This window comes from Thamnophis elegans, chromosome 6, assembly GCF_009769535.1.
Source record: "Thamnophis elegans isolate rThaEle1 chromosome 6, rThaEle1.pri, whole genome shotgun sequence".
Classification (NCBI taxonomy): Eukaryota; Metazoa; Chordata; class Lepidosauria; order Squamata; family Colubridae; genus Thamnophis; species Thamnophis elegans.
Window position 1 is genome coordinate 52,971,841 of NC_045546.1, and position 144,179 is coordinate 53,116,019.

The 144,179-nt window shown below is 38.0% G+C and overlaps 3 protein-coding genes and 1 long non-coding RNA gene across 7 annotated transcripts; 2 read left to right on the plus strand and 2 right to left on the minus strand.

Annotated features, from left to right (window-relative positions):
* Positions 1-2,371: 2,371 nt before the first annotated feature.
* Positions 2,372-4,522, minus strand: LOC116510175. The gene is made up of 2 exons (XR_004255624.1): positions 3,586-4,522; positions 2,372-2,984 (listed from the first exon to the last, which is right to left on the minus strand). It is a non-coding gene; the product is annotated as an uncharacterized LOC116510175 (long non-coding RNA).
* Positions 4,523-4,526: 4 nt separating this feature from the next.
* On the plus strand, positions 4,527-50,527 carry MORC3 (MORC family CW-type zinc finger 3). Its single transcript, XM_032219642.1, has 17 exons — positions 4,527-4,635; positions 9,651-9,723; positions 14,668-14,800; positions 15,491-15,705; positions 17,801-17,948; positions 25,293-25,443; positions 26,954-27,085; positions 27,699-27,818; positions 32,363-32,460; positions 33,327-33,428; positions 33,529-33,651; positions 33,738-33,806; positions 37,388-37,430; positions 38,127-38,296; positions 42,569-43,421; positions 46,184-46,347; positions 49,951-50,527. Exons 1-17 carry the CDS (start codon positions 4,594-4,596, stop codon positions 50,102-50,104), a joined length of 2,790 nt encoding a protein of 929 aa, XP_032075533.1. The 5' UTR covers positions 4,527-4,593; the 3' UTR covers positions 50,105-50,527.
* A 3,095-nt stretch (positions 50,528-53,622) lies between these two features.
* CHAF1B (chromatin assembly factor 1 subunit B) lies at positions 53,623-66,821 on the plus strand. 4 transcript variants are annotated; one of them, XM_032219240.1, is made up of 15 exons: positions 53,627-53,704; positions 54,537-54,596; positions 55,058-55,184; positions 55,500-55,632; positions 56,911-57,031; positions 57,236-57,339; positions 59,035-59,131; positions 60,304-60,388; positions 61,501-61,594; positions 63,209-63,278; positions 63,372-63,463; positions 63,594-63,750; positions 64,797-65,204; positions 65,659-65,723; positions 65,928-66,821. In XM_032219240.1, the coding sequence occupies exons 3-15, from the start codon at positions 55,059-55,061 to the stop codon at positions 66,002-66,004; spliced, it is 1,629 nt and encodes a 542-aa protein (XP_032075131.1). In that variant the 5' UTR covers positions 53,627-53,704; positions 54,537-54,596; position 55,058; the 3' UTR covers positions 66,005-66,821. The 4 variants fall into 4 exon arrangements, with proteins under 4 accessions (XP_032075130.1, XP_032075131.1, XP_032075134.1 ...); XM_032219239.1 differs by lacking the exon at positions 54,537-54,596 and having other exon boundaries at positions 53,623-53,704; XM_032219243.1 differs by lacking the exons at positions 53,627-53,704; positions 54,537-54,596 and adding an exon at positions 53,922-53,968.
* Positions 66,822-69,334: 2,513 nt separating this feature from the next.
* On the minus strand, positions 69,335-70,227 carry CLDN14 (claudin 14). Its single transcript, XM_032220275.1, has one exon. The coding sequence runs from the start codon at positions 70,134-70,136 to the stop codon at positions 69,429-69,431; it is 708 nt and encodes a 235-aa protein (XP_032076166.1). The 5' UTR covers positions 70,137-70,227; the 3' UTR covers positions 69,335-69,428.
* Positions 70,228-144,179: the final 73,952 nt, after the last annotated feature.

Genomic DNA, 144,179 nt, shown 5'->3' on the forward strand with positions numbered 1-144,179 from the left:
TTAGCCACATCCGAGCAAAAGAGTTACATCAGAGTAGGCAGTTGCACCCAAGTAGAAGAGTGACATCAGAGTAGGCAGTTGCACCTGAGTAGATGAGCCACATGCAGCTACAGGCTCAATCAACATCAGAGAGGCAACATCAACGTGGCAGCGTTAGTGGCGTGTAAGCACGGCCGAGCGAGCATGGTGATGGACAGTTTCCCCCTGGATGGCAGCCTGAGGGCTGACATCCTGAAGATGAAACTCAAATACTTTGGCCACCTAATGAGAAGGAAAAACTTGCTGTAAAAGAGCCTAATGTTGGGAAAGATTGAGAGCGAAAGAAGAATGGGACAACAGAAAATGAGGTGGCTGGATGGAGTCACCTAAACAGGAGGCGTGAGTTTAAATGGACTCCAGAGGTAGAGGATAGGAAGGCCTGGAGGAACCTTGTCCACAGGGTCGTGATGGGTTGGACACAACTTCACAACTAACAACAATGAAAAATACCTTGTTTACAAGTTAAAATACATAAATTGGGTGACCTATATTATGTTCAATGCTACTTTTCTTATATATTTGCTTTTAAGAAATGGGAAACATCATACTTCAGTTTTCATTAACCCTAGTTCACATCAGATGGTTGATAATGCTTTTTATATATGTGTAATCAATGCTTTGGAATATCAGAATGAAAGATCTAATGTAAATGTAGATCTGTCGAAATTTTATTTGCTGTTCCTCTTCATTTGTTGTCTTTGAGTAAATTACCTTCAGGAAGAGAAAGTTAAGCAGAAACTGAGACTGAAAAAAGGTGTGTACAGTTTGGTAACTGAAAGTATTTTATTTGGTTTCAGTTTGTGAATCATAGTTTTAGCAGGAAACTAAAGTTCTCATAGTATACAAATATTCCATTGCTTCTAAAAGTAAATATAAGTATATTGTGATATTTTAATTTTTAACATATGTACTATATTGGAACACAAAGTGTGATTATTTATTGGCATACCATTATCCATACAATATGCTATATCTTGTGTCTGAATTTTTAACAATATACAGAATCCTGTCATGTAAACTTTGTATTCTCTAGAATACCTCAAAATCCATGCTTATAATCAATTTTTTTTAAAAACCACACAAAAGGAAGCAAATCATAACTTCCATTGATGTTTAGAAAATTAACATGTTATTGCGAAATACTTTGAATAGGAAAATGTGAAAAATGTATCCCAGATTTGGTTCAAATACTGTTTGAAGCAGGAATGGGCAATTAAACCTTACTGTGGCAGGTTTGGAATTTTGAGAGTATCTGGTAGGTTAAATGATTGTCACAGAAAGTTATTTATTCACAAAATGTATAATGGTCGACAATGGAACCAACAACTACCAGTGATGGCAAATACAAGAGAGTGCTGAAACAGGGATGGAAAATTATATATAAAGGAAATTGTAATCAAAGGGTGGGATACGGTGGCTCAGTGACTAAGAGGTTGAGCTTGTCGATCAGAAAGGTTGGCAATTCAGCGGTTTCAAATCCCTAGCACTGCATAATGGAGTGAGCTCCTGTTACTTGTCCAAGCTACTGCCAACCTAGCAGTTTGAAAGCATGTACAAATGCAAGTAGAAAAATAGGAACCACCTTTGGTGAGAAGGTAACAGCATTCCATGCGCCTTCAGCATTTAGTTATGCCGGCCACATGACTATGGAGATGTCTTCAGACAGCGTTGGCTCTTCGGCTTTGAAATTGAGATGAGCACTGCTCCCTAGAGCAGAGCATATATAACTAGTATATATGTGTGAGGGGAACCTTTCCCTTTATCAAATGGAGCCCCCCATTCAAATGAATGTGATGTCAGTAGCCAAGAAACAAGGTAGAGAAAGCTTAAATAACATATCTTCTAAAATTCTTTCCGTCTTCTTTAGCCTCAAAACGTGCTATGCTTGAGAAGCATTGATAAGACTTACATAGTGTCTTCCTCTATGGTGGGGTGGTGGAGGAGCACTTTAAAGAGGGGTGCGATTTGGATCTGCAATATACATGTTTTTGTATGCAGATGATGCCATATTATTGGCTTAAAATCTAAAAATCTGTCTCTAGAAACATGTTTCTCTTTAAAAAAAACTATTCTGCCTTTTAATATTTCCTAAAATATTTCATTCTTCTAAGATGGATGGGTGCTAACTTTCTTCACTTCTGTCTATTTTGTTTTATGGAAGTACAAATTGAATATATCAGGAAAAAACTTACAATTGTATGCTGTGGGAATGGTATACTTAAGACGTGTGTGTGGTAAAACATGAAAGAATATATAGTTATGAGTGCTGAATGAATGTGAACTACATTCATTCAATACGACAGTGAGTGACCACTATCAACTTTTTTTAACCAGTAAAATAATTTATAAATGTAAACTACAAGTTGTTTTATATCAAGCAACAAATTTGATCTTCTAGATCAGCTGGAGTATTTTTGCCTTTTTTAACCTGTTTATTATATTATATGAATTTAATAAACAGGATGAATAGATATATGATATGCTGTAAAGAGGTTGTCTATTCTTGATAGATTGTTTATATAGTATTAACATTGCATTGTTCTGCAGGACATTTTTCCTCTTCCTTTTGGTTTCTAAAAATGCTTCCAGAAGCCTAATTTTGGATGATAAAATTAGATTGCAAATTCGTTAATGAAGACAGAAATAGATAACTTGAATTAACTTGTATTTTGCTGACAACTGTTCAGTTGTCTCAGAAGCATGCCTAGGCAAGAATCTTTTACAATCTTTTATTGATAACATCAAAGATTCAATACCATTTTTCATACCATAGCTAATTAACACAGGAAATTCTAGGTCATATCTTACTGCTGATTGGTTTATGGTTAACATTCTTGTCCCCCAATTCGGGTCTGAGCCTGGTGCCGAAGCCAATGATGGATGCCAGAAACAAGGTGCAGATTTTCTGATTGCTTTTTATTGGAGTACTCCAAGGAAAAGGGTTCCTGGTCAAAAGGCCAAGAACAAAGGATTAAGTAAGCTTTATACATTTTCACTGGGACAAGGTGAGATAACAAAAAATATCATCTAATAAACATTTTAGTAATAATTCTACAATTTGTTCTATTGCTCTAGAGGTGTCCCATTCCTAAGCCTTGGCTAATGAATGCCCCAGGAGTTATCTAATACACATTTCATTTGCTGCAGGCCTTCTCTATTCCTAACTTTTAGCTGAGGTCTGCAAGTTGTCTAATTCTTGTTACTTTTTATCAGCTTTCTAGATACCCATAATTGCCACAAGCTTTACACATACATATTTCATGTTGATAAGCATTCTTTGTTCTTGGCAGAAAGACCCCACCCCCAATTAGTCTTCTTGATTTACTTTCAAGTGTTTGCCATGACCTTCCTTTAGCAGCCAGCCCATCAACATCTAATGTAATTATTTCTCCCTTTTCACCATTTCTCATTCACCCCCTCCATAACAGTGATTTTCACTTTGTTTTAATTAAAAGCCTAGCCACAATTCCAAGATCTTATGAGAAAAGGAATACAGAGATATTCAAATGTACAGAATTCCTGAACACGTTGCTTGAAATTACTCACGTTTTTTCATTTAGGTTGATTTCCTCCATTTTAATTGAAGAGGACTAGAAGCATGCTAGAACTTACTGCTCCTGGTTTGAAAAAGTAAAGATTTCTTTTAATGCATTATTCAATTTGATTTAAATTAGCACTCATCAGTATATTTGTACAACACACACATTATCGAGCAATAGATTATTTAACGAATGAAGCGCTTCCTTGGGTGACAGAAGAGAAAGCAGCACAGCTACAAAGGGAAATGCAAACACTAGATATGAAAAGACTCGACAGCCGATGCATTCTACAGGAGGGTAATTTCTTAAGGGCTTCTATGAAGCCCTTAAGAAAACAAATAGTAATATTTTCAGCAACTTTTGTCAGTTAAAAGTTTAAATAATCAAATGGCCAAAACTTTCTATATTCGATTGATAGATCACGTCCATAGCTTATGTTCTGAATCTGGAAAGTTCAGAACGTAACATTCTCTATTTGTATCAATTTTCCGGTCATTTTTTGCCAGATTCTAAACGTAAAAGTTCGGCTCACTGCTAGTATTTCTAAGATGCTTTTGGGATTCTTGACAACCACTAGATGGCCATGCACTTAAGGCCAGTTCCAAGTCTCATTCTGCAATTAATGTTTCTTTTCGCTTTAGTGAATGAGAAGACCGCGCGCAAGACTGCGTCCCATCAGATTTCTTATGGAAAAGCTTTTGGGCGATAGTTCATTATCGAGCAATAGATTATTTAACGAATGAAGCGCTTCCTTGGGTGACAGAAGAGAAAGCAGCACAGCTACAAAGGGAAATGCAAACACTAGATATGAAAAGACTCGACAGCCGATGCATTCTACAGGAGGGTAATTTGGAAGAAGAAACACTCCCCAGATCTCCACGCTGAAGCTCACAGCAGAGAAGGAAAGCGAAGGGAAAACATAACATTTTCCTTTTACAGGCCCCGCCCCGGAAGTACATTGGATATAAGAAAGAGGAAGCTTTAGGTTGGCTGCGGCTTTTGTAGTGGAGTTAAAATGGCGGCGGTGCAGAACCAGAATGGGATTCCTCTTAGTGCGGTGAGAGACGGAATGCAATTTGGTTGTGGCTTTTTTTTTTTTTTTGGCCAGGGGAAAGAAGGAGAAGCAAAGCGGTGTGTGTGTTTGTGTGTGTGTATTTCCTTTTGACCCTGCCTGCCTTACCAAGCAAAAGACTTGCAATTTAGTTATGAATTGCACCCTTTTTTTTTCCTTCCTCGAATTGTGGGTGGGGTGAAGGGAAGGTTTCTTCTCCAGTCTCGAATCCCGCTTTCTTTTCTTTGGTTTTCTCGTTCGTGTTACGGATCTGGCTACGTTGAAAAGTGGAAGAGAGGTTGCTTGATTATATTGGTTTCCTGTTAACAGGTTTTTGCAGTGAAGTCGTATTTGGTTTTCTGTTTTCGTCCCTGAGAGCCGCATCGCTGAAAATGTTTTGATTCTTAAAAGTCTATGGAGATTCTCAAATCATCCAGGTCAAGGTTATCGCAGAGGTACTTTTTCCAAAAAGGCTACTGAAATTCCTTGATTTAAAAAAAAAATCATTTCACTTCTCATCTGAACTGAAAAAGCTTTTTGGATGAGAAGCGAAACGTTTTCAAAGAAAAACAAAACCAAGAAAATCCGGTTGCCTTTTGGAAACTATACCCTTTGGGAGTTTCATTCTTAAAGTTGTTATTGCCAATGGCTTAAATTTACATAGCTTTAAGAATTGTGTTAAAAGAGCAGATAAGGTCGACATGGATTATTTCTTTGTAGATCGAAAAGAGGATAAAGTGCCTGAAACTGAAATAGTATTTTCTGTTCAGATCTTTAAATGTACAGGAGTTTTATTGGGAGGCGGAGGTTAAATTATTATATTAGGATTTTACCTGCAATCTCATAACAATTACTAATCTTTCTCGTGGGAAATGTGATGGTATGAAGACGAAAAATGAGAGTCCCAAGGAAGTAATGTATTTGGATATTGAAGATGCTTTCGTTTCTCTATAAAAAGTGAGGCGGAGTCTACAACCACATGATCGAGTGGTTGTGTTTGTTAAATAATACCAGGATTGCAGTCTTTGGTATAAAAACGTGCAGCTGCCTTATCAATCCATTAGTACAGCAATCTGATAGTGACTTGTTGCAATTTCGAGGCAATAATGTTTCCCTGCCATGTTGTCCAAGATCTTTTTAATTTTAATTTTTGTAAGATTTTTTTTCCTCAGAAATGTTTATTTAAAATGCCATGTGACTGAGAAGGATTTTGAATCAAAATCATACAGAAACCAGTAAGTTTCATTTGTGATAAAGCAGTAAAAGTGTAAGTGATAAAACAATAATAACCAAATAGTTCACAGTATAAGAGTGTAAAACCCACAATAATGAGATAAAAACAATGGCACTATTAATTGCGTGGGAAAATAAGCATGAATCTTAAGTATACTATATATATATATTGTTTGCTTGAATACTGAGCTAGTTATACTATTTTGTGGAGATAGTTGCAAGATACAGGAAGCCCTCAACTTAAAACAGTTTATTTAGTGGCGGAAGTTACAGTGGCACTGAAAAAAAGTGATTATGACTGTTTTTCATACTTATAGCCATTCCAACATCTCCATGGTCATGTGATCAAAATTCAGATAAATGGCAACTGATCATATTTATGAGGGTTGCAATGTCCCCGGGTCTTATGATCACCTTCAGACAAGCAAGGTCAATGGGGAAGCCAGATTCACTTAATAACTGTGGCAAAAATAGTCGTAAAATGAAACCAAACTCATGTAACAAATTTTCTCAGAAAATTAGAATATTACATGCAATCAATAAAACAAGGATTGTACATAAAACAATATTGGACCTCTGAAAAGTATAAGCATGCATATGTACTCAGTACTTGGTTTGGGTGCCTTTTACAGCAATTACTGCCTCAATGCGGCGTGGCATGGAAGCTATCAGCCTGTGGCACTGCTCTGGTGTTATGGAAGACCAGGATGCTTCAATAGCGGTCTTCAGATCTTCTGCATTGTTCGGTCTCGTGTTTCTCATCTTTCTCTTGGCAATGCCCATAGATTCTCTATGGGGTTCAGGTCAGGTGAGTTTGCTGGTCAATCAAGCACAGTAATCCCACGGTCATTGAATCAGGTTTTGGTCCTTTTGGCAGTGTGGGCAGCTGGAAAATGAAGTCAGCATTAATGAAGCACAGTGGTCCAAAGTCCTGTTGCTCAGTGGTCCAAAGTCGTCTTTTCTGATGAGAGCAACATTTTTGCCAAAAGCACCAAAAACTGGTTCAATGACCGTGGGATTGCTGTGCTTGACTGGCCTCTCCAATCTTCCTCTATACTCTGGGTCCTTGGTTTCCAAATGAGATGCAAAAGTTGCTCTCATCAGAAAAGAGGACTTTGGACCATTGTGCTTCATTAAGACCAGGGTCAATGCAGCCATCTACCAGGAGATTTTGAAGCACTTCATGCTTCCTACCGCAGACGAGCTTTATGGGGATGCTGACTTCATTTTCTAGCAGGACTTGGCACCTGCCCACACTGCTAAAAACACCAAAACCTGGTTCAATGACCGTGGGGTTACTGTGTTTGATTGGCCAGCAAACTCACCTGACCTGAAGCCCATAGAGAATCTATGGGGCATTGCCAAGAGAAAGATGAGAGACATGAGACTGAACAATGCAGAAGAGATGAAGGCCGCTATTGAAGCATCCTGGTCCTGCATAACACCTCAGCAGTGTCACAGGCTGATAGCTTCCATGCCACGCCGCATTGAGACAGTAATTGCTGCAAAAGGCACCCAAACCAAGTACTGAGTACATATGCATGCTTATACTTTTCAGAGGTCCGATATTGTTCTATGTACAATCCTTGTTTTATTGATTGCATGTAATATTCTAATTTTCTGAGATTGTGGATTTGGTGTTTTCATGATCTGTACGCCATAATCATCACAATTATGACAAATCACGGCTTGAACTATCTTGCTATCTCATATATTAGTTTCACCTTTTAAGTTGCATTACTGAAATAAATGAACTTTTGCACGATATTCTAGTTTTAAAATTCAGTTTTAGTTCTGTCTTTCCTGTTATCCAATTCTTTTAGTTTTGACTTTCCTGTCATTTCCTCTTACAATATTAAGTTTTGAAGGCCATTCACTTAATCTTATGAATTAATAACATTTGATTATTGTTTGTACAAAAACATGTTTTATAGTTGCTGATGTTGTTCATTTCAACAAAGGTGATACTGCATTTGCAGAAAAATTCCACAATAGTTTGGAAAAAAAAATCTAGGTGAATAAATTACCCCATTAATGAAAAGAATAAATGAATGGGATACAAGATAAGTCAAAAGGCTGTTGGGACATTTGACACCCAATAGTGACTGAAAGTAATGACAGTTTGAGAAATATTTCCTAGGAAAAAATTCTGTTCAGACATAAGTCTATTTGTATGTGCATATGAAACTAGAATGAATCTAAAAACAAGGTTTTATTTATGATAATGATTAAATTAGCAATGTTGATACACTTAGAAGTTCTGAATGTGTTGTAGACTAGTGTGTGAGAATAAACTATATATGCGTTCTAAATGGGTCAGCACTGAGTTAGGAGTAAAAAGGCATGTGTAGTGGTGTTCCTTTGATTGTTTAAATAATTTCTAGATTCATGTTTTAGAGAATGCTTATGATAATATTAGAAGTGAAAGCACATAAAATGGGTTACTGAAGAGTGCATAGAAAAACTAGAAGTAGTGCAAGATGGGAAGATGTGGAGAGAACTTATTTGCAAGGATTGTTATATTGATTGTCATTGTGCATCTACATTTAATTCTTTTCCTTTTTCTTATGTGGTACCCTTGATTTTTAAACATATCATTTCTTATTTCTTTTACATACTTTGAATTGCTTTTCAAAAGAGAATGGCCTGATGAATGGCCTTGCATGCATGGAAAGTAAAATTATTTAGAGATAACATTCATAATATTTGAATTGTATCTAAAGCAAGCTATTAAATATTAGTTCATAGTCACAATCGAATCTGTGTTATTATCTTAGAATATTTGCTCTTACAGAAGAGATAACATAATCTCCATCTATCCATCCTCCTCGAAAAGTTCAGGAAATTATGCCACACAATTTTTTTATCTCTGTACATTTTTTGTTGGAATTGGATATGAGGCAATAATCTTTGGAAGCTTAATTTACTCCTTATGTTGTATATTATACTTTTATGATTTAGGCTTATTACATATAGAGAGTACAGTGCCTATAACAGTTTCCATCAAGGTAGTGCTCATAAAATTCTATAATTAATATTAAATGCGCATGTCAAGCTCTTGGAACATTACTAACTTTCACAGACCATTGGAGCTTTCACAAGAGACCTGAAGGTGACAATGAAATCATATGAGATTTCAGCCATTTTTATGTTTATACCATTGGACACTCAACTCTTCATTTGAAAACATTGCTCAACATTTACTTTTTGAATTGCAGTATTTCCTTTTGATGTTGCCATCACATTCCATGAGCAGCTCTTTTTTCCCCATTTATTTATCTATTCTATCAGTTATATCCCAATCTAATCATATGTAGGCTCTTAGCAGCTTTTTTACTTCTTTAATCTCTATCAAATCCTTTACATTATTTTAGTTAGTGGCTATGACCACATATTGTAAAAGGTTACTCTATATTGTTCCAGGAAAAACAGTTCCCTTGAAACTTATATCCAAGACCAAGAAGAATATTCTAGAAGGAATTTGAAAAAAAAAGTAAAAATATTGTCTTTGTTCTTCCTTCACAAAAGGTTTTGGGGTTATCTTATGTTATACAAATGTAAGCCAGCTAGCAATCACAGCTAATAATAAGCCATTTTAAAACCCTGAATATGCTTTGAGTAATTAAAGTATTTCAACTTTCTATATAACTTTAAACTGGTTAAGTACAAACAACAGCTAATATCTACAATAAATCTTTACAGCCTTTGAGAGCAGGTAAAGTTTATATTGCATAAAGAATTTTAAATAAAATGTTTTGTGTTAACCATTAAATATTTTTTCATTTCAGTTGTGTCCCAAATTTTTGCATACAAACTCAACCAGTCACACTTGGCCTTTCAGCGCTGTGGCTGAACTTATAGGTATGTGAACAGTTTTCTACCTATTCAGTTGAAGCTTTTATGTTATGTACAATGCATTTCTGTTTGTAGTTCAATAATATCTGTTTTCCGACATCTTTGGAAATCATGATCTACATATTCTTTATATTGTAGAATTGCTGTAAATTTCCACAGACCTAAACTATACAATAGAATTTTTAAAGAACATAATATCATCAGATGATTTTATGTTTTAAAGTAGGAGGTTATATCACATTTATTTATTTGACAAATTTACATAACCACCCATCTAACCAAAAGAATTCTGGGTGGCAAACTAAGATGAAACATAAAAGTTGAAAGGTAAAATGTCTTACAATCTAATTTGATTTGATAGACACAGTCATGCCTGACACCTGTGGAAACAATATATAAGTGGTTTGTCATTGCATTCTCCCATTATTTTTGTGAATTCTAGTTCCCTCTCCACCTAGATCAGGAATCAGCAACACTCAAAGAACCATTTGGGCCCATTTCTCACGGAAAAGAAAACACCAGGAGCCACAAAACCTGGCTGGGCGTGGTCAACTTGACATCACTCACTTCCACCCAGTCACATGACCCCTCCCCCCCAGCCAGGTCTACCCAGCCGGTCATTAGGGCAGAGATTAAATGATTTGCCACACCCCTCTGTCTGTCTCTCTCTCTGTGTGTCTGTCTGTCTCCCTGTCTCCCCCCCCCCTGTCCTTTCCACTATTTGAGCCCCTCTGGAGAAATTACAAGTACAACTAACATTTAGCTCTCAGGTAGTTCAAAGACTTTTATCTGTTATATCAAAGGAAAGGAAAGTGTGCTAGAAGAGCAAATGGGGATGGGGAAGAGAAACCAGGACATGGAATGCTTGATGGGTACAGAGATGAAACTGGCTCCTGGGGCATCTTCTGCAGGATCCCCTTCAACCGTAGCAGTGCCCTGGCATACCTCGCTGAATTAAGAGTACAGCAAAGAAATACATTTATCTGAAATTTAAATCATAGGACACATAACAAGAAACTATGTCAGGTAGAATGCCCACCTCCGTTATGACCTATCACCAGTTTCAATGTGAGGAATTTCATTCTTTCACAACTTGACTTCTCCCTGGTGGCACTGGATTTCTTTAACAGCACAACTCAGGAATGATGAAAATGTAGTGCAGTAGAGAGAGCAAGGCTGACGTTGCTATGACACGACATGCAATCTTGGAGCACCAGGATATCTCTGCTGCTGGACAATCCTTTTGCACCTAAACTGTCCTGTAGAGATGGTGATAGAGAAGGGCACGTCCTGTTGATCTCAGGGACATCGCAAAATCCCTGATTGATCCAGGAGAAGCTCTTTTTTCCGGTGAAAGAGAAGCAGCCATTGAAGCTGCAGAAGGTTGAGACAGCCCCTGAACCGAAAAAAAGCAGGAGAGAGAGTATGTCGAAATGGTGAGACAAATTTTTACTATTACAGAAGAAAACACCCAAAAAGACTTGGAGTAAAATTAAAATTGAAGACAGAAGAGAGCAAGTGGTGAATTAAGACTGAATTAAACATTAGTGTGTTATTTTTTTTTAATTTTGCTTTTTTTATAGATGGAACTTTTACAAATGCCTCTTACTTTTTAAATTGGACTGGTTTCTTTTTCCCCCTCTTCTTCTATTTTTCCTTTTTTTCGTATTTGTGGATTATGATTTTCTTTCTTTTCTTTTTACAACGCTCAGCTGGATTGTTTGCTTTTAAGCACTTTTTTTTCTTTCTTAAGTTTGGAATTTAAAGAGGGGTAGAGGCAGAAGAAAAAGAAGCAATACTGCCATCTAGAGGCTGGAGGCTTGGAAACATCATTTTTTTATTTCCTTTGAACATTCAACGCATAGCTAATACTTCAAGACTCTTGATTTTGTTTATTGAAAGAGACAGTGGGAAGAGTACGGATTGTTTATGCAGGTGCTCTTCTGGAGTACTATCAATAGCTGGACTGGAGTGAAGAGAAAACCTTGACTTGAAAGATTATAGTGAACTTGTTTGAAACAAAAAAGCTTTGGATATCTTAGTGACAGTGTTTATAAGAAGAATTGTGCAACATGAAGAAGAAAAAGAATTAACATTGCAAATGATTATGTTTGAAATTCAAAAAGTACAAATAAGTACAAAAAACATTGAAAAGAGGATGGAGATCATAGAACAAAAAACAGAAAAAATAGAGGGAAGAGTTGAGAATATTTATAAAACGATGAAATTTGAAGATAGAGTTCAGAAAATTGAAGAAAAATATAAAGTGATGAGAAAAATGGTTGACATTGACAGCAAATTGAGTGTGGTTGGAAACAACAGAAGTGGAATGTTGAAAGGAGAGACTAACAAACTGGAACTCTATCTCAAACCCCAAAACATGGAAGAAGAAAAGGGAGAAAATTTGGCAGAAACAATGAGAGAAATTCTGGCAGAAGCACCGGTGATAACCAAAGGCAAGTGGATAGAAGGAACAGATGGAGGGTTTTGAGTCTTAACAAGATATGCAAGGAACAACAAGGTGCCAAGAGAACTCCACATAAGACTTATCAAGAAAACAATTAGAATACAAATACCACAAATGACAAGAGATATAGGACTGCACTACTACTGGAAGGATATGGGATGAAGAAGTGAAATGTTAGAATAAAAATTAAGTTAAACTTGGTGAAATTTAGAGTATTATGTATAAAATAAAGTAATAATAGTTATAGTTAAATAAATGATTAATAATGCATATGCATGTATGTATGTATGTATGTATGTATGTATATATGTATGTATTTAGTGTCATAACCCCTGGTATGCCCCAATTATGGGAGGAAGCTAACTGCTTCCATTCTCTGTCTATCGGCTCGTCACAAGAGACCATCATGACAGAAACCCAATATTTTTACTGTTGCCTTTGTTACATTTGTGTTGTATTTGTGCTGATAAATAAAGGGGGACTAACATAGATCTATTTCAAGCTATTTAGCTCTCATCAGCTAGCCATACCCTTACTGGGATTATACAACACAGGTTCGAATCCCAGTAAGGGTATGGCTAGCTGATGAGAGCTAAATAGCTTGAAATAGATCTATACTAGTCTCCCTTTATTTATTTATCAGCACAAATACAACACACACACACACACACACACTTATATATATTAGATTGATAATACGAAATTTTACATAAATTGTAAGTGAGGACTATTGAGAGGATGCTTTGTCTTATAAAAGACAAATAATTCTATATAGAATAGAATATAAAGATGTAATACTATTGGATGAATTCAGGATGATGTAAATGCCATAATATAAATTTATCTTAAATTTAGACTATTTTATATAAAAAGGATGTAATAATAGCTATAGTCAAACGAATGTTTAATAACCATAATTGTATACATATATATTAGAATGATGATATGAGTTTTTATGTAAATTGCAAGTGAAGACTATTGTGAGAAAGCCCAAACATTTTGTAACCAATCAACACACTGTAAGTAATTGGAGAAGGATTTTTATTTTGTGTGTCTTTAGGACTGCATGTTTTATGTTTGTCTAAAAATAAAAACACTTTTTTATAAAAATAAAATAAAAAAGAAAACATAGTGCTGTAGTCTCTGGAGTGCCATCACATCCTAATTATTTTTTGCCTTCCTTCCTTCCTTCCTTCCTTCCTTCCTTCCTTCCTTCCTTCCTTCCTTCCCCACTCCTCTGATTTCACCTTCCTTCCTTTAATCCTGTATATTATGGTTCATTATTTTTAGTATTTACTAAAGAATGCTGTGTAGCTTAGAAGCTCTCAGCGAAAATAACAGCAGCTGTTGTTTGTGGCTGAAGCTATCTCAGGCTGTTATTTACACACACACACCTCTATTTTTATTCCACTTCTAAGGGGAAGGGAAGACCCAGGCAGTTCTCTCTCTGAATAGCCTCCTGCCCAAATTTTGATTTCTTCGATCCTCTGATGAACAAACCCAACCTCCCTTTTTGGACTTTGGACTGCCACCTCTTTATTTTCTGCATTTATTAGAGGAAATTGGATTTTTATTGGGTCTTCCGCCCCTCCACACCAAAAGGAAAGCCAGTCGGGCTTCTCCTCCTAGAAGCCCCTCTACCCTTCCCCCTGCTCCCTTTTCCTTACCCCTGACTCAATCCCACTTTGGTACAGAGGAACACGCACTGGAAACACTCCTTTAGGCCTGGCTTGCTGGGTGGGGGAGAGCAGCCCTGATGCCTTTACTGCCCCCGCCCCAGCCATCACTTCCCGGCTTCCTCAAAGGCAAGGCACATTTCAAAGGTGGCAGTTTGCCGAACAGTGTCCTGCTTTAAGTGCTGGGCCAGGCCTCACCACCGTCTGACTTGCCAATGGGCGTGCTTCTTCCAGGCCAGCCTCCCCTTCCCACTGGGCTTTTGTGCTCAGTGCTCATCCGGGAGAGGGGAGCACTTCTCCACGCTGACTCCTTCTTTCTCTTGGCCCCGCTGACGAGGGAGGAGGAAAGCGAGACGTGGGATGGGCCCCACCCCACAAGAGCCATCTCCGCCATTCTCTCCCAGCTCTCTTTGCTGGTAGCAATAGCAAATGTACAATGAAAGCAGAATTCTGTTGCTGCGCAAAGGCAAGTACAGGGGCTCTTCACTCCCACACTAAGACTCCAGCCATCGCCGCTGCAGCAACAGTGTGATAGTTCTTTCATTCCTCTGTCACGGCAGGATGACAGGGAGCCGCAGTAGAGGGATGAAAGAGCTGTGGCTTGCCGACACCCAACCTAAATGATCTCAGAAAGCTAAGAATTAATTTTTTTATTTGTAGTGGTAGAATATTTTTTCATTTACACACAGTATTTTATGTTTACATTTCTAGTGTTACAACAAATTGATGCATGTACAACTGGAAAGGAAAAGTAGTTATGTAAATCATCATGCTAGTCCTAATAATACATATACATTTTTCTTTTAGATAATGCATATGACCCTGATGTAAATGCTAAACAGATGTGGATTGACAAAACAATTATAAATGAGAATGTATGTTTAACGTTCATGGATAATGGGAATGGTATGAATGCGGATAAATTGCATAAGATGTTGAGGTAAGGAAGGTTTACTTCCTATCCATGCTGAACACATCTTAGAATTTAAAAATATGATTGTATACAGTTAATCCTCGACTTACAACCACAATTTAATCCAAAATTTCTGTTGCTAAACAAGACAATTGTTAAGTGAGTTTTGCCCTATTATATGAATTTTCTTACCACAGTTGTTAAGTGAACCACTGCATTGGTTTAGTGACCACAGTTATTAAGTGAATCTGGCTTCCCACTGACTTTACTTGTCAAAAGGTCGCAAAAGGTGATCACATGACCCCAGGATACTGCAAAAGTGTTGCCATGGCTTAGCAACTTAAAGATGCTAGGCCTATTGGCTATAGAACATACTCAACCTTTTAAATTAGAGGAAGGGGACAGATAACCATCTAAACAAGATGTGTAGGTTTATCCTGCTATATTTTGAGTCTTTGGTATAAATACAGTATATAGTATGGACCTACAGTATGAACCTACTTTTATATAATCATTTTCAGATTATATAATTTATAATGTACATAGCAATATTGTTAGACATCAATTATACCAACAGGTGCTTCTAAATGTAGTTGTTAACCAGAATTGAAGTTGCATTGTATTTCAGGTTAAAAGAAGAATATTCACTTGGATATTCAGTTCTTATATGAGCAATGTAACATTAACATTCTTTTCATCTTTCCAAAACCATTTCAGTTTTGGCTTCAGTGACAAAGTTACACTGAATGGCCACGTTCCTGTTGGATTGTATGGAAATGGATTTAAATCAGGATCTATGCGGCTGGGAAAAGATGCAATTGTTTTCACCAAGAATGGAGATGTCATGAGTGTGGGCCTATTATCACAGACATTCTTGGAAATTACAAAGGCAGAACAAGTAATTGTTCCCATAATATCTTTCAACAAGAACAATATCCTTTTCATGGTTTTTTTCTAAAGGAAATTGAAGATTAAAATGTGTATTTATCCAGGCACATATACTTTTTTTTACAAGTTCTTTAACTAAAAATGCTGCATTGTGTTATGTAAAATGTATACAGATAGTCATTCAAAAATTGAGTTTGCTCAAGAAATTTCACATCTATTATTCATTGAACTTTGAGAAGGATTGCTTTAATGCTGATGATTCTGTCTTTTGGCTTGGATGTATTAATGCCCAAATCACTATAAAGTCAATGCACAATTTCAGTGTAGGTATTAGTCCTAATCTGGCTTTTTAATATACTGAATACTAATCATGATTGCATCAATAAAAAGTCAATGACATAGTGTAGGTAGCTAAGAAAGCATAGGTGCATTTAGGGAAATGTTCAGTTTATTCTATAACAACTCAAAAATTCCTCCAGTTTTGATGTGGAGAGGCACATGTTCAACTGGAGGTTACTTACATGAATAGAAAAAAAGAGGGCAGGTGTTTGTATATTTATCTCTATGTTTGATTATTTCCCACAGTTCTTTGGAGGGAAAGAAAAATGTATGGTCATGAATGTATATGTACTTATGTGAGAACAAATTCTAATTAAAATGCTAAGTTTTAGATCTAAGAAAGGGAGTAAAGAGTTAAATTTCATCTTCAACATATCTATATTGCCATGAAATATTGCCCCACCGAGTTCTTGTAAAAATAGAAGATATGCTTATTTTATTTCAAAGAATAGGAAAGGTGAAGTTATACTCATAATTTAAATGATAGTTTTCTGTGTATCCCAATGCTATATTTCATAACAAGTTTTTTTTTAATATTATGTATATCTCCCAAACATAGCTCCAAATGATTCCTAACACTCTTTGGAGGCTTAAAAATAGCCAATTTTAAGCATATCTCTTCATGCATATTTAATCATATAAATATAGCAACTAAATTGTCCATAATATCTTGGCATGAAGACATCTGTACATCATGAAAAACAAGATAAGCCAAAACTGTTTTGAGAGGCAACAAAAACTTAATTTCTTTTGCAGATTCTTTTGCCTTCTCTTTATTACGTTTTTTGGGGGAGTGATTTCTAATTCTGTACCTTACCCTACTGGCAATCCAGTGACAATGGAAAATTCCTTTCCCGACTCCTTTGCTCATATTAATGAGCAATCTGTTAGCCAAAGATACTTGTTCCCTTTCCAAAATGCAGATTAAAAAAAAAGAATGGGAAAGGAAATTCCAAATCTGGAAGTTGTAGTCTGCCTATTTGCCTAACATAGGTAATAAAAACAAGAGTTGCAAGACCCAGAGGCAGTACTTTATATTTTGATTTTTGTCATGCATATCTAGTAGCGACAGCTCCTGTAGCTTCTGGTGTAGTTAATTTCTCTAACAATAGTTTTATTTTACTAAACCAGCAAGGCTCGGGAACAGTTCTAGAGCTGTTTCATAGACAATTTAGAAGAGCCAGGAAAGCATCTGCATATTTCAGGGTACAACATTAAAAGTTATTTTTGTGAAATAAGACTTCAAAAGTATAGATATTGTAATCTTTATTACAAAAGGTTTGAATGGTACGTAGATATATTCTGCCAGCAAGCATGATATTTATAAATATTCAACCTATATCTTCATTTTCAGAAGACATGACACAAAATGTAATAGAGGGGGCTGTGTCAAGGAGGTAGTACTTTCTCACTCATATAACATGAGATTTCAGATTTTATATTCAATTTTTGTCTCAATATTCACTGTATATACTAGTGAGCTCAGTGCTATATGATCTAATTTGTAGGTAAAATAGTTTGACTTAAAAAGATGCAATTCTTTTACCTACAAAGGAGTGCTGTTTGCTATCAGTTTATATTCTGGCATCTTGCCTGTCTGTCTGGGCGGGGGTTGTCTTAGTCTTTGGTTCGGCTGTTTACTGATGGCTCTTTGGCAGAACTGAATCATTTTGATATTTGAGGTTTTTAAAACTGCAGGAAATGCCCATCAATAGCTGTTTTAATTCAGGAGTGATTCAAAAGATTATAATAGACAAATTTTTCAAAATTGATATCTACTGCATCCTTAACATATTTTACGGAAAGTGATGAAACCAGATGAATCAACAGCCAGTTTGGAGGCTATTCTGACCCATTCCTTGTTTTCTACTGAAGAGGAGCTGCTTGCAGAACTTGATGCAGTTATAGGGAAAAAAGGGACGCGGATTATTATTTGGAACCTTCGAAGGTAAGAGGAAAATTTGATATCAATAATGCAATGTTATATACATTAATTTGTTAATACTATATAAAATAAGGCTGAGTTCATATTTACATGATAAATTAATGTGGGAATGGATTGTACTCAGATTTATCTCAGAAATTCTTTAGGTAAAAGAATATTAAAGAGCTCAGTGATCTGAGTTTAAACATTCAGAATTTAAAACTTCTACATTGTTTCAAAGTTGGATTTTAAAAAGCCATGAGTTGACTTTTTATACCAGCCTCAAAAAAAAAACCCACAAGATTTGTTCTGAACTTCAAACAAAATGGCCTGCTTTAGGAAACATTTTTTCAAGTTATGAGAAGTCTCAAGTCCCATGATTGACGGTAATTGGCTTAGTTTTTGTTTTTGCCTCCAACATAAAGTAGGATTTCAACAGATTTCAACCGTATCATCAGCAACTAGGTGAGAGAGAAGCAGTTATTTAATTATATATTCAGGTAGATGTATAGTTGCTGCTGGATTTCAGCCACTAAAACATCTGGCTCAGACTGGATGCTATGTCTGTATGCAAATGCACAGAGAGTAAACACTTGTGTTGGGAAGTGCTCGAGAAAACAGGAAAAGTCTGAGAAGCAATTGTACCTCCAAGAAATATAGCTGTCTTTATATTGCAAACGCTGATATTTGGGGAATTTTCTGACCTACTTTTTAATTTTGTTTTGCTGTTTAGGTCCATATTGTATTTTACTTCATTTATATTTCTCTGCAGTGCATAATATAACTTGTTAATTTTTTTTATAATTTGCTGCATTTTTATAAGCAAGTGAGAAGTTCAATATTGAGTTATACAACTAGAACAGGACTGTAGGCCACTACCAGGCTGTGGCCTATTCAGAAGTGGGCCCTGCAAGAGGTAGGCCAATGCATGTGCATGCACGCAGCTCAATTTGCGCAAGTCAAGGTGTGCATGCGCAATGGTCCACCAATTACATGGCTCGGTTCCTCTCTTCCCCTCCCGCAGGGCTGCCAAGCGACAAAGGTTGGAGACTGCACTCAAGGACTTCCATCCAAAATTATGCAGTGCGCTTTTAGCTAAGAATTTTAACAGGCCATGTGTCAGCCTCTGTTTTGCTGAGTTGAGTGGTTTCTTTCTTGGTTACTGAGCGAAACAGCCCTGACATTAAGCAAGATCTGACCTTGCACTCATCCCAGAGCTAATAAGTTCCAAGGGGAGTGCAACCAATTCCTACACCCCCTGGAAAATGTCCAAGCAAGGCAGCATCCAGGTGGAAGATGAGGAGAGCCTCATGAAGCTATTTGCAGAGGCTTGGGAGAGGCAACATTCCCGTCGTGACCCTGGAAGAGAAGCAGATCTCCATGAAACAGAGGAGAGGTCTGTAGGGGGATTGCTCTGCCTGAGAGAAGCCGGGGGGGGGGGGGCTGAAGGTGGAACTGATCAAAATGACTCAGCCGCAACCCCACTGACAACAGCCAGAAACATTCCAAGAGGAGGAGCCCCCCCCCCCCCCCCGCAGACGCTGGATGGCTAAAGCCTCCCCCCGGGTATGAAGTCTGGGGGAAAATCAAAAGATTTATTGGTTTCCCTCGGGCAGCTGTGGAACATGCAACAGTTCGGAGATGAATTTTTTACTGAAGAGGCCAAGGTAAGAAACATTATTATGGCATTGGAAAATAAGGCAGCCGTTTGGATGCAGGCCCTGCATGATGCTGACCCCCCTCCCCTACTGAGAGACTATAAACGATTTATGGCTGCTCTGAGTAAATACTTTGATTATTTGCTCACGGAGCGACAAACAACTAAAATTAAAACCCTTACCCAGAGAAACAACTGTGTAAACTGGGGTTTTCCCCCAAAATTGCAGCTCTGCTATGAACTGACTGCAAAGATGGAGATTGATTTAGCCTGTGACAATTATAGCGAAGATAGTGGGAGAGAGAAGGGTACTCCCCCCCAAGGAACCCCAAAAGGAGGGGAAAGTGGCTCTGCAAACAAGCCCAGGTTGCTCATCTCCAGTTGTGGGAAGGAGGGGCACCAAGCAGTAAACTGCCGCACCAAGATGAGCCCAAGGCCCTCTATTAGGGGGAAGAGGAGGCCAGAGAAACCGCCTGGGAGGAGGAGGGAGACCGCCATGAAGGCATTGGAGGCTCATCCGCAAATCCACCCTGCCCCAGGGGAAGATGAATCACCCTCCTCATCGGAGGAAACTGAAACCGAATCTGATGAAGATTGTCTAGTAAGCTCCCGATCGGGCCCCATGACTATCCCAGTGGAACTTAAAGTGCCCTCTACTGAAGAGCAAGAGAAAATGCTGGCTCTTTTAGATTCGGGTTGCACACGTTGCATCGTTAGCCCCGAAGTAGTGGAAAAATTGGGCCTAAGACTAAAAACTTTGAAAGCCCCAATTGCTTTTTGCCAGTTGGATGGCTCAATAGCTGGAGGGAACCCGGCCCATTTTGTGACTGAGCCAATAGACATGTGGATGGGAACTCATCAAGAGTCAATAAGTTTTATTGTAGCCCCAGGAATGGACCGGCCTCTTATATTAGGCTTACCCTGGTTACGCAGATGGAATCCACACATCAATTGGAGGAAAGGGTGGATACGCATCTGATCTGCTACACCCCCTGAAGGAGGGGGGGCTCCCAAACGGAGTAACACTGACCCCAACCTAGCAGCCGGGGGCAAGAAAAAATTGAGGGGGAGGAGAAAATCCCAAAAGAATATTGGGACCTAAAAGATGTTTTCAGTGAAAAGTCATCTGATAAATTACCCTCACACCATGCCACTGATTGCAGCATTGATATTCTTCCCAGAGTAAAACTTCTGAAACCTCAGATTTATTCAATGATCCCCCATGAAATGGATGAGTTAAGGAAGTTTATTGACAAAAATTTGCAGAGAGGATTCATTGAACCTGCTAGACCCCGAGTTGCTGCTCCAGTTTTGTTCAGAGAAAAGAAAGATGGCTCCTTTCATCTTTGTGTCAAGTATAAGAATCTTAACGTGGTCTGTGTCCAGAACCTCTACCCATTACCGTTAATTAAAGATATGCTGGCCCAATTGGGTAAAGGAAAATTACAGCCTATTACAGAGTCAGGATTAAAGAGGGAGATGAATGGAAAACTGTGTTCAACTGCCCTCTTGGTTGCTTCCAATTCCGGGTGCTCCCATTTGGCCTGCAGGGGGCATCAGCTGTTTTCATGCAACTGATTAATGGGCTCTACAAAGGCGTGATGGTCTATCTTGATGATATCCTTATTTACACGGAAACACATGAAGAACACGTGAAACTGGTCCGCTCAGTGCTAAGAAAACTCTGGGCAGCGGAACTGTATGCAAAATTGTCTTAAGTGTGAATTTCATCATGAGAAAATTGACTACCTTGGGTATCGCATCTCCCATGATGGCATCGAGATGGACCCAGCAAAGGTCCAAGCTGTCACTGAATGGGCACCCCCATTCAAACAATTGCAAAGTTTTTTGGGATTTGCGAATTTTTATCGTCAATTTATTCCCTCATTCTCCAGCATTGCCCTCCCAATTACGAACCTCCTGAAATCAAAGGGAGAGGCCAAGCCTAGACCAGGAAAACCCTTAAATTGGACTATGGAGTGTCAAGCCGCATTTGAAAAACTAAAACGATTGTTTGCAGCTGAACCAATTTTGAAACACCCGCACATGGATTCGCCATTTGTGGTCCAGGAGGATGCTAGTGATGTTGCAGTGGGGGCAGTATTGCTACAAGCAAATGCTAATGGAAAGCTACAATCTTGCGCTTACACCTTTCGGAAGCTGACTGAGACGGAGCGGCAATGGGCTATATGGGAAAAGGAGGCTTTTGCAGTCAGGTGGGCTTTGATGACCTGGTGACATTTCCTGGAGGGGGCTAAACACCCTTTTGAGGTGTGGACTGATCACAAGAATCTGGAGGCGTTAAAGACCCCTTGGAAGTTATCTCCTAAACAAATGCGATGGGCACAACACTTCAACAGGTTCGATTTCACTTTAAAGTATATCCCAGGGGGAAAGAATTTTATGGCTCCCTCAATACAACAGCTCAAAGCTTAGCGTGGTTTACCCAGTCATCCCTGCGAAGAATCTCGCTGCTCTGGTGCCACCAGAAGCCAGAGCAGCTCTAATTTTGAGGTCACAAAGGACCTCGTCTCCAAACTCAAGGAGGACCTTGAGTCCGATGAATGGTTTAAACAGCATTCAAATGAGTGTACCATGAAAGATGGTCTACCTTGGTTAGGAGCTAAATTGTATGTTCCTGCCATTAGAACTTTGGTTCTACAATGGGCCCATGATTCACGCATGGCAGGCCATTTTGGATTTGTGAAAACTCTGGATCTCATTAAAAGGCAATTTTGGTGGCCATCATTGAAGAAGGACATTGAGTCTTATGTGGCCAGTTGCCCCACATGTGCTACTGTGAAATGCCCACCAGGGAAACCCCAGGGCCTGCTCCAAGGCGTGGCCCGTCCAGAGGCTCTGTGGAAAGAAATATCTATGGATTTCATTGTTGAATTACCAGAGAGTCAAGGAAATACTATGATTTGGGTCGTTATGGACTTGTTTTCCAAACAGGTTCATTTTATTCTGTGTTCCAAAATTCCATCAGCTAAAACCTTGGCTAAGTTGTTCATTACACATGTGTATTGTCTGCATGTTGTGCCAGACTGCATTATCTCCGATAGGGTGGTTCAGTTCACCTCTCTATTTTGGAAGGAGTTTTTGAAGTTGATTGGCTCCGCCCAGGGGCTAATCTCCGCCCACCATCTGCAGACTAATGGAGCTTGTGAAAGGACTAATTCTGTTTTGGAACAGTACCCCCGATGTTTCATTAATTATCAGCAAAATAATTGGGTTGAGTTGTTACCTCATGCTGAAGTGGCCTACAACAACTCGGTGCACAGCAGCACGGGTTTTACACCATTTAAAGTAGTGTTTGGCCATGATTTTGTACCTGTTCCGGAGGTACCACGAGAAAAGCCACAAGTCCTGTCCCTCTCAGGATTGAGTGACCAACTCCGCAAAATCTGGCCTTTGGCATACAGGGCATTGGATACTGCTCATTGAGCACACAAGAAACAGGCTGACAAGAGAACTAAGCAACGAGAATACAGGGTTGGAGATTGTGTGTTTTTGTCTACCAAGTTTCTCCAAACCACCCAGAAGTCTAAGAAACTGGGTCCTAAGTATGTCGGTCCGTTTCCTATTGTAAAATTCTTGACCCTGTATCGGTGCAACTGGAACTACCTAAATACCTTAACCGTGTTTACCCAGTGTTTCATGTCAACCTGCTGAAGCCGGAAGCATTCTGTGCAGGAGTGACTGTAAAAAGGGAGTTGATCTCACCATCTACTGCACATGTGGCAGAGAGAGCAGTTGCCGCCACGGCCAACTGTCCGGCATACCAACCTGATGATGATTTTTGAAGATGTCTCCCACATGACACCTGTGGGGTGTTTGGATTGGACTGTGGGACGGGGTTACCAAGGGAAGGGGAATGGGTCACATATTGATATCTATGATTACACGCTCTTTTGCCTCAGATCTTGCTTTGCCTAGCTACTATCTACTCATAACCATAAAAGTACTTTTAATTCTGCAAAATGGAGTTGAATGGTTTCTTTCTTGGTTACTGAGCGAAGCAGCCCTGACACCATGAGATGAGATTGTTCAATAACTTCCCTTGCTATAATAAAATTATAGTTGCTGTTTATATCTCTGCATTATTTGTTTATTTATTTATTTATTTATTGAATTTATATTTCTGCCTCTTCACCAATGGCGACTCAAGGCAGCTTACAGAATAAAAGACCACATTTAAAACAATAAAAACTAACAAAAAGAATCAAATAAATTAATATAGCATAATATAAAGAAATCACCCTCTGCCCCGGCGACAGCAGATCATACGAGCCATTTAATGGGTTCCATCCCACTCTGGGTTCCCCAGGCCTGCTGTCAGAACCAGGTTTTCAGCGCCTTCCAGAAGAGTATTAGAATGGGGGCCATTCTAATATCTGGGGGAATGATGTTCTAGAGAAAGGGAGCCACCACGGAGAAGGCCCTTCTTCTGGGTTCCAACAGGTGCATCTGCCTCAGGGATAGGACCCACAACATTACCTGCCTCCCCACTCTGATGGGTCATGTATATGTGATCGGCAAGTGACAGTCCTTCAGATTATGCTTGTTTTCACAGCATTAGTCCCATGCAAAGACTGCTGTGCACTATGATAATTACACTGGTATTGCTGACAGGGTTTTCAATTAATTGTCATATTGATGACATTTTGGATGCATGTACTATACACATACTAGTTGATGTTGAGTTTACTTGCTCTATGCCTAATGCAAAAACAATCTAGCTTTAATTGTTTGCTGAAAATTACCATTAAATGTTCATTGTCATTGTGCATTAAGAGAGATAAGCTTCATTTCAATAGTTAATGGAGTATAATTTTTACTATTAGTTCTTGGCTTATTTTTAAATTAATGGTCCTGTGATCTTTGTTGGGTTTAAGAAGCCATTAAATCATGCTTAAATTGTCGTCTTCATTATTTATGTTTATATTCTTTACAAAGGACATGGTAGCTCAGTGGCTAAGACGCTGAGCTTGTTGATCAGAAAAGTCGGCAGTTTGGCAGTTCGAATCCCTAGCTCCACGTAACAGAGTGAGCTCCCATTACTTGTACCAGCTTCTGCCAACCTAGCAGTTTGAAAGCACGTAAAAAATGCAAGTAGAAAATTAGGGACCACCTTTGGTGGGAAGGTAAACAGCGTTCTGTACACTTTCGGCATTTAGTCATGCTGGCCACATGAACCCGGAGACGTTTTTGGACAGTGCTGGCTTTTCAGCTTTAAAACGGAGATGAGCACCGCCCCTAGAGTCGGGAACAACTAGCACCCATGTGAGAGGAGAACCTTTACTTTTACCTTATTCTTTACAAATAATCACCTTTTTGACCACATTTTCTCTATGTTGTCTAAATGGCAGCATAGCATATAATACCACCCTATTTTTGTAGTTATAGAATGAAAAAGAAATGAAGCAAAGGCTTATTTCAAATAATCCCTGTGGATAAAAGATAAATAACTTTCATTCTGAATTCTGTTTGATCAGAACACTACCAAATATTATGCAAAAATGACTTTCCATATTTTCTGCATATAGCTAATACATAATTACTTTATTGAGGATTTTGTTAAGATTTCCATGTGAAGGTATTGAATTGTGTATAGTTAGTAATTATTGTAATGATTTTTTTAAGGATTTGTATTCTATATAAACAAGTAATTCTTGCTTATTTTCAGTTTTTTGCATTTGCTTTCACAGAGAGAAAAATGAACAAACGGAATTTGACTTCAATACAGATAAGTATGATATTAGAATTCCTGCAGATTTGGATGAAGTAACAGGAAAAAGAGGCTATAAAAAACAAGAGAGGCAAGACCAGATCGTTCCTGAAAGTGATTATTCATTACGAGTAGGTATATTATTCATATTTTAAACTATATCTTGCAGTGCAATATTCCACAGTATATTTCTTACTTCTTGGTAATTGGCTGTATAAAATATTTGGCTTTTAGGTGGAATCTAATTGACATTCTTTTAACAGAAGGATTCTTTCAAGAAGGAAATAAAAAATGAGATAAAAACTTTGCATAATGTGTCTAATCTTTTTTAATCCAAAGCAAAATTGTTCTAAAAATTATTTCTATAAAATAATACAATTAGTCTGTTTCATAATTTTTGCTAATAAATTTTCTAAAGTTATTTAAAATGCAGTATGAACAGATAAAACAAAAACTGATGTAAGTGTAATAATACAGCCATGGTGGTGCAGTGGTTAAAATGCAGTATTGCAGACTAATTCTGTTGACTGCCAGGAGTTCAATCCTCATCGGTTCAAAGTTGAGTCAGCCTTCCATCTTTCTGACGTCAGTAAAATGAGGACCCAGATTGTTGTGGGTAATATCCTGAAGCTGTAAATAGATTAGAGAGGCTGTAAAGCACTGTGAAGCAATATATAAGTCTTAAGTGTTACTACTATAATAAGCTGCCATTATTCCTAGATAGCTTTCTGTTGCTGGTGATTTGAAGAACTGACAATTTGATTTCTGTGCCTTTCATATTATCAGAATAACTATCTCATTTTTATTCAGCCATTTTTTATTCACATATATAGATGAACATTTAATTATTGTCTGTCTCTATTCCTACATTCTTAATTACATTTTTATAACTGTATTTTAGATGATAGTGGATTACGAGTATAGTCCTGTTCCACTTTATGGCTGGCTGGATTTTAAATTGTCTGACAATTGTATATGTAAATTAATTTATTTGCTCCTAGAGCAGGGGTGTCAAACCCGATTGCACAGTGGAATGTATTGTGACGTATCGGGAAACTTTTTGCCCTTGTGGTGCCAGGGTGGGTGTGGCTTGCACAAGCCATGTCCAGCCACAGGCCGTCAGTTTCACATGCCTGTCCTAGAGTATCCATCATGAGGAGCACATAACCTGTGACATGGGACTCATATCAGGGGCACCTGTGGTGGCCAAGTGCTAAAGCAGGACTTCCCTGAGACCATCACACACTCATTATAATCCTTTCTTCTTCCTTCCCCTCTTTCGTTATTTTTCCTTCCTTGCTCTCTTCCCATCTTTTCTTCTTTTTCTTTGTCTTTCCTCTTTCCTTCTCCTTTCCTGTCTCTTCTTGGATGCTCAAATGCAAAAGCCCCACCACCACCCCCCGAGCTCTGTTTTCGCTGGCAGAGACACCGCGTGCTAATTCTTCGCTGTTTCTAGGCCAGTCTTGCGGGCCACATCTGGCCTGCGGTCCTGGAATTTGCCACTCCTGATCTAGACAGAATTTCAGTTACATGTTTTGTGAGCGTTATAATTATGAATGGGTTCTTGTTAATTGCTCTGGTTTCTTTTAAGGTTTCAGCACTTGAGGAAGATATAACTATACACTTTCATTTGTTTTTCAGGCTTATTGCAGTATTTTATATTTAAAGCCAAGGATGCAGATTATTATAAGAGGACAAAAAGTACAAACTCAGTTGGTTTCCAAAAGTCTTGCCCATATAGAACGTGATGTTTACAAGCCAAAATTTTTGGCTGTATCCTTTATGACTGTGGGCTATTGCATGTTGACTACGAAAAGATAATCTAGAACAAAATCTCAGTCTCTGTCTCTCTTTCTATCCACTTTCAGGCCATATGATATTATTTCTGGAATGATCAGGAATGTTCTCTTTTATGATTATATTGATTTTGTTCAAACATATACTGAAATACCCATGGTATTATAAATTGTTTATGTGAAATTTCCTCAAAAAACAGAACTTAAGTTTATATGTATTTATGATTAAAACAATGGCTTCAATCCCCTATAATTCAAATTTTAAGCATCCTCTTATTCTGAACCCATCAGTCTCCTATATATCTAGTAAATGTAGAAAACCAGAGGTCTAAAAACAGAAATAGTAGAATGTGCTATTGTATTAAATCATTTTATATATAATTCTAATTGCAAGGTTCTTAAAGCTGCCTAGTAAAATAAGTTTTTTTCATTTGCAATGCTTTTTATTAAGAGGAATTTTATTTTATTTTTTTTAAAAAAGACTGCTTGCAAACTGATGAAGTTCTAATTTTATAAAACATTTTAAAGTGACATCATTTTCAGCTAAGAAAAGTTAGATTCACATATTTTTCTTAACATGCACAAATAAGCCCAAAACAGTACGAATTACTTTTGGATTCAACTGCCGAAATAAAGATCATTATGGGATGATGATGTACCATAGAAACAGGTTAATCAAAGCTTATGAAAGAGTTGGTTATCAACTAAAGGTGAGACAGATGCATATAAGATGATTTTATATGTATATTTTCAAATTAACAATATAACAAAGATTTTTTAGAATACAATTGATGTAAAATACAGGAAGTCCTTCACTTACAACAGTTTGCTTAGTGACCATTTGAAGTTACAATGACATTGAAGAAAGTGACATATGTCCACTTTTCCCACTTATGACCATTGCAGCATCCCCATGGTCATGTGATTTACATTCGGATGCTTAACACCTAGTTCATATTTATGACGGTTGCTCTGTCCTAGGGTCATGTGATCCCTTTTTGCAACCTGACAAGCAATGGGGAAGCCAGATCCACTTAACAACTGTGTTTTAACAACTGCAGTGATTCATTTAACAAATATGGCAAGACATAAAATGGGGGGAAAAAACAAATGTTTCACTTATCAACATAAATTTTGCGCTCAATTCTGGTTGTAAGTCGAGGACTACCCGTAGTTTTAAAATCAATCTTATTTTAAAACTCTCTTAAAAATTTCCTTCAATATCTTGATAGTCCCTGCTCAATAAGCAAATGGTAGCTGTGGCCTGGAGGGCCTTTGTAAACTTTGTCTTGGTTGTGCCAGTTCCTGGGTTGGGAGTCCCTGCCCAGTGCCAATCATGCCCTAGTCATTTCTTAACTACTGCAGAGCCTCTACCTCTTTATAATGCAGTAAGACGGGTATTTAAGGATGCACTTTGGTGTGTAATCCAATATCTACATCACAAGCTGTGATTGTGTCCTCCTTCAGTTCAAGAAGCTAAGAAGCTTATTACCTGTATGGCATGGGACCAAATTATTTACAAGCTCATCTCTTCTAAAAACGTCTGCCCATCCCAGCCAGTCAAATAGGCTGAGCTCAACTCTGGGTCTTTTCCTTGAAATAGTGCCTTCTAATAGTGCCCCCAAGGTGACTCTTTTCTGTGGCAGCACCAGCCCTTTGGAATTTTACCTTCTCCATCCCAATGTTTGAATGCCCCTGATCCATTATAAATGTAACTATTTCCCCAGGTACTGCAGTTGGGATGAGTAAATTTCCACAATGGGAGGACATGAATGTGAGCCTGGTCTCTTATTGATACTTGTTTTTGATAGCTATTTTCATCTTGTAAGCTGTCATTGTTGCATTGTTTGAATTAAATAAATAGGTAAATGAACCAGCTTTTACAAAGAGCAGACAATATGATACTGCTCCAGATATTTTGTACTTTTACCTTCTGTCAGCATGGCCGGTAGCAAAAAACTTGTGCCAATTGTAGGAACCAGTTACCTGCCCTAAATGATTAGTGTATTTTACAAAACATACATTTTAATAAGATATTTTCAGTATGTGGAAAGGTAATTTTGTCTTCTGTTTTTCATTTACTTTCCTGTATTGCAAATTCTTCTGTCTTGCTTAAGTTATCCTAACCAAGAAAAACAAGATAGCCATCAATCCAAAAATATTTGCTAATCTTAACATATGTATACTTTTTCATGCATCTCTATTTAACTTATTTATAAGTAGATTTAGTATAATAGGAAAAACAATCCAATTGAGCTAAAAAATAAAAGAACAGAATCATGCAAGATCTATCTATGGGTTGCCACAAGTAATCTTATTAGTATAACATAGCACACAGGATGCATCCTGGAACATGAATACCAAGACTTGCGATGTTTGTTTGAATTCCATAGATGGCATTTAATTCTGTTTTATCTGTCAATAATGACTTAAATACATTGATGGCTGGCTGTTTTAAAGTGTTTTAGGTGTTCTTTGCGACTTACAGAGTATTTCTGGAAACTCATTCTCTTAGAAGTTAATTTTAGATTTAGTAAATGATTACAAAATGAAAAATCAAAACGTATAATATCTGATATGTATTTAAATATAAAAATTAAATATTCTATGGTCTGTCAAGAATTCTTCTTTGCTTCTTTTCACTCCAGCCACATTCTGAAAATCTTGGTGCTCTCCCAAGTTTTCTGAGGTTAAAACTGATAAGAGTTATTACATGTGACAATTGAATTTTTTGTTACTATTTCTCATTGTGGTGGCATCTGTTCAAGAATACCTTTCAATATCACTGTTTTAATTGAGCCTATATAGGCCCAAGATGTAGCTAGGTGTATTAGGTTTATTGCAAATCATTTTGAGAGAAAGGTTCTCTTGAATAAAATACAAACATTATAAGAAAATTCTCTGAGGCCAAATACGTGCCTTGTTTTATTTAAATTTAATTTCATTACAAGCAAAGCAATTAATTTCCTTAACACATTATATAAACAGGTCTAGATAACATAGAATACACTACCAAATCACCAAGAATCTTTAAAGAATAAGATAGTAAAAATGATTAAGTTTTGTTTGCTTGCTTGCTTCTATGTATGTATATATGCATTGTCTGCTCAACTCCACAGACTCAATACAATACACAGGAAAAAAGGAAAACATATTTTCTAGAAAGAAGACTGAAATTAGAGATTAATAATCTTTGTAAAATAGGACTTCTTTCCTTCTATAATTTCTACTTCTCTGATTTTTAGTACTAGTATCCTGAAATACATACATGTTCTGTTTTAAAATAAATTTCCAGAATCTCAGGTATTCAGTTTTATTATCCATTGTTCAAGATGTCTATTGTGTTGAAAAATAGATTACCCTTATCAAAAATATTTAACTTTTCTCACCAAAAAATTGTGCTTGGTGGTCTGAGGATATTTAATTCTGTTAATTCTTGCCATTCTTTTCTAAAACAGTTATCTGGTTCCCATAATTTACAGTTTTACTACATGCATTTATGGTTTTGTGACACCTAGATTTTGATCTTCTATTTATGGTTTCAATGTTTTATTTCTTCTATAGAAAGGATTATGTCCACAGAGAATACTTTTTCTCTTTACAAACCTCTCAGTTAGATGGATTGGCTCTACTAAAATAGCAATGGAGTGGAATGGAATGGAATAAATAGAATAGAATTCTTTATTGACCAAGTGTGGTTGGACACACAAGGAATTTGTCTTTGGTGCATAAGCTCTCATTGTACATAAAAAGACAAGATACTATAAATATTTGGTATACCATTCACTTGAATACATTAAGTCATTAAATTCTTTAATACATTCGGCTGTTTTCCATTTTCCTGTTTTCAAAGTAAGATCAGATTGACAAAAAATGCTTCACTATACATGCAACCTTTAATTATAGAATAAAACAATAGCTGAACAAGCCTAAAGTATGTGTTATAATCGTAAGGACATATGACGTTTTAATCTGCAAACTGTAGGAGCTGCAATATACTCAACCAGCCAGTAGGTTGTAATATACCGTAGCAAGCAGTATTTGCCCAAAAAGGAAGTGGCCATGTTTTAGGAGGCAGTCAGGATGTTTTTCTTTGTTTGTAACATCTGTCTCCAACCTGGAATTAGCAACATGATTGTATGGCAGGACTGTTTTCTTTAGGATCATACCCAAGACAGTTTTGCTACATTACTGACTTCAGTAAGGGATCCTATGGTTTTAGACTTTTATAAATAGTTTTATAAAAAACAAGTACGTAGGTGGATTCCTAATGGCATATTTTCTCCTGTGGAGTTAATCTTTAATTTAGGCAGCTGTAATAAACATCTTTTAATGGACTCAGAAATTAGACTTAAAGAAGTATTTGAAACAAACATTCCAATTAATGTAATGTATGTTAGCTACTTTGCAAAAGTATTATTATAGAGTTATGAATCTAAAAACTTGTGGATGGACAGACAGAACGAACAGACATTTTACAGCACCCAGGCCATAGCCAGCCCTTTGGCTATGGGCCGGGTGAGGACAATTGGAAATTAGGTCAATTTAGCTATGTGAGGTCAATTGGAAATTAGAAATCAAATGTAAATAAATGCTTGCTACGCATGCAATACAACTGCATTGTTTTTATTTTGAAGGCGACTGCTAATTCCCCCCCCCCCATTTTATGTATGTGTGTGTGTGTGTACGCGCGCGTGCCTATGTACTTTCACCTGTCTTGTTGGTTTGGTCTTCCACTACAATTTCAATTTCTTATGTGACACCTTGGGAAAATTAATTGCTTCTGTTTAAAACATTGATCTTGGAATTTCACCAGCCCATTTTTTCCCTGTTTTTTTCCTGTTCTAAATACAATGTCTTGCAGAGAGGCCTGTTTTTTCTCATTCTGGCTAAACCAATTTGTCTGCTCCGTGTCGCAATGTAAAATATTCACATAGTATAAATATCCTTGTTTTGTATACTTTTAAAAGACTTAGAATATTAACCGTTTCTCCTAGTTTCTCTACCATTTAAATCATACCTTGCTGCACTATTTAACTTTTGAAGTGAAAAACTGGAAATTATTTTTAAAACATTTTAAACAATTTTACTAAATTTACTACATAAAGAATTCTTAGGTGTATTTTGGACATTTGTGTTATACAAATATGTGTGTAACATAGACCTTATTTAAGAACATAAATGTTCAACTATAATGGTTTTGAGATATAAACAGATATAAACATATTTGCATTTTCTTTCTTTTCTTCCACAGGCAAACAATATGGGTGTAGGTGTAATTGGTATTATTGAATGCAACTTTCTGAAACCCACTCATAATAAACAGGACTTTGATTATACCAATGAATATAGGTAAATGTTTATTTTATCAGTATAAGAGTTTCAGTGCATGTTAAATACTCTTATTTATAATAGTAGGTGTTACACCAGCTGGATAAATTGAACTTCATGCCTGATGGGCTTTAGCTTCTCTGTGTTGAGTAAAAGACCAAGGATGTGTCTATTTAACTTTCCATAGAAGTAGAAGATGTCATGCAAATGGAAGCCTTGCTTTATCAGGATTTTTGGTACTTAACCAGATAAAAAAAACCTTCCACTCTGAAATGATTTAGTGTCTTGCCTGTATGTGTGGTAGTAAAAAAAGGGAGACCAGCATACTGCATATTTATCTTATTCAGATGTATTTGCATACTTGTATAAATGAGTGCACATATTGTAGATGTTTCAGAAAGGCTATTTGGAAGGGGGGAGCTTTGGACTTTTAATTAGAACCAGTTCTCATTAGCCAGTTTGGCATAATGGTTAAAGCCACTGATAAGAAACCAGGAGACTCTGAGTTGTAGAGTTGCCTTAGACATGAAGCCAACAGGCCAGTCATTCTCTCAGCCCTAGAAATAAAAAAAATGGCAAGCCATTTCCAGAAATATTGCCCCGAAAACTACTTAGATATGTCCAAGCAATCACCAGGAGTCAAAACTGACTTAAAGGAACAAAATAAATAAATACTACCAATGACTTGATGGTAAAACACTGATGGCTAAGGAATAAGAAAAAAAAATGCCTCCTTTTCTCTGGGGACGAATATGCCATCAAATATATTCAGTCATTGGACATTTGAGTCCAAATCATTGCTTTCTTATTCTCTGTTTCATTTCTGCGATAATTATATTTGATGTTAAGTTATATTATGAATTTTAAAAGTCTTTCTTGTTTATTAGACGTACAATACATGCCCTTGGTGAAAAACTTAATGATTATTGGAATGAGATGCAAGCAAAGAAAACAGAATATCCTCTGGAAGTATTAGTTGAAGATATACAGTAAGTTTTATAAACAAAATCTATAATACTTCTTGGCTTGAATAATTATAAACTATAGTTGTACTTTTTGAGCTTTTATATAACTGATAATTTGTTACAGGAAACGGCCTGATCAGACCTGGGTTCAGTGTGATATTTGCCTAAAATGGAGGAAGCTTCCAGATGGAATTGAACATTTGCCAGAGAAATGGTATTGTTCCTATAACCCTGACCCTCAGTTCAGGTAAAATAGGTAGACATGAATAACATTTTTAGGAATAATGTTAGCTGCATCAAAATTAACAATATCTTACTAATTTTTAAAATTAGAAATTGCAATGTGCCGGAAGAACCTGAAGATGATGATTTAATACCATATGAAAAAACACATAAAAAAAAGTGAGTACTCAACAACAAGAAATTTGAAGTTTACTTTCATGTATCTTAAAAGCACTTCTTAGAATGTGAAAAGACATGGTCAGCATAAATTATATTCACTCTGCATAGTGTAAAATTGGTTTATTTGATTTGCACCTCTATGATAGATGTAGAATTCAAGCAAATTATATAGGGTTTAACTATGCTTCACTGATGTGATCAAGAAGATTATGTAGGCTTTGAAGATTTTAATTATGGTGATTATAATCTAATGCAAACTAAACTCAGAAAGAAACTAAAGTAAAAAGAAAGTAAAAGGCACAAAGCCACAAAAAGAAAAAAGTGGAAAAAAAGTTGAGATGGTTCTCAACTTAAGACTGCAGTTGGACTTGAGATGGCGCAACTGTTGTCAATACATGCCAGTATCCAAACACCCACATTTTGATCGTATAACCAACAGTAATAAATGCAAAAACAGGTTGTAAGTCACTTTTTTCAGACCCATCCTAACTTTGAACAGTCATTAAATGAATAGTCATTTATTACTTCTTGTAATAATCTACTTCTTGTATTAAAGAAATAACTTCCAATCTTTTATAAATATGATACTTCATAAACATAGGAGGCTTTTCACCTCCTATAAGGTTATATAGTCCTCGACTTATAACAGTTCTCTTAGTGATTGTTCAAAGTTATAATATGATTTACATTTGGATGCTTGACAACTGATTCACGTTTATGATGGTTGAAGTATCCCAGGATTATTTGATCACCTTTTTCAACCTTCTGACAAAGTCCATGGGGAAACCGGATTCACTTAACAAACATGTTGCTAATTTAGCAACTGCAGTGATTAACTTAACAAATGTGACAAGAAAAGATGTAAAATGAGGCAAAACTCACTTTAATTTCTCACTTAACAACATGTTGGGCTCAGTTGTGATTGTAAGTTGAGGACTACCTGTAGACATCTCTTCTACCCATAAACCATCCCATAAGACATCAACATTTTGGTACTGTTAGCAAGAAGTCCATGTAGGGTTACAAGAATTTTATAAAACATGGCTTATTTTAAGCTTTGCCAAATAAACCAGCTTCATATTCCTTTATACTTCTGGAAATCTTAATATTTAATTTATTTAAAATTGTCATAGAATTTAAGCTTTTTTCAATTCTTTTTGTCCCATCCCATAGACTTCTACAAGGTTTTAACAAACCTCATTTATAAATCCAATATAAAGATATTATCCGGGTTGTTTTCTTAGTTTCTCATCTATATTTCCTGTGTAGTTTTTAAAACTTCATTCACTATACTTTTGTATAGCTAGTAAACTATCCTTATTTGGGTTATTCTCTTGGCCCATCACTTAGTTTCATTTCAAATGCTTTCTCTGTCAAGTTACCCACACTTTTTAAAATTCCAGTATTTATAATTTCAATATTTCTGCATCAAGCAAGATTTGTTTCACATCTATTAAAGTAAAGGTCAAAAAATCCCTTTCCCTAAAAAATTAGTGTCTGTAAGGAAGTCTTATTTTAGCTTTGCAGATATTTTGCAATCAGTTGCTAGAATATAAGTGGTAATGAAAATAACCTTATCAGTAAAACCCTCACGAATGCTTGCTCTGATCAAATCACAAATGTAGTTATAGGATAAAGCAACCACATAGAAAAAGGGAACTTGGGGGTTGCAAATTCTGGGAATTGTTTAAAATGATGATTATGCTACAATATATGTACAATTTGCTGAATATAGGGAATGAAGGCAGATTGGTCTTTGGTAGTCTTAGGTGATGGCGTATGGGGCTTGTGAGCAAGTAAATGTATAAAAATGTATTATTTAAGGTATAGCCTTCATACAGGCCTGGTGGGAGTGATCTCACTGTGTCCATCTGTGCAGAATAAAGTCTTGCAATCTCCACCTTGTGTGCGTTTCATTGGGTGCTGCGCACTGGGCAGGACCAGCTTTATGCAATAACACTATCATTCCTTTATTAACATCTTTTAGACATAGTCCATCCATAGAAGCAGACAAAGTTAAGAAACAATTATAGTATGGGCAAAAAACTTTGGATATACTATAGAATTAGATAAATGGCAAAAACTTTGGGATAGAAACTATAAATTGATAAGGGCAACTGCATATAAAGGAAATTTATATAAAATGTTTTATAGGTGACATTTACCGCCAGCAAAACTGGCAAAGATGTTTAAAAACATGTCCACCCAATGTTGGAAATGTAACCAGATACCATGCACATATTATCATTTGTGGTGTAAATGTGCAAAGTAAAAAAAAACAAAAAACAGTGGACGAAAATATATACATGGTTAGAAAAAATGTTAAAGCAGCACATAGATTATATAACCAGCAATATTTTTATTAGGCATAGTACCAGAAAAATAAAAAAGGGAATATATATTTAATATTACATATCTTGACGGCAGCAAGAATGGTATATGCTCAGCATTGGAAAAATGAGGAACCACCCATAAAAGATGTAATATATATTTTAAAAAAATTAGACTCTGCAAAAATGAATAGGTTGACATTGAAGTTAAAAGATAAAGAAGATACAGAATACTTTCAAACATGGGACTTATTTTACCAATGCTTGGTTAAAAAAATTGAAATTAGAAAAATGCTATAAAGTATGGTTTATGTTTAATATATTATTATGTTAAGCAAATACACCCAGACAATACACTGTTCATAAAGTATTAATGTATGTTAAAGAAAATATATAAATAGTTTTTAAAAAGGCAAACAATGTTAAAGATTTTTTTTTGGTTTTTTACTTATTTGTAGCCACCCATCTCTAGTATATCCATAAAAAAGGCATGTCTCCTGGTCCCTGTCAGCCAACATTCCTTGGCTCATGGGACCTGTAATATACCCAACCTGCTGAGTGGATAGAAATTACTGGGAGAAGACAGTTCCTTAGGTAACCCAGCCTCAAGCCATAAAGTATTTTAAAGCTGATAACTGGCATATTTTATTACTAGTACATTAGTACTAGTGAGTTGACTACACACTAGTAGCTAATGCAACTCACATAGCAGTGGTGTTATTTACTTGAATTATCCAACATTCTTTACTATGTGTGCAGCCTTGCCATTTAAAGTTTCCAAATCTCTCCAGGGACAGCACTGTATAGAGCATGTTATATAATCCAGATAAGAGGTCATGAATGACTTGTCAACAAAGCCTTCCACTCCAGGAGCGGAATCAATTGATTCATGTCCCTAAGATGTTAATGAGTTCAGAAAAGAGATGGACTCCCTGACAAAAGGGCCCTAAAGGGCAGTTATCAATGATCAGGAAAGATCTTGCTACACCACATCCCATAATAGCCATCTGGAAAGGAGACATTTACTTGCAACAAAATAAACTCAAACGTGGACCTAGCAATACTGCACAAGTCAGAAAACACTACTTTTGATGGAAATTACCTATCCTTTGGGTAAGCGTGCCTACATTTAAGAAATAATGATTTGTTCTTGTGTTGGGCAACCAGGTCTCAAAATACAACACAACTTTCCTGCATCATAAGGTTTAAGTGCATATTTTAGTGTATATAATATTTTTTTGTATCAAACAGAGACAGAGAGAAATTAAGGAAAAGACTGGAGTATAGCCATCAGGTATGTAATTGAATACATTAAAATGTATTATTTTTTATTTTAAACAGTACCATCATTGAATATGTGCATTCAGAAAGGCAAGTTCTTCCTCCATAAAGTTACTGATCCAAAAACCGGATTGGAATCAGGGCAAGCATGAGGGGATGCATGAGAGATTTGGTTCAGGGTGGGTGCGAGAGAAATGTGGGGAAGTTGTGCACAACTGGCCAATGTGGTGCAAGCACAGAGGGGCTGAAGGAGGGCACATGCACGGGGAGTCCTCAGCAACTTGTGGTCTTCCCTGCAAGCTTCTCCACTGATTTTCTGGTGAAGCCACAAGGAAAGTTGCAAATGGCAACAATGTGATTGCAGGGCAGAGCAACCAGTCATGTGAACCGGTTGCCAAGTGCTCAGATCGTGATCATGTGCCCAGAAGATGATGGGATGGTCTGAACTCTGAGGACTGATTACAACCACCATATCTTCGGTGCTATCATAACTTCAAATGGTCAAAGGTCATGGACTATCTATATTTAATATATTCATTGAATATTTTATGTTCTATTTGACATCTAATTGAAACAGTTTTGAGATTTTAAAAAAGTAATTGACCTAGTATAATGTTCCTGCTATACTGTATATCACCACTTTAAAGGGAAATACCTTGAGAAAAAGTGATTCCTCTCTAATTGTTATGAAATGATGTATTTTCTACAGATGTATAATGAAATGTATTTGCAAACAACATCTGCCTTGTCGAACACATCGCCAGCAATGGATGAAAGTATTTCAAGATTGCATGTAGAAACTTCAAATACACCTCTAAACAGGTCTCTAAATGTATCAGATTCATCGGTATCTTCTCCACATTCAGATTCTGAAAAAAGGTCAGTACATTTATTTTTTTAATGCAACTTTTTGACTACTTCAATCATTTACTGGTTCTACACAATATATAACTGTTCTGACCCCCCTCGTCCCACACCAACACACTCCGAGTCAAAGAAAAGTTATGGCATTTAATTAACAGACAGATCCTTGGCAGCAAACTGGCACAGATAAGCCTTGGCAGCAATCCAACACAGATAAGCCGTGGCAGCAATCCAGCCTGCCAGGCTCACAACTCTGTTCTCCAACATTCGTTAATGCGTTGACTTCTACAAGAGGGGCGTGTACACAAGCAGTCTTTTTATAGTCTGGAGAGGAGCCTAATGACCACCAGCTGAGTACAATTACCTCCTGTACTTGCGCAACTGTTCCTGACGCCTATTAGCTCTTCGGTGCCGGGCATCCAGGAACAACTCACTACTGGCGTCCGGATCACTCTCTCTTGTCTCCTTCCCACTGGTCCAAGGCTCAGGCGCCTCCTGGTGGCCAACCAGCCTCTCTGCGCCCTGCTCGGAGTCGGAACCCTGTCCAGGGTCCTCCACATCCTGCAGAGCCGACTCATAGGGGCCCTCGCTGTTGGAGTCTGGTGGCAGCTCCAACGGCTCCTGTTGGGCCACAACACATAACTATGTATCAATACACCTCACACATATTTTAATACAATTTAAAATTACAGTAGTCCTCAAAGTACGAACCTATTGGAGCTTGTCCATTAGGTTCGCAAGTCAAAAAATTCATCAAATGAATCAGACTCAATTTTTAAAAATTTTAAAATCAAATTCATTAATTGAATCAAATGGTTCATTAAATGAACAAAGATCTGATTTACTGTTTCCTCCGATTCATTAATTGATCGCTGCCATCGTTAACTGAACTGAGATGCTTTCCTGCTAACCGCCAATCAGCTGATTCCAGTGCAGCCTTACCCCTAGGGCCTAAATTGCCTCCAAGGATGCTTCCAGAGCCCTCCAATTGCATTTGCTTTAAAACACACACACACACACACACACACACACACACACACACACACACACACACACGTTTACTGCTAATCACCTCAAGCTTCTTCAGACAGCTGTCCAGAGGGTGGGGTGGGGTGGGGTGGTAATTTACAGAACTCTCAGATTGCAGTTGCTTTAAAAAAAAACCCACTTGTCACTAATTAGCTTAAGTGTCTCCAGCCATGGGAGATGGGGGAGAGATTTACAGAACTTTCAGCTTGCAACAGTAACAGATGGAAGGGGTTTTAGGTCATCTAGTCTAACCCGCTGCTCTCACAAAAGTGTATTTCTAATAAATGCCTATCCAGTCTCTTCTTAAAAGCTTCCAGTGATGGTCACCCACAACTTCTGAAGGCAATTTAATTTTAAAACTACAAATTACAGTAATATACACTAATCTCCAAAATAAAAGCGTGGAAAAACAACATCATAGAATGCTTTGTTTAGATGCTGGCTAGCATTTCTACAAACAGTTGTAAGGCAGATGCAAACAGACTTTATCTTTGCAAAGTACTGTACTTACAAACACAATAATTTGCAAAAGTTTTGCAAAGTATAGTACTTAAAAATGCTTACAAACCAACAGTACAGTACTATAGAATAACAAAAAAGAATATTTTAAAATTCTTAGAAGCAATTCTAGCACTAGTCCTCAAGCCCACACAGCACCAAAAAAAAAAAAAAAACTCACAGCCGCACCGGCTGTAAAAATCACTCTATCTTGTTGGGCCATGTGACCAGGGACAAAATTGCCAGCTTCAGGAAATTGCATGTCATAACCCCAAACAGCACAGACAAGTCACAGAGTTAGTAATGGTTGCCACTGCAGCAGTGATTGGATCCAAATCATTTGGCCACGGAGGCCTCTTTGACTGCATTTTAAAATTTCTAACATAAGTACCCTTTCTGAATAAATTTGCTCTTGTGAAAATTTGCAAAATGAATACAGAGATTACCTGTATTTCCTAATGTAACTTGATATAGCATTGATGGCTCCCTATCTGTCAAAATAGTAATGTAATCTCTGAAAGCCTGCCAAGATTCCACATTTCTGAAAGAAGAAAGAGAAAACTCCTTATTTTAGTGTATGATTTGAGCCAGGTTTATTGTAGCTGTGCAGACAAGGTGTGGATGGAGATAAATGTTCTACCTACTAATAGGTCATTAGGATAAACTTTATTTAGTGGTTTTGTTTACTTAAGCAAAAGCAGAATCCCTTAGTAACTACCCTTCCACCTACTAACCTGATTTCCCTTTTAATTATTGGTCTTGATTCTGTTAATTCAGCATATAGGGGTCTGTTTGCCTGTTTTAAAAGTTGTTCCTAAGGTCTCCCTGTTGTGTTCTACAAGTTGTGTTAGGTTTCTTTAAAAAAAAAAAACTAAGCTTCAGGTCACTGTTTTAATGTCAGCCAAATCCATTTTTAAACCAACTGTTCTCTGCTGAGTTTTTCTTTCAAAGACCATGAGAGAAAAGGACAGATTGGTCCAAAGTGGGAAGCCACCAAATAAAATATCTTCTTTTGTGGCCTCTCCCACCTAGTAAGGCACACATGTGGCCAAGCGAGTTCCTCCTGGGATAGATAGTCCTAATGATACCCAGCTGCCAAATTGGTTTTATAGATAACAATAAGCAATTTGAACTGCTAAATAAATTAGCAACCAGTACTTCTCCATATCATCAGTGTAGCATGCAACTCAGGTACAGGTAATCCCCGGGTTACGAGTGTTCCCTTAGCGAACGTTTGAAGTTACATGATAAGCGCCCCCAAATGTTTATGAACAAATCCCAAAGTTATGAATATTGCAGCACCATGGCATTTGTTCATCTTTACAAACGACTGCAGAGGCTCTGCAACATTCACCTCGCCTATTCCCCCAACCCTCACCCGCGTCTTTGCAGGCACTTCACCTGTGGAGACTGACTTACCTTGCAAAGATCTCCTCTCTCAAGGTTTCCTTGTCTGCATTCGCAGAGAACAGAGGCCTAATGTACCGCGAGATCACACGAGATCAGTAGTGCAAGATCTTGTGTAATCTCACATTTCAGGCCTCTATTCTCTGCAAATTGAGGTCTGGACATTTGCAAATGGAGGGAAGGCTTTGGTCCTTCAGGCCTTCCCTCTGTTTGCCATTTCCTTGGCGAAGCCTGCAGGGAGATTGCATTCCTGTAAGCTTCAACAGCCCTTTGCAAAAAGCCTTTGTTAGCACCAGCGCAGCTAGGGAGGTGCATCCCTCGGAAGCCCTGTTCCTACAAGCAAAGTCTTTTTGCAAAGAACTGCTAAAGCCTACAGGGATGAAATCCTCAAGTGCTTTGCTGACAAGAAAGCAGCCCAAGAGGTTGCATTGCTGCGCGCAGCCTCTTGAGCTGCTTTATCACTGCTGGAGGCCTCGTCAAGCCCTTTGCTGAGGAAAACGGAGGGGGCAGGCAAAGAAACAGGCTGGAGAGGAGATGGATCTTCATAAGCTAAGTTACCTGGTACGGAAGGATGGGGGAGGAAGCAATTGTGGAGACCCCAGGGGAGGGAGAATGAGGTATCTGTTGATCAGGGGAGACCTTGGGTGTTCTGAAGTAGGTGGCCAGTTTCCTCACCGCCAGGCTCCCAATTGCCTTCCCCACCCCAAGATATCTTATGTTCATATGGGCGAAAGCAGGGAGTGATGTCATTCAATGTATGAATTATTGAGTTACGAATAGAATGGGCAGGCTCCATTACATTTGTAACTCGAGAACTACCTGTACAAGTAGTGCACAAGCAGTTATTTTCCATTAACTGAAAGTTCTCAGTATTGTCAAGGCCATGTCATATAAAATAAATTACAGCAATCAACAGTAATTTGAAAAGTGACAAGTATCAGCGACTCTGCTCAGGTGATATTATCCAAGTTGCCACAGTTTTCATCTGCTCATCCACATTCATTTGGGGAACAATCCTATAAAGAGGCAAAGTTGCTACAGTTCTAGAGCTAGGAGGCTTGTGAATGAGTAATCAATCAATTTCCTTGACCTGAGTCTAGAAACTTTGCCTCTTCAATGCACAGATCAACATATCTTTCCAGGCAACTGCCACTTCTCCCGTCCATAAAGAGGCATTAACTACCAATATCCAGCTACTTGTCCTTTCTTTAAGTGTGCAGGCCCATCAATTGCAAAAACCTTTCAATTTATTATTTTATTTAAATGGACTTTCTATTTAGAAATCAGTACAAAAGAATACAATGTTACTTTTAAAAATATTGGTGTAATACACATCTTTTGCTGTTTCTGTAGGCTTAAACGAAAACATTCTAATTCTGATGCACCACTACAAATTAAGATCACGCGGGTGACTAGCCAAGCATTTGAGAACAAGAAACATGTTGAGGATGACAATGATGTCATCATTTTGGAGGAGAACAGTACTCCAAAGCCTGCAACAGAAGAATGTGACATCAAAATAGTAAAAGTTGAAGGTGGTGCCAATTTGGATTATATTGGTGGTGATGGAGAAGTTTCCAGAAGCAAAGATGCTTGTTCAGAAGTAGAATGTACAAAAGGAACTGCAGCCACACAAACGGAAGTAGAGTGGCTTGCAGTAAAAAAAGAAGAAGAAGAGATCAGTGTTGAAAAGAATCAGCTATCCAGATCGGAGCCTGAATTGACCACATCAGAACCTGCTGGCATTTCCAAGTCTGCTTTGGGGTGTGTGGACAACAAAATAAATGAATTAAATATTCAGTTGCAATTAGCCAAAAAAGAAAAAGAAAAATATGAAGAACAGTATAAAGTGTTGTTCAAAGAAGTAAAGACATTGGAGAAAAAAATTGTGGAAATGAATGATAAACACATGAAAAAAGAAATGTGCCATCAGTCAACAGAAACAAATAGCATTCTATCAGATGACGAACTAGAAAGAATTAAAGGAAAAAGTCCAGAAGAGATCTTGATTCTCTATGAGCAGGCACTGAATGAGATTAAATGGTTGAAAAAACAATGTACTATACTACAGAATTTAAAATCTGAATGCACTAAGTGTAGAAACAGTGAAAATAAAACTGAAGTTGATGAGATGGCTGTCCAGCTGGATGATGTTTTCAGGCAGCTGGACAAGTGCAGTATTGAAAAAGATCAATATAAAAATGAGGTAAGTTTTACAAAAGCATATGTAATAAAGCAAAGTTGATTGTAGTTTATTTATTTCTCAGTTTTTGCAGCTATTGTAATACTGCATTTTTAATTTTGTTCCATCTAATATTTCTGTGGTAGGATTGATGCATTGTAGCTTAATTTACTCTCAAGCTACGTTTGTCTAGATTTGATCTGCACCTTGTGTATAACATTTATATTTCTGAAGATTCCATTATTAGTAGTAAATACATGATTATTTAGTAGGGCTTCAGTCTAAATAAAAGTGCATTATTTCCACTTCAGTGGGTTCTGCCAAATTACCATATCTGATAGGGGGGAAAAAACTACTATGATTCCATGAAAACAAGCCCTAGCCCAAAAATAAGGCCTAGTTAAGCCCCGCCCACCATCTGATTGTATGAGGTGGGACAAGGCACAGCCATAAAAATCAAGGGGGGGGCAGGGACGGAGGAAACGAGGCCAGGGGTGTGTGGCGCTGTCCCATGCACCCCACCAGACCAGCCTGGCCAAAAGCAGCTGAAGGGCTTGAACACCACACTTTCAGCTGCTTTCCGCATCACTTGGTTTCCCACCCCACCCCTGCCAGACTGGTCTGGTGGAGGGGATTGTCTTCCGCCTTCTTCGCTGTGCCACAAACTACACTATGGAAACTTCAGTGCTGTGCCACGAATGGGCATTGACAAGCCCCATAACTTTCAAAGTAAATCCCGGGCGCTGCGCTGCAATGGACAGATGAAAAGTGAAGCTTTTGCTTGAAGGAGGAGGAGGAGCGGGAAGAAGAAAGGGAAAGTGGCTGAGTGAGAAGCGCCCCACTGGCCAGGCATTGAAGCACTGCCACTGCCACCACAGAGAGAGAGAGCGATCTGATCCAACCTCTGTGTATGTGTATGAGAGAGAGAGCTATCTGATCCAACCTCGGAGAGTTATACCAGGGCGCTCTCCCTCCCTCTCTCTCATTGAAGGCGTGCAGGTCTATGCCCTTTGGGCGCCTGCCTCCCTCTAGCTCCTGCTGCAGCTACCCTCTGCGCAGTCGCTGGCTCCTGTGCGCACAAGGGGCAGGGTGCCCATCGTGGCCAGGCCTTATGATAAAAAATAAGACCTCCCCTAAAAAAAAACAGGTCCTTATTTTGGGGCCCAAAAGAAAATAAGACTGGGTCTTGTTTTGGGGAAAACGCAGTAGATAAAACGCAGTAAGTAAAAAGCAGACCCCATTTTGATACAGTTCAAAGCCTTTATTGTCATTGCACATCATATATGCAACCAAATTGGTTTAGCCTCTACTGGTGCAGTCCATACATGAATACAAGACAACATGAATAATATAATATATAAATGTGGTATTGGCATTTAATCTAACAATCTAATACAAGACATCAGCTTTGCAGTTCTTATTTCGTAAATAGAATTGAGTAGTCAACCATACATAAAAATGAAGGCTTTCATTAAGTCTTCATTCCTAATGACTTCATGGATAATGTCTGTATTTTCTTATTAACAATACGTGTGTTCTTTCAGCTTACTTGTTTAGCCTGAAAACCCTAGTGTTTCATCTAAGTATTATTAAGCAGGTCCAGTTCTGCTTAGTTTTTTTGACATTAGTTGAGATTAAATAGCTGCTAATACCTAGATTACTTTAAATGCTCACAGCCCAAAAGCTAGCCTTCACGTTGAGGATCCAGCAATTTGTCAAAAATCTGTACAGTCCTGTTTTCCAAAGTCAAGTAGCAAAAGAGGCATTAAGTGTTGAATTCATATATAAAATTGATTTTTCCAGTTCATATAGTCTAAAGTTAACAATTGCTTTCCCAAGATAGCAATATGCATTTACAATAATATAACATCCCAAGAGGCACAGTAGTAAGCATATGAAATATACATCTTCAGTTGAATTTATTCCAAGTGTGCATAGGTTTGTATCTATTTGAAACATTGGAATTTGTTAAAAACAGTTTTATAATATTAATGGACTAAATCTTGCAGTTGCTTATATTTTGAATATTAAATTAAACCATTAATGCTCTAGACTGATATGGCAAGATTAATATTTTGGCCAAAATTCAAACAGCTCCTTGTGGTTTCCCTCTTTAAAAAAAAAACCAGTAAATTTGATTCCATATGTCAGTCTGCATTTTTTCAACTTCTGAATGTTGGAAGTCAAGCAACCAACGAAAAAAAAGATTGTGTCTGTCAACGTACCTATCTTTAACTTTTGAAAGATCATCTGAATTGTATTTAAACAAAAACAAAAGTAATATGCAGTACTGTATTGGATGATATTATATCAGTATATAGCATTATAGTCCAATACTTTTGACATATTTATGACTACAACTCCCTTCAGCTTTAGTCAGGCTATGAAAGACAGAATTGTTGAGAATACTTATTCTGTTCCTGGGTGCTTTGTGCTTGGTGTTCAAAAATTTAAAGCCAGTGGTCTAGTGATAACACTAACAACAACAACAATAATATATTGAACTTGCTCCCCCAACTTATATGTATTTAATTGTGCAAAGCCTTCAAAAACGTACTTCATGATACACATAAGTATTTACTTTCTGAATTGTTAAAATAGCTACATTGTTTGCAAATCTTGCATGCAAACTTTCAGAAGCTGCTATCATGAAAAAACTTAGAAGTAATCTATTTAGCCTTAAGCATTGCAAACCTTTTGAAGATTTTGCACAATTCGAAATATGCATAGTTTAAATACACAGTTGTAAATATTTTGAATGGAAAGTTTTGACCTATTTCTTTCAGATTGAACTACTTGAAATGGAAAAAAACCAATTGAATTTTCAGTGTGAAGAGCTAAAAGCAGAAATTGGACAGTTAAAAGCTTCTGCTCCACAAATGGTTGCACGAACCAATGATTCTGTAGCGAGTAATCTTGAAGAAACTGTAAATTATCCTGATGGAGAAAGGTAGATATTTTTATATCCATGGAAAAGCATATTAAAATCTTCATTAATACCTGAAACTTCTATCTACTCCAGTGGTCCCAAATTCTATCTATACTTGTGGTCTGCAGACACCTGGGAGACCACAATGTCATCACAAGGTCCATGAAGTCTTGAATAAATGTTATGATTTAAATCTTAACATTTAAAGGTGAAGAATTTTATTATTATTATCCGGGAGTCTCTGTTACCTCGTAGGGTCCCTGCTCCGGAGCTTGCCGGGTGTGAGTCCCTGCTGATAAAGTTGGACCTCAAGGGTCAAGTGGGTTTGCTGCTAACGTACCTGCCTCCCAACTGCGTTGCAGCATCCCTCCCCTCGCTCCTTGAGTCAGTAGCCGAGCTGGCAGTTGAGCTCCCCAGGCTTATAGTTCTGGGGGACTTTAACCTGCCATCGCTCGGTGAACGCTCTGACGGGGCGCAGGAGTTCATGGCTTCCATGACAGCCATGGGCTTGACCCAGGTAATTCGGGGCCCAACTCATACAGCGGGTCACATGCTCGACCTCGTATTCCTCTCGGAGCAGTGGATGCGTGATCTTAGTCTGAGGGGTAATGAGATCATACCCCTGTCATGGTCAGACCACTGCCTACTGAGGCTGGACTTCCGGAGGCCAAACCCCCACCATAGGGAGGAGGAACCGACCAGGTGGTTCCGTCCCAGGCGACTTATGGACCCTTTGAGGTTCCAGACGGAGCTTGGGGTAATTCCCGACACTCGCCCACAGTTCGGCGGAGACTCTGGTTGCCGCCTGGCATTCGGCGGCATCGGAGTCTCTTGACCGGATTGCGCCACTACGGCCCCTCCGGGTCAGCGGATCCCGGAGACGACCTTGGTTCACCGAGGAGCTCCGGGAGAAGAAGCGCCGGAGGAGACGCCTAGAGCACCTGTGGAGGTCCGATAAGTCTGAGGAGAACCGAGCACTTTTGACTACCTGCACCAAGGATTACATCCGGGCACTAAGAGTTGCCAAAAGAACGCATATCTCCGCCTTGGTAGCGTCCGCCGAGTCACGCCCAGCCGCCCTGTTTAGGATCACCCGCTCCCTCCTCAATAGGAGGGATGCGGGAGACCCCTTGCAGGGTAGGGCTGAGGACTATACCCAGTTCTTGGCGGACAAAGTTGCTCGGTTTCGTTCGGACTTGGACTCCACCGCCGTAGATCCAGCCGAGACACAGGGGGATTACTTGGCAAACCATCTCTGGGTTGAGTTCCAGGATGTTGCCTCTGGGGATGTGGACAAGGCCACTCGAGCTGTAAGCGCCTCCACCTGTATTCTGGACCCGTGTCCCTCCTGGCTGGTTGCCAACAGCAGGGAGGTGACACATGGCTGGATCCAGGCGGTCGTGACCGCCTCCCTTCAGGAGGGGCACTTCCCCGCCGCACTTAAGACGGCGGTGGTGAGACCCCTCCTGAAGAAACCATCCTTGGATCCAGCCATTTTAAACAACTATCGTCCTGCCTCCAACCTCCCCTTTATTGGGAAGGTTGTCGAGAAGGTGGTGGCCTTCCAGCTTCAACGGGCCTTGGAGGAAGCTAGCTACCTTGACCCCTTCCAGTCCGGCTTCAGACCCGGTTACAGCACTGAAACCGCTTTGGTCGCATTGATCGATGATCTCTGGAGGGCCAGAGATGGAGGCCATGCGTCCATCCTGGTTCTCCTTGACCTCTCAGCGGCTTTCGATACCATCGACCATGGTATCCTTCTGCGACGACTGCGGGAGGTGGGGGTGAGAGGCACTGTTTTGCAGTGGTTCTCCTCCTACCTCTCGGACAGGTCACAGTCGGTGTTGGTCGGGGGGCAGAGATCGTCCCTGAGGCCCCTAACATACGGGGTGCCGCAGGGTTCGGTCTTATCCCCCCTACTATTTAACATTTACATGAAACCGCTGGGCGAGATCATCCGGAGGCACGGGATAAAATACCATCAATACGCGGACGATACACAACTGTATCTGTCCGCCCCGTGCCAACTCAATGAAGCGGTGGACATGATGAACCAGGGCCTTGAGGCCGTTAAGAACTGGATGAGCGCTAACAAACTGGTACTCAACCCGGACAAGACCGAGTGGCTGTTGTGTTTCCCTCCCAACAATTTGGCCGACATTCCAACACTCAGGCTGGGGGGTCAAATTTTATACCCCTCAGATAGGGTCCGTAATCTAGGAGTCCTCCTGGATCCACAGCTGACTTTTGACCATCAGTTGTCGGCTGTGACCAGGGGGGCATTTGCCCAGGTTCGCCTGGTCCGCCAGTTACGGCCCTACCTGAACCGAGAGGCTCTCACAACAGTCACTCGAGCCCTTGTGATCTCTAGGCTGGAATACTGCAATGGGCTCTACATGGGGTTGCCCTTGAAGTGCATCCGGCGACTGCAGTTAGTCCAGAATGCAGCCGCGCGAGTGATAGTGGGCGCACCGCGGTTCGCCCACATTACACCCATCCTCCGTGAGCTGCACTGGCTACCTGTCGATCTCCGGGTGCGCTTCAGGGTATTGATGACCACCTTTAAAGCACTCCATGGTAGTGGATCTGGGTACTTGAGAGACCGCCTTCTGCCGATTACCTCCCTTCGACCGATTAGATCGCACAGATTGGGCCTCCTCCGGATCCCATCTGCCAGTCAATGTCGACTGGCGACTACACGGAGGAGAGCCTTTTCTGTTGCAGCTCCGACCCTGTGGAACGATCTCCCCGTTGAGATTCGTACCCTCACCACCATCCAGACCTTCCGCACGGCCCTTAAGACCTGGCTCTCCCAGCAGGCCTGGGGATAAGTTCTTAAATTACCCCCCCGAGTGTTGACTGTTGAATGCAAGTTGGTGTTTTATTATTTATCTTGTTTACTCACTGTTTGTCTTTTATTATTGCACCCCCTTCCCGTGATTGTAAGCCGCCCTGAGTCCCCTCAGGGAGAAGGGCGGCCTATAAATCTTAATAAATGAAAAATGAAATGAAAGAAAAGTTGAGAACCACTGACTCCATTATTTTACCTCCTTAATTTTTGCTGTATCTATCCATGTGTCTGCTAGGAGTGGGCAATATATTGAGTTAAAGCTTTAACATTCAGAATATCCAGCAATGGTTTTTATTTGAAACATCTGTTTTGACCAGTTTTAAATATTTTGAATTGAAAATAGTATAAACTAAAAATGTTTTGCGTTGTACTATGGTCAGTCAAAAGAAACACTAACAATTTGCATTCTGAGTTATGAACTCTTAAGCAAAGAAGTAGTTTAAGTATGGCACTTCTCACAATTTTTGCCATATGTGTTTGAAAGTTTAAATAATACCCCTGGTACACTTTGTCAAGATTTCTGCAATGCTGAAACTTTGTTTTGAAGAGCAGAGCAATTCTTACTTATTTTAGTTCAGAACTAAATTTATTCAAAGCTCTTCTCTGTTCAGTAACTACATTGCCAAGATGCACTTTAACATGGGGTACTTTAATATATATTTTAGAATACCTTAAAAGAATAAAGGAAAAAATGAAATGCTCAGGAAATATATTAAGTGTTGAAATTGTATGTAAAACATTTTAACCAATGTATCATTGTTGTCTTTCTGTAGCCTGAAGTTGCGATCACTGCGAGTTAATGTGGGACTGCTACTGGCAACAATAATGCCTGATCTTGACCTGAAACAAGTGAACTACGACGTTGATGTAGTTGATGAAATTCTAGGACAAGTTGTAGAACACATGAATGAAATCAGCAGTGCTTAATGATTTCTCCACTGCCACATCATGCTTTCTCAAATTTGTACACTGTTGTAAAGTTTCAAATCTGCAAAAAAAAAAAAACAAAAAAAAAACCCAAATCATTTAAGGGTTAAATATATTCTTGAAATGTTGCAGCTGGATTTTCAAAGTGTTAATAGTGCCACAAAAAGAATGAATGTCTCCAATGAAGACATTGTGCAGGGATGGAAGGAACTTTTTCTTTATTCTTGTGCTTATGAGAATAGCTGTGGCAGACAGCAGCTCCTGAAAGCAAGATCTGTAAAGGAACTATAGACACTTCGCTTTCTGGTGTTTGTGGTGACATAGAAGGAGGATATTTGCCATGCCAAATTGGAAAGAAAACTTGGGTTAATATTTTATTTAGCATAGCTGATGAAAATCAAAATGTGCTGTGTGATACTATTAATAGAAAGACAGTCTTAACGCTATGTCTAATTTTATCCTAATTTCAAGTGCTTCAAATACCACTACAGGTGCATTGTATTACCCCTTTTGAATTTTCAGCATTTCTTATAGATATATTTAATTTTTATAACACATCCAGAAATAAACCACAGATACTACAAATGTTGTTATATACCTTTTTAAACTTTCTTTAAAGAAAACACTGGCAATTTTGTCATTTTCCCCAAATTATTAGTATTTTATAGTGGCCTATGAGTATTTCTGAGTTTTGATACCTGATGATGTATTATAAATACTGATTAAGAGTATTGCATAATGATTATTATACTATCAGATTATGTTTTATGAATAAATGAGTGTTTTATCAAAATAAGTTTGAAGGATTTATTTTTTCCACATTCATTCTTTTTCCATTCTTTTTCTTAACTTTATGATTATATGTTGTTCATTATTCACATCATTGTTTGATAATTGAATGTACTGTAAATTCTGAGTAAAATAAATCTTGTCTGTATGGAAAACATTATTTAAATTTGTACTGTACATTTACATTTTGAAGAAAGGTAAATAAATGGAAATGACTTTTTATTTACATAAAATAAATGAGAAATGTATATATTTTGTACTAAATGGTGAAAAACATCATGTTTTGCATGACAGGAACAAATACATTTTTTATAATAATAAATCACACACACACATATTGACTAATGTATTTTTTTTATTCTACTCAATCTGATAAAAATTTGGGGGGAAACAATTGTAAAAGCATTTAGGATTCTGTCAATAGGACTTCCCAAAAAGAGAACTGATTCAAATTTTGTGTTGAGGAAGAAGCATACAAAAAGAGTTCATATACAAAAAAGTATTTAGTCAGCCACCAATTGTGCAAGTTCTCCCATTTAAAAAGATGAGAGAGACCTGTAATTGACATCATAGGTAGACCTCAACTATGAGAGACAAAATGAGAAAACAAATCCAGACAATCACATTGTCTGATTTGGAAAAAAAAATTGCAAATTACGGTGGAAAATAAGTATTTGGTCAATATCAAAAGTTCATCTCAATACTGTGTTATATATCCTTTGTTGGCAATGACAGAGGTCAAATGTTTTCTGTAAGTCTTCACAAGGTTGGCACACACTGTTGCTGGTATGTTGGCCCATTCCTCCATGCAGATCTCCTCTAGAACAGTGATGTTTTGGGGCTGTCGCTGTGGAACACGGACTTTCAACTCCCTCCAAAGGTTTTCTATGGGGTTGAGATCTGGAGACTGGCTAGGCCACTCCAGGACCTTGAAATGCTTCTTACGAAGCCACTCCTTTGTTGCCCGGGCGATGTGTTTGGGATCATTGTCATGCTGAAAGACCCAGCCAAGTTTCATCTTCAATGCCCTTGGTGATGGAAGGAGGTTTGCACTCAAAATCTCACGATACATGGGCCCATTCATTCTTTCCTGTACACGGATCAGTCGTCCTGGTCCCTTTGCAGAGAAACAGCCCCAAAGCATGATGTTGCCACCCCCGTGCTTCACAGTAGGTATGGTGTTCTTTGGATGCAACTCAGCATTCTCTCTCCTCCAAACACGACAAGTTGTGTTTCTACCAAACAGTTCTACTTTGGTTTCATCTGACCATATGACATTCTCCCAGTCCTCTTCTGGATCATCCAAATGCTCTCTAGCAAACTTCAGACGGGCCCCGACGTGTACTGGCTTAAGCAGGGGGACACGTCTGGCACTGCAGGATCTGAGTCCCTGGCGGCGTAATGTGTTACTGATGGTAGCCTTTGTTACGTTGGTCCCAGCTCTGCAAGTCATTCACTAGGTCCCCTTGTGTGGTTCTGGGATTTTTGCTCACCGTTCTTGTGATCATTTCGACCCCACGGGGTGAGATCTTGCATGGAGCCCCAGATTGAGGGAGATTATCAGTGGTCTTGTACGTCTTCCATTTTCTAATTATTGCTTCCACTGTTGATTTCTTCACACCAAGCTGCTTGCCTATTGCAGATTCAGTCTTCCCAGCCTGGTGCAGGTCTACAGTTTTGTTTCTGGTGTCCTTCGACAGCTCTTTGGTCTTCACCATAGTGGAGTTTGGAGTATGACTGAGGTTGTGGACAAGTGTCTTTTATACAGCTAACAAATTCAAATAGGTGCCATTAATACAGGTAACGAATGGAGGATAGAGGAGCCTCTTAAAGAAGTTACAGGTCTGTGAGAGTCAGAAATCTTGCTTGTTTGTAGGTGACCAAATACTTATTTTCCACCATAATTTGCAAAAAAAATATTTCCAAATCAGACAATGTGATTGTCTGGATTTGTTTTCTCATTTTGTCTCTCATAGTTGAGGTCTACCTATGATGTCAATTACAGGCCTTTCTCATCTTTTTAAGCGGGAGAACTTGCTCAATTGGTGGCTGACTAAATACTTTTTTGCCCCACTATATGAATTGGAGAGCAGTGAAGAAGAAAAAAAACATGGAGAATTTCTCCAGCCATTCCAGAACTCTGCCAACTGCTCCATTCTCAAGCTTCCCTCCTTGCTTTGCCAGGGTATATGAGCAGCGCCAAACTAATAAGAATTCTGGAAAAGTGCATAAGTAGTCCTTGTTTAGTGACTGTCAATGAAATGTTCATTATCAATATAGTTGCTAAGCAAACCACATAATAGAGTCTGGGAGGATCACTGGATGCTGCCATCTCATTCAGATAAAAGTTCTCTGTCCAATCACCTTTATCCCCCAACCCTCTTTTTTCCCATTGGTAGGATGGATAGATTGCCTAAACAAGCTATCTGTCAGCTGATATTTTCCCAGCACAGTTTTCCCCTAAGAAATGAAAAGGGTAAGAAAAAGCTCTTTCTTGAGGCGGATATGCTGCAAATCATACAGTAACCACGCATTGCATTTTAAAAGGGTTAGATATCAATTTATAGTGAAGCGCACACTCCCTGTAAATTCTGCAATAGATTAACAACGCTACAGAGGAAAACTGACGGACAGAAAATGCGGGACGCTTTCCGGGCGCTAGGTGGCGTTCTTTCGTCCCCCTAACCAGGAAAACATCCGAGCGACCTGCTCCTCCTTCGGGACGGCCAATGACTCCAACGCGCAGACGCGAGCGCGGGAACCTGAATTAGTTTTGAGAAACAACTGGACCTCTGCTGATTCTTTTTGCAGGTATGACCAGGGTGGTGGGGTCGGGGGTGCTAAGAAACGGGCAGACCCGAAAGGCAAAACTCCGGGTCAGGAGCACGAAAGTACGGATCTCTCCCTTGTGCGGAGAAGGGGCGGGAAAGCGGCTTGGGCACAGTAGAAGGGAAACTCTAATACGGAAACTGTCACAAAGGGATGCGTTCCGGGTTTGTGGTAGGCTGGGGTAAAATTTTCCTTTTTTCTCTGGACAAAAGTGGGTGCGCTGTGTTTCTGGCCGAAGGTTAAGATGTAAGAAACCGAAAGTTTGTTTTAGATTAAGTAAGAGTCCCTTCCTAGCATATAGCGCAAGAAACTAGTTCTCCAGACTCAGATGATCGCTGCTCTTCTTTGTGGCTTATAAAAAAAGCAAGGTAATTAATTGACACGCAAGTAGCACTTGGCTCCAGGATTAAAGGAAGGGCTTAAAGAGGAAATGAATGAGTTGCCTGAAGAAGGGTTTGCTAATTTAGTTAAGAAGATAGCATCCTCGACAAAACCTGGATCCAGATCTTGACTCCCAGAAGCCTTCATAAACAAGTGGGAGAGCATTTTATTTGTGGGGTTTGTGGATCCTTTTCCCCTGCTCCCAATTCTAAAACTCCATGAATGATAACCAGCCTCAGTCATGAAGAGGGGTGGGAGGAAGGGTGGGAGGGTGTCTATACAAACTGCTGCGTCTCACCTTGCAGTGTGTGTATTGTAACCATAACTCTTGTGTGCCTTAGGGACATTCAGATAATGTACTGTAAGTTAAATGCTTTGAGCACTTCTGAAGGAAAAGCATTTAAATTGGTTTTTTTTTTTTTTACAAACCCAGATTTGCTCTAGAGTCTTCCTTGAAGTTTCAGCAAACTTCTCTTGCTTTTCTCAGTAAAAGGTAAAGGATTTATACAATTTGAAGAGAAACCAGAGTTCCCATATTATTGTTTTTAATAATGTATTTATTTGTATGCTTTTATTATATACAATTTTGCTTTAATCTTATGTCTTCATTGTCATTGTCCTCCTTTTGAAGAATCTTAATTCTTAACAAAAGAAACATAATGGAATGTTCTCATTGAGGAAAGACAAATATGTGGGAAATGAGAGCATTCCTCTTACTTATCATAACATCTCTGTGGTTGCAACATTATCACTACATAACTAGCATACGGCACAATTCTTTGATATTTTTTCCATTGTTTATGCTAGTATTTTTGACAATGATAGATTTGTTTTGTGTTTAAGTTTAAAACCATCATAAATATAAGGACCAGCACAATGATAACCATGCATTGGGCAACACTAGTTTTCATCAAAATAAACTTATCTTCAAAACTTTTCGTCTGCTTTTTACAGAATGAAAGTAATTACTTGTGAAATTGCATGGCACAACAAAGAGCCAGTGTACAGCTTAGATTTCCAACATGGAACTGATGGTAAAATCAATAGACTGGCCTCAGCTGGAGTAGACACAACTGTTCGTGTGAGTTAAATATTGATGATGTTGCTATATTTTTACATGTTCTTTTGCAATTTGACAAGTGTTATTTATGGAACTGGACAGTTTTATGTATATTTCCTTAAGGATTTAGAAGTTCAGCCTTTCAATGGTCAAAGAACAGCAAATATTTTATTTCTGTACATATTCAAATTGATCATGAAAATGTTAAAATGTTTTATCATAAAATTTTATATATAACATACTATTTTTTAACTATGTTATCATTGGGATTTTGGGGGAATTTTTAATGTTTTAGTTATTATATTTTTTCTTTGGATGTTGTATTTTTATAACCAGATATGGAAAGTAGAAAAAGGACCAGATGGGAAAGCAATTGTGGAATTCTTGTCCAATTTAGCTCGCCATACCAAAGCTGTGAATGTTGTACGTTTTGCTCCCAGTGGTGAAATTCTAGCTTCTGGTGGTGACGGTATGTGTAAAGTTGGCGCTGAAATTTTAGTTTTAAATTTAACATTTAATAAGAAAATAAGTGTGTTTATTTTACATACTGTATTTATACCTATTTATGAATGAACAGGGGTGCAATGGCTCAGTGGTTAAAGATTCTGAGCTAGTCAGCTGGAAAGCTAACAACCCAGATTTGAGACCAGAGTGGCACACAACAGTGTGAGCTCCCATTGCTTTGCTTAGCTCCTGCCCAGCTAGCAGTTCAAAAGCCTGCAAATGCTTCAGTAGGAAGGCAACAGTGTTCTGTGTACCTTGGTGCATAGTCATGCTGGCCATATAACCACAGAAAATATCTTGGACAATGCTGGCTCCCTCAGCTAAGTAATGGAGATAAGCACCACCCCCTCGAGTCGGAAATGACCTGGACCTTTATCTCTACCTTTATAAAGGAACAGCTCAATAGCATTTCTTGTGAAGCATTTCTTGTAAAGCATGGTTATTTTTCAAACTGAGAATCTTTTAAAAGACAAATTATACTTTTAACATTAAAAATAATATTATAAAGTTACCAGGTTATTTAGAGAAATGGAATTACAATAGTGGTAACAATGCCCGTATCTTAAATAACTACTAATAATCCTAATCTTATTCTTAAAAGGCATGTAATTTTTCCTATATTTCATAATTGTTGTATACAGCATTGAGCTGTGAAAAGAATTTCCTACTGCAATATTCACAGTACCATTGATGTAGTACCAGTACTAGGAGAAAATAAGATGTTTGAATGTTACACATCTCACAATTTAAACAAAAGACAAGAAACAACTACCCCCCCCAACTTTACACAGTATTAGTGCTTAGTGATGAATACTGCTCAGTTCAGTCATGTACTGTATATTACACATTAAATGCAGAAGGTTTTATTCCAGATAGATTGCAATTCTATCTATGCTTAACTCTAATTTTCTAGTGGCGAGCCTTATAGTAAAGAGCCAGAGTGGTGTTGTAATTAAGGCACCATGCTAGAAACCAGGAGACATGAATTCTAATCCTATCTTAGGCACAAAGGTGACCTTGGGCCAGCTATTCTCTCTCAGCGCTAGAAAGAAGGAAGGCAATGGCAAACCACTTCCAAAAAAAACCTTGCCAAGAAAACTTTGAGGATTTGTTCAGGCAGTTACCAAGAGTCAAAATCTAAACTGAAGGAACAAAAAGGAACAAAACAATGTAATATTATGTTATTATAAAATAATTGTTGGAAAAATTGCAGAAGTTTTTTCAGTGAAATTAATCTTCACAGATGCTGCAATTTTGTTATGGAAGTTGAATGACAACAAGGAGTTAGAAGCAGTTGTATTTCAAGATGATGAGAGTGATAACCAGCTGAACAAGGAAAACTGGACAGTAATCAAAACTTTAAGGTAGCTTTCTTAGCTTTAATTGAAATTTCACTGAATGAAATAGTATCTTGAACCAAGCTGCTAATATGACAAAATTGTAACAATATAAGATTGGCTTGCTTGTGTACTTCAGCTCTATTTTAATTGCTGGAATATTTACCAACATCATGCCCTTAATAACATACTTCCTCTTTATCAGTTTCTTTTTACTATGCTTCATTTAAGAGGTCACCTGGAAGATGTATATGACATTTGCTGGACTCCTGATGGAAATTATATGGCATCAGCCTCAGTTGACAACACAGCTATATTATGGGATGTCAGTAAAGGTAAATAATTGTTGAGACTCGAATTGCATGCCTATGAAGTCTATAATAACCATGAACTCACATGCTTTGAATAAATGTATCAATACTATATATATTTATACATATTATTACAACCTCTTTCATCTTAATCCTAAAGGCAAATTGATGGGTCAGATAAAGTAGCATGCTAATCAATTTATTTGCCTAATGAATCAATAGAAAATTGGAAGAATTCAGGTGTTCATATATTGTATTTATATGCTGAGATGTTTACAGGGAAAATTAGGAAGTGTCTTTATCAATAATAGCAATGGGTCTACAATTTGGAAAATACTGTGATTCATAAAACCGTGTATCTTTTTTTAAAAATATCTGTTATACTTGTAAGAGCAAATATGGACTTTTAGGCCATAGAATGCTTGACAAGACACTGTGTAATATATCTGAAACATGAAGCAGTTGTAGTGTTTGATGGCATGGGATAGCTACTGTCCAACCTTTCCAAGGTTTTCTCCCTATAGTACGTGTCCTGAAGCCACTTTCACCAGCTCTTTCAGTTAATGAAATATCTGCTGCTAACATAAACATTTGTCAAAAGACAACCTTGGAAAGCACTGAAGCAGCCATTCCAAGCCTTCAAGTAGCTATACTTGAAGTTTTATATCTTCACTGTGAGAAAAACTAGAACAGTTAAATTACACATAAAATGTTTTGTCAAAGGATGCAGATCTACTATCCATGACAAATAATATTAACTCAGACTTAAATATCTATGGAGATTCTCAGTCATCCAGGACATGGTTGTCCCAAAGGTGCTTTTTCCCCCCAAATCAGAGCTGAAGAAGCTTCTTGGATGAGAAGCGAAACATCTTCAAAGAAAAACCAGAAAGTCCAGTTGCCTCTTGAAAAAAGAGCAGCCTTGGATCAGACTTAAATAGATTTATCAGTGGATTGAATCAAAGGTGGTATTCAGCAGGTTCTGACCAGTTCTGGAGAAATTTTGAGTAGTTTGGAGAACTGATAAATACCACCTCTAACTGGTCCCGCCCCCATCTATGGTCTGACTCCCGAGTCCCAGCTGATCGGGAAGAAATGGGGATTTTGTAGTAACCTTCCCCTGGAGTGGGGTGGGAATGGAAATTTTACAGTATCCTTCCCTGTCACACCCACCAAGCCATGCCCGCCAAGCCACATCCACAGAACCGGTAGTAAAAAAAAAATTCAATCCCACCACTGGATTGAATGCTAATGATATGATACACCATTACATCATTATAGAAAAGAATATTCCTAGCTAAAAGATTTCAGAATACATTAAAAGGGGCCATTTATTCATGGTTTCCTTTCTTCCCTTTAAAATTGTATTTTGTAACTCTTTATTTGTAACTCTTCCTGGATATTAGAGTTAATAATATTAAATTTGCAACCAAAGAACATTTCAAAATTATTAGATTGCTGACTCTCCTCTTTAAAACAGTAATGTGCAATTGAATTGCTTATGATAAAAATATCTATATTTTATAAATTTTTATGCCTTTATCAAAATACTATCTTTCTGTATCATTAAAGAGGATGTTTAAATTGATTTTAACTGTATGAAATTGTAGTTGTTTGTTGTACATATTTTTTCTAATTATTGCTTTCTAGAATGGAAAGAAAAAGTATAGACTTGTAAAAATTTGTCTCATTGTTTTGAAAATTAACTGTTGTTTCTAGGGCAAAAGGTTTCTATTTTTAATGAACACAAAAGTTATGTGCAAGGAGTTACGTGGGACCCTGTGGGACAGTATATTGCGACTCTTAGTTGTGATAGGTAAGTTTTTACTGATTGGAATGTGAGATTGTTATTTTTACTAATTCTATCTATATTGTTTAAAAGGGTTTACAACATTTAGGCAATATATCTAATGGTCCATAGGAAGACAGGCTAGGGACCACATAATTTTTTGTTTTGTGTGCTGCTAAATTCTTTTCTGATATTAAATTTTTTTTTTTACATGAAAGCATAGTGTGATGGAGCTGTGGGTCAGAAGAATGTAAAGCTTCTCTCCCCCCATATCAGTGTTCTAGGTTACCCAGCTCTATAAATGGTCTCAGGTTGCTTTATAGTGAGAAACAATTTCTCACAAAGCAAAAATTGCCAGAGTGGCAAAGATACAAGGAACCTTCCTTTCCTGTTCAATCATATCATAAACTATAAGACCTGAGCCTGCAATGCAGCAGTTTATACTCCTTTTAGGAAATAAATAAATGTTGATTTGATTGGACAGTTGCAGCCAGGCCTTGCACACCCCAACACCTGCCTCACCTTGCCAGCCCACTTCTGTGGCCGCTTGCGCATGTCGCTCCCGGCCTCCATTTCACCATCAGAGGCACCGGCAGAACTTGTTTCTCGGCTGCAGAGCCTTTTCCTGAATGCCTCTGACAGCGAAATGGAGGCCAGGGGACTTTGCACACATCAATCCGGAGCCCGTTTTTCAGCTGCAGAGGCCTTTCCTGAAGGCTTCTGTCAGCGAAATGAGGCTGAGGGGGCTCCGTGCGCATCAATCCGGAGCCGGTTTCTTGGCTGCAGATGCCTTTCTAAAGGCTTCTGATGGTGAAACAGAGTCTGGGGGAGCCATGCATGAGCGGCAGCAAGCAGCCGCAGAAGAAGTGGGCTGTCAGTGGCCACAGAGGCTCCTGCTGGTCGGGGCTGTTGAAGCTGCTGCCACGAGATGAGGTAATGGAAGACGTGCCTCTTTTGGAAATTAAAAAAAAGAAATACGACCAGGTCTTATTTTCAGAGAAAATAGTCAGTAGACTAGTGCTATGTTTATGCTTCTGCATATCCTTCCAAATTAAATCCAAATCAATGCACAAGTGTAATTCTAAAAAAATGAAATTAATGCAGGTGTTTTTTCCAGAATAGCTTTAGAGTGCAGGGGGTTTTTTTTATCACCATGCAGTCAGTTCAATGTTTGTAATTAATACTTTCCTTTTATGTAGGATACTGAGAGTGTATAACACGCAAACCAAGAGAGTGGCATTCAATGTTACTAAAATGTCATCAGGAGGAGGATCTGAAGGAGAGGTCAGAATTAATTAAAATTCTTTCTAGCTGTAGTTCTGAAATATGAAACATATTTAAATATTTCACTAATATGTGATAACATATGATAAATATCAATGTATTTAAACTCTTTATCACTGAAAATATACACTGGAGATTAAGAGAGCAGAAGTGAGGAGAACAAATACAAGTTTTCAAAGACTAGGTCTATTTTTTATCTTCTATGCTACATTGTCCTCATTTCAGATAGTAATATATTTTTCCAGTCCCCCACCAATGGGCCGGCACTGGTCCGCAGCATGCCAGCAACTGGGCCACTCAAACAAGTGAAGCCCCATCTGCAGTATGTAGCCACATCTGTGGGATGCAGGCAGCATGCAAAACCACACCCCCTCCAGTCCGCAGAAAAACCTTTCTCCATGGAACCGGTCCCTGATGCCCAAAAGGTTGAGGGCCACTGTTCTAAACCATTCCAGCTAGGCAATGATGTGGGGAGAGAACCCCAAGCTGTTTTGAATGAATTCACATTCCTGGATCCTGGCAGATTACATCTCAAGGTGCTAAAGGAACTGGTGAATGTTGTCTTAGTACCACTGAGGGTAATCTTGGAATGCAGGGGATTTGCAGAAAATTGGTGGTGAACTGATATTGTAATCTTTTTTTTAGGGCAAAAAAATTGACCCAAAAAGCTGCAGATCAATAAATTTGACATCAATTCTATAGCTGGGAATATAAGTGCAGTTATATTGGTGCATTTAATTTTGTGAATAGCAAGATTTGCCAGCAGCCATCTTGTGAAACATATCCCAGAATTGGTAAAATGGATTTGCTTCATTTTGAAATATTTTAATAAATGCAATTATCCACTGAACTAAATCAACTTAAACAATACCCAAAATAGGAAGTTTAAACATCGAGCAAGTTCTAAATCAGATTGTTTTTATATTTGTTGCTTATTATATTTGTACCTTGTTTTCCTATCTGACAAGGCAAATCTATAGATTAAGTAAGCATAAATAAAAATGCATAGATACATGTAAAAACAATAGAATTACTTTAAAATAACTTTAAATTACTTTAAAATAAAATTTTAAAAAAACAGAATTACTTTATCATTGTCAAAAAAAATTCAGGTGAAAAGCTATAGAATGTTTCATGATGACAGCATGAAGTCCTTTTTCCGGAGACTGACTTTCACTCCCGATGGTTCTCTACTTCTTGTTCCTGGTAGGCAGTTTTACTTTCGTTGTTTTGTAGAGCTCAGTAGAAGATATGGGTCTCTGAGCTTTTGGGGGGAAAAATAGCTTCACCTTAGCATGTAATGTGAGGCATGTTGATGTTTATTGTTGTTTTGATTACTCTAAATCAAGCATGACTTTCCTTGTCAAGGCGTGCATTCCAAATGGTAAAATATTTTTGAGAGATTGGGTTTTGCTCTTAAATTGCTCAACTCCCAAATACACAAACAAGTATTTACATTCCTTTTGAGTTCAAATGGGAATGCTTATATTGTGGGGTTTTTTAACTGTAGATTTTTAACGTACACCACTCAAAGTTACTGTGTATGAGTTGAGTGACTAAATACATTTGTTGATTGGTCGGATGGATTGAAGGATGGATGGATGGATAGATTGATAGATAGATAAGTAGCCTGAGAAACTTGACAATAAATCCTAGATTAGATCCAACTCACACAGTGGTATTTGTAAAAATTAACTAGGGGAAATCTCTGTATGTGATGCCTATATTTTGTCAAAAAATTATGCTCCAAATCTACATTCCTTAAGTCACCATTAAATATTTACTATACTGGGAATATCATCACAAATTTTATCAAGTTACCTTTCCAAATTAAATCGCACTTTTTTACTTTTGTTTTAATGAAAAGCAGAATCTATAGGAAATCTATAACTCAAAAAATAAGACTTGAATTCATAGCTTATAAAGGCTGAACCTTATGCAAAATATCTTGTTTTTCCATTTTCCTCACCTGTTTTTCTAAAGCATAAGCATGTGGCCAGCTTAAGACCAGAATAATGACTCAGTTTTATTGCATTGTTGTTGGGTTCTTTTTAAAAAAGTTTATTAAACATGTGCCACCCATCTTGCTAAAGGTGACCCTAGGCAACTTAAAAGGATCTTAACTTCTTTAACTGGGTCTTTAACTTCAATTTTTGCCAATATCAAATTATTGTCTAAACTAATTACGGTAGATTTCTTTAACTTATAATTCTACTTCAATCCAAAAGCAAAAACGTTTTAAAGCAAAGTCAACTACTAAATGTAATAATTATAAATGTAATTAAATTATATGTGTACATTTAATAACTATTCCAAAAGATATACAAAAAATGATGTTACATATAGTTTCATGTTTGAACAAAAGTGTTCCATAAATTTCTGCTGTACTTGGAAAATCAGGAATATGGCTGTTCCTTTGCATCTTTTAAAAAGAACATTTTCTATTGCTATCATCTCCTGTAAATGTTATTCTGTTGTAGCAATGAATTATGAATGAATTGCTTTCATGTTGAATGTTTTCTCAATAATGTGCCTCTAGTTAACTTCTTTTAATTTGTCCTAATAGTAAGATGTGCATTTCCAACTGTTGCCATGTGTTATAAACCATTTTAAGTATAATGTGAATATATACAAGTGATTTCATATTACAAATTAGATTCTTTTCAATAATACAGTAATGCAAAACTTCATTATGGGCCATGTACATTTGTAGTAAATATAAACAAAGAAGTTGTTTAAATTGGCAATGTTGATTGCATTATGCAACCTTGTCCTTAATTGTAAAACTGACATTTTGGCATTGTTTTCATATTCTCTCAGCAGGCTGTGTGGAATCAGGTGAAAATGTAATGAACACTACTTATGTCTTCTCCAGAAAAAATCTGAGAAGGTGAGGGTATTAATTAATTCCATATTTATGTAAATATGAAATGCATTTTGTAATTTCCATTTTTATTTTTAAAACTTGCTGTTATTTTTTTAGACCCATTGCTCATCTACCTTGTCCTGGGAAGGCAACATTAGCTGTTCGTTGCTGCCCTGTCTACTTTGAATTGAGATCTGCATGTAACAAAGGTATTTTGAACCTGTTAGATAAGAGTTTATATTGTAGGTTTATTAAAAATAAATTAAATATAATTAAACTAGTGACTATTCTGTTCTACATCTTCCTAATTTTTATAACAAACATTTTTGGTTATTATAGAAGAAAGTTCCCAAAAGATTGGTCTAACAAATCTTCCTTATCGGTTGGTTTTTGCTGTTGCTTCAGAGGATTCTGTGCTCTTCTATGATACGCAGCAAACTTTTCCTTTTGGTTATGTATCTAACATACATTACCATACTCTCAGTGACATTTCATGGTAAGTAATTTGATATCTTCTAGAAATATTGACTTTCTCCAATCACTAATCACTAGTAAAATCTGTCTTAATTTGCATACTTATACTATTGAGTTTCTTATAACCCGTCTTCCAAATGAACAACAAGAAAAATATCTAATTTCACAGTTTGATAAAGTGTTGTTTAATATTGGCAAAGATGCATGCATGTATAAGAGAAAGACAAACATAACTTACTACTTTTGCAAATAGTTTGTTCTTAGGCAGAATAAAAAATGTTATTATGGCTTCAGGATGACTTCAGGACCCCAACCCCTAGTCCGCTGTCCAGTGCCGGGCTGCAGCCGGTTCAGAACTGAGCTGGTAGGCGAGTGTGCGCACACATGCACAAAGCTCCATTTGTGAAAGGAGTGTGAGTGCACATGCACAAAACCATCCCCCCAATCTGCTGCTGCCAGTCCACTGAGCCAGAAATGTTGGGAATTACTGTCTTAAACAACATATATAACTGAAAAAAGGTAACATTAATTTGTGATCCTCAGGTTCCCTACTATGTCAAATCAGTGTTGCCAACTCCAGCTTAACGGTATATTGACAGTTTTCTTCCATCCCAAAATGCACGTACACACACATACGCATGTACACTTATATCTTCCTCCTTCTTTGTCAGAAATGACATTTTGGAAAAGGACACAATTGGTACAAAAATATTGAATTAATAACTATTCAGGTTGGCTGCCTGTTAAATATATTCTATTTATAAATGGATATCTATCTACAGATATATTCTATTTTGCATACAAAAATGAGAACACACAAGCACTGAAACACGGATGTTTTCCTTCAGTGGTGGGTTCATACAGGTTTGGCTGAACTGGTAATGGTTTGGCAGCCTGGGTCGCTGGAACCGGCAGCAACCCAAGCCTGCCATTCTCCCGAACTGGTTCTCCTGGACAAATATCAATTAAATTCAATTAATTTTTCAAAGTTTTATGTTTATATTTTTGTCACATGAAAGTAATCAGTATTGAGTTTTTATCCACTTATTTCTCATAAATAAATGCCAGGTCCAGTGATGGATCATTTCTTGCTATTTCTTCTACGGATGGATATTGCTCTTTTGTCACATTTGAAGAAGGTGAACTTGGAATCCCACTGAAAAATAAGCCAGCCATTAATATCAAAACACCTAGCACAGCAGAAAAGAAAATTAAAAAGGGTCAGTCACCAAGTGTTGTCTCTCCAGTTTCAAAACCAGTGGATGGCAGTCTTAATAAGTCTGGAGAACCATCAACTGCATGCCAGACTCCAACCAATAGTAAAGACTTGCACTGCACACCTGTTGCAGTTAAAAACATCCCCATGTCATCTTCTGAAGATAAAAAAACTGTGCAGCCATCAATTCACACAACAAAAGTAAACCAACCCAGGAGGATTACATTGAATACTCTACAAGCATGGAGTAAGTCACCAAGGTAAGCTTAACATTATAAATGTGGAATCAAGAAATAAACAGGAATGATAGCTCTAAGGTGGCCTTCAGAATATGAATTGTTTTCGCAAATTGATGCTGGGGTTAAGAGGCAAAGGCATCGCCATGGAAGTTTTCTTGTGGTAGCAATAACTACTAAGCTGCTGCCTAAGACCGGGAGGGAAGATCAGGATGCATAGTCAGAGACAACTTCAGGAAGGGAAAAGTTAATATCTGTACTGTTGCCATTTACAGACTCCACCGTGCCACTGCACTAATGGAGCCTTTGTGTAGAATGGGTCACAGAACTAAGTCTTAAGAGTGGAATCCAGAAGAGTCAGGAGAAACAAGAAGAAAGAGGAAGGGAAGTTGGAGGAGAAATGCATTAAAGAAAGCAGGCAGGAAGAAAACATACTTGCATATCTTCTAATGTGCCATGCTTTTGTTCTTGTTCTTAGGAGAGTTGCACTGATTCCTCTAAAAGAAGCTACTCCAGATACTTCCAGAAATGCAATTCCGCATGGTAAAATACTTTATTATTGATAGTATATTGAGAGGTTATTGTAAAACGATTACTAACTAAATTGACTTTATTGGTCATATGTTGATGCTGCTCGTTCTGGTTGAACAACCCATGCAGGGATAGCATTATAAAGAATATATACATTATCAGTCCAGATTTTTAACATACACACTAAAACCTTTACTGAATTCTTCAATATTTCAGAGAGACCATCACCACCCGAAGACCAGTTACAAAATCCACCATCACCTAAGCGACTAAGAATGGATGAAACTCCGTAATTGGATTTCCTGAAAATGAAAATAAAGTATAAATCCATTGAAATGCTTTACTACAGTGGGACCTTTTTCTACAACATAGTTGCCATACCCTGTGAAAGAGATTTACTCAGAGTGACATTTGCATAAAACATGACTTTGTGGTGAGGAAGAAAATGCATTAGCATTTTTTAGACATTTCAAGCAAAGTATTGGCTATATGATAGACCAGTAAGAGTTCGCAGATTATGTGAGAAAGGCATAACTGTTATGTTTTCTTGGCTCTATATCTGGTAGAGAAATCATTGTTTTACAATTGGCATTTACTTAATTATTTATCTTTACAAGCTAATTGGCACAGTATAAGATTTGCATAAATTCCTTCTCTGTTTCAAATCTGTAAGATGGGCAGTTGGCTATTTAACTGCCCTACTTTAGTTAAATGGAATTGTCAATAAATCTGAACGTTTTACTTACACACCAAGTAAATGTACCAGAGATTAGAAGTTGGGTTTAAATTTAAAAGCTTACACTACTTAATTTTCTACATTAATTGTATCCGAGCTCATTAAAAAGAAGTCTTCAAATGTCTACGTGATATAAATTTGTTTATGTGTGGGCAATGGGTACATTGTTTTAAAAAGTACTGGATTTGTAATTTTAAAGATTATGTTGTAAGAAAACTAATATTTAACATTCACACTTTTATGTGTATCCCCTGGTGTTCCTTTTAGTTCCTTTTGCTTTTTAAAAAAAGTTATCTCTGGTTTAATAAAAAAAACAAAACAAGATGGCATGAGGAATCATGAAAAATAAAAGTCAACTTTCATTGAAAAATTAATGGAGATGTACAATATAGTATTCAAATATATTGTGTTGCTGACCAAATTCATATTTAAATGTTAAGGTTAATTCATAAGAAAGAATGTAAATTATTTTGCACCCAATTTCTGAAGGGCTGAACTATATTGTGACAAAAATATAGCAAAGTAGAGTTGTGCTCTTTAGGAGGCAAGCCTGCAATTCCATGTGTACTGGTATAAAAATAAGTCACATGAAGCTTCAGACTTTTGCTTCCATGTAACTGTTCATAGCTATTTTCTGCTTCACACAAAGGCCAAGAGTCATTCAAGCTGAATGCAACTAATTATGTGTGATCACAACACTAGGGCAAGTTTTTCATACTATCATAGCTGCTTTTCCCTGCTCATGTAAACTCCAAGGAGATGAAGTATAAAAATGAAGTAGTGACTACATGGATTCAGTTTGAAGAAACATCATCCCTATTTCACTTCTTGTAATACTGAAGGATCAGTTTTCGCAAGCAAATTTGTGAAAGTTACATTTATTAACTAAATTGGGAATATAGGATGTAGCTACAAATTATTTGGACTAAGAACATGAATATAAATTAAGATGCATGTATCAATCTAAAGGCTCTACAATATTGATAAATACTTCAAATATTTAAAAATGTATATATATATAAGCTCTCTCCAAGTTCTTTTCTTTAACTTTAATAACAGTATTTATAATAGAAAAAGTATAGTGACATAGTATTCTCTCCTAATATAATGTCTTCTTAGAATATATTTTATGGGTGCTTATCATAAGTTAAAACAAGTAAAAGTATGTCTGGTATATGCTGTGTAATATAGAGTGGAAAATAGAATAACAGAGTTGGAAGGGATCTTGAAGGTCATCTAGTTTAACCCCTTGCTCAAGTAGAAGACTTTGTACTATTTTAGACAAATGGTTGTCCAATCTCTTTTTGAAGGCCTCCAGTGAAGCTGTTCCACTGATTAATTTATCTCACTGTCATGGAATTCCCCTTAATTCTAGTTTGGATCTCTGTTTAATAATCTTCCATCGTTGCTTTTTGTCCTGCCCGCAGGTGCTTTGGAGTATAGGTGTGGATAAAATTTTAGACCTGAAGCTTTGTAGTAATACCATTTTGTTTAGATTTCTACTGAATCTAGGATGAATTGAATTTTTTTTTTTTAAAAAACCCACTTTTTAATGTAATTGTCTTATTTTATACTTAAGCTAACTCTGGATCGTCTCTGGATCAGTACGAAAAGAAGATAATAATTTTTATCAGTTTTTCTTCTTTCTGAGATCTCCATGCTATCTCGAAAGAATCATCCCTCCTTCAATCCTCTGGAACAGCTTCAAAATTATAGAGGAAACAAAAGGAATTCTGAAAATACACTTTCATGTTAAATATTAAAATAAATGCATTAAGGGGTTACCCAAATTAAGTAGCTCTAATTAGGTTAATATTTCCTAAGCTATAAAAATGAAGCAAAAGTAATACTTTACTGAATTATACTTCATTAACATTTAAATTGGTGAGTTTTGATAATTTAAATCAATTCATATTATTTTATCAGTCTCATTCCCAATATGAATTTCACTAGAAATCATTTTAGCTATTTAAACTGCCATGTGGAAATGAAAATTGCCTTAGAATACAGCCCTTCTGCTTGCATGGTGGGTGGGTGTAAATAATATTTGTTGTCAAAATTATAGGAAATGTGTAGCGTTAGCCTAGCTTAGATTCTTTAAAAAAAAAAAATTCAGATGCTGTATACCAGCAGCATAGTGTCATACATGATTTGGCCACTTGATGTCACTGTTTTATAGTGTTTCACAACAGTTTATTCTGGAGAACTCTGGAGTTTGTAGGTGTATTCCTTTAGAAGGAGAAAAGCAAATATAACCATCACCTTTTCATCATCATTCATGCTAATAACCTATTTCAACAACATCTGAAATATGTAATAGTAGGTATAGGATTTCTAGCATATGAACCTGTAGATAAGAAACAGTTTTATTCCTTAAATAATGAATTTTGTATAACTATAATGTTGCATTGTCGTTATACAAATGCCTAACATTGCATGACATATAGGAAACCAATACCAAAAACAACTATTACACATCTTTGCTTTCTTTGTCTACATATCTTAGAATCAGACACACACATACATACGTCCAAATATCCTGTAAGTATACAATGAAGTACAAACAATAGATTTTCCATTTACATGATCAAAATACTTAGTATGAGACTTCTTTGAATGATCACTGCTAGAATAGCAACACATCTGGGTCTTGTTGCACCAAATGTGCCTTCTTACATGGTTCCACAGTCTGGAAGTCCTGTGCTCAGCAGCCTGTCTCTGAAATCACAAACAATTTTTTGTAAATATTTGCAGTCTTTCTCCAGGAAAAGACTTATTCTAATTTCAAGCTTCAAAGCATCCTTTTTTAAAATTGCATTAATTATATAAAAAGTAACATAGTACTAAACAGAATATGGAAATTATAGTACATTGATAACACCACAAACAATAGATGTAATAATGCAATTTGTATAAATATATACAAACATAGTTAGAGAAACACTGACAGCAACATACACACAAGAGAAGTCTCACAGAATTCATACATAGTCATTTAACCTGTCACCATTGTAAGAAGCAGATGCTTGCGAAGGACTGTGATTTGACTTGTAAGCCATTGGTGGTCTGGAGGATGGAGCTAATCTTGTACTTCTTGATTGTTGTTGGGAATGTATGTCATTCTCCACATGCTGACATGAAGCACACAAGATTGTTCCACCAATTATACTCAGTGAAGCACACACAAAGCCAACGTAAAGCGCATGCCCGATCTCGTATTTCATCCCATTGGGCAACATTGGGTTGTAGAAATTAGTCACCACATCATTTGTTGTCCAAGAAACAGGGATGAGACACACAATTCCAGCCAGTATGAACAGGATTCCACCTAGGACAGCAAAGATATTTTTGGTGGAGGACCCTTTGGCACATTGGGTACACTTCATGCCAATAACAGCAATTACACAGGCCAGAGTTGAAAGAAGGCAAGATATCACCATCATGGCCCGGGCTACTTGAAGGTCACGAGGCAAAGCGAGCGGTGAATAGTGGAACTGACATTGGGAGATCCCAGTACTGTGCCAAACACATTCCATCCAGAGGCCCTTCAGGTATGCCACAGCTGTGATGATATTGGTTCCCACATGAGCACTGTTCCACCAGTGAGGCAGGATGGTCGCAGTGATGGTTCCAGCTAAGCCAAGAAGACTCAAGAAAAATCCCAGCAGCTGAAATGTCATGCTTTCCATTTCAGTGTCTACTGTACCATAACAATTCGATTGGGAATTCTGCTGAAGATTCTTCTGAAAATCACCCTTTCCTGGTACATATATGGCAATTTTGCTTTGACACCTCCCAAATGCCTAATAAAGAATAATTGCAGAAGTTAAACATTACAGGAGTGTATTTCCCAGTGACCAATAACATGCATTCCAAGGTATAAAGTGTGATGATTAGCATATTTCACTGACTTTAATGAACTCTGTGAAACTGTAAACCACACTTTCAGTGGTTCTTGATAATCAATTCTTTGCCAGATGCTTGCAACAGATAGCCTATGTGCCTAGGTACCCTAACATGGATTCACCCAACCTACCAGATCTGAGCTGCAAAAGTCTAGATGATCATTCCAGATGTCACCCCACCCACCCCCATCCATAAAAATGTTTTACATTAAGTTAGACCAGGAGTGTCAAATTCAAGGCCCGAGGGCTGGATCCAGCGTTTGGGCTGCTTAGATCTGGCCCACGGAGCCACCCTGGAAACAGTAAGGACCGGCTCATAGTGCCTCTGCAAAAACAGAGCTCGGGAGGACTGCACATGACCCTTGCGAGCTACATTTTCACTGGCAGAGGGTTGTGTGACACCATCCCAGCTGAAAACAGAGCTTGTGAGGGCTGCGCCCCGAGCTCCGTTTTCACTGGCAGAGAGTTGCAGGTGACTGTTGCAGCCCGAAAATGAAGCTCAAGTGGCAGAACACTTGATCCACCACAGACACCCCAACATGCTAGCCATGTTTACCCTGGCCATGCTCACCCCAGCCCACCCAGACCCTCCAAAGTCAAACACAACCCCAATGTGGCCCTCAACGAAATAGAATTTGACATCCCTGAGTTAGACCAATCTGGGATAAATTGGAAGGCCTTTAATTATCTGTCCTGTCAATATTAAATATTTGACAACTATAACTGACTTTGTTTAACTAAGAAATCTGCTATAAAATAAATACTTCTGTATGTTTAAAAAACTATAACAGTTCAACTGGAACTAATCCTCAAGACATTTTCCTATTGTGGAAGACCACTAACAGAAGACCACTGTTCTGAACATATTTTAAAATAATACAGGTAGTCCTTGACTTACAACAGTTTATTTAGTGACTGTTCAAAGTTACAATGGAACTGAAACAAAGTGATTTTTGATCACTTTTCACACGTATGACCAATGGTCATGTGCATTTACATTCAGATGTTTGACAACTGGTTCATATTTATGACGGTTCAGTGTCCTGAGGTCATGTGATCACCTTTTGTGACCTTTTGACATGCAAAGTCAATGGGAAAGCTGGACTCACTTAACAATGGTGTTACTAATTTAACAACTGCAGTGATGCACTTAGGAAATGTTACAAGAAAAGTTGTAAAATGGGGCAAAATTCACTTAACAAATTTCTCACTTAGCAACATAAATTTTGGGCTCAATTGTAGTCATGAATTGAGGACTACCTGTACAATTCTAAGAAGCCTTTCTTACAGCCATGCACTCTTTGTTCAAGCACCCTGCTTATTCTACTCTACATAAGTTCATGGTTGATAGGAATGAACAATTGGTTGGCATAATGGTATGAAGTCAGTTGTATAAATGAGACATGTGGACTAGATTGTGGCTTGCTGGATGTGTAAACTCTGTCAGGTGAATTACTTCAGTATGCATGTGTGTGCAACAATATTAACAGCAACTACTATTTAGATAAAACCAACTCAGGTATTACATTATTCAATAATTCTTACTAAGAATTGTTTAACTAGGATAGATTATCAGTATTTTGCATTTTGTTGAAATAGATAACTGCACAAAAGTGTATATGCATGTCTTCTTAGTAGCAACTCCCCACCTAAATCATAACATATTTTTGTGTCCCCTTAGCATGTTATGAAGATTCCCTAATTATTGTTTATGAAATAATTCATATTTGAATAAATAAATTATAGTGATGGGCCAACTATAGAACCTTTAGTCACAATTTGGAGTGAATATTCAATGATGGAGACAATGGTTGTATTATGCTCATTTTTTAAAAACAAATCTGTTTATTCTAGAAATACTAGCCTGGAAAAACAGGGTTTGAAAAGAAACATACAAATATTATGAATAAATAATGCTTTATAATTGCTGCAACCATGAAAGCAGCCATCCAAATAATTCTACTTTAAATCATGTAATAATATTTAGTAGTGTAGAACAAGAGAAAATGAAATTTAAGGCATCTAATCTTACCTGAATAATGAAGAATAATAAAATGAAAGAAGAGGATGCAAATTTATGTAATGATTTTTAAATGAAATATCAGACAATATATCCACATTCCTAACACATTCCTCAGCTGATTATTTTTTATTTATTATTTTATTTATCAGAAGTTGTGAATGCTCCTTAAGAGGAGATTGGACAACCATTGTCTGAAATGGTGTAGGGTTTCCTGCCTAAGCAGGGGGTTGGACTTGAAGACCTCCAAGGTCCCTTTCAACTCGGTTATTCTACTTTGATCTCAGAAATGCAACATATTATTCAACACACATAGTTTATGTAACATCAGCATGGCCTGATCAGTTGAAATAAATGCTGTTATTGAATTTTGCTTTCACATTTACTTTCACTTAACAAAGTACTAGTTTCTTTATTTTATACTACAGCTGTCTATCTAAGAATCAATGAAGGTACCATGTGATGGTGCCAAAATTGGGTGGCCAATATATTTTACAAGTAAATTTATAACCAACATTAATAAACTCAAATTTAAAACAGAAGAATTGATGCAAATATAAATGAAGAATAAATACGGTTATAAATAGAAATGTCACTGTTAAGTATACTGTCAATTGCAGGTTATTCAACCTTGGTTCATTGAAAAAGCTAAGTAGTGTTGAACTTAGCACTTGGAGGGTAGCCATCCCAGGAAGTTAAAAAAAAATCCCAGAAGAAGACATCAACAAATCAAGAACACTATATAGGTATCTGTTCTGACCCCCCTCCGTCCAGTGATTAACGCCGACATAGGCTTAGTAGTTTGCCACTCTTTATTTACAGCAATTACAATCCTGTTGTCTGAAAGCCCAACACGACTCACTGGTAAGATGATGGCAGCAACCCAGACTCCCACAGACAAGAGATACAATATAAACAAGAGCTTCTCCAGCTTGTTATGAACGGTTGTGTCCTGCAAAAGGGCTCCTCCCAAAGACTTTTTTTAATATACTCTCTTGGGAGTATAAGAGTATATAAGAGGGAGCAGCCAAGCTACAACCACCTGGGCTTGATTATCTCTTATGAGTCTGTCTCGGTAATTGCTGACTCCGTTTCTCCACCCTTTGTTGCCTGACGTCAGGGACAAACTCTCTTTGATCTTCCCCACTTCTCCGTGCCTCAGGTGCCTCCTGGTGGCCAACCAGCCTCCCTGGTCCCTGCTCAGAGTCTGAACCCTGCCCAGGGTCCTCCACATCCTCCACAGCCGACTCATAGGGTTCCTCGCTATCGGAGTCCATCAGCAGCTCCAACGGCTCCTGCTGGGCCACAACAGGTATCTATATATGAGTAGTCCTTGACTTATAATGACAGTTGTGACTGGAACTTCCATAGCTAAGCGATGCAGTTATTAAGTTAGTTATCTCATGAGCACACCAAATCGCCCCCCCCCCCCAAAAAAAAAATATTAAGCAAATCTCATAGTCTGAATCTGGCTTCTTCTGTTGACTTTGCTCCTTGGAAGCCAGTGGGAAGGTCACAAATGGTGATCACATGAACCTGGGCCACTGCAACCATCATAAATGCATGCTGGTTGCCAAGTGACTGAATTATGATCACAGGGATGTTGCAATAGTCATAACTGCATAGACTGTCATAAGTTACTTTTTCAGCTCCAGTGTAATTTCAAACAATCACTATATGAATAGTTGCAAGGCAGGGGTCCCCAACTCCAGGTCCCTGGATGTCATGCTCTCATTGGAGCCTGAATCTTCAGAGGAAGATGAGCTGAAATTGGACCCAGCGGAGATCGAGAGTTGGCTTTGTTGTCTTGGGAGGAAAATGGGGAGGAGCAGGCCCAGTCAGGCCAGGGCCTTTCAGGATTTGGATGGCTTGTAGGCAGGAAAGAAGGGGGGGTAGGATGACCAAGAGACGCTAAGCAGTGAACATGAGAGACAGAGCTCAGGCGATGAGCAAGGACCACCCCCTCCTGATCCTTGAGCATGGAAAATGGTGGGAGAGAGCTGAGAACAGCACAGACTGAGCTGAATACTCAGGAGGAGAGCACCCTGCCCTCTTCACAAGGCACACCTTGCGACTGAGACTTAAGGAGACGCTGTGGGGAGGGGCATTTGTCAGGAACAAAAACTCAATTCATGGAGTCTTGATGCCGACTTTTGAACTTTCCTTGATTCCTTGCATTCTTTCTGGATTTCTGGATTAATTACCTTGCTCCTTTGCTCCTTGGACCCTCAACATGCCCTGCTGGATTTCTTGCTTTGCAGCCACTGTGCCCACAGTGTTGGGTTGGACTATTTGCAGCCAGAGGCTGCTGGCGATGTGTATGTGTGTGTCAACATTTTGTGCTGGGACTTGCCAGAAACATGGGAGCGTTTGAGGGAAATTTGGAACAATAAAGGGGTGGTTTGAACTGCCAGCTGCCTGTGTTACCTCTGTGCCATGCCCTGGGTCATTACACTAGACCAGCACCAGTCCGCGGCATGCCAGCAACTGGTCTATGCAAATAAGCAAAGTCACATCTGCGGGATGCAGGCAGCATGCAAAACCACATTCCCTCTGGTCCTCAGAAAAAACTCTCCACAGAATCAGTCCCTGGTGCCCCAGAGGTTGGGTGCCACTGTTGTAAGGGACTATCTATATTAAGGAAGTAATATTTACAGTATATTATTAAGTTCATATATTATTTATCTATTTAAAGTAAATCCTACTGATTAAAGACTTAGCAACAACTGAGAATCTGGAAATTATTATCGATGTACTGATGACTGAAATTTTTATTGTTGATGTTATTAAAAATCTGAGATCATTTGTGGATTTTTGTTTTATTCAGTGTTTGGCTTTATGTCATTGTTCTTTAATTGGGTGCCTACACCCTTAATACACTCTTTGTTTTAGCTTATTCCAGTTACAGTAAAAATATATGAAATACATGTATGCTGTATGATATACAATTTGGACGCTTATAAGAAGACCTTTCAAGGTCAGGCCTAAAACCTCAATACTAATCCCAAAGAGAACAGAATTTAAAAACTACATGTGATTTATGCTGCTAGTCACAGGAAATAGATTCCGGATTTAATGTAGGTCATGATACTCAATAACCAGGCAGCAACTATTTTTAGAAGTCATTAAGCTGTTACTTTATTGACTCTTGCTAATTTTGGAAAGGGGTGTGTGATGGTCTCCCTTGCTTGACGTCATGTTTTCCACCCTCTATTCATTATATACTTTACCAGCTACTGCTTTAACTACCCAAATAATAATTGTTCACTTTTTATTTAATATTATCAAACTGCTGAAAATCAACACATGGTATGTGGGATAAATTTGGTGCCCTGAAAAACTATTGTTATTCAGTTATTTCCAGTCACTTGTGTTTTTAAAATTTCTGCCAAAATTAACACAAGATAATAGCATCCATGTTCTGTACCATTAACAAGTACAGTATCTATATACAAGTATGTGGAATTTATATAATGATTGATTTGATTCACAGCACAAGTTATAAACAAAAACAATATTTTCAAATTAGCACCCAGACTACAGGTCAATTTTGTTTAAATGTTTAATATGTAGAAAAATGTTTTCTAATTTTACTACAAAGGCACAAAGAATAATTTCAATTACATCCTTTTCTTAAGGCTAACCAAACTCTTTATTTTTGTAGGTGTGGGAGAAATAAACCAGTAGCAGCATGAAATCATTGCAGATATGAGATAGGATATGATGTCAGAAGATATGATATGATGTGATACGATACGATACGATATTAGATGATATGATATAAGGCAGGAGTGTCAAACTGGTGGCCCACAGATGTGTCATGTACAAGCTTACCGAAGGGAAAAAAACATCACAAAACATCTTGTGATGGCAACGTGACGCCATGAGTTTGACACCCATGATATAAGGGGTGCAGATGACTCAGCAGTTAAAGATGCTGAGCTTGTCAGCTGGAAAGTTGACAGTCTGGAGTTCGAGACCCAAGTGCTGTGGAATGGGGCAAGTTTCTTGCCTCAGCTCCTGCCCACTTAGCAGTTCAAAAGCATGCAAATGTGAATAGATAAATAGGTACCATTTCAGTGGGAAGGTAACAGTGTTCCATGCACCTCAGCATACAGTCATGCTGGCCACATGACCATGGAAATGTCTTTGGACGCCACTGACTTCCTCAGCTAACAAACAGAGAGAAGCACTGCCCTCTAGAATTGGAAATGGCAGGACAGGGGATACCTTTACCTTTATGATATACTATATGATTGTAGAAAACTGATCTGATATTTGCTTTATTACATTGGTATCATATCTGCAACAATATTAACAGAACTTTCCCATATTATGCTGGATCTGTAACTGTTCTGTCATAGCTAATTCTTCTACAACTAGAGTTGATACAGCAACAGGATACTAGTCAGTGCAAAGTACAGAAATCATATTATGTGTTTACTGAAGATTTGCAATTGTTGCCATAACCAAAATTTAAAGTACTGATGTGATTCTTTAAGTCCTAAACAGTTGATTAAACGGGGCAGTTTTTCATTTTATGATCTTGTTTGTCCATTAGGGTCTACGGAAGAGGCCCCTCTGGTTTGGTCCCAACTGGTAGAGGCTCATTTATCTGTCACAAAGAAAAAACACTTTTGTTTTGTTCCCTTGGTATAGAATAAACTTTTTCAGAACTTAGCACCTCCTTTATCACACTTCAGAAGAGGAGCCAAAATTTCATTTCTTTCCAAGGCAACTATTTACCTTTCAATTTCAATTTTTATACTTTAACTCTATTTTTGTGTATTCGTTAGTTTAACCTTCAATGTTCTTTGCAGACAGAAAGTCAGCAAGGCATATGCCTGATATGACTATTCCTGGTTGTTATAATGGCTAATACTCTGTTCATCTTAATAACAATTATTTATGTTCAGGTGCCACGTTTTGTGGTTGTAATTGTCAGTATTTTTGTAAACATCTTGAAATTTCAATCATGTGCAAAGCTACTGTTTACATATTACTTAATTTCTATTTGAGACTGATAGTCTATTGTGTTTAAAGTAAATTTCATTCCAACTTCTCCCTAAACCACATATTTTATTTGGTTACATATTATCTACTCTATGGTTCATTGCACAGTCAGCCAGATGTTCAGAGGGGATTTGGCATTTTTATGCACCTATCAAGTCCTTCCCAAGGATCTGGGATAGGCAGATGTTGTTTGATAGTATTAAAGGTATCATCATGACAGGATGTAAGCTATTCCCAGTAAAGCTGCCTTTTGCAATTAACTCATGGTGAGTTTGTCAAATGGTGTTCAGGTTTTAATTTAATTTAATTTAATTATCAAGATTTATATGCCGCCCGATCCCGAAGGACTCCGGGCGGCTTACAAAAAAAAGGAGAAAAAAAGGAGAAAAAAGAAAAAAAAAGACAGTTTAAAATCGCAAAACCACATGCATTCATTCTATGTCTTGTTTTGCAATTGCACCAAGGCACTTATCAATCACCATTGGCATTAGCTTTTTCCACAGACATTCTACTTCTATTTGTAATTTTCTCCAGCTCTTTTGTCTTCTATTCTGATGTTTATAGGTATTGCCACATTCTCTATCCAGATTCTTTCTTATCAACAATTGTTAAGTCTGGGGTGTTGTGTGGCAGGTGCCCGTTTGAATTTCTAAGTCCCAAATCACGTTGGTTTCTTCATTTTCTATTACTTTCTCTATTTTATGGTCCCATTATTATTACTGATATATAATCAGGATGAATGTATTAATATCATAGCAGTTTTCCTCTTAATTTTTTAAAAAATCAAATCCATCTATTATAGAACAGAACGGGAAAGAAAACTACTAAGTTTTGTGTCAGAGACACCTCATGAAAACTTATCATTACAAAATTGAAGGACTCTTGCCTAATTTTTTTTATTTTACTAGTGTTTTCCAAATATTTGAGACTATCAACAACATCTTTAGTCATATATCAGCAGAGAAGAACTACCGGTAACTTAAGGAGGACTGATCTAATGATGGCAATGTGACTCAATTTGATGGAGGTGAGTCACTCTTCGGTGCCATAAGCAGTTTCTTCTGCAGGCTATTCATTGATAGAGGTATTGTCATCTTGGATGAATACCAGAATGGAAAGATGGAGAGAGGACAAAACAGCCAGTGCCACAATTAAAACCCCACCCCATGTATACATTTGCATAATATGTGAGTTTGGTCACAATGCTCTAATCTTTTGCTTGTCGTTTTTGCCTTCTCTCTCATCTTACAAATGCTATTGAACAGGAAGATTATGGCGAAGCACAATAAATACACTAGACTTGACAGAATTCTGAAGCCCAGACCAACCTTATTCAGTTGCAACAGCATGGATCTCAGTTTTTTTTTTTAAGATGAGGTGCTGAAAAAAGGAATCATGCTTTGCTTATTATGATCTGCATGTGTGTAACCAGCACATCTCCTTTCATTAATGAATCAAGAAAAGTACAGTATGGTTCCATGATCGGGAATTAGGTTTCTGTGCAGCAGTTTTCTATTGATACAGGGATGGGTGGATAGGACTTTAACTTAACAGTAGAGAAAGACTCAAAGTTTGCTTTAAATGAATTTGTCTATGATATCAACTATCTTAATTTGGCAGTATCAGATTTTCTTTAGCAATGTCAAAAATGTTTATGTCTATGTGAAAAAATTTCCACATTTGTCAAATGTATTTGTAATATAGACATATGTCTGTAAAAAATACATTCAGTAAAATTTGTGTTTTTATTCCTCACATACAATGAAATATTTCAATATTAAAAATAATAAATATGTTCTTGAATACTCTCATTGTGGCTAGTATCAACAGGCTAGAAAATAGAAATTAAGAAGTGTTAATTTCACAGATGTTGTGATTGTTAAAGTACAAAATTCTTACAGAATTCTTGGATGAGTTTCATTTCTTTTCCATCATCACACACATGTTTGAAGTAAATTGTTTGGAAAATCATCAAAATATAGAAAGTTTGTATACTTTAAAATTCTCCTGTTAGTGTTGAGTGTAAATAAGTGTTGGATAGCACTATAATTGAAGTTTGTTTATTTTGACTGATGGTGATTTTTTTTTAAAGTACAGCAATAAAAACATGCAAGTAATCATAATGGTTGCCAGAGCTACTATTTACCTCAGGGACAAGAAGATATCAGTTAACCCAAGTCCAAGAACAGATTGGACCAAGCACCAGGACCAATACCAGATAGATACTGTTAGTATATCTTAAATATAGCTGTTTTTCACAGTGTTCTGTTAAAAGTCTTAGACTTTCAAAAGAAATTAAGAGTCTATTAATAAAACACTGCCCTTAATAAAATGTCAAGAACATTCATGGACAAATAAGATAGAACCTCAATTTTAGACTTGATGAGTTAATTTGAAATAAAAATATGCCAAAAGAAATAAATTACTATAAATTGAATTATTATATAATTATATTACATAGTATACCATGCAAAATCTGCCCTGCCACATACATTGGACAAACTAATAGGAGAATAAATGCATGCATCACAGAACCCAAGAATGCAGTCAGAAAAGAGGAAAAAACTTCCTCCCTTTTACAGCACCTTAAAGCAACAGGACATGAAATTGATTTTGAAGGAACCAAATTACTCTCCAAAACTGAACACTTCAACAAGAGAATAATTATGGAAGCTATCGAAATAGAGAAACACCCCCAACAAAATGAATAAATGTGATGATACCTCCCGCCTACCAGACATCTGGAAACTAGCCCTAGTCAACGAGTCCCAGACACAAAAACCGACACAGGACCCAGAACAACACAGGACACCATCCCCAATCACCCTCACCAAACATCAATTCCATCAACCAATCAAGATGTGACAACACAGCCAACCAATCCGTTTAAAGCAACAAAGTCAACATTCCACACACACACCTATATTTATAGAAAAACGGCAGCTCTGATCATGCTTTGCTTGAACAACCATGAAGCCAAAGTCAGAGTTTGGGTTTGTGTTCAGATTTAGCCCATCACCACCCTGGCACAGATCAACTCTGTAGCCAAGACCCTCATCTCCAGAACCAAATGCCTAGCTGACAAAGACCACCTAAAAACTGAATTACACACTCTCACAAACATATTAATCTCAACGGATTAAAAAAAACACAATTACCAACCTAATCCAAAGGGAGACTCCCCCCAAAAACCAAGACACAGAACAGGACAACGGCATCACCCGCCTCCCTTACATCAAAGGCACCACAGATAAAATCAGCAAAATTCTCCACAAACACAATATCAAGACAGCCTTCAACACTGGGAGGCGTTGTTGTTAAACTGGGAAAAGGTTAAAAGACTACATTATTTAAAAATTCCAGTCTGGATATCAACAATTGAAGCATTTTCGTATCCGATAATATATAAAAAGGAACAAACAGTTAGATATACAGAATTATTGAATACAGAGGGTGAGCTCAAATCTAGTCAAGAGTTGAAGCAAGAAGGGATGGAAATGAACTGGTATTCATATGTACAGATACAATCTAGATATAATGAAGATAGAAAAACTAAAGGTCTTTATAACAAAATGACTGAGTTAGACAAAATTCTAACAGGTACTGATGAAAAAGTAATTTAAAAACTATATGGATATTTATTGGAGTTTAAATTGCATGAAGAACAAGTTAAAGAAACTATGATAGCTTGGGGAAAAAACTTTAGGTATGGGATTGATTTAGAGAATTGGCAGAAATTGTGGTCTCAAAATTACAAAATGACAATGTCTACTGCATATAGAGAAAACTTGTATAAGATTTTTAACAGGTGGCACCTACCCCCAACCAGAATCGCAAGAATGTTCAAGAATAAATCGGAAAAATGTTGGAAATGTCACCAGATACCTGGCTCATACTACCACATGTGGTGGACTTGCACTGAAGCTAAAAGATACTGGACTAAAATCCACATGTGGTTGGAGAAAATGACACACAAACAAATAGACTTTAAACCAGAGGTCTTTTTATTGGGAATCATACCAGAAACCTACAACAAAGACTTAAAATATCTGATTGTAAATATGTTAACAGCAGCCAGAATTGTATTTGCAAAAAACTGGAAAAACGAAACAATACCAAAAGAGGAAGAAGTTATCCGAAAAATAATGGACTGTGCCGAAATGTGTTAATTGACATTTGAAATTAGAGAGCAAGAGGATGAACAATTTTATAAGATATGGGATTTGTTTTATCGGTGGCTAGGGGAAAAAAAAAACTTTGGAAATGAAAAATGATATACTGATGTCTTAATTGAAAAAAGTAAATGATGATATAATTATGCTGTGAAATAATCTAATAATGACACAATGAAGTATTAACATAAGGTCTGGGGATATAATGTATAAGGTTAAGAACTTACCATAATAACATGTCGCTGCTGATAAAGCAATTCTAATAGGGGAACAAATGAAAACTGGTATATATAGGCAGCGATGCTTTGTTGAACAATGAAGGAATAAGATCTCTGTTTGAAGATATGAAATGCAAGGATAACAATGAATATAAGTATACTCTCTGGGGAAAAATAATGCTAATGTTAACTAAATATATATTGTAGAATTAAAATAAGGCCTTTAGTTATATTAGATGAAATATTTGAGATGGTAAATATCATTTGAAGATGCAGAGGTTAAAACAACTATAACCAAACGACACGCTGCATGTGATGATGGTTTTTTTTTGTCTTTTTTGTCTTTTTTGTCTTCCCCCTCCCCCCCCCTTTTTTTTCTTTTTTTTTTTTTAAACCCTAGGTTATTGTGGTGTTTATTAAATATACAACAGAGAGATATGGGATGTATAAACTTAGTAGGGATGCACCTGTGATCAAATGACATGTTGTATGTGATGATGGGGTTCCCCCCCTTTTTTTTCTTCTCCTTTTCCCATTGTTTTTTTTTCTATTGTCATGTGATGTTGTCTATGTAATAAAAAAAAAGACAGCCTTCAACACTGACCAAAAAATAGCCAACATCTTAAGAAACCCCAAAGACAAAATCCAGCTAGAAAAGGAGTCTATTAAATACCATGCAAAAATCTGCCCTGCAACAAACATAGGACAAACGAACAGGAGAATAAATCCACACATCACAGAACACAAGAATGCAGTAAGAGAAAAAAAGAAAAAACTTCCTCCCTTATCCAGTACCTTAAAGCTACAGGACATGAAATTTATTTTGAAGGAACCAGGTTAATCTCCAAAACAGAACACTTCAACAAGAGAATAATTACGGAAGCTATCGAAATGGCTAGAGAAGCTAGAGATACACCCCCACAACATGAATAAATGTGATGATACCTCCCGCCTACCAGACATCTGGAAACAAGCCCTAGTCACCCACCACCCAGGCCGTTACAACACGAAACAACAATAGACACACAGCCAGCACCAATCAGCACCAATCTACCAATCATGATACAACCACACAACCAATCATTCCACTTATTGAAACAAAGCCAGCACTCCACACTCACCCACCAAGTTTTATAGAAAGATGGCAGTTCTGATCACACTTTAAGCCCAAAACCCAGCCTGAAGATGGCGAGTGACACCTCACTGAAACATTGCCAAGACAATCTCAATCTTACATGGGAAAAGACCCGAATATATATATATATATATATATATATATATATATATATATGTGTGTGTGTGTGTGTGTGTGTGTGTGTGTGTGTGTGTGTGTGTGTGTGTGTGTGTGTATGTTTTTATTTGTGCTGATAAATAAATAAAGCACAAATAAATAAATAAAAACATTAAAAAAACACACAAATATAACAAAGGCAACAGTAAAAATGTTGGGTTTCTGTCGTGATGGACTCTTGTGACGAGTCGATTGACAGATGATGGAAGCAGTTAGCTTCCTCCCATAATTGGGGCTTACCAGGGGTTGTAAAAATCTAATATATATATGTGTGTGTGTGTGTGTGTGTGTGTGTCTGTCTGTCTGTCTGTCTGTCTGTGTACGTACATACGTACGTACATACATGTATGTATGTATGTATGTATGTATGTATGTATGTATATATATGGGGTGGGTTCCTACCAGTCCGCGCCAGTTCGCATGGACCAGTTGGTCAGTGAACCCGGAAGTAATTAACTTCAGGGAACACCGGTACCGGTCCTGGCCCCTGTCGCTGCAAAACGCCCTTGCCGGCGCGTCGCAAGTCGCTCACTCCCCCGCCCATCCACATTAAGCCCAGCCTGCCGCTCACTGATTGTCTGGAGTCCAGCCAATCAGTGAGAGGGCTGGAGGCGATGCGTTTAAAAGCGTGGCGCCAACGGCTAACATTCCTCTTTTGAAAAAAGTCTTTCTCTTCTCAAAGAGTCTTTTCAAAACGGTCTTGTTGCCGAGTCGCCTGTTTCACGCTTCACCTCCATTTGAAAATTCCCTTTGCCTTCCAGGAGCTTGCTGCTTCCCCCACAGGTAAGCAACTAAGCCCCGGCGGCGGGACTCTGGAGGCTAGCAGTGGGACTTCGGGTGGGCGGCGGCAGTGGCCCAGCTTTTTTGAGGGAAAGCCTTCCCTCACAAAAGCCGCGGGCTGGCATACGCCATGCGGCCGAAGCCGGGTGGGGGTTAGTAGCATCGGTAGCGTTGGTAGCATTGGTAGCGTCGGTAGCGTCGGTAGCGTCGGTAGCGTCGGTAGCGTCGGTAGCGTCGGTAGCGGCGGTAGCGGCGGTAGCGGCGGTAGCGGCGGTAGCGGCGGTAGCGGCGGTAGCGGCGGTAGCGGCGGTAGCGGCGGTAGCGGCGGTAGCGGCGGTAGTGTCTGCTCCCTGTTGCTTCCATCCATTGCGACGAGGATCCATCCATCACATCGGAGTGCTGCTGATTCTGCCTGCTGGTAAGTGACCCGTTTTTTTTTCTTTTATTTTTTAATGTATTTTAAAATAATATTTTATTTAATGCGCAGAATTTTTTAAAATAGTTTTACTTAAAAGTATTGAGTGTAGAATATTTTAAAATGGTTTACTTCAATTTATTGTGTGTGGATTCTTTTTTTAAATTGTCTTAGACTATTTAAAAAAAAGATTCTATCCAAAATAAATTAAAACAAACCATTTTAAAAAATTCTATACTCAATACTTTGAAATGTATTGTGCATAGAATTTTTTAAAATAGTTTTTCTTAAAAGTATTGAGTGTAGAATATTTTTAATGGTTTCATTTTAAATTATTGTTTGTGGAATAGTTTAAATGGTTACAGTATAAATTATTGCTGGTGCATTGGAATAATGGTTACAGCATACTATGGCTGGTACAATAACTTAAAATTGTTACAGTATAAATTATTGCTGGTGCATTGGAATAATGGTTACAGTATACTATGGCTGGTACAATACCTTAAAATAGTTATACTATAAATTATTGCTGGTGGAATACTTAACAATGGTTTTTAAGGATTTCTTTTATTTATAAAATATCTTTTTTTTAAATTATTTTTGGGGGAATTTTATTTTTTAATTGTTTATAAAATATATTTACTACAAGAAATGTTGTTCCTTTTTGCACATGTTTTTTTTTTGTGATGCAATATGTTGCTTTTAAGTGTTCAGACCAGGTTTATGTGTCTCAAAGTGGCTGCTTTTCTATGGGCAGGCCAGGTTGGTGCAAGGCAGCTTTGCCAGATTTAGTGTGTTTCACCCTCGTTGTTTAGGTAATTCTGAGGTGGTTGATGGTTCTGTGAGTGCCTGTCCTTTATAATTTCCCACAATGCCTTGATGGTTTTTATTCCAGTGACTTTGTTTTTCCTGTCCTTAGGCTTAGGGAAAGAAAACTGGTTTCATTGGCAGTCTTTTGGGGGATTCTTATTTTTTGGTGTTTTCCTGGCACTATCATAGGTTTGTGTGTGTGTGTGTGTGTGTGTGTGTGTGTGTGTGTGTTTGTAATGTCCCGCAATTATCTACGCATTAATAATGATCTAGTAATATTTCCTTTTAGGGACTTTTTCTTACATAATTGGTGTTTTCTTTCATACTTTTGGATTTCTAATTTATGTTTTCATTAGTTGGCAATTGCTAAAACCAATCCCACATGAAAAAGTATTCAAAGCCTTCTTGATTTTAATTGTCCATTTATTTATTCCTGCACATTGTAATATTTATTCATTTACGTATCTCTGTTTTTCCACTCTTGTGCAAACACAATTCCAGCAGCTGCTAATATGTGTAAAATTAAATATATATTATACTCCCTTTCAAATAATCAACAAAATATTTCTGGTTTTAATTCCATATCTTGCTTTACGATTGCTTCTAACCACTAACTTCTGAATAGCTACTTGGACCGACCTAAGTACTAATTCATAATTTCATATGAATTCATATATTCCTGTCTTTTGGAACGGAGAACTAAATTTCAGAAAAAGGAAATCTGTATTGCTCTGGGAATATGACATTCATTCTTGAACTATCTTCTTGGATGAAAGACTATATCAACAACCAGAAAAGCAATAACACAAGTACTTGAGTGTATCTCTTCCATTGTGTTATTCATATGTAAGGTGTAAGTGCCAGCAATTAAAGTGTTGCTTTCTGTGTCTCTCCTTTGTGCAGGTTTTCTGAGCAAAGTAAAGAAAGAAGGTGGTGTGCAGAAGACCAGCAAGCCAGCGATGCTTCCTCTGTAAGTAGCTGTCTTTATTGCTGGGTGTGGTGTGATCTGTGTTGTGTTCCTCCTTGAGATAGTGAAGTGACAGAAATTAAAGTGTTGCTTTCTGTGTCTCTCCTTTGTGCAGGTTATTGGAGCAAGGTGGTGAGGTGGTGGTGCAGAAGATGCAAAAAAGGACAGTAATTTTCCTTTTCTATTATTTTGTGTGCTGGTTTCATCCCAATGCAGTGCATGCAATTAAAGTCTTGCTTTCTGTGTCTCTTCTTTGTGCAGCCCATTCATTGGAGTCAGTGATACTGAAGACTGGCAAGAACAGTCATCTTCCATCTGTAAGTAGCTCTTTTATTGTTTTTGTACTTATTTTAATCTTATTGTAGTTCATCCATTGAGGCAAAGAATTTAGTGACATCGTCTTGGCCACTCCCACCAGGTCACAAGGGCAGCAAGCCACTCCCATCCAGTCACATGGGCATCAAGCCACTCCCATCCAGTCACATGGGTGGCAAGCCACTCCCGCAAAGGAAGCCACACCCACAGAGTAGGTTCGAACAATTTTTGAAACCCACCACTGATATATATGTGTGTGTGTGTGTGTGTGCGTGCGCGCACGCGTGCGCACACGCCCATGCTTGTATTACATTACTGGTAAAATTATTATAAAATAATATAATACTTCTAATCAATGAATTCTAATTCATTAATGGTAAATGAATGCATTTTTATCACATTCTTTGAATTTCCACTTATCTTAGCTTGAAGAAATAGAATATATATTAATGTCAACCATCATAAATGAATTCATCTTTCCCATAACACTTGTGAAATCTGCTATTATTTAACTGCTTCTTTTCTCTTTTTTTGTCTTATGACTCCCATAAAACAGTTATTTAGCTCTTCCTATTTTAGATCCAGCTTTGATTATTCAATCTAGTTCAGTCCTTTTTTAAGTAAACCAGGAATGGAAGAAATGCTGATCAGCGATATAGCTCAGTTACAAAGAGTGGAGCTTTTACAATACAGACATACTGGGGCTCCTTGCATGTGCCTTATCTAAACAGAGCTTGTTTAATTTTGTCATGGTAAGTGAAACTGTAGCATGGTGATTTGAAAAAGTGATACATCTGGCTTAGCATTATTTCTTTTCATGTAGAGCATCTTATGAAATAGTTCTGTATTTTAATTCAAGAGGCAACTCTTTTCTTTCTTTTAACAGTAGTTAACTTTGGCAGAAAGGAAAACACAAGAGCATTTTTTTCATCATGGACTATTTTGTTTCTGCAAACTTTAAAAAAAAGAACATTCCAGATATATTATCATACCACATTTGCTGATTTGATGTGAATTGTGTGGTTTTGAATTCTTCTTGTTGTTGTTTTGTTTTTAGAGGGACTGATTCAAGTTTGTATCTGTGTGGGGTTTGCTATATAGAGATTCCCTTCATATCCGTGATGGTTTTTAAAAACGTAATTCTAATATCTTTTTAAAAAAAATAATTTTATTAAATATTGTAATTACAACTAATGCAGACTAAAAAAATAATAATAGAAAAAAGAGTAAAAAGTGCAAAAGAAAAGAAAAAGAAAGAAAGAAGATAAGATAGTGAAGAAAAGGAAATAGGCAAAGAAATGACGTCCAATCTTCATCACAATGACTATAATTTTTCATCTCTTAATGTACAACTAATCTCTTCATTCTATGTTCTATCCCCTATCAATAAATAGTCTATAAAATTATCATTTCAATCCTGGTATCAGTAAAACTTAAAGGTTGCCTGAAATAACAACATATCAATTTTAACTAAACCAACTTAATACTCTTTTCTTTTGCTTCTAATAATCTTATTCTTTAGTTCCTAAAAGCAAAGTTGTACAACTTCCTTTTCATTTCTTTTTTATCTTTTTAAACAAGATTTTTCTAAGCTTTAAAAAATGTCTTTTATAAATCCAACATAAAAGAATTAGTCAGGTCATTCTGCTGGTTTATTATGTGTAATTCACTTTTGATTTTTTTAAAGCATCAATCTATTTCTTTTATATGCCCAATTAAACATTTTTTCCATGTCATTTGTATAGCCTGTCATTTGTAACCTACATCAAACTTGGTCTCTGTCTTGTCAAATAAAATTGTTTCTGCCATTTATCCAAAACATCTTTTGTACAATCTAGCCACAGAAGCAAAGATCAATATAGATGTTCTTGGTATTAACTTCTGATTCCATTTTTCAAAACATTTTTTGAAATGAATATTTTCACAATATTAAAAAAAAATAATCAAAATTGCCAGTAGACATTCACATTTAAGTGTGAGTTGTACATTTTGTTTCTATTTGCATTTTAATTGTCGGCTTAGTGACCCAATTTGGAGAAGAGATTAAAATGATTTTTAAAATCTTTTGAATGTGAGTTGCCTACAATGGGACATGTTTTAATGATTTTATATTTTTATTTGTTTATTTATTTTTTAATGATTTTAAACCTCTGTTCGTCATCTAGAGCAGTGTTTCTCAACCTTGGCTACTTGAAGATGTCTGGACTTCAACTCCCAGAATTCCCCAGCCAGCATCTAGAGTCTTGTGGCAAGTGGCTCATCTTCCAGTGTCATATCTTTTTGCCTTTTGGTACTATCCATGGGGTTTTCATGGCAAAGATACTGGAATGGGTTGCCATTTCTTTCTCCAGTAGATCACGTTTTGTCAGAGCTCTCTGCTAGGACCTGACTGCCTTGGGTGGCCCTGCACAGCATAGCTTCATTGAGCTATGACAAGGCAGTTGATCCATGAAGGGGAGGCTCAACTGTAGTTAGGGTCAAATTATGAATGCTGTTCTTAAGGTTATTTTATCTTATCTGGAAACATGTTTGTCAGTGAAAAGCATAATATGTACTGTATGTACTTTGGCATTGGCCAAATAGCATAGACAGCCTTTTCATCCCTTCCTTACTAACACAAGGAAACATTTTATTTTTCCCAGTTATTTGAGTTTACAATTCCAAAGTTACTTTTAACACTTGCAAATGCTTTTATTTAAGGTACTCTGGTTTGCTTTGCGTGATTAGGAAAAAATGCATTTACACAAGGAAGTATCAAATGCCAGAAATAGTGCTTTTTTTACTGTTTCTATTTCATAGACTCCTTCTTTAAAGTTCTTGAAATATTGAACTTTAAAGTTCAATGTTTTAGTTGTTCTGTGTTATGGCCCTGATCCAGGACTCAATACTGACCTCATAGACATACAACTAATACACAATTATATTAATTCTGCTGCTTGACTAGGGCCTTGTCCAGGTTCTTCCAACTCACCCACAATTTCCTTCAGATGTATTTGAAGTAGAGTGTCCAACACTGCTGCTAGCTCTGGAGGCTGCTGGTGGCAAATGGACTTGTTCTACCAGTAGTACATATAGCATTTGAACAGGTGTCTAATTAAACTTAATCACAGTCAGCGCTATATTCTCTTGCCTGTTACCCAGCCAAGAATAACACAGATCATACTGTACTAGGATGTTTGTAAAAGAGAAATAAAGTTGGCCCTCTGTTAAATGTTAACTTCAGAAGGTCATTCAGGGTCAAATGAGTACCTGAAGTTTGATGGACAGTATTTTTCACATGTCCTTGAGTGAGTTTCACTTCTGTGCTGATGTATAAATTATTTTACGTTCTCTAACTGACACTGGTAGGAAGTTTCAGTGAATATTATTGATTTATGGAACTTCCAATTTTCATCATTGCTTTCCAATAAAAGCAATAGAATCATTGACTCTTAAAAGGAGTTCCTTTGGCAAATGTTGTTGTGTGTGCTTGTATGATAATAAACTTGCTATAGATAGATATAAAGGAATCTCAAGAATCTTTATTATCACTGCTATTTTCTGCTGGTATAAAAAAACCTAAATCTGTCCCCACATTGTGTGAGGGGATAGGACTGTATAACCACATAAGGTCTTCGTTGCTGTACCACGGGAAGATGAGCCACTTATTTAGCTTACCATACATTAGAGGCAGGGATGAACTCCAAAAAATTTAGCAAGGGGTTCTCTGCCCGGTTGCTGGGTGGACGTGGCCATGGGTGTTTTTGCCCTCCCCGAGCCTCCTTGCACGTCCTGCGCTTACCTGCATCCAAAATGGGCCACGTGGGGATTCCTGGGAGGGGTTGGGTGGGCAGGGCAGGACCAGCCAGGATTGGGATTTGGGGGTTCTCCAAACTGCACAGAATGTTAGCTAGCAGTTCTCCCGAACCTCTGCAAACCCCCAGCAGCACACTCCTGGTACAGAAAATGTACCAGGATCAGTTTTCTCTTTGGCTTGAATTTCAGGGATTTCCTACACTCTGTCTAGCCAAAATATTATCACCATCCTCATTCTCATCCTCTACCTGCCCTAGCTCCTCTGCAGCTTTAACTGTACAGCTGCTGTTTGATGGTTAATGGTTTTGTTATACCCAACACTTATTTTCTTCCCTTCCAGTGGTCATCTGGAACAATGGCTGACAGGCAACAGAGCATAGAAGAGGACAGCGATCTTGATCTCCTTATGTTTCAATTTCAACCCAGTTCTATTAAGCTCAAGATATAATAAAGAGAATTGGGACGTTGGGAGATTGGGGCACTCTTCTCTTATCATTCATATCATATCTCATTTATATTGTTATAATGTTGTCTATATGGGGCTGCTCCTGACGACCACTCAGAAACCACCACTGGTCCAGAATGCAATAGTATGAGTACCTACGAGCAAGTCTTCTTTTGCACATGCAACATCTCTCTTTGCAAACTATATTAGTTACTGGTTGGATTCTAGGTGCAATCAAGGTGATAATTGTTACCTATAAAACCCTTCATAGCTTTGGAGCTTGAATATCTATAGAATTGATTTTCTCTTATTTTTTTCTGATTGTTCTGTAAGATTGAGCAGAGTTGCATGGTCCAGGTCTTATCAATGAAGCAATGCTATCTTATGGGCCTCTGAAGTCATGCCTTCTCTATGTCCATCTCTGCCCTCTGGAATGCGACTCCCTTTGAAGTCCAATAGCGGCAACTTTTTTTTAGCAGGCCCTGGTTCAGAGAGTTTTATGATCCCACTCATTTGTTTGTAGATTCAATATTGATATGGTTGATTCCTCTAAGTGAATTGTTCCTTTTTCTTTCTTATTGCTGAATCATTTTTGTTTGTTATTGTATTGTTTTTAGATTATATCATTGTACATCATCTAGAATTGCTACAGAGTTTAGCTTGTGGCAGCCAATAAATCAAATAAATTGGAAAAAAAATTAACAACTTTGGCCAAGTACCCATTTCAGTTCCACAGTGGGAATGTTCCTTGCATTCACAGTTAGCCTTAAGTTCAAATTATATTGCCTGAAATGTTTTAGGTTGCCTTTCATATTGTGCTAAAGTGCCTCACCAGTCCTTAAAAATAGTTTATAGAAGATGTACTGCAAAAGGAAGGAGGAATCACATAAAGGATCTCCCTCCATCCTCCCTCCAGAAGAAGAGAGAACTTTAACTAAGCAGTATTTGGAGCCAGTACAGTATTTAATAGAAGCTTAAGATCCCTTAAAAAAAAACTTAGTATTTTCCAGTATACATTTATGTGTTGCACCTGGCTGAAAGGGTTAGCTATTCAGAAAAGCCTAATATGTTAACAGTCACATCCCAGTTACCCTAATTGATACATGCAAAGCAGAGCAAACTTCTCTTGACAAAGCAGCTTTTCATTACTCAGAAATTTTCCCATCCCTTCTGTCTCACTGCAACTGAGGAAAGCCATCAAGCGCTAAACCTGCATATCCTGAAACCATTTGTTAAACTTCAGGAACACATACACTTTCCACTCCAAGCAAAGTTGTTAACTCTATTAAATCACCTGCACAGGCTCAAACAGAGATGGTTGCCATGAAAAGCCAGTAACATTTTAAAAGATTCTGTGTTTGGGATTATAAAAAGAATTGGCCCTTGTGGAAACAGGGGTTTTTCAAAGGACTTAGGGCAGTTCAGAAGAAAAAATTATTCATGCTGCTTCCAGCTTGGCTCTAAAAATATATACAGTGACAGGAGTATTTATTTATTTTGGAAAGTTTCGGATAACTTAAGCCCTTTTTCTTTAATGTGCATCTCCTCAAGCCATGTGCCAATGCATTTTTCATGAGTTGATGAATGTATCCAGTTTAGGTGCAGAAGGAAACAGGAGACACTTTTACTCTATTCCACTAAATGGGGAAAATATGATTTCTTAGGTTTATTTTCATTAATTTAAGTAGAGCCCACTTGATTGCCATGGGTGCCTCTATAAATATCTGGAAAGGAGGAATCTTGCAGGCGAACAACTGATATACCATTCCCAGCCAATAGTAACACAGAGAGTATTCTGTATCCATTTCCATTTTCGAATGAGTCACGAGGTGGGGATTGTTGAGGGTTAGTGGTTAAAAAAAATTGCCAGATGTCTTAGATGTCCATTTCATCTTTTTCAGACGCTTTTTATTCCCACAGCATTTTACTCAGTGGTGTTTATATAGAAAGTTGGAGAAGGTAAGAAGAGGATATTGATGAAAATTCATTTTCCTTTTTTAAACTTTCCTTCTTCAGAAGTGCCCTAAAATAATTGGAGCCAATGGCTCAGTGTTGTTCTTTTTTGTTTCCAAGTAGAAGCAATCAAGCAACACCTCTCTTCTCTCTGTCCCAGCCTCTGGAAAATCTTCAAACTTGTAGTTGCATTTGAATGATATAGAATCCTATATCAATGGCTTTCCTTGATGGATGAATTTGGAGCATAAAAGTCAGTTGAAAGGAAGATGTATTTTGTTTTAGTTTGCCAGAGTGGCACAAATGGATATTTCTTTTCCTTCTAAATTTAAAGGTTGAAGGGGTGCATTTCTTTTTAGCATTATGTGAAAGTGCAGACAAACATTATATGAGACCTGTAAGCAAGAATGGTATTAAAATAAAATTTTAATTTTAAATTTAATTTAAAATTTTAATTAAATTAAATTTAAATTAAAACACACAGTTCCTAAGAATCATCAGCTAGAAAGGTTTGTAGGAATTGTCTCATGCAGCATTGATCTCCACATCATGCCAATTCTGGAGGACATGAATATCAGCCCACCTCCAGTCAGTTATGGAGGCAGCTTCTACCTTTCTTTTTTTGTTCCACTTCAGAAGCACCATTTTGCAATATCTACTGGATTAAACAGTGCTGGGAGATCTGTCTGCTGCACTTCATTTCATTGCATGCAATACCTCTGCTCCCACTAGCTTGTGTCTCCTACACATATACCATCCCTTTCCTTCCATCATCGGTTGCTGCCCTCCAGTCATTTTCCTTGGGATGTTGGTCTCATGAAAGGGTAAAGCAAGTTCGCCCTCCCCCCTCAGTGTTTGTTCAGCCAGCCCCTCACCTTAAAAAAAAAAAGATCCTTAGGATCCCAGTTGGGAAAAAAAAGAATTCACAACAAGAGTGTTTTGAGAATTGTCAAACGCTGTAATAGTTAGTATTATTGCTTTTATACAGCAAATTGATCTTTCAGGAACTTATAACTATTCAAAAAATTAGCAAAAAAAGTCCCATATCATACATATCCCATTTCTATGAAACAGAACTGTGTTTTCCACAGCAATTAGCCTACTGAAGGTACCCTTGCAAAAGTAACTACAGATGTGAAAACAGTAGACAGTCTGGCTCCAAAAAGTTACAACTGTATCAATTGTTCATATACAGCCTGACCAGAAACACAATATATCATTGCACCAACAGGTTTCATGAAATAAAAAAGCTTCTCAACTCATACTATGTGATTAAGAGAAATAAGGGAACAATGTTACAGAATGAGGATGTGAAACATTAAAAATAACTGATAAATGTTTCCTGGAAATCACTTAATCCTGTTTTATACTTGCTTAAGAATTCTGAATCTGGAGAAAATAACAACAGCTGCTCAATCCTTGGCTGGGCTCAAGGAATAGTAAAAATAATATGTGTGTGAAGTATATTAGATTTTTCTTAAGAATACTTTTGTGTAGAAGAATTCCTATAATAGTTATCTATTATCATAAACATATTTTCCTTTTGGGAAGTTAGATATGAAAAATTCAGTTAATGAAAGTAGTTAGAAAATTATGAATGGATGCTACTTACTAAAAAAGTAAAGATTTTTTTATTGTGTATTAAAATGCATTTATGTGTTTAATTTATTCAGTAGTTACTAAGAAACTGACACTTTGAACTGAATCATTTTATGATTCCTCTCAAACTTCTTGCTTCTGATAAATTCAAAATGACATTCTGGATCCACGGTATATTATTTAGCCTGATTATCTTTAAAAAAAAAACATTGTGGTATATGTCCCATTTCAGTTCATTCAAATATTATGTTCATTTGGGTAGATTCCCCATCCAAGATTCCCCATCCTATGCCAACTGCTGCTGTAGGTCCATTGAATCAGGCTGAATATTCCAAATAATTTTTAAGCCCATAAATTGAATGCAACATCTTATAAAACAAAACAAAAAAATTCAAATGATTAAGTGATCTTCTCTCTTCTAGGCATTTCAAATGTAGTTTTTAAAAACTTTATATTACATTACTTTGTTGACAGTATTCAGTTTATCAGGATAGCAAATTAATAAATTGCGGGCTATCAAGTATCCTTAGCAGAAAGGAAGATACTTTAAGTGAAATAGCTTTAAATCTTAGTTGAAATTGAAAAGACTGTATAGCAGGTTTTTCCCCCAATAATTTAGTATTCTAGACCACTTGAAAAATACATTTCTTAGACAAATTCTGGTCTGTTAGCATTTGCTAGCGATGTGTTCACTATTCATGACAGTTTCAGCATATCCCTGTCATAGCAATAGCAATAGCACTTAGACTTATGTACACTATATTGCCAAAAGTATTCACTCACCTGCCTTTACTCGCATATGAACTTACAGTATTTAACCTGTGATTATGTCTTCCCGACTGAATTGCTGTTAGTATTTTTTCCCCTTTGGATTCATTGTTGAGTCACTGACACTGCATTAGTGCCTATAATGTGGCTAGATATTTCCTTAGTCTAGTCCATGCTTCATTCATTTTTATTATCCTACAGATGCATATCAGTTATAACGTGACTTCTCCAAATTAATGACTTTTTTCATTATTCTTTGTGCTAATTACAGTTAGTCTGGATGTTATCAGACTACTTTTCATTTATCTGTTCTGTATTAATATGAGTATTGGATAGAGATTTTGTAACAACATCCATTAGACATCAGTCAGCAGAGATCTGGAGCAGGCGGCATGTCCATGTGGGAATGCATGGGGCAGGCAGAGATTGAGGGGAGCAGGTAGTCCTGCACGTAGCTCGGTTCTATGGTATCTAAAGCTTTAAAAGCAATAACCAGGAATCTTGAATTGCACCTGAACATCTATTGGGAGCCAATATAAGTTCATATGTGAGTAAAGGCAGGTGAGCAAATACTTTTGGCAATATAGTGTATCACTTCACAGTGCTTTACAGCCCTCTCTAACAGGTTTACAGAGTCGACATGTCGCCCAGGGGTGGTATTCACTTACCTTCCCTACTGGTTTGCAAATGTGAGAGTGTGTGCCTTTATCTGTTGCCTGAACTCTATCTAACTAAATAGATCAGGTGCTTCATGACCTGTGGATCAACAGTAGTGTCTTCTTCCTTTTTTTCTTGGAGAAGTAGTCACTCTATACTTGAAACAAAAGAAATACGTGAGCAACAACGGGAGTTATTCAGCCCTGTTTTCTGTGATCACGAATACCTAACTTGATCACCCATCATTTGTAGCTAAAAACAATAAGCTCAGATTACTAACAGAGTTCTTGATGTTTGTACATTTAGAAGGAAATGGCTTTGATAATTTAATTTCAGCTAAAAATCATGGCATTCTTCAGCAAAATGTCTCTATGTCATTTTCAGTGTTATACTATTTCTACTCAAAGCAGCTGTATACTGTTTATTTCTGCATTCTTAATGCAAAAATCATCAGAGCAACGAAAACAGCTACCATAATATCTTTATTAGCATGCCTTGTTTTTCCTTCTAGGGATTTGAAAAATGAGTCATGGTCTACTTAAGCTCAGTGCTTAAATTAACAGTTTGGTTTCAAAATGAACAACACAGAGAATGTATGTATAATGTCTTACTAAAGGACTTCAGTTTTGTAACTTGATTTTATATCCTGAGGCAAATGCACAGTAGGACCAGATGAAGGCCTTTACATAGGATATAAAATGTGTGAGTGTCTATTTGTATTTCAAGTAGTCTACTAAGTGAATAGAAATCCATGTTTATATGAAAAAGCACAGGCAATTGCCGGCCAGTATATAGTGTACAGATTTGACAAACAAACTTCTTAAATGATATTTTACTCAGTTTACAGTTATAACACTAAATATATGAGAGAAAGAAAGACATTTGTCATGTTCTAGCCATTTTCTGCTCCTTAGTTCTGTTAAGAAAACTAGTGGATTTTCCAATGTATTAAGTAGAGTTACACCAGGTGCCAGCTCAGTTTTCACTATAATTAGGTAGTAAAGCATTTCCTAAAACAGAACAGATGCTACCAGCAAACTTTACTTGAATAGAATAGGTTAATACTGATAAGGGATATTTTAGATTCTGACAGTGTAATCCTAAATAGGTGGTTTGAGATTCGGGAACAAATGTCCTCTCATTTATTTCAATCAGGAGCGGAGAAATTTAAAAGTTAGTTTTACCAGTTTTCACCAATTAGTTTTACCAGGATGCAGCACTGAATATTCTGTTTTGAAACCACTTTCAGAGACTTCATTACCAAATATTCTGGGTAGATGTGTCATTTTCCCACACGCTTTGCTAGAACTTCCAAAGTGAATAAATGTTCCTGATAGTGAAAATGTTTTCCAATCCCTCCTAAATTCTTTCAAAAGAGCAGTTTAAGAACGAGCCCATAATACATTAAATATATTGTTGCTTGGTGTGTGTGGACTTAAAAAAAGCCCATCTTTTGCTCAAAGTCTGAGTTCATAAATCACACTAAACCATAATATTTCTTTGATTGGGTTTAGTAATTGTGCAATCCAATCATACTTCTAAACTACAGTTAATGACTTGTAATTAGTCAATTTAAAGAAATTGTGAATTTGTACACTCCATGAACTGAGTCTACCTGGACAAAACCTACAGAGAGCAACAACCTGCATTCTAAAATGTAGTCAGCGGTATATCTCTGGGTACCCAAAACTGGACTTGAAAGCAACCGTTCTTTTGCCCAGCAGTTCTTTCTACCATCCTGCCTCTCAACAGAAACTGCATGTGGCCATTGTGACTTCTAGTCATTGAGATTGCCTTTCTTCAACATTCAAAACATAAATTTTTTATCTTTAAGGAAAATTCAAATTTCTTTCTGTTCAGCATGTCTATAAAATGTTTGTGGGATAATAAAAAGCTATAAAACGAAAGAGTATTTTGAACTTCCTCCTCTCACTTTTGTAATAGAGAGCATTCCATTGAAATGATATAATAGTCAATAACCTGCATGCAAAGTGTCTTGAAAAGAAATCTTGCATAGTTGCAAGTGCAATTAATAAAGTCAATCAACCATATCTATCATTCAGAAGAACATGAAGAATCCAAAACTGAACATTTTTACTGGGTTACTGAGAGGAAATCTTCCTCTGGTTTCTGAAAGGTGTGTATTGGTTACTCATATAAACATATACAATAGATAGGGAAACTGTATAACTGTATAAACATATACAATAGATAGGGAAACACTGCCATTGTTACTGCTTAGTAGTAAGTCTGAAGCAGAATATGATTGAATTAACATTCCCTGTGCATTATGTTTGTGTACTACTTGTTTCATTATTCAGGATATAAAACAGGGCATATCAGCTGATTCTTTGAAATAATTTTAGGACACCTGTGTTCTTTCCTTTTTACAAATTGCAATAAATCATTTCCTGTCCTGTAATCAATGGAGTTTGATTCAAGACCAGAACTTGGTCTTTTAAAATCAATGGAGTGCCCTTTATAGTTCAGCTCAACACTATTTCTTCTCCTTATGCCTCTATTTTAAAATCAAATATATACATTTTATCACATGAGCTTTGAGACTGTAACCAGTAAATATAATCTATTGTTTATTTTGTTAACTGTAACATATAAATTGCAGAAGACTACTTTTTATCTTCAGATTTAAATTTTTATTGTCTAGGATTTACAATTGTTTTATATACTCACAAATGCTACTGTTTAAAATACTCAGTCAGATTTCAGTTCTTGTAATCTGAATAACATTATAATCTTTTTATGAGTATATAAAAAAAGTATATACCACATTTTTTCAAGGTTCGAACAATTCTTCAACTGATCACTAGATGCCACTCTCATCTTATCTCAACTATCTTTTACATTGTGGCTCTGCACTAAAACTTATTAGTTTCAATTGTCTGTAACTATGCACTTCACTATTAAATGGTTATTAATTCTGCTGCTTCTCTAAAATTATTTTGGAGATGTGAAGAGCTTTGTCTCAGACCTCTAAATGAGCCTATTGTCTTGCAGTTTCCTCTTGAGGAGTGTATTCATGGTTCATGGCTAATCTCAAATATTGTCCTTGTTCAAAGAGGAATTATGAAGAATATCTTGCCAACTCTTCATTCTGCCGCAGTTGTCAGCCCCACTTTCAGTAGAGTCATCCTTAATTTGCCATTTCTTCCCTAAAAAAAATCCCAAGAACCGTGCAAGTCTTTGATGCTATTATTTCTAAACAGCTATTAATGTTAAGGAAAATGCAGTCATAGATAATAATTACATTTTTGTCCTAATGAATGATTATCCAAAATGTTTAAAACAGCATGAACATAGAGGAGACTTTAATATAGCTCCAAACTGGCCTGCATTCTACATCGGTTGCCTCAGTTGTAATGAAGTAGCAAAACAGGAAGTACTATGCCAATTGGGCATTAAATGGGTCTAATGGGTTACTACTTCTAATCATAGATTGGTGTTCCCCACTCAACTCTTTCTGGTGGGAACCCTTAAAATCAGAAAATGGTTTAAATAACGGGCCCACTACCAGGAATTGAGCCTTTCAGAACTGGGCCATGGAAGTGACAGGTGAGCGTGCATGTGCAAGCAGCGGGTAACTGTGTGCTGAAAGGTTGGGGAACTCTGGTTTACATATCCTTTCTAATCACTAAATTACTGCAGCTTGTATATAAATGAATAATCAAAGAATCTATGTCGATCCAGTGATTAAAGCCCAATTAAATTAATTTCCCCCCTTGTTTGTGGTTACACATGGATTGTTTAAAACATATCTCTGAGTGTATAATCTATTACATTTAGAAAGGCAAAGAAATTGTTTCTTTACTTTGATGGGTCTGGAAATGTGGGTTTTAATTATTTGCCTTTATTTTACAGCATGTTATGCTTGCATTTTTATTATATTTGAAATGCATCTCATTTCTGTGTTTCATTGGGCCGAAAAATAGTTAGGAATATGTATTTTTGGTTCAATATTTAAAAAAAACATATTTCTGAATAGTTATTTTGTAGGGTCTTTTCATTTTAGGTTTACTTTCCATCACTAGAAAGTATAGCAGAAACTAAAGCTTCACAAAAATGTAGAAGAGACTAGAAAAATAGAGTGGAATGGGAATGAGTCGCATATCCTGAATATAAATGTAAACATCTAGATATAAATATATATAATAAATGGATGTATATATAAATTGGATACATAAAGCTTTTATACTTAAATTATAGTATAATGCATTGTGTAGCACTAGATGGCACTAACATAGGACGTGATTACATTGAAGCATCTGCTCCAGATAATCTTTTTTCAAAATGTCAAAATACTGTACTAGATTTACTCATCCAACTTCTCCACTTCAAACTATGGGGTTTTTTTAAGTAGTAAGAATGAGTATAATTTCAAAATCAATGACGAAAATATTCATGTTTAAATGAAGTTTGATTGTATAGTTAAATATGTTGAATTATATATTCAGATTTGGTTACAAGTCAATCAAATCCATTAAAATCAGTGAAAAAAGCAGCAAAATTAAATCTGAAGCCATCTAACTTCCAGCATTCCTTTTAATTTTTCTTACCATGTTTTGCCCTTATAAATAGTGCCTCTTAATATTACTATTTCAAAATCAACCTTGATTTTCTCTGATTTCCTCCTGAAATTCAAAGAGATCTACTAGCCAATCTATTTATTTGATGCATGTAAGTTATTGAAATACTATGTTTTAATAAGACTGACAACCAGTCAGCTGATATTCACTAAATAAGAGCAGACCAATCTCTTTATTAAATAAAAAGAATGTGTGCAATATACCCAGAAAGTACCATCAACATTTTTAAGTGAATTGATAAATTTTAATATGTGAAGACAAAGTTGGCTATAAATCACAAATTCAGTCCATTTCTTTGATTTTGACAACCTTATTTTGACAACCAATTTTAAATATTATTATTGAAACATATTTAAAAATTCCAACTTTAGATTGACCTTTTGATTTATGGCTCTTTCCTTTGAGATCAATTAATGTAGTTTTTTTTATTACCTTGAATTAATGGTAGCTATTTAAAAAATATGTACGCATGGTTTCACTGCAAATGAGATAATGTTAAAGTATTTTGTTTAGTTGTTGCCCTAATAATTGAACATTATTATTATCTTCCCACTGTTCAAGAAGTACATGATTCCAGAGAACTAAATAGTTACTGCGGGAAATAAATTTTATACAAGACAATTTCCTACATTTTCTGAACTCCTTTTCATTACAAGTGAGGCAGATACAATCAAGAAAACTACATGGTCCATTTTGGAGCTCCACTTAGGAAATTTTGTGCTCAATGGCACTGATTTTGACATTTTTTGAAACCTCATAGTTCCACATAAAAATCATACTTGTAAATTATTCTTTTATGTTCTATGTTCAGATTGCTCTTCAGACCAGAATGCCATTGTTTGTATAATAATATGGCTAATCCCACAAAAGAAATCTCACCCTTTTGCTCTTTGTGATATAAATATATAGTTATACTTAAAATTCTGAGTGTTTGGGATGTAAATGTAACTAGTATTGATGATATTGCATAGTTTGGTAATACAATGTCTGCAAGGAAACCACTAAGCTCAGATATGACCAGGTTCATACAGGATGTAAAAATCACTGCTTATACATCTAAAATGGCAAGAGGGAGACATCAGTAAAAACAGTTTGCAAACAAAAACAACTCAAAACCCACCAACAAAAATACTAAATGAAAATGGATTGTGTTTATTGATCTTCAAAACTGCAGACAGCAAACATGGAATCAGTAAGAGAAAAAAGTACACAGTGCTGTCCATGTTATTCTACGTGGGTTGGGTGGCCATATAAATTTCTTTTGAAAATAAATAAATGGATGGATGGATGGATTGGAATAGAACACAGGAACACTGCAAACGTCATCATTTAATGGAAATCTATGGATTTTAAAATAAACGAGAAATACTGCAAATATCAAACAGATCAAAAAAAATTTTTTTTAAATGCTTTCCCTCCTCTAACAAGGCTAATATTGCACGTTTCAGAAAGTTTTTTTAATCCAAATCTCTCTGAAGATTGTTGAATAACTTTGGCTTACTTAGTCTGGATTGAAATTGAGCTGTAAGAATTTCCTATCGGAAACCTTCAATTAGTATCCAATTATTTTCAAGGACAGCTGAATGTTTTCTATCAATAAAAGAGGTTGCTAGAAGAGTTCAGCAGATTTCAAAGCATGGCAAATCAATATGGGAAGAGGCCCTCTTTCAATGTTTAGTCCTAACTCATTTAAGGTTTTGGATGTCTATGTACAAACACTTTGTGTATTGAGGCCAAAAGGAAATAGGCAGCCAGCAAAATTCTAAGAACAGATGTTGTATGCATAAGCCTAGCAGTACCATTGCGGTAGATGTATTCTGTGCCAGCTGAATTTTTAAAATCACTTTCAAGGGGAGACAATAACTAATATGATGTATGAAGCCAATTTGAAATTTACCAGAACATCTGGATTACCATGGACAAATTATCCCTATCCCAAAAACAATGCAGCTGATAGAGTAGCCAAAAGGACCCCAGGAGAGTCAGATCTACCAAAATCATCCAGATTTCTGTAATATATACCAGATTTTGATAATCGATAGTATAGATAGATAGAATTTTGGTGTTATTCTGATTCCAGGTTGAAAGTGAACATTTTTTTTTCAATGTTCTAGTGTTAAAAGAAAAAAATAGTAGCAGAGATATTCTCAAGCTAGAACCATTTTCCATGATATTCTTTATTTACACAAAAATAAAAAAGGAAATGATTGTCATAAAGTTTGATATTAATACTGCAGTTTATTGTGATTTCATTTTTCCAGAATTCCAATGTAAGTAAAGCTTATCTGGCACTTACTATGATTGTTTAGTTTTAAGCACTGTTAATCGCTTTCAACTTTCTTCACTATTACATAATATTATCTATCATCTGCAAGAGACAGATGTTAAATAAATATGGAGTTCAGTATTTGGTGCTGCATGGGAATGCAGAAGGAATAAAGGTGAAGAGAAACAGACATGGATCAAAGATCCCATTCAGGAGCTGAATAATTAGAGAAGAAAATATTGACATCCAAGGTGCAATCTTATTATTTTCATACCATGGCTTATTCCAGGGGTGATGGTGCTGCCTAGTGTGCCACTGGGAGAATTGGTTTGGGGACATGGCAGGTCTGGGTCACTGCCAGTTCCAGCGACTCAGGCCACCAAGTTACTACCGATTCGGACGAACCAGTCCGAACCAGTCCGAACCAGTCCGAACCAGTCCGAACCAGTCCGAACAGTCCGAACCAGTCCAAATTGGTAGGAACCCACCATTGGCTTATTCCTGCTTAAAACCAGAGTTGCTTTTTCACTTGTTCAGAGCATTCATAAAAGGGCTGCTTTGGCAAGAAGAAAACACTATTATCTCCTTCTCACACGGAAGATAAATAATCTGAGCAGGAAGAAGCTGGCAAGTCACAATAATCACGTAGGCAGGATTGTTTTTAAATTCATAAATTGTTCTACTAAATCCAAAAAAAAAAATCAAAACATGCCTAATTGATAAAAGAATTTTTATAACATGAAATGTACACATTTATGTTATTTTTCTAAGGTTTTAAATATTTTAAATATGATGAAAGGTTAGCAATCTGTGTAAGATTGTGAGGGTTTTTTAAAATTTGGTGTTCATAATATTTGCAAAATGGAGCATCTCAATGCCTATTCATGTCTAGTGGTCAAACTGTAAAAGCTTCCTCAAATTTATATTTTTTCTTTCAACTTTTCTAATGGTGGTTTAATAAGAAAGATTTTATAAACACTTTCATTTCAAGAGAAGAGAAAAGGGGGCTGCGTGAAGAGAGACAGGAGAACTTAAAGCAGATGTTTTCTGAGGCCTTTGACTGTCTGGTGGGAAGACCGGGATCCAATCTTGATTGGCAGATTGATAAAATTTTTCGCGTCAACTCCTGGGCGGCAAAACAAAAGCAACTCCCCCGAGACGTGGTAATATATTTTGTTACAAGAGAATCCAGAAATAAGATATTACAAGAGTCCTACAATACCAAGCTTCAAATTGGCGGACAGGATTTGATGGTTTTGAAAGAGATACCACCTCAAATGCTAAGAGCCAGAAGAGATTATGCTTTTTTGGTGGAAGAGCTCAGAAAGCGCCAGATACAGTACAGATGGGATGCCCCGTTTGGCATCATAGTTACATTTGATAAGCAAAGATATCGTCTCAACTCTGTATGGAAAGCTCGAGATTTCTATCATAAGATTTTGAAAGTGGGGCACCCTGAACCATCGGGATATGGAGAAAAACCACAAGCAGGACAAGAGAAACAGCAAACTACACAATCACTAGACAAAACGTATCATCTCCCCCTCCCAGAAGGGCAAGGGGCTAAGGAACAAAGATCTAACCATATGACCACCAGACAAACAGAAAAACAAGCCATAACGCAACAATCTTTACAATTTTCGGCCATTGACCAAGGAGCTACAGCAACAAGCTCAGAAGCTGTGGGAGGAGCTAGACCCAAGGTGAGACAGGCCATGCGGGAGGCTCTAAAAAAGCTTCAGGCAACCAAAAATGACAACTAAGATTCTGACATGGAATGTTAATGGACTGAACTCTCCACAGAAGAGAAAGAAAATATTTCATTATCGTAAACAATCTAAGAATGATATAATTTGTTTGCAGGAAACTCATATCAAAATAACCGATCAAAAATATCTGTCCAATCCCAAACTTGGTCAACACTTTGTGACCCTCTGCTACGGAAAAAAAAAATGGTATAGTAGTATACTTAAGGAAAGACATTAAAGCTGAGTTAATCGAAGCAGATCCCTTTGGAAGATATATCGCATTAGATTTAATCTTAGAAGGGAAAAAGACACTGCTTTTGGGAATCTATGCTCCTAATCAACAACAAGATGGATTTTATAGAAATCTCCATGCTAAATTAGTACAGTGGAACTTTAAGTCGTGCATACTACTGGGTGATTGGAACGGCGTGATTGACACCAAAAGAGATAAGAAGACATCTCGCCCGAATACTAAATTCCGAGCCAAACTACCCAAATCCTTTTTTGACATGATAGACGACTTCGAACTGCGAGACGTTTGGCGTGAAAGGCATGCAAGAAGAATATGACTTTACCTTCTTCTCCGACAGACATCAATCTTTTTCAAGGATCGACTTTATATTAATTACTAATGATTTACTTTCTAGGGTGAAGAAGACAAAGATTACGGCCAGAGCCCTTTCAGATCATAACCCAGTTTGGATGGAGCTGGGAAGGGTAGTTCAGGCTACAAGGTCCTGGAGGCTGAATGAAAATTTATTCAGATATGAAAAGTATGTTAATGATTGTAAAAAATTGTTATCTGAATACTTGTTTTTAACATGAATAAGGGTACACCTATGGAATATGTATGGGATGCAAGCAAAGCCTATATGAGAGGAGTATTGATAAATATAAATAAAATACATAGACATAACAAGGGCAAAACGTAAAGAATTGGAAGAGGAAATTAAGGGAAAGAGCAGGAATTAATATTGAACCCAGGTGATACAAGACTAAAGAAGTAATTTCCATATTAAAATCTCAATTTGATATGCTGATTTCTGACCAGGTAGCCACCAGTTTATTATATGCTAAACATAATACTTTCTGTAATGCAAATAAACCCGGTAGATGGTTGGCTTATCAGATCAGGAAAAAAGGAAAATTCGAAATGTATCCAAATTGTGTTACAGAGGGAAGGAAGTGTTTCAGCAGGAAGAGATCCAAAAGGGATTTCGAGAATTTTTTACAGAATTGTATAAAGGGGACAAAATTAGGGACTTAGATATAAATAAATACTTAGATAAAGAGAAAATCCCCCTAGTTAGCGAAGAACATAGGTATAGGTTGAACCAACCAATAACCTCTGGGGAAATCCTGCAGGTAATCAAACAATTAAAGCTAGGGAAAGCACCAGGTACAGATGGCTTAACAGCCGTTTATTATAAAAACTTACAGTTAGAAATGGTAGAACCTCTTAGAGAATTATTTAATAAAATTCAATCGGAAGGTAAAGTGCCCCCCTCATGGAAGACAGCGTTTATATCATTGATACCCAAAGAAGACCAAGATCTTACTCAGCCGAAAAATTATAGACCTATTTCACTACTTAATGTAGATTATAAAATTTTTACCAAAATATTAGCAAATAGGTTAATGGTGGTTATCCAACAACTGATACATACTGACCAAACAGGTTTTATACAGGGTAGACAGATGAAGAGCAATGTTAGGTTAATTATTAATGCATTAGAATACTTGGGAAAGAATAATCAAATCCCTGCCGCATTCATATTTTGGACGCTGAGAAAGCCTTTGATCGAGTCAATTGGCAATTCTTGTTGAAGATACTGCAAAAAATGCAGATAGGAGATGGCTTTTTAAGGTCAATTGGTGCAATATATCAGCAGCAAAAAGCCCAAATTATAGTTAATGGAAGTTTAACAGATTCCTTTCAAATAGAAAAAGGTACAAGACAGGGTTGTCCTTTGTCCCCACTATTGTTTATTATAACTTTGGAAGTATTGCTGAATAAGATACGGGCTTTGGATGCTTTAAAAGGGATCAAGATCAGACAGCAAGAATACAGAGTCCGCGCTTTTGCGGACGACTTGGTTATAATATTGAAACAACCGCAGGAATCCAGTAAGGTTTTAATGAATACGATTAATCAATATGGTCAAGTCTCTGGATTTAAAATTAATTTAGGAAAAACCAAAATATTAGCAATGAATATGAATACCACAACAGAAGGAAGAACTGGGAGTGATGTTAGGATGTGAGGTTGTTAAAAAGTCAAATATCTTGGAGTTAATATTTTAACTTCAAATGGGAAATTATACAAGCATAATTATGAACCACTCTGGCATAGTATACAAATGGAGATGAAAAGGTGGGAGAAACTGCATTTATCCTTTGTTGGGAAGGATAGCGGCAGTGAAAATGAATATTTTACCAAAATTTTATTTTTTGTTTCAAATGTTACCAATACTTAAAAAGCAGATGCGAACCTTTTAGAATGGCAGAAGGGTATCAACAAATTTGTATGGGCAGGAAAGAAGCCGAGGGTTAAGATGAAAATAATGCAAGGATGTACGTGAAAGAGGAGGATTGAAATACCAAATTTAAATTATATTATGATGCAGTGGCTTTATCTGCAATTAGTGATTGGATCCATTTAACCAATGACAGAATATTGAATATTGAGGGACATGATTTGGTAATATGGTTGGCATGCTTACTTGTTATTCAACAAAAAACTGGATAAGAATTTCAAAAATCATATTTAAGAAATGCCTTATTGCGGGTTTGGAAAAATATCAACATAAACTAAATGACAAATTGCCCATGTGGGCAATTCCTAGACATGCAATTGAAAATATGATATAGAACAAAAACACGATAGAACCACTTATAGACAACTTCTTAATACAGAAAGAGGGGTGCTGCAATTAAAATCCTTAGAGGTACTTAAAAAAGAGAAGGTAGTTCAAACGTGGTTTCAGTATGGCCAATTACAGGCCAGTGGAAAATAGACCAAAAAATAGGTTTTTTGTAATAGCTGAGGATAACTTGTTAAACAAATAAGAGATCAAGTTTAATGCACATAAAGAGGATATATAATGTATTAGTACAGATGGACTCAGAAACCGAAATGGTTAAAGATTGTATGATAAAATGGGCTCAGAATATTGAAGAACCTATAATGTTGGACACATGGGAAAAATATGGGTAAGAAATGTAAAATTTACACAAGCACAAAATTTGAGAGAAATTTTTATAAGATGTTTTATAGATGGCACTTAGATCCCAAAAGCTTGCTTCTATGTATTCAATGTTCAGCCTAAATGTTGGAGATGTGGTTCTTTCGATGCTACATATTTTCATATATGGTGGACATGTCGTAATGTTAAGGCATTTTGGATAAAAATTTGGTGGATCCTGTAAAACTATCTTCAAAAAAAGGATAAAATTCACTCCCAAACTGTTTTTACTAGGTATATGTACTGACTTCGTAGCAGTAGAGATTAATTTGGTTCTGTACTTAATAACGGCAGCAGACTTTTGGTGGCGCAATACTGGAAGAAGAAAGACCTGCCTACAATTCAAGAATGGACTTTAAAGGTTACAAACTTAGCCGAAATGGCGAAAATTTCAGCATATCTTAAAGAACATTCAAATGAGAAGTATAAACGAGACTGGAAAAAATGGATTGATTAATACAAAGCAATACGGGACTAGAAATTCCAGATAGCTTATGCTTAAAATTAGTAATAACGTAAATTGTTAAAATTTGGGTAACAGCAAGAAGCTGAGTTCAATGTAGAGATATTTAGACTGTGATTGTCAAAAGTTATACCATGTATGGCTCTGGGAAGTCGGGGGGAGGGAAGGGAGGCGGGGATCTAGGGGGAGGGGGGAGGGGGAAATATAATATGTGTTAAATTTTAAAGCATGATTGCACTTGTATACTGTGGTTTTTATTAATGTTAGTGTCAAAACAGAACAAACTGAATATATCGGAAAGTAAGAGATACCGAAGGGAGGAGCTGAATGAAAGAAGAAGGAGAGTAGAGAGAGTGAGAGAGAGGAGGAGGAGAAGGAAGGGAGGGAATGATTAAGAGAGGGAGTAGGGTAGATAGAGGGGGAGGGGAAGTAGGTGTAGAGGGGTATGAGAGAAGGAAGAATGAAAGTTGGAGGGGGATGAAAGAGGGTGTATGGTGGGCTAAGGCGGTATATTGGGTTTGTATTGTAGGGGGCATTTTCTATAAAGCGAGGGCTGTGTTATTACTCAATGTTATATGCCTCGGTTGCACAGTAAACATGTGATTGTATAGAATGAAATGGAAATAAAAAGATTTGTACTGAAGAGAAGAGAAAAGAAGAGAAGAGAAGAGATAACACACTTATTCATCAAACAGCTTTTTTTTTAACAAAGGTTCTCAGGAATGGTCCATTTACAGAAGAGCTGTCTAACATTTCAACAACATTTCAATCCATCCCAGTAGCATCTGGAACTACTGGGACAGATAGTTTTTCCAAAATATGTTCACTTGACCTGTGGTAGCACAGTGGTTAGCTGTGATTACTCTAGCTGCCTGCTGACTGCCTGCAATTTGGAAGTTCAAATCCCACCAGCTCAAGCTTGACTCAGCCTTCCATCCTTCCGAGATCGGTAAAATGAAGACTCAGATTGTTGGGGGCAATATGCTGACTCTGTACACCTCTTAGAGAGGGCTGTAAAGCACTGTGAAGCAGTATATAAGTCTAAGTGCCATTGCTATTTGCCTACCTCTTGCTTTTAAGCAGCATATTTTATTGTTACACTTCATGTTTGCTGATTTATATAAATGTGATATTACTTGATCTATTGGTTGTAGTGCTATTGTGGTTATTGGTAATATGGTTGTTCAGGAATGAATAGAAAGGAAGCACACAAATATTTAAACAAACAAAATAACTGTCATGCTCAATATTAGTGTAACTTTTTAAAGTCCACCCTCTTGTTTTATTAATATAACCCTAACCTCTGAAACAATTGAATTGTTTGATAGAGCTATACATATCCTTATATTGAAAGAATACTATTCATATTACGGTGCACTGATTGAATGTTTTTATGTACAGAGCTAATAGTTAGACACATATGTAGTCTCAAATGAATCTCAAGTCAATTGTAAAAACATTGTTTCCAATCTCAATGTGCTTTGGAAGGATTGCAAAAGTAAATTGGTATTCCGGCACTGAACCTGAAACAGCATCAGCACTATGATTTTCCAATAATGAAAGACAAATGATTGTGAAATGTTTGCACCCACTGTTTCCATTCAGTGAGTAACTATTGTTAACATATTTCCAAGTATGTGGAATTCTATATTGCCAATCCCCCTAACCCTCAAAGACTTTCAAAGCACAGTAGATGCACATCCCAAAATAAAAATACAGAAAGGGAAAGAATTTGAAAAACTGCAATCTTTATGATATGATATAGTTTGAAGATAATCTGTTGAAGCATATTCTGAATATGGTGTCATCATCTGCTTCATCATAAATATGTTGCATGCCATACCAGGTTGGAGAATAAAGTTTTTTCACACCTCCAGATACTTATGTACTTGGGGTAGGAAAGTTTCATAGAGGTATCTCAGTACAATGTTTATAAAACCACAGCATGAGCTATGAATCCTTTATTTCTCATACCTACATTATTGAAATTTTATAGGTTATTTACCTAGAGAGCACCACATGCATGCCATTTTATACAGCTTGCGACGATTACGGGAGGTGGGAGTGGGAGGCACCGTTTTACGGTGGTTCTCCTCCTACCTCTCGGACAGGTCGCAGCCGGTGTTGGTTGGAGAACAGAGATCGACTCCTAGGCCCTCAATATGGGGTGCCGCAGGGTTCGGTCCTATCCCCCCTCCTATTTAATATCTACATGAAGCCGCTGGGTGAGATCATACGCAGACGATACTCAATTGTATCTGTCCCCCCCATGCCAACTCAGCGAAGCAGTGGAAGTGATGTGCCAGTGCCTGGAGGCTGTCAGGGTCTGGATGGGAGCGAACAAGCTTGCACTCAATCCAGACAAGACCGAGTGGCTATTGATGTTACCTCCCAAGGATAGTCCAGACATTCCACCTCTTAACCTGGGAGGTGAAATCATACACCCCTCAGAGGGGGTCCACAATTTGGAATTTGAAAAACTGCAATCTTTATGATATGATATAGTTTGAAGATAATCTGTTGAAGCATATTCTGAATATGGTGTCATCATCTGCTTCATCATAAATATGTTACCTGGACCCGCAGCTGACATTAGAACACCATCTGTCACCTGTGACCAGGGGGGCTTTTGCCCAGGTTCGCCTGGTGCACCAGTTGTGGCCCTACCTGGACCGGGAGGCACTTCGAATGGTCACTCATGCCCTTGTCACCTCATGACTGGATTACTGTAATGTGCTCTACATGGGGCTGCCCCTGAAGAGTGTTCGAAGACTACAGTTGGTCCAGAATGCAGCCGCACGAGTGATACTGGGTGTACCTAAATATACCCATGTTACACCCATCCTCCGCAAGCTGCACTGGCTCCCTATTGGTCTCCGAATGCGCTTCAAGGTGCTAGTCGTTACTTTTAAATCCCTACATGGTTTAGGACCTGGCTACCTGAGAGACTGCCTCCTGCCACATACCTCCCAACGACCAACAAGATCTCACAGGTTGGGCCTCCTCCGGGTGCTGTCGGCCGGACAATGCCGGCTGGCGGCCCCCCAGGGGAGGGCCTTCTCTGTAGCTGCGCCGGCCCTGTGGAATGATCTACCCATAGAGATCCAGACCCTTACCACTCTCCCGGCCTTCCGAAAAGCCACCAAGACCTGGCTGTTCCGGCAGGCCTGGGGCTGTTGATCAATGTCCAGCCCCACTTAGACAGAATGGATGGTGTGCAATTTTAACAACTGTATTTTTACCTTTAATTTTTAAATGCTTTTTATCTTGTCTGTAAGCCACCCAGAGTCCCATGGGATTGGGCAACATACAAATTTTATTAAATTTCAAATTTCAAAATTTCAAAACAAGAGAAATGCGTATTTCTGGCTGAAAGGTAACATGTAATTCTCCCAGATCTGCGACCCTCATTAAATTCTATCGTCAAATATTTATTTTATTTCTTTAAAAAAAACACCACAAATATTTCATCATTTGTCAATCATTAAGACATTGAAGTACAATTTTTTGTGTGTGTGCCCCTCCCTCCCTCCACCCCCCCAACCCCCCTCCTCCTCCCCCCCCCGACTTCCCAGAACCCGTACACAGTATGGATTTTTAACTAACACAGTCTAAAATCTATTGAGAAAAAAGAAATAAAGAAATTAATGACATTCTACATTGGACCTTAGCTTCTTCTTACTGAACTAACTTTTAACAGTTTAAATCATTTCTGATCTTAAGCATAGGCTAACTGGAATTTCTTGGTCCCGTATTTATTTTGTATATAGTCAATCCATTTTTTCCAGTCTCGTTTATATCTCTCATTTGAATGATCTTTAAGATATGGACCCTCATTAAATTCTGATGGGAAATGATTATATCACTTCTTCTTTTTTTAAAAAAAATACATCTTACTTATATGTAACATCCCGATTGTATATATCTAAAACTTCACATTTGATTTATTCATAACAAGCCACTTTGGTTTTTAATTGAAATCCAATTCTACAAAAATAATTTGTAGTTATTATCAATGTGATAACAGAAAACGTGGTTTCCAAAGGAAAGCCTGTTTTGGGTTCTAAATAAAATGGATGTTTTTTTAAAGTAGCCTCAACTGACAGCCCACCATCTAAAGGGGTTCTGAACAGAATCTTGTGTTGTGCGTTAGAATGGCTATTTATAGTAGTCAAAAATAAACTAAAATCTAATTAGTCAACAATCTATTAAGCATAATAATAGATGTTTTTGTTACAAATTTATTTGAGGTAAATTGCCTTGTTCTATGTAGGCTCTAAGAGTATTTATTTTCCTGGCCAGCTGAAATGGAATGAAAATGTTTTAAAATATTTAAAATATCAAATAACTGTCCAAGAAAAAGCTCAGCAAACTTGGCTAAATAGATGTTAAGTGCTTTAAACTGAGCAAAATATATATGGTGTTGAAATATGAATAAGGAAATGAAAGTTTTTTTTTCAAAAAGGCTTTCTTTTATCAGTGTTACAGTACATGAAATATACTGCAGATTTTCCAGATTAAACACATTTCTATACAGGAAATTGAAAGAAAAAACATGACTAGGTTGTAACATGATGATAATGGATGCATGTATCATGTTGCACTATCTACATATTGGTTTCTCATTATTCTCTGTACAGAAATATCTTCCATCTGAAAAATGTTTAAAGACATCTTTTTTTATTTTACTATGAAGTTAACGTAAAAGTTAGCTAGTCATAATTGGTCAGGAATTAATTTATGTGAATACAACCAACAAACCAACAACCAACAAACCCCTGAGAAAATTCTCAGTGTGGCTTACTTATGGGCAGACAAATATAGTATATAATTAGAGTACAACAGGTTTCCCCTACTGTCACCATCAATATAAAAGTCAGAAAATATACATCTTGATGATATTTTTCCAAGCTATATCATTTCATTCTTTTGTCAATTTTTATTTCTCCTGGTTTCTAGCTCCCTCGATTGCTTTTCTAATCATTGATGTATACTTATTTTGAAATATTGTCTACGAAATGATGTTCAGTTAAGACAGAAATTTGCTCAGACTCTTTGTCCTCCTATGCTCTATAATGAATGGTTCTCCAAGGCTAAGATATAAATCTTTCTTACTATCTAGGAAGCAACTGAACTTGGGACCTTCACTATATCAGAATGAACAAAGATTTTTGCTATACCATTCTAGCTTTGAGTTCCTAATTGAGTTGTTCCTTGCTTTGGAATGATTAATGAATGGAAATATGGGATACCCACAATGAAACAAAACTAATATAGTAGATCATTATACTTCAGTGGATACTTGCCATAACTAAAGAAAAATATCTAAAGGATCCATACCTTATTGTACTTGCATGTCATTGATGACAAGCAAATAGAAACAAGACAAGCAAAAAAAACCCCTCTCAAGAACACATCTGCCAGCAATTCATAATGTTCAACATGAAAGAGCACATCCCAAGTCCCCAATCTTTAAGCCATTTGTTCAAATGCAGTGGCACTGAGCCTTGCAGCCATCTAAGCCAGCTTGGAATTGTCTAGTCCTCACCTGCTTGCTTTTTCTTAGGCACAAAAGACCATTCATTTCTGGTGGCCCCGTTTTATTATTTACGTTTGTCAATTATATGGAATATTTTATTGGGGCTGGGATTTATTACTTGGTTTCTTATTGTAAATCACCAAGACTCCACTACAAAGTTATATAGGAATGTTTTTTTTCTAAATAAATAAATAAAGCATAAATCAAAATTACAGGAATCAGCATGGTAAAGGCTTGTGACTATATCTACTTTCTCTTCCTAATCAATTAAGCCATTAAGAAACAGGCTTTATTATCTGATAGACACCTCATGTAGAATGAGGGATTCTGCAGACAGCCTTCTTATATAATATTCCTAAATATTTTTTTCTCAGAACTCCCATTGGTTCTATTGAATTATTCCTTTTATTTACCTTGCTTATCAAGAATAAACTTACCATAAATTAGGTGAGATAATAGTGTTTCCCTTGCCCCTAAAGCTCAATTGTTTTAAATGCAAAGTAGGCAAGGGATTCATTGGGGGCCATAGCACCTTTACCTCCTTTGGTACCTCAACTAATCCCATTCATGGATGGCTTCAGTCTAGCTACAGTTGTCAACACATCAGTAATCTTACATTTTGATTACTATAAAGCATTTTATTTAGGACTATCTTACATCTGTTTAGAAATTACAGCTGGAATAGAAGTGACCAGGCTGTTGAATGGGATATCTGTCTATATATACATTTTACCTTTCATAGTTAATATGTTAATATTCCAAGTAGCACCCCCAACAAAACAAGACTCTGAGGCTAGAAGTTCCTCAAAGTTCTATTTTATTAGAGATGTCACATCTGGGGAAACCCGAATCTGAAGCTTCCAGGTTTTCCTCATCCAAAAGAACGTCCAAGTCTGTTCCCCTGCACCAACATGTCCATCATATGGCCCAATCAATGCACTGTCCCAACTGGAGATGCCTCCCAGTCATGCCACTCCAGGTGCAGGACAGGAGAAAAGAATGTTATTATGGATAGATATCTCCCCAACTCCATACAACCCCCCTCCCAGTTTCCCGCAGCATTAAATGTGGTAGCACTGAAGATCCAAAGAAAAAGATGGCTTCCAGGGCTGACAATATTGAGTGTTGTTTCCTGCTGATCAAGGCATTGGTTGATGAAGGCGATGTGTTTGAATTCTTTGTTTCCTTCTTCAACTGTTGGTTAATATTTTTTAAACTATACAAACAGCAGTTTAAAACTACATTAGTTACAACAGATAGCTTTGAGATTCTTAAGAGTGCTTCTCATATTCTTCTGAAAATATATACATTCACAATTATTTTTTACCAACATTGTCACAAAAATTATTATATTAAGAGTTTTCTCATTTTACTTACAGCATACATAACTGAATGTATAAGTTGTCACAATCTTCCACAATTTTGTATTATTAAGAAAGAATCTCTATTTACACAAGGAACGTTCTTCTGTTTACCATGTTCTCAGTGACTTGAGAGTTTATTATACTATCCTGGAAAATCTAACACAAAATTAAGGCATGGCAGATCTTTTCTCCTTTGAGATTGGTGCCAAACATATTTTGTGGTGTTCCAATGAAACAGGACACTTCCAGTGCAGGCTAGTAAAGTCACATAGAAAAGAAGCAGTATGTGAGCAATTTTTATTTTTATTTTTACAGGATAGCTGGAATTTCAGACTTTCTAAGTTTTATTATTAGAACTTATTAGTAATTTTATATATCTGGTTTTATTAAATGATTTAGATAATTCTAACTTGATATTTTCCAAATACTTGCACAGTATTGATCAACATGCCGAAGTATTTTGATATTCTCACTTTCATATAGCCAGGACTTTGAAATCTAGATTAGGCCACTTAAGTGCTTTGTATAACTTTTTCCTTTAACTAGAGAAGCCATATTTAGCCTGGCCTCAGCAACCTTTCTGAGCAGATTATAAATGAGGGGGTATTATGTGAAAGAGCATATGTCTGCCATAAGGAAAAGGGGAGTATTGGAACTACTAACTGACTAAGAGCTATTAACCTCTTGGGAGTGTGAAGGTTAGGACAAAAGGAAATGGAGAATATTAAGAAGCAGGAACTACATTTTCCAGAGCATATATTCCTATCATTGTGAACTGCAGTGAAGCTCTGGATAACATCATGAACAATAATAACTCTTCTTCAGCAAACACGGAAACATTTTGGAATCACATTGGTTCTATATTTGATTACTTAGATGATAAATAGATAGATCAACATAGATAATTTAATTTAGCAGGAAGGATACATTGTAAAAAAGAACGACTTACAGAGTGAAAGATTAATTTTACCACAATTTTTCTCAAACATAGATTTTAATATAAAGAATCTCTTCTGGGATAAAGGTAGATGTTTGTGTACTGCCAGGAGCAGATGAATGCCATGAAAATAATTATTAAAAATATCAGTACATTATTATAGATATGCACATATATCAGAAACTGATATTCTTTATTTCTAACTCTTAAAAAGTTACACCCTTAATTGTTTTTCACTTGTTATATTATTAAAAAAATTATACACATATGATCATGACTCATATTCATATTTACTTAAATCATAATTACAGAATACATAACCTGCCTTTTTCCTAATCTTCCTAAGCCTGAAAAATCCAGTCTTGAACTGTTCTTCTGAACCCTGGCGGGAGAGATAGACCAGAACTCCCTATGAAGAAACCTTTGAGCACAAGGTATACTTTATTTTTAAATAAATGCATATTTTATTTTTAAAAGAAGCAAAAACAAATTATGGAAACAAATACATATCTATTCTTAAAAAACAGAAATAAGTAAAAACTAAAAGCCAATTTCATATATTGAAGGGAGTGTATAATTTAAAATAGAAATACAATTACTGCTTTTGCATCTTGGAGCGGAGGGAAGGGACGCGACAAGAGGGTATGCAACAGCAACCTTTATTGGGAATAGAGTGTCTGCGATTCAACGTGGCGTGGTTCGCGCCAAACATTTATACCCCCGGGTTTGAAACGAGGAGCCAATGGGGCGTCGAGTAGCTCGACCAATCGGGGCGAGGATTGAACCGGCTCCGCCCGGGAACCAATCAGAAAGGGAGTCCTTTATCCCCGCGCTTGTATTTCCCGCGCTAGTATTCAACACCCCTCCCCCCCTAGTCAAGAGTCCCTTTAGGAAGGGCAAACATAGTCTTGTAAGTAGGTGGGACGGCGACATTCTCGTCCCGACCTTCGTAGCTCCCCGGCGGTTGTCGATGGGGGGGGAACCGCCGGTGGAGGTGTGTCTGTGGCGGGGCGGTGGATCTGCGACGCGGCCTCGTGAGATGGCGCTGGCCCCGTGCCCCGTGCCCAATGTCCATTTGTCCGGGGTGGCGTCTCCGTGGCAACAGGAGTGTCCGACAGTGGCTCCGCGCAGTCTGGTTGGGGTGTAGGTTCAGAGTCTCGATAAGGGCTTCGAAGAAGGGAGTAGCCGGGTGAGGCGCGTCTGTCCGAAAAGTTCGTATCGGCTTGTCCCCCGTTCCCGGGTAGAGGCGGTCCGTTTGGGGGAAGGTCATCGAGGGTGGCTCGTGCTGAGAGTGGGTGTCTGAGATGCTCGGGCCGTCTGTTTCCGTGGGGAGGCGTCGCCTTAACTGGTCCACGTGGCGCCTCCATTGTGTTCCGTCGGCCAGACCGACCCTGAAGGAACAGGGGCCGGTCAGAGCTGTGATGGTTGCGGGAACCCACGTGGATCCCCCGAAAAGGAGCGGGCCCATACAGGATCCCCTAACTTAAACGCGTGGGAAGGGAGGGCCCCCAGGTTGCTCGGCAGATCCCCTGCGTAAAGTGGATGGAGCCTGTCTAGGGAGGTTCGCAATCTCCTACCCATCAAGAGCTCCGCGGGGCTTTTATTAGTCGTTGGGCAGGGTATGGAGTGCTGGCTCAAGAGGTAAGCTGCCACTCTTTCTTGCCAGTCGCCCTGGTCCATGCGGCCTAAGGCTTCTTTGGCCGAGCGACTGCGCGCTCCGCCCGGCCGTTACTAGCTGGGTGATAAGGGGCTGTGGCTGCGTGTCTGATTCCTTGTTCTGCCAGGAATTCTTGGAACTTGGTGGAGGTAAACTGAGGCCCATTATCTGAGACTATCACATCCGGTAACCCATGGGTGGCGAACATCTTACGAAGGGCCCTCACTGTACTCTCTGCTGTGGTGGAGGTCATGATTACCAGCTCCACCCACTTGGAGTAAGCATCGACTACTATCATGAAGTTTCGGCCGTGGAAGGGGCGGCGAAGTCAATGTGTAAACGGGACCATGGGCCTCTAGGGATTTCCCACTCCCGGGGGGCGGCTGTGGGGGGATTCGGCCTAGAGTTTTGGCAGATCCTGCAGCGGCCTACGTAGTCTGCAATTTCCGAATCTAGCAAGGGCCACCACACATAGCTACGGGCTAAGGCTTTCATTCGCGCTATGCCTGGGTGGTTTTTGTGGAGTGCGGGCAGGATTCGTGCCCGCAGGGCTGTGGGGATCACTACCCTATCCCCCAGACAAGACAACCCCCGTGTATGGCGAGTTCTGCTTGTCGTGCTTTAAATGGTCGGAATCCTTCCGCTACCTTTTCCGTGGGCCAACCCCTCAAGACCCATGAAGCTACTTGGGATAGGACGGGGTCAGCCTTGGTGCAAGCTGCGACGTCCGCGGCAGAGACGGGGAGGTCGGATTCGGCGATGGACAAAATAGAGAGAGCGGGCACGTGGGCAGTGTCCGTCTCTGGCAGGGGCAGCGGCTCAGGGCGTCTGCGTGCCCTAGCTGCTTACCCGGACGGTATAACAGCGTATACGAATACGCGTTAGGAACTCCGTCCAGCGTGTCATGCGGGGAGACAAAATGGGGGGGGTTGGCTTGTCGCCTGCCAGTAGCCCCAGGAGTGGCTTGTGATCCGTGACAAGGGTGAAATTCCTACCATAGAGGTAGTCATGGAACCGCTTAATGCCGGATACTGCAGCCAGGGCTTCTTTATCGATTTGGCTGTAGTTCCGCTCCGTGGAGGAGAGTGTCCGGGAATAGAAGGCTATGGGGGCCTCTGAGCCGTTCGGGAGGGCATGGCTCAGGACCGCCCCTATGCCATAGGGAGAGGCGTCGCAAGTCAGAACTAGGGGCATCCTATCGCTATATTGAATTAGTACTGCCGATGAGGTCAAAATGTCTTTTATAGCCGCGAACGCGTGCGCTTCACGGCTACCCCATTGCCAGGCCGCTGACCGGTCAAGCAGTCGGTGTAGCGGCTCAGCTAGCGACGCCTTGTGGGGAATAAACGGGGCGTAGAAATTTAAAAGCCCCAGGAACGCCTGCAATTCCGCCCTAGAGGTGGGTGCAGGTGCGTTTTTGATGGCGGCAACTTTGGAAGGAGTGGGGTGGATGCCTTGGGCATCAATGAGGAACCCCAAGAATTCTACTTTGGAAACAGCAATTTCGCATTTGCTGCGCTTTAGTTTCAGTCCTGCCTCCCTAAAACGTGTGAGGACCTCCCGCAGTATTTTCAGGAGTTCCGAGTGGCTGGGGGCTGCGACCAGGACGTCATCGAAGTAGGGCACGACGCCTGGGAGCCCGTGGAGCAACCGCTCCATGAGGCTCTGGAAAATCCCCGGGGCAACCGAAACGCCGAATTGGAGGCGGCGGCAACGGAAGGCCCCGCGGTGGGTGACGATGGTCTGGGCTGTAGCCGCATCGTCATCTACGGGAAGCTGCTGGTAGGCCTGTGCCATATCTAGCTTGGCGAAAATGCGGCCTTGCCCTAAGGAGTGGAGTAGGTGTTGCACTACGGGGACCGGATATGGATTTGCCTGCAGGGCCAAGTTGATGGTCGACTTGTAGTCGGCACATATTCTCACCGATCCGTCGGGTTTGACCGGGAGGACTATGGGGGTTTCCCAACGGGCGTGATCTACGGGCTCGATTACCCCCTGCTCTATGAGCTTATCAAGTTCAGCGTCTACCTTTGCTCTCAATGCGAAGGGGACCCTGCGTGCCTTCAGCCTAATGGGAGCGACCTGGGGATCGAGGCAGAGGGAAATGGGGGTGCCCTTATAACAGCCCAATTTCCCATCGAACACATCTGCGAACTCGTCTAGAACGCTATCTACGGTGAGGGGAACTACCCTGTGCACCCCCTCTATGGTGAGGCCGAAGGCGGGAAACCAATCCAACCCAAGAAGGGCGGGCAGATCGTTCCTGACGATTAGAACTGGAAGTTTCCCCTTAAAATCTCCGTATTCCACTCGGATGTGGAATATTCCTGCCGTGGGAATCCCATTTCCCTGATAGTCTAGGAGGGAGACCCCGACGGGGTGCAACTTGCTCTGGGGAACCCCGGGACAAAGGCGGGAAAACAGGGCCCAAGATAGGAGAGAACGGGAAGACCCGGAGTCCACCTCCATTCTACAAGCTGACCTTCGAGTCGGACGGCGGTGCTGATTTTGCGATCGCCGGCGGGAACGTGGGAAGCCTGGTAGACCACGCAGTCGGCGCTGGAGGGCTGGTAGGTTGAGTGGCAGTCCTCAGCTCGCCTCGCAGGACGTGGCTGTTGGCGGCGTTGCGGTGCCTGGCGCTGGTCGCTGGGCCTGCATGAACGATGGGGCTGGCACGAGAGCCCGGCAGACCCTGGCGAGGTGTCCTTCTCCTCGGCAGCGGCGGCAGACGGCAAGAACGGAATGGGCAGGATGCGCGGCTGTGGCGGCCGCCGCATCCGCGGCAAGGTGCGTTTGAGACTGGCTGAGCCGGCGTCGGTGGTTGCTGGTGTGGCTTCCGCTTCGGCTGCGTCCTCATTTGTCCGACGGTTTCCTCCTCCTCGTCTTCAGCAGGAGAGAGGTCATCGACGAGGTTCGTCTGGGTGGAAGGCCCCGCGGCGGTTTGTGCGGGGGTTTCAGCTGGAGGCGTTCGATATCGGCCGTGGATTGTTCGGAGAGCTCTGCTGCTCGCGCGGTCTCCACGGCTTGCACCAAGGTGATTTTGTGGTTCCGGAGCATGCGGCTGCGCAAATGTGCGTCGCGGACCCCGCATACAAACTGCTCTACGAGGTTCTCCTCCAGGTCTGCAAAATCGCACTGGGCGGCCACGGTGCGCAAAGCCTCTAGGAACTGGCTGATGGGATTCGTTGGGCTTCTGCACTCGGCGGCGGAAGGTGAAGCGGCGTGCGATCAGAGAGGGTGAGGGAGCGTAGTGGTTCCTCAGCCTGGACATCAGCTCGTCCCACCCAAGTTTGTAGGCTGGCCTCGGGGCGGCCAGGGCTCTCGCAGAGGCGAACATGGAAGGCTCACAGCAAGACAAGAAGAAACTGCATTTCTCCTCGTCGGTCTGTGCCTGGTTCCTCGATGCGATTAAGTAGCACTCGAAACGCTCCATGAAGCCGTCCCATGATTCTCCGGCAGATCCGAATGGCGCGAAAGGAGGAAGCGCTGATGCCATCGTGGTGTGGAGCCAGAGAGGGGGAGGAAGAGGGCGGAGAAATTTTTTGCGTTCGCTGCCGGAGTTCTCAGCCTGAGATAGCGTTCGTGCTGATTCAGACGCGGTGGCAGCTGGCTTGTTCTCCTCCGTGGTCGCGGGAATCGGAATCCCACCCTCGTCGCCAGTTTTGCATCTTGGAGCGGAGGGAAGGGACGCGACAAGAGGGTATGCAACAGCAACCTTTATTGGGAATAGAGTGTCTGCGATTCAACGTGGCGTGGTTCGCGCCAAACATTTATACCCCCGGGTTTGAAACGAGGAGCCAATGGGGCGTCGAGTAGCTCGACCAATCGGGGCGAGGATTGAACCGGCTCCGCCCGGGAACCAATCAGAAAGGGAGTCCTTTATCCCCGCGCTTGTATTTCCCGCGCTAGTATTCAACAACTGCTATAGTATTTTCTTAGGGCCAGATAACTATCTCGACATCTGATTTAAAATAACAGGTATAATTTTACAATCAAATAATTTTTGAGATGTTGTTCTTCTAATACTGCTTGCACATCTTCTGTCCCCAAAGTTTAGAAATGATTCCTGTCCTATATACCAGAGGTGGCTTCTTACCAGTTTGGACCAGTTCAGTTGAGTAGGTAGTAACTTGGCTGTTCACACATTTGAACCACTTCCATTTGTGGCACTCTAGGCGCCACCATCTTGTTTTTTTCTTCCGCACATGTGCAGAAGCAATTTTTTAAACTACTGTGCATGCGTGTGTAGCACAGAACACAGTAGTGCGCACAGAAGCGCATCCATGAGCGAACCAGCAGTAAAAGGATCCCTAACCCACCACTGCTACAGACTACTCCAGAAGCAAAAACCCTCTCTTACTTAGCAGCTCCTCTTTTCTTTTACATATCTGTCCATGTTTTCTTGCTTAACCAGCATATGCCTACAAGTAGTCCTCAATTTATGATCACAATTGAACCCAAAATTTCTGTTGCTAAGTGATACATTTGTTAAGGGAATTTTGCCCCATTTCATGACATTTCTTGCCACGGTTGTTAAATGAATCATTGCAGTAGTTAAGTTCGTAACACGGATGTTAAGTGAATCTGGCTTCCCCATGGACTTTGCTTGTCAGAAGGTTGCAAAGCTGATCACATGACCATGGGACGGGGCACTGTCATAATATGAGTCAGTTGCCAAGTGTCTAAATTTTGATTACGTGGCCAAGGGTTTTGCTGCAACAGTGGTAAGTGTCAAAAATGGTCACAAGTCACATTTTTCAGTTCCATTGTAACTTTGAATGGTCACTAACTGAACGGTTGTAAATCAAGCACTACCTGTATTTCCATGGTATATTGTGAGCCCTCCTTTTAATTTTCTAGCAAGTACTTCAAAATTTATAGCATCAGATATGTCTCACTCTTTAATTTCGCATCCATTGGAGCAAGCTGACTCACTAGGCAGGGCTTGCTAGTCAAAACTTATATCTCAAAGCAACAATCCCTAAACTGGACTTAGCCTTAATTCAGTGATTATCTGGAACCTATACTGAATTGAAAACAAGGAGATCAACAAAGTAATATGCTAAATAATGGTATTGTTCAAATGGAACTGGTTATGGAGATAAAAAAAAATAAGGAAAAGTAAAGCAAAAACAGAAGTACAATATACACTGCTACATATTCTTTGTAAGAATGAGTCATGATTGGTTCCTTGACATGACATGAGTGTTATCTTCAAAAAGTCTTTCACTGCAATTATTTGGACAAATCACAAAGTGATTTCTGCTCCAGGCTTGGCCTGTAACACTATCCTTGAAGATATACAAAACACTACAGATGTTAAGTACAATAGCAGTTCTTGACAGTCATTTGGCTGAGTTCTGTTCACAAGGACAAAGAGGTTCCTTTTTTTTAGGAGCAGGCCTTTAGATAGAACATAGAACATAGAATAAAAGAGTTGGAAGGGACCTTGAAGGTCTTCTAGTCCAACCCGTTCAAACAGGAGACCGTATATTATTTTGGATGAATGGTTGTCCATTCTCTGCTTGAAAACCTCCAGTGATGAAGCACCCACAACTTCCAGAGGCAAGCCATTCCACTGATTAATTGTCCCCACTCTCAGGAATTTTCTCTTTAGTACTAGGTTGGACAAGAAGTAGAACAGGTTGTTTTCTAATGTAACCCTAAGAAGTTTTTAGAGCTTTGTTTACATTTGTTTTTCTAATAATGAAAGACAGAACTAGAAGGCAAAGTGTGTTATATATGTTTACAGTCATCATAACTCTCAATCATAGAAGGTTGAGCCAATCTTAACACTGTAGGATACCCATGCTTTTAAGATTTCCCCGTTTGCAAGGTTTTCTTCCACAAGAGTGATTTTGTAGTAATTTCCAAGGAGGAATCCAGGTAGTCCTAGACTTACAACAGCTCCTTCAGTGACCGTTCAAAGTTACAATGGCACTGGAAAAAGTCTTATGACCATATTTCACATTTTCGACCATTGCAACATCCTAGTAGTAATGTGATCAGAATTCAGTCATTTAGCAAATGACTCATAATTATGATGGTTGCAGTATCTCAGGGTCCTTTTGCAACCTTGTGAGAAACAAAGTCAATGGGGAAGCCATTAAGATTCACTTAATAACCATGTTGCTACAGTGTTTTTCCGGAAAATAAGAACTGGTCTTATACTAGAGGCATGGGGGAAAATGCAGGCAATCAAAATGCGATGTGTGGATGCAGGAAAGTTGAGAGTCAGTGGACTGGAGCCACAGGAGGCTTGTCTTCTCATGGCAGCAGGCAGAGGGCAGAAGAATTGCAGGGGGAAGACAGGCGATCCTGATGTGCCACGCGGGCCGCAGACAAGCCAAGAGAGGTGAGATGGAGTGGACAGGCTGCACTGGATTGTCTTCATGTGCCTCAGCTTGCCCATGCCCATGTGGCAAAACCAGATTGCCGGCCTTCCCCCCGTGCCTCTCCCTCCTTCTGCTGCTGGTGCCACTGCATGAAGATGAGCCTCCCATGGCCATCTGCCTGCTCTGGCCCAGTGACTCTCAGCTTTCCTACAGCCTGCATGTCATGTCCCAAATTGTGTGCCTCCTCCCTGCCTCTGTTTCCATCTACTGCTTGGACAAGTAATCAACTCACTTGCACTGTGCATGCTGCAGCTGCTGCCAGACATCATTGGTCACTGTGCCCTTGTCACCTCTGGTGCTAGCCATGCCCACCCACCCCCACCCCTCTAGCTGATGATGACCTTAACTGGGGTTTATTTTGGAGGTAGGGCTTATATTAGGAGCACATTAGAAAATCAGGCTAGAGCTTATTTTCTGGTTAGGTCTTATTTTGGGGAAAACATGGCAATTTAACAACTGTAGTGATTCACATAACGACTGTGTCTGGAAAGGTTGTAAAATGGACAAAACTCATTTAACAAAGTCCCCACTGAGCAGTAGAAATTTTGGGCCCAATTCTGGTTGTACGTTGAGGATTTCTTGTGCTTGATAAAAGCATCATATACTAATACCTTATCTCCCACCAGCAAACCTTGCATTTTGTTTTGGACACCCTACAGCATTCTTGTGGCATTGCCCTTATCCATTCATTGTATGTTCAGTTGCAAGCAGGTAATAAAAGTGGAACTGTTTTCACTGCAAGCGTGTTTTCCCAGCTCTTTCCTTCACAGTACATTGGGGGGCATTAGCTTTTAAGTACATTTCTCCCACACCTTGCTTCTTCATTGGCTAGGCTGACTGCCAACCATGCCTCCAAGCTCATCACTTAGTCAGCAGAAGCTGCAATCCAGAAAGTACAATTGATGAGAAGGCAGAGAAATGCTGCCTTATAAATAGCTTGTAGATTGTGGGACAGGAGTGGGAGATTAGTTGGGACCTATCCAGAAATGTGGTCACTGGGAAGTTTGGGAGGATTCCCAAAGAAATCCTCCCAGATTTGCAAGACTTCTAATTTGTTTTTCTCATTTCAATTTTTTCTACGCCTTCATAGCCGTGAGTGATTGGATGTCTGGATGTTAGGAAGAAGGATTTAATATAATTGCTATTTTTTTTTCTCTTACTGGTTATGGCCACATCTAAACTCTGCTTAAAGCAAACTTCAGCCTTCTTATTGTATTCTGAAAATTTGCTGATTTTTCACAATTGTGAAAACGTTCAACTACTCTTAACATATGTAAACAGAGAACTGCTTATCATTCTTTCTGAAGAATACCATATGGGTCTTGAATACTAACATAACCGTTCTTGCGGAATACTTCCAAAAGGAAGCCATTACATTAGCCTTAGCATTGAGGCAGTTCATACCAAACTGATCCCAGTTAGAAAACAATTAAATGTGTAAAGCTCATATGATGAAAAGTCTCTCTGTCTGTCAAGACTAATCAAAGTAACTTGCTAATGGCCAAAGCCAGCTGGATGGGCCTGGATGGGCCACCTGTTTCACGTCTAATATCCTATCATTCACATGTTCTACTTCTCCCTACCTTTTTCCTATTTGAATAATCTTTCATCTGCCATCTTCCCTCCTTTATTTCCCCTCTCATAGAATGATATGGAAAGACCATTTATTTTTACAAGAAAGCAGAACTTATGATTTTAAGAAACTTTCTGAAATTACACAGGACTTCACAAAGTAGGCTGTGAAACATATTTTTTATCCCTGAAAGAAGGGACTTAATCAATGTCATTGTCAAACTTTACTGGGTTCTGTATAGCTAGTCACTTTATTTCAGGACACCTGCACTGTACAACTTAATGCCTACCATTTTGCCATACCTGCCTCTGAACAAGGCCTCATTTTGGAAGAATTGTTCCAGGATTGGGCAGTGCAGGTGAGAACAGGGTCCTTGCCTTGAGAAGTTCACTTGTCCTGAGCAAGCAATTTAGAGGATGAAAGGGACTTCCTATGAGAATAGACTCAAAGGCAGTCCAACCCTACACATGCCCTAGAGCATGGGGAGCCACCACGACTCAACCCACCCCCAAAAAACCTCATATGTATGATGGGCACTAAATGAAGATCTGCCTTTTGTACTTGATTAACTGTCACTCTGACTTTCACTTGCAAACTGAAGGCACTAGTCCACCAAATTCTCAGTTTCTCAAACCTTAACCCTCCACCCATAGAATATTCTAGGCAGAAGTCAAGCAGTGCATTTTTATGCTTTTTGAGCAGGAAGAACACAACCCAGTCACGTACACATCCCTGATGAATCCAAAGACACTTTCCTATGTTTTGCACTCAGAGAGACCCAAAGTTGTTTGCAGTGGATGTGCAAACAGCTCCACTGCCTGCTTGCTGTCCTACAGCCTACCCCGCTACAAGTTAATGCAGGAAGAGGCTGTGGGGAAGCAAGCAGGCAGTGGGAGACACCAGAGCCAAGCCAGATCCCTCAATTGTTCATGAAGAACTCTAATCTCAATCAGTTGCCCTCTGATATTTAAATAACAATCCTGTTGCTTCCTTGAGTTTTCAACTGCTATTTTTTGCTGCAAAAATACAGTTTCCCCAATGCACACATTATCACATTACGTTCATGCTATTCTGGTTTCTTAAGGGCCATATACAGCTTCTATTGCCACCTTTAATAAGCAAAGCTATTTCTTTCAGGTGGTCTGCTGACACTCTGGAGTCATAGGTTATGATGTTATCACCATGGTTTTTATTTGCTTAGAGCTCTACTTCCTGAAAAAACAGGATTTTCTCTTAAATGAAATGATCCTTAGCTTAATCACATTTCATACTTAGACCAATCCTATTGACAAAACCAGGCAAGTCACACTAAAAGCAAAATAGGATTTAACCCATAAAGCTAATTTAAAGCAAAATAAGATGAAAGTTCATTCTCAATCATCTTTCTGAGAGATCTTTAGAACAGGCAAACTAGATAGAAAAAAATACTTGAAACCATGAATATGTTCTTTGCTTTTCTCTCTCAACCCATGTGCAATAGTGAAACTTTAGAAGTAAAAGGAGCATGGAAAATGAGCATTTCTCAATCCTTTCCTTTACTGAAGATACCCTTTCCTTTAGTGCTGCCTTTCTGACTTCTGTATCGGTTTCTCCACCACAGAGTATTTTATTTATTTAAGTATTCACTATCAACCTATTTCTGAAATGTGTCAAATAAGAAATAGCTCAGCCCACACTTTTTATTTTTTACCATTTGTGTTTGGAATTACTGTTGTCATTTTCAACAGTATGCATAATATACACGCAGTCAGTGACGTGCGGTGAGGTTTATGGCTGGTGAGTCACTGACACAGGTGTTTCAATTTTTTTTAGATTTGTGGACTTCAACTCCCAGAATTCCACAGCCAGGCATGCTCAGTTCTGATTTAAAGTGACAGCATCTGTTTTTCTCCTTTGCAAAAATAGTTTTCCTTCATTCTTTTTCTTCTCCCTCCCCCTCCTTCCTCCCTCTCCCCTCCCTCCCCCCCTCTCAAACAGACATACGCATACAGAGAAGTTGGATCCCGCTTTCACTCACTCACTCTCAAACAAACACAAACACAGAAGTTGGATTGGATATATTTTCTAATGGCTTGAAAGCAGCTCCTCTGCCACCACCACCCATTCACCTGCTGCCTTCCGATCTGAGCCTTTGATTGCAGGTGGAACCACGTTGCCTTTTCAAACTTGTAATCAGTGAAGCTGGGCTAATATACTTTTATCCAGCTGTGTGTGTGTGTGTGTGTGTGTTTGAAAAGGCAACATGGCTCTGCATGCAATCAAACTTTTTGAATTCCTCCCCCCTCCCCACACACGCACCTTTTCCAGCTGTTTCAGAGAGGATTTCAACTCTGCTCTTGCCTGCCATCATGAAAAGAAAAAAACATGTAAAAGGAAAAAGGCAGGAGCTCTGAGGTCAGGCTGAGCTAGCCTCCCAGAGCCTCTAAAAAGCCTCTTAAAAATGCCCTCTACAGGAGGCAAGAGGACAACGTGCCTCATCTACATAAGGAATTTTTCGGCTTTTAACCCTTGCTTCTCTCTGCTCAAGTGATTATAAAGTCAAACTAAATGAGGCACCTCGTCTCTCTGCTGCCCCCTGTAGAGGGCACTTTTTTAGAGGCTTTTTTACAGTTAAGCACTAAGCAGAGTCATCCACTGTGACTCTGGCAGCAACTACCCTCAACCTTTTTCCTTTCACATTTCTTTCTTTTCATGATGACAGTGGTGAGGCTCTGACTCCCCTGCCTCCCCTGACTGCACGTCCCCTGCACACAGTATATTAGTATATGTACACTGTATGCATATATGTATATTGTAATACTGTTATGCATAATATGATTACAGAAATTCACCATCCACAGGAAGAAACAAGAGGGGATCAAAGGATGAAAGATGATTGTGATACAAGTCTGTTTGAGTGCAAAACAGCAGCACTTCGCTCACAATAGGTTCATCCTTTAGTATCATCATTAGAGCCATATGCAAAAAGTAAAAGGAGAAGGCGTTGGAGTTATTTTTGTTCTTCTTTAAGTAAGTATGAGAAATAGAGAATGGTTGTTTTCTAGGGCATTGAAAGTGCTCTGCTGTTGTCCTGTCCATTTTCTGCACACATGAAACCTTTGGGATAGAAAGGCTGTAGCGCGCGATTTCAGCATCAATCACTCCCTTTCCATACAGGTAGTCCTCACATGCCACTGTCTAATGTAGTAACTATTTGCGATTACAATAAATAATAAACACACAGTTTGCACACTTTTGTATTTATGCATGTTGCAACATTCCACAGTCCCTGATCATCATTCCAGCACAGCACAACTAGCATGCATTTACAACTGTTGCAGTGTCCCACAGTCTTGTATCACCATTTTGTGTGCTTCCCAACTGATTTTTAACAAATAGAATTAAGGATAATGCAGCAGTAAAAAGCATAAATTGAGTTCCTGTGATGTCTTGCTTAACAACCATATGAAAAAGACATCATACATCATTCATATGGTTTTCCACTTAGTGAACACACTCTTAGTGAACACAATTTCTGGTCCCAATTGTAGTTGCTAAGCAAGGGATACCTGTATGATATGTTTACATTAATAAACCTCCAGAGCCACTTGAGATATCACTTCTTTTACTAAACAAAATAAGTATTAAGTACTGTTGCCCTCAAAAGTATGGCAGTGCCCACACAGATTGTTACAGGTCCCAATATGGAGCAAGTTCGACATTGCTTGATTTGTTTTTTTTTTTTTCTAAAACCTAATATGAAAAAATAATGATAGAGGCGATGGATGAGAATAATGTACAGCCCTACAAAGTGAATCCATCTTGGCCATTCCCAGATAATCTTCTTCTTTTGCATAGAGGAAGAGAAAAGTGGTTAGCTGCTTTTTTATTAGATTTGACAAGGCACATCTAATTTTCACTCTGTAAACTAATGTTTCAATACAGAATGGCTTATAAGAATGATCCCAAGGAGTAAGTAATTGCTTATTCTTGGACTCTGCATACAGATAAGTAGTTTTTATCATTTTTTCTCATAAAATGAGAGTACAATAAATATGCAGTTGCAAGCATGGAAAATAAGTGTATTCTCAGAGGCATGGTCAGTTTTAGCTTCAAATCCAAGTACATACTTGTTGCCAATCAGAATCATCTGGTCCAGTTCTCTCCGGTTTGAGTGAACTGGTAGTGGTGGCTGCGGGAGGCTCCACCTACCTCCCTTGACGTAGTGCGCGAGGTGCGTATGTGCTCACCTTTGTGAACCGGTAGGGAAGGTAAGTGAATCCCACTGCTGATCTGGTCCTCTGACCCAATTGGAATAGAATTGTTTGAATTATAGTTTTTCAACCTAGTACCTCCTGCTATATGGACTTCAGTTCTTTTAATTCTCAATAGGGCATCTGCATATGGCAGCTGGAACCTTATCCTGAATATACTCCTGAATCTCAGTCAGCTTAGCACATAGCCACTGATTTGGCCACTGCATTAATTCCCTGTTTTGAGATGCCGTTTGCACACAATTAAGTACTTAACAAAAGAGTTTTCAATAAGGTATAAAGACTGGAAAAATAGACTATTTCCACATATTATCCCACAATATACAAGAATAATTAATGTATGTGTCATTCAATCAATGATATGTTGTGTTATGAGGTTAGCCATTTAGCATTTTTTCCCTGGAGGATTTAAGGTATGTTTTCAACTTTGTTCAGGATAGTGCAACTTTCTCTATAAGGCAAGAGCAGGTAAATAGTTGGTGCACAACTCCACTTTTTTGACTAACAGTTCTAAAGTATTTATTGACAGTCTTAGGGGATCCATAACCAGTAAAGCAGATGGGAACTTGGCTTCCATCAGCAAATCTTACTGTATGTTTTCATTCAAGGGTAAATACTAATTCAATTCAGCTGGAATCTGAACCTTTTGGAATACCCTGCCCTAAACCAAGATAAATACTTTGTGCTTGTTCTGTATGTGAAAATTGTATTGTTTCACTTATAGTCACAATACTGCACTGCTTTTCAAACTGCTTCCTTTATAAATTCAGAAACCTTCACTGAGCAGATTGGGGATAAACACATTTCTCTGAGAAGCAGGATAGCTATAATTGGCCTCTATTCAAGAACACAGAATATTATATTTATTTTACAGAGGTTTTTTTTTTTTTTTAGAAACTTGGCTCATTGAATCAATGCAGAATCCAAGCATGTGTATTTTCTGTCAACTATGCTGATTTTCCTATGGGCCAACCACAATTAGTTAATATATTTCAGACCATACTAGATAACAATTCCTCTCATCTCTAACTATTGAAGAAGAGCAAATATAGGGAATTATTAACACAAAGGCATAACATTTGCAAGATACTCCTCCATGATTCATGGTCAGTCATCCTAAATATTCTGCCAATATCATACTACTTAAAAGCAAACCTCTTGGTTATCAAATACAAGTGTCAGGAAATGGTATTTTGATGATCCACCTGTCATGGTTATGATAAAGATGAAAATGTGAATTCACCTTTAAGCACTGACATACTTTTATTGAAAAAAGAAATCCTCAAAGAAATTTAACTAAGAAAGGATTGCATTTTTGCTATACTTCATATTTAAAGGATAGTCAGTACTGAGCAAAACCCATCTCTAGGAGACACAGCCTGAGGTAGCTGGATACTTTCATTCCCAGCACAACCTCCTTCAGTGCTGATTATAAGTCTCCACTAGTGTTTGCAGGACAGATTAGTCCTTCTCCTTGTATATAAGAGACACTGTTCAAGAGGTTGGAATGCAGCTGCCTCTTTATAGACTTTACCTAGTTTCAAAAGGACAAGAATCATGTGACTGAGGCATGTATGCCTTTGCAATGGAAAATCTAAATTAATCTTCATAGAAAATAAAGAATCTGTTTGGATCTAGCAGAAAAGAAGAGCACTTGTAGGTGAAATCTTCTTAAGACCAAAGTGAAACTTTCAAGGAATCCTGTGAAAATTCAGGACTGGAAGACTTCAAAGCATGTCCAACAAAAGAAATTAGTTTTCTGAATAAAACGTTCTTGATTTAAAATGTAAAAGTTTCTTGTCTAAGAGCCTCTGCACTGCCAAATGCCTGAGAACATAGCATCTAATCCTCCTATCTATTTACTGGAATAGCTTTTGATAGTGCTTGGGTTCTCCTTTGTAGCTCTCGAGCTGCTTTACATTCTTTCCATCATTCGAAAGAAAAATAAGTTGTACACTGAATTCAAGAAATGAAAAAAAGAGTTCCTAAGATAAGACTTAAAAATAATGTACATCTCTCTGAAACTTTATAAATGGATAGATGGAATCTGAATTTAGAATAAGGGAATGCAAAATAGTACATGTAAGCTACACAATTATTAGGGAAGAACCCTGACTAGATCTATTACTGTTAACATATTCAGATTTGAACTTCTACTGGATGCAATCCGGCTACATAAATCCATTTAGGTTGGTGTGCCTCAGTCCTCACAGAATCATGAATGCAATCCTTCAGAAAATAACATTTTCTTAAAAAAGAATACATTACCACTACAATAGATAAAGTTCTGCTTTATTAAATCTCTTTTTTATTTTTTTTTATTTTTAACAAACAAACATAAACAGAACATAAAACATAAAAACCATCCTCCATTACATACAGTATGTCGATTGGTTACAAAACTTTTGTGCTTCCTCACCATAGTCTTCACTTGCAATTATATAGAATCTCATATTACCAATCTAATATATATATATACAATTATTATCATTATTAAACATTCATTTGACTAAAATGATTATTACATCCTTTTATGTGAGATATTCTAAATTTAAAACAAATTTATATTATGGCACTTCATTACATCATCCTAAAACCATCCAGTAATATTACATCTTTATATTGTATTCTATATAAAATTGTATATCTTTGGTTACAAAACTTTTGTGCATCCTCTCCATAGTTCTTACTTACAATTTATATAAAATTTCATATTATCAATCTAGTGTGTGTGTGTGTGTGTGTGGATTATTACCATTGTTAATCATTTATTTGACTATAACTATTATTACTTCATTTTATACATAATATTCTAAGTTTAACTAAATTTAAATTAGTTTTTATTGTAGCATTTCATTACATCATCCTGTATCCTTCCAATAGTAGTTCAGTCTTATATCTCTTGCCATTTGTAGTATTTGTGTTCTAATTGCTTTCTTAATAGATCTTATATGGACTTCTCTTGGCAGCTTGTTTTTCATTGCATGTCTTGTGAAAACTCGAAACCCCTCGTCTGTTCCTTCCATCAACTTCCCTTTGGTTATCACCAATGCTTCTGCCAAAATTTCTATCATTACTTCTGCTAAGTTTTCTCCCTTTTATTCTTCTTCTGCTTATTAAATCTCTGATGACTCTGTAAGTTACAGTCTTCCACTGCCCCCAAATATTAAATGCGGTAAACTATAAGAAGATCGGTAAAATTAGCATAATATCAGACAAAAGCATAAGGCAGAAAATTGTGTCATTTACACCCAGCTTTTGCAGACATGCTCACAGCAATAATCATCAGTTTCAAAATGCCCATGTGACCAGGTGCTCCAAACATCACCCCTTTTTAATATGCAAGCACATTCATTCATATAAAAAGAGGTAGGGTTTTGCTCACAACTGCTATTTTGAAGGTACTGACCTTTGGCCCTAGCTCTCTGTCCATAGCTGGCAAAAGTTAGAAACCACCTGAGACAAAGTAACCCCAGATATTTCACTGCTTGAATGAATCAAGCATAAGACCCAAGCCAAGGCAAGTTATTTTGGCGCTTAAGAGCAGCAATGTTGGCAGAGGATATGACACGGTTTTGTTATTGGAAAGATACTGGTTGATAGATGGAAGAGTATAATTTAAAACTAGCTAAACTTAGCGAAATTTAGTGACAATAAATATAGTTAAATAAATAGTTAATAATGTCAATAATGTATACATTGTGTAGTGTTATGATAAGTAATAACTGGATATGAATATTGAATGGCACCCATGAAAGGAAGATTAGAAACCCTTTTGGATTATATATAAATAATAATAATACTGATGATGATGATGATGATGATGATGATGATGATGGACAAAATACTGGCGCATAATACACCAGACATCACACTGTTTGAGAAAAATAAGGTTACAATCATAGACATCGCAATACCAGGTGATTGCAGGGTTGACGAGAAAGAACATGAAAAAATTGTGAAATACCAGGATTTAAAAATCGAAATTCAATGATTATGGCACAAACCAGCAGTGGTAATTCCAGTAGTAATTGGCACACTGGGTGCTATTCCAAAAGCACTGGAATTACATTTAAAACAGTTAAAAATTGACAAAATCACCATCAGTGAAATGCAAAAAGCCGCACTGCTTGGATCCGCACGCATATTACGAAAATACGTTACAATATCCTAGGCCCCTGGGTGGGGCCCGACTAGTAATCAATGCCAAACCTGGCAAAACAACTGCCCGCTGTGATACAAATAATAATAATAATAATAATAATAATAATAACAACAACAACAACAACAACAACAACAACTCCGCCATTGCCGGTCCCAAGCCCGGATGAGAAAGGAGGAGGGTTGGGGTCAGGTTGGCAACTGGCCCCATAAAAAAAAAACCCGCCAACCCATACAATATGGTGAAAAAAAACGAATAAAAATTTTATACTGCATCGGTCGTCGCGCGGGTTAACAAGGGCTGTGGCGGATGTTGGGGTCCCTGGACATCCATTGACAAGTGGGCTACAAGTGGACCAGCCAACAAAACGACAAAAATATAGTGCAGATGAAAACCGTGCCATAATGGCCTGTTACTACAACTCAGAGCCAGAAAAAAGAGGTTATTTAAAGCGAATGTATGAATTATGGAAAGAACAATATCCAGATTCAAATGTTAGTGAACAACGACTAGCAGATCAAAGGCGATTTATTATATGGAATAAAGTGTTTAGTGAAGTTGAACTTGAGGTAATTCAGGCAAATTGCAAAACCAAAAAAACAATATAACAAGCGGAAATAATTGATATTCAAGACACAACTAAAGACATTATAGTAGAATTCCCAGAAGAAGCTCTCGGGAAGGAAATAACACCACCACCACCACTAGAACCAGTTATCACTGAACTAACTGATGAACTAACTCAAAAACAAAAAGAATTGAAGGATAAGATCATGGAGCATTTTCTGCTTAATGAGGAAAGACAACGTTTACCATCACTAAAAACTGTGCCTAAGAAAATTTTGGCCCCTATCATGAAAATGGTTAATGCAGTGTTTTCAACAATTGAATCGGGATCCATCTTGGAAACGAACCAGTTAATATACAGTGGAGCTGTAATAGTCACTAATGAACTAGGCATTAAAATCAAAGTACCTAGTCACACAACAGAAAAAAGCATCAAAGCCAAAGTGGAAAATCCGATTAGAACAAAAAGTCAAAAAATTAAGGGCAGATGCTAGTAACTTAAAGAACATGCATGAACAACGGCTTAAAAACAACAAAACCATAGATCGGCTAATCAGAAGATATAGATTGGATACAAGAAACATCAATGAAGCTGTAGAGATTGTAAAACAGCAGATAACAGCAACAGCTAGAAAAATTGAAAGATATGAGGCACGAATCATAAACAAAATCAGCAATTTCGATCAAACCAACAGCGTTTTTATCAAAGTCTTAATGTGAATGGTGACACCAAAGTGAAAAACCAGAAAAGCAGGCCACAGTTGAATTCTGGAAAGAATTGTGGGAAAATGCAAAGGACTACAATAAGGAAGCAAAGTGGATACATGACTTTGAGAAAAGCATTGGCAACAAACAAATGCAAGTATTAGAAATAACAACTGAGATGGTCAAAAATCAAGTAAAAAAGGTAAACAATTGGACATCACCTGGAAAGGACCAATTACATGGTTTCTGGCTCAAATATCTGACCAATTTACATGGAATATTGGCCAGGCAACTGAATGAAATTTTACAAAAGGGCCAAATTGATGAATGGTTGACAACTGGAAAAACATGCTTGATTCAGAAAGATGCAACTAAAGGAACAACACCTGAAAACTACAGACCAATAACATGCTTGCCAACAACCTTCAAATTACTCACAGGCATTATTGCAGATAACATGATGGATTATTTGGAAACAAACAACATCTTGCCAGTAGAGCAAAAAGGCAACAAAAGAAGGAGCAGGGGCACAAAAGATCAGCTCCTAATTGATAAAATGATATTAGAAAATTGTAAGAACAGAAAAACGAACTTAAATATCGTCTGGATTGATTACAAAAAGGCATTTGACTCACTGCCACATAGTTGGATCATAAAATGCTTAGAAACAACTGGCATTAGCAAAAATATTACATCCTTTACTGAAAAGGCAATGAAACAATGGAAAACTGAGTTGGCAGTAGGGAATAAGATCTACGGAATGGTTAATATCAAGCGAGGAATTTTGCAGGGTGATTCACTTTCACCTCTTCTCTTCATCATTGCAATGATCCCACTATCAGTCATCTTTAAAAAAATGAAATTAGGCTACCAAACAGCCAAAGAAGCTGAAAAAATTTCGCATTTACTATATATGGATGATTTGAAACTCTATGGGAAGTCAGAAATAGAAATCCAATCATTCACAAACACAGTCCGAGTATTCAGCACCAATATTTCAATGCAGTTTGGCATGGAAAAATGCGCCACTGTATCCATAAAAGAGGCAAAATCACTGCATGTGAGGGAATTGAAATGCCCAATGGCCAACTAATTAAATGCAACAAAAATGAAGCCTACAAATACTTAGGCATTCTGCAGTTGGATAATATCAAGCATGGAGAAGTAAAAACTATTGTCAGGCGAGAGTACACCAACAGAGTTAGGAAAATTTTGAAATCTAAATTGAATGGTGGAAATACAATAAAGGCCATAAATACCTGGGCAATACCAGTTATAAGAAACACAGCTGGTATAGTTAACTGGACACAAGCTAATTTGGACATTTTGGACCGAAAAACCAGGAAACTAATGACAATGCACTACAGTCTACAACCACGTGGTGATACTGATAGACTATATCTGCCCCGAAAATCAGGTGGCAGAGGATTATTACAAGTGAAGCAAACAGTTGAAGAAGAAAAACATGCACTGGCTGATTATTTAAAAGAAAGTCAAGAACATCTATTAATCGAAGTAAAGAACAAAAATCTACTGAAGGCCCAACAGACGAAACAAGAATACAGAAAAGATGTGATAAAATCAAGAATGGAGAGTTGGCAGAACAAAGCACTGCATGGCCAATTTCTGGAAAAATAAAAGATAAAGTGGACAGTGAACAAACTTGGTTATGGTTAACAACAGGTACATTAAAGAAAGAAACAGAGTCACTAATCCTGGCTGTGCAAGAACAAGCTATCCGCACAAATGCCATTAAGGCCAAAATCGAAAAATCCTCTGATGATGCCAAATGCAGACTTTGCAAAGAAGCTGATGAAACTGTTGATCATATACTCAGCTGCTGTAAAAAATCGGGCAGACTGTGGGATTTCCGTATACAAACTGACAAAATACTGGCCCATAATACACCAGACATCACACTGGTTGAGAAAAATAAGGTCACAATCATAGACATCGCAATAACCAGGTGATAGCAGGGTCGCCGAGAAGGAACATGAAAAAATCGCAAAATACCAGGACTTAAAATTGAAATTCAACGACTATGGCACAAACCAGCAGTGGTAATTCCAGTGGTAATTGGCACACTGGGTGCTATTCCAAAAGCACTGGAATTACATTTAAAACAGTTAAAAATTGACAAAATCACCATCAGTGAAATGCAAAAAGCCGCACTGCTTGGATCTGCACGCATATTACGAAAATACGTTACGATGTCCTAGGCCCCTGGGTGGGGCCCGACTAGTAACCAATGCCAAATCCGGTGAAACAACTGGCCACTGTGATACAATTGTATAATAATAATAATAATAATAATAATAATAATAATAATAATATTATTACATCCTTTACTGAAAAGGCAATGAAACAATGGAGAACTGAGTTGGCAGTAGGGAATGAGAGCTACGGAATGGTTAATATCAAGCGAGGAATTTTTCAGGGTGATTCACTTTCACCTCTTCTCTTCATCATCGCAATGATCCCACTATCAGTAATCTTTAAAAAAATGAAATTAGGCTACCAAACAGCCAAAAAAGCTGAAAAAATTTCGCATTTACTATATATGGATGATTTGAAACTCTATGGAAAGTCAGAAATAGAAATCCAATCATTGACAAATACAGTCCGAGTATTCAGCACCGATATTTCAATGCAGTTTGGCATGGAAAAATGCGCCACTGTATCCATAAAAAGGGGCAAAATCACTGCATCTGAGGGAATTGAAATGCCCAATGGCCAACTAATTAAATGCAAAGAAAATGAAGCCTACAAATACTTAGGCATTCTGCAGTTGGATAACATCAAGCATGGAGAAGTAAAAACTATTGTCAGGCGAGAGTACACCAACAGAGTTATGAAAATTTTAAAATCTAAATTGAATGGTGGAAATACAATCAAGGCCATAAATACCTGGGCAATACCAGTTATAAGATACACAGCTGGCATAGTTAACTGGACACAAGCTGATTTGGACCTTTTGGACCGAAAAACCAGGAAACTAATGACAATACACTACAGTTTACATCCACGTGGTGATACTGATAGACTGTACCTGCCCCGAAAATCAGGTGGCAGAGGATTATTACAAGTGAAGCAAACAGTTGAAGAAGAAAAACATGCACTGGCTGATTATTTAAAAGACACTCAAGAACATCTATTAATCGAAGTAAAGAACAAAAATCTACTGAAGGCCCAACAGACAAAACAAGAATACAGAAAAGATGTGATAAAATCAAGAATGGAGAGTTGGCAGAACAAAGCACTGCATGGTCAATTTCTGGAAAAATAAAAGATAAAGTGGACAGTGAACAAACTTGGTTATGGTTAAAAACAGGTACATTAAAGAAAGAAACAGAGTCACTAATCCTGGCTGCACAAGAACAAGCTATCCGCACAAATGCCATTAAGGCCAAAATCGAAAAATCCTCTGATGATGCCAAATGCAGACTTTGCAAAGAAGCTGATGAAACTGTTGATCACATACTCAGCTGCTGTAAAAAAATCACGCAGACTGATTATAAATTGCGGCACAATTCAGTAGCACAAATGATCCATTGGAATTTGTGCAAAAATTATAATATTAAACAGCAACAAACTGGTGGGAACATCAGCCTGAAAAAGTCACCGAAAATCAGATGGTCAAGATCTTGTGGGATTTCCGTATACAAACCGACAAAATACTGGCGCATAATACACCAGACATCACACTGGTTGAGAAAAATAAGGTCACAATCATAGACATCGCAATACCAGGTGATAGCAGGGTCGCCGAGAAGGAACATGAAAAAATCGCAAGATACCAGGACTTAAAAATCGAAATTCAACGACTATGGCACAAACCAGCAGTGGTAATTCTAGTGGTAATTGGCACACTGGGTGCTATTCCAAAAGCACTGGAATTACATTTAAAACAGTTAAAAATTGACAAAATCACCATCAGTCAAATGCAAAAAGCCGCACTGCTTGGATCTGCACGCATATTACGAAAATACGTTACGACGTCCTAGGCCCCTGGGTGGGGCCCGACTAGTAACCAATGCCAAATCCGGCGAAACAACTGGCCGCTGTGATACAATTGTACAATAATAATAATAATAATAATAATAATAATAATAATAATAATGAATTAAGAGATTCAGTAAAGTCTTGATTACTAGGGGGGGAAATGATATGATGCAGAATATAGTCAAATAAAGGAGGGATAATGATAATAACGTATATATAGTATGTATGGGTACAATATAAGGAAATGAGATGTAAATTGTAAACAGTGATTTGGAAAGAAGGATAGAAAACTTTGTTATTAAATATTATGGATGTTTAGCTAGAATAGGATATAAGGATTTAGTGCCATTGGAGGATTTTAGAAATAGTAAATGAAATGCCAGTATGTTTAATACATAATAAACCTTGGTATATTTTATGATGAAGGACGTTTAAACAACTATAGTCAAATGAAAATGGAGGTATGATGACAGTAACATGTATAAATATGTGAGTTAAAATACTTGAGTTAATATGAATTATGCTTGATAACTGTGGAAGAAATGCACGAAAGTCTTTTGTAACCAACTGATACACTTTCTACAGTATGTAAAAAGGAAGATTTTATGGGTTGTGTTTGTTTTAAAAATTTATTTTTAAAAAGAGCATCAATGTTGGGTACACTTTGCAGTTGCTATAGTTAGGTTTCATGGGGATTGCAGGTATAGTGAAACTCAAATCTCTATCTTTCTTACTTCCTACAAACATCTCCAATTGGTAGGAAAACACCTATCAATCATTCTGCTCAATGTGGGATAGAAATAAGCCTTGGGAGGAGGTGAATGTTGACTGATGGCCAAACCATCTGGTTAAATTGTCTATTAAAGTTTGCTCTATTTTTTTTTCAAATGTGATGCATTCAGAGGGGGGCAATTGTTTGACTATAGTTTAACCTTATTTCAGAATAGCACTTTAACTATTCCAGAAGAATGTGTGATCTGCATACAAGAATAACTCAAGCAACAGCTGACCAGGAGAATTTCTCTGTAAAGCAACAGAACTGGAGCCAGTCCTTATTCCCAGGCCCACATGCAGCTCTCTTCCTACATGCACACACACACAACTTCATCTGGTCATTACAGTTCAGGCTGGTCCAGGCCTGAACAAGAACCGGATGCTTTCCATACAAATTTCAGGGACCACAGGGATGTGGAAATATCCATAGGTAGCAGGCTAATCCCAGATTTTGCAGTGTCGATAGGTGACAGTTCTTGCAGGGTTCATTGACTGTGATGTGAACTGATCAGTAAAGTATTCAGATGACATTCAGAGTAAAACTCTCTTGGCTTGTGCCCTCTTTAAAAAGGAAAATACTATTTTTACACTGAAACATCCAAGAACATGCAAGCTGCCTTGGGTATGGGCTGGGCTGGGCTGGGGTTATGTGAAAATGAGATTGAGATTGAGATGAGATGAGATAAAATGATGATGAAGGACACAGCAGAACCAAAATGGCTGGGGCATGATCAAGTAAACGTGGAAAAGCATTTCAAAGATAGCAAATGCTTTACTGCCAATTCAAAGTAAAGAATAGGAGGTGGCATAGTGTAGGTGTATACACAAAGTTATCACTATGTCATTTACTGTTGTGAGAGCCTTGACAATAACCAAGCAATGCCATGCCTGGCGATACAGAATTGTTAGTGACCATATAGGTTATCTAATCTAACCTTCTCCCTGTGTAGAAAACCTAGTAAACTATCCATGAGAAATGGCAATGCAACATTTTAAATCCTTCAGATTTGGAGAACTCACAACCTACAATGACTTCTTGGGAAGCAATAGCAGACTGCATTGGCAATGATAGCAATGAACAACGAGCTGGTGAACAGACTGGTGCCTCAAAATTCCACTCTGGATAAAGGAGAAGACCTTGTGGCCCATAGGTACACCACACAGCTGAAGTTCTTTTATTATTCTAATTGCTCTTCTTTGAACTCACTCTAGTCTGTCAACATCTTCCTAGAAAAGTAGAATTCCGTCAGGTTTGGTCTCAGCTTTGCAGAATGAGAGGAACAATGATGCCAGAGGTCTTTGATACAATGCTTCCTCTAATACTTTAGAACTGCATTAGACATTCTAGCACAAGATTTCCTAAACTCTGAGGTGTAGCTACACCAAACTCTGAGGTGTAATTCCCTTGGGGAGGTGCAGACTGAATCCAGAGGGAGTGTGAATAACTTTTTGATTTGTTATAATAAATGCACTTTTCCCAAAGATGACAGTGTGATAGCAAACAATTTAGGAAGCCCATGCTAGCAGCTTTCTTACACTGCTGATTGATGTTACATTTCTTGTAAATGTCAACCACTTCTTCGATGTAATATTTGCAAGCCATGAATCGGAATATCTTGTATATTTCCTATATTTTCTCCTTTGCAATAGCCTGAATTTTTCTTTATTAAAAGACATATTGTTCCTTTCAGCTGAGCTATCTAAATTAGTGCTAGAACTGTGCTACACACAGACACAAAAATTAAATGAGGAAACCTTCCAGATTATCCACTCTGTGCCTGTAATCTTTCAGCCAGGCTATTTCTGAACACAGATTTATTGCTCTTTCAGAAGAGTACTAGAGTCATGATCAGAAATAGCCCAACTGATAGGTCATAGGTGAGGAACAGTTTTGCCCCATTAGTCATTTATCTTGAGGGGGGTTATATATACTGTTCTAATCATGAAACTGCTTTCATCCAGCCCTGTACAACACATATTAAGGTACTTCAACTAGCACATTTGGAAGCAAAAGGATCAGTTTTTTCATTAGTCTTCTATTAGGATAACACCAATTATTGGTTATTGTGCCAGAATCTGAATTGTATATTTCTGCTGGCATAATTTTATGGGGGCTGAAGGACTGGTAGATTGCATATTATTGTGGCCATCTGATTTTGCCCTTTTAGGCTAAATGAGGCAGCCCTCTTAGATGGTAGATTTGGGGCTGGGGTGTCAGAGTCACACAGCTATTCCTCCTGGATATGTGCAACCAATCTGATTAAGATCAGATTGTGCAAGTAACTTTTTGTGAAAATAATTTCTTTTGAAAGCAGGCAAGGCAAAGGTATTGACTAATGGGAAATATTAAATTTTACAATATCTCTGAACACGCTTCAATTATTTGGAGCTTGATGGCCAGTATAACCAGGTTGTTGTTGTTGTTGTTTTGGGGGGGAAAGGCATGTGCCATTATAGCTTGGATTATAATTGCTCTACAAAATAATAAAATAAAATAAAATAATAATAAAATAATAAACAAAGGGTCCTACGATCAGATCCATGTTCAATTAACAAAGCTCTGAATTGGTGAGAAGCCAACTTTTCTCACAGATTTATTAATGTGAAGAAATATTGGAGGAATGAGTGTGGTGCATACCACCCCAAGAGCTCAAGAAGGAAATATGGGGTCTAAATCCAGTGAATGAATAAAACATCAATCAATCAATCATCCAGCAAAAATTGTACCCCAAGTACTAAAAAGAGAATCTGAGTCACAAGGATGCAAAGCAGAAAACCTGTTTTAAAGAAGTGAATTAAATTGTGGGGCTTTTCTTTTTACCTCAGCAGCCATGTCTTTGAAATTCAGAACATTCCTCCATCTAAAGATTACAACTAATATACAATAGAAGTTTGATGAGAGATAAGTGATGACAGCAGTTTAAAATGTCAAAGTTAACTGAGAAGGGTGGAGAATTGTTTTTTTAAGACAAAGTCACAAAAAGTAAGATGCCTAAATTCACTGCTGATTTGGCCAATATAAAAGTATTACAAAAACAGGTACATTAGCGGCATAACAAAATGCATGCGAATCAGGCTGTTCAGGCATACTGCAGCAAAATCCTTTATTTGTTTAAAGGAAATGCTATAACAATGTCTGAGCTTGCTTCAGCAAGCATGGGCTTAATGTTTAATATTACCTAGATCTTTTAATTATTATATTGAATGGAGGTTTCCCTCTTCTGACAATGTTTGAACAGATGTTCTGCAGTGCCAGTTTTGCTATGCTAAATTTACTTTACTAGGAGAAATTCTTTAGGGAACATATTTTGAAATTTTTCTTGTATAATTGCTAGTTATTGTCATATTGGAACATTTTTATTATATGAAAGAATGATTAAAATGGCATTAAAAAGACAACTGGTACCAACTACAAGGATGCTATCAAATGGAATCCTTAAAAAGAAATATTTATTTGAATTTCTCTAAGTAAATAGACTAATCAGGAGCCTTGAGACAATATTTTTTAAGAACTGACACTACTAATGCCACATCACATTCAAGCAATAGCAGGATTCGTACTCCTTTTAAACCATAAAATAGGCAATATAGGCAATGTTTGTGGACTAAAAGAGTACACGGTGGTAAAACATGGCTGAGATGGCTAAAATGAGAAACAAAGCAAAACTAAGAAGATGAATCCTTCCCTCACTACTATTTGGTATTAGAAACATATCAGTGACATAACCTCCTCATTTGATGCTTAAGACAAGTCAAATAAATCTTCTTTTGTTTTGTTTAGGTTTGTTTTTTTGTTTTATAAATATTTCTGTTTCTTTAAACTGCTTGTGAGTTTGTATCAGTAATCTGCACTGTGTTTCAGTATTGTGGTTCCAAGGAGATATCTGCTGTCTTTTAAAATATGCTGCATACCCATAATTCCAGTCACTTCCAACACATTGGAAAAGACTGCATTTGACATATGGGATGGAGAGTGGGATTGGGTGAGGTGAAGAAATAATGCAGTAATTTTATTCTACCTGTAAACCATCTAGAAATGCTAATTGTCACAGAAAGGCTGCAGCATACATTTAAACAATAAAGATAAATTTATGGTAGAGGGCTGCAGCTGTATTTTCCAAAAGGAACCTGGAAGATATAATATCAATCATATGTAAAGAAAACTTTATCCATATGTATGAATTTGCTTCACCATGTATGCCACTGGAATCCAGCTGTTAACTGCTTCATGCTGTCTTATTGCCAAATCTTGCTGCCATGAAATTGTCATTAAATAGGGCCTGAAGCAATAGATTAAGCTCTTGTGTGAGAAAAGCCCAATGTACAGTTTTCGTTTGTTTTCCATTGTGAGTCTAAAA

Excerpts from the sequence above, each read along its gene's own strand:
- MORC3 (XM_032219642.1), top strand. The coding sequence starts at position 4,594 with ATGGCGGCGGTGCAGAACCAGAATGGGATTCCTCTTAGTGCG. Across the intron at positions 27,086-27,698 it reads ACAAGCCAAAATTTTTGGCT|CCCAAAACAGTACGAATTAC; the intron begins GTATCCTTTATG and ends TGCACAAATAAG. Across the intron at positions 32,461-33,326 it reads GATTATACCAATGAATATAG|ACGTACAATACATGCCCTTG; the intron begins GTAAATGTTTAT and ends CTTGTTTATTAG.
- CHAF1B (XM_032219239.1), top strand. The coding sequence starts at position 55,059 with ATGAAAGTAATTACTTGTGAAATTGCATGGCACAACAAAGAGCCAGTG. Across the intron at positions 63,279-63,371 it reads TCCAGAAAAAATCTGAGAAG|ACCCATTGCTCATCTACCTT; the intron begins GTGAGGGTATTA and ends TTATTTTTTTAG. Across the intron at positions 63,751-64,796 it reads ACTCTCAGTGACATTTCATG|GTCCAGTGATGGATCATTTC; the intron begins GTAAGTAATTTG and ends AATAAATGCCAG.
- CLDN14 (XM_032220275.1), bottom strand. The coding sequence starts at position 70,136 with ATGGAAAGCATGACATTTCAGCTGCTGGGATTTTTCTTGAGTCTTCTT.